A 142,321-nucleotide genomic window follows, 5' to 3' on the forward strand; every position below is an offset into this window, starting at 1 on the left:
CAGGGCTGCTCAGGGGTCACTCCTGGCAGTGCTCGTGGACCATTCAGTTCTAGGGGCCGAACCCAGGCCTCCTGTAGGCAGAGCCTGCATGCTAGCCTGTCCAACCCCCTCTTGGCCCCTCGATTTTTCCTTTTTTTTCTTTTTGGGTCACACCCAGCGATGCTCAGCGGTTACTCCTGGCTCTGCCCTCAGGAATTGTTTCTTGTGGTGCTCAGGGAACCCTATGGGATGCTGGGGATCGAACCTGGGTCGGCCGCATGCAAGGCAAACTCCCTACCCACTATGCTATCACTCCAGCCCCTTTTTTCACTCCTGAGGAAAAAATGCACCGAGCAGGTTTCAGGAAGTACAAAGCACCTGGTCTATGTTCTCAACTGATCCCTGCAGCCTGGAGCCAGAGTCTTCCTCAGGGGCAGGTGTCGGCAGGGGTCATCGGTCCAGCAGCCAGCAGGGAAGGGCCCAGAGCTCTCACACCTGGGCGGCTTTGGGGTGTCCACAGGCTGGTGGGCAGGAGACAGCAGAGAGGGTCAGAAGGGTCCAGCAGTCAGGGACAGCTGTGCAGGGCAGGATGAGGCGGGCTGCTGCGGGCCTCCCAAGCCCCTGGCCGTGCCTCTTGGCCCTCAGGGACATCTGCAAACACCAGAGATCCTTCCAGAACAGGCTTGCATCTGGGTGATAGTGATGGGCAGAGTGACATTCCATGGGAAACAGTCCCGTCGGGGGCATACAGCAGCCGGGCTGAAGAGTGCATTTTATGAGCGATTAGAGGGGGGCCAGGGCAGGGCACAAGGGTTAAGCACTTGCTTTGCTGGTGGCCGACCCCGGTTCAATCCCCAGCATCACATAGGGACACCCTATGACCACCAGGAGTCACCCCAGAGCGCAGAACCCCAAACATAGCTGGGTGTGACCCCCAGATAAAAATAAACAAAACAGGGGCTGGAGCAATAGCACAGTGAGTTGGCCTTGCATGTGGCCAACCTGGGTTCGATTCCCGGCATCCTATATGGTCCCCTGAGCACCGCCAGGAGCGATTCTTGAGTGCAGAGCCAGGAGTAATCCCTGTGCATCGCCGGTTGTGACCCCAAAAGCAATAAATAAATAAACAAACAAATAAATAAACAAAACAAGAAGATCGAGAGAACTGGGAGCTGGGAGAGGGGCCACAGGTCTGAACCTGAAGTTCCTGCCAACTAGAACCAAGAGCATCAATGTCTGGGGACCGGAGGAGGATGGCAGGGTGCAGGGTCAGACGCTGCTTGGGCCGCGGGTTTGCTCTGCGCAGGCTCTCCTCAGCTGCCCCTCGGAACCCTCCAGAAAGGCGGATTCCTCAGGGCTGGGCTTCCCTTAGCCCAGTCAAGCCGAAGCGGGCAGTGACCCTCCCACCGACCCCGTTTCCCACAAAGGCGCTGACTCCGGCTTCCTCCGTGGATAGCCGTTCTGGTTCCGGATGGGGCTGTCACCTGCCACTCCAAACAGGCACCCAGGCCTGTCTCGCAGCGCGTCTTCATCCCGGAGGACTCGCCGAGGACAAGGCACAAACAACATAGGCTGGAGGGAAAACTGTGGGTGAGCTAGACCAGGAGGGAACAAAGCTGAGGTCTCCGGCAAAGACTCGAGAGCGAGGAGGCACGGGGTGGGTGAAGGGCCCCAGGGTCACGGTAAAGGGTCGCGGCAGAGGGCCCGGAGGGGATGATGTCGTGGCATGCTGGTATGGAACTGTCGACACCAGTACCACTGCAAACCATCGCTATGGTGCAATGAAAAGAATGGAAAAAAAATTTTTTTTTCATAAGCCATGTGCTAAGGTCAGAACGCAGCTCAGGGAGAGAGACCACCCCCCCTCCACACACACACACACACACACACACACACACACACACACACACACACACACACTCCAAAGGAGAGATACGGAAAAGCAGAGAAAGCCCCCACGTCTCCCTAGACGCACAGAGCCGCCTTCCCTGCTCCAAGCATTCCAGGAGGCTTCAGTCTTGCTGCTCCTGCTGGCAGGTTGGTGAACAAAGCGACTTCCCGTACAAAGAGAACAATGGGACGGTGTCAGCGGCAGCGACTGGGTGGCTGTCAGCGGTGGCTGGGTGGCGGGCCCAGGATGGGGAGCAGCCCCGCCCCCTCCCTGCAGGGCTGGTCTTGACTGGGCAGTGCTGCTGGCTGGCGGCAGGGGTCTTCTCCCAGCTGCAGGGAACTGCACTGACACCCTGCACCATCTGTCACCGGCCTGGCACTGCGGCATGTGGTCACAGCGTTACCTGGGTGGGTGCAGTCTGAATCTCTCGCTCGCCTTAACTGGGGGGAACTCCCGGCCAGTCCGTGCACCAGGGACCCCCAAGGAGGAGAGGCTTCGCTGGTGAGGCGGAAATTTAGCACGTGGGTAATCTGGACTGACAAGGTTGGAGGAAGATGACAATGTCTTGAGTGAAAAGCTGGGATTCTTAATATATTTTTGAAGTGTTTGGGTCCCGCCAGGCAGTGCTTAGGGGCTGCTCCTGGCTCGGTACCCGGCAATCATTCCCAGCAGTGCTTGAGGTTGCTCGTGGTGATGGCGATCAAAACTGGGTCTTCAGTATGCGAAGTATGTGCCCAGCCTGTTGGATTCTCTCTCCAGCCCCTAGGCACTTCTTTTTGCTTTGTTTTATTTTTGGCTATACCTGGAGATGCTCAGGGGTTACTCCTGACTTTGCACTGAGGAATTATTCCTGCTGGTGTTCAGGGGACCCGATGGGATGCCAGGGATCGAACTCAGGTCAGCCATGTGCAAGGTAAATGCCTGACCTGCTGTATTGCTTCAGCGTCTCTTATTTATTTTAGTTTGGGCCACACCTGGTGGTGATGAGTCCCCTGGCGGGATCCAGGGGCTCTTACTCGGTGCTGGGAACCAAACCCAGGTGAGCTGCATGCAAGGCAGGTGTCTTATCTGCTGTGCTATCTCTCTGGCCCTGAATTCCTTTCTGGTAGGGGCACTGCTAGTGACGCACCTGTGGGTTTAAGGCTGGGGGATAGGACGTTCAGCGGAGTTATCTTCTGTCCTTAGGCATTTCTGTTTGTTTGGCTTTTTTTTTTTTTTTGCTTTCTGGGTCACACCCGGTGATGCACAGGGGTTACTCCTGGCTCTGCACTCAGGAGTTACTCCTGGCGGTGCTCAGGGGACCATATAGGATGCTGGGAATCGAACCTGGGTTGACCATGTACAAGGCAAATGCCCTACCCACTGTGCTATTGCTACAAGCCCTTAGGTGTTTCTGTTTGGGGGAGCACCCCCAGCGGTGCTCAGGGGCTGCTCCTGGTTTGTGTTCAGGGGTCACTCCTGACAGTGCTTGGGGGTCCACAGGCAGTGCTAGAAGCAAGGGCAGTGCATGCTGGGAAGCGCCTTATCCCTGGACCATCTCTCCAGCCCTTGGGGACTTCTAGAGAAGCTGCCCAGCAGTGCTGGGAGCCTCACGGGGCCAAGGCCTGGAGCCTCGTGCCCGCCCTGAAAATTCTAACCTTCCAGGGACCAAGCTGCTTCCCTGACAGGCTCAAACTCCCCAGTCAAACTGTCATCATGCCACAGAGGAAAACCCTAAGCTGTGTGCCAGGAATCACACAAGAAACCAGTATGTTTTGGAAAACTAGCAATGCAAAGACAAGATCGACCTCCCAGGGCATGCTCGGATACAGCCCTGCACCCCTGTGGCCCCCAAACACAGCTCCCCCTCAGCTTTCCATCTCCAGCCCTGGCTGCCGAGGACAGACGGACGAAAGGGAACTGACAGTTTCCCCCCAAGACGCTGCTAGAGGGCTGGGGGCTGGGGGTGCCGGGGAGGTGGGGGGGGGATGCTGGAGTGATAGTACAGCGGGGGGGGCGTTTGCCTTGCACGCGGCCGACCCGGGTTGATTCCCAGCATCCCATAGGGTCCCCTGAGAACCACTAGGAGTGATTCCTGAGTGTGGAGCCAGGAGGAACCCCTGAGCATCACCGGGTGTGACTCAAAATGCAAAAAAAAAAAAAAAAGGAGCAAAGAGGGGGATTGAGACAGGCTCACCCCCGCCCAGGCCCCCCAGACTCCCTCGTGGGTTTCCCCCCTGGAGACTCCGCAGGCGGGTGGGGCTTATACCACATGAGGGGGATAGGGAGAGGAGGGAGCAGTGGGCCCCGTCCCACCCCAGTGACCCTGAGTCATAGCTGAGGCTGAGGGAAGGTGCAGGACCCTGGGCAGAGTTTGAGGGGGCAGCCTGGGACCCCCGTGGGCAAAGGCAGACGGTGAGTGTCCCGACGCCGCGAGCTCACGCATGCACGTCAGGAGCCGAGTTTGTCTGGATGGGCGAGCCGAGACCTGCGTGGTGGCCGCCCTCCAGGGTCCCTGCCGGATGACGCCCGTGGGCAGGGGGGAGGGGAGGCAGGTTCTCCGTGCGCGGGGAGCGGCCTGTGGTCTGGCACCCTCACGCCTCCCCCTTCCAACTCGCCTGCTGTGCAGAGAAAGGTAACTTGGGGGCACCTGTCAGCCCCTCGGTGAGTCTCGGTTTCCTGGGGGAATGTTCCAGAAACCACAGTAGGGATGACTTTGAAACTCCTCCTGGCCCAGAAAGAAAGGCAGGGGGCCCGAGAGACAGCACAGCGGGGAGGACGCTAGCCTCGCAGGCAGCCGACCCGGGTTCGATCCCTGGCGTCTCATAAGGACCCCTGAACCCCACCAGGAGTGATCCCAGAGCACAGAGCTGGGAGTCAGCCCTGAGCACTGCCAGGTGTGCTCCGCTGGGCTGAGCTAAGCGCGGGGCTAAACAGGCTAGTGCGCCCCCCCCCCCCCCGTTAGTGGGGGTTACATATCACACAACATGCCTGGGGATGGCGGGCAAGGGCAGAGGCCAGGCCAGGCCTGCGTGAGGTCCTGGCCCCGAGCACGGCAATAGCAGGAGCCGCCCTAAGACTCCTCAGAGGTGGAATGAACAACATGGGACTGTCCTGGGGCCCGTCCCGCTGTGCTGCCCCCCTACAGGTCATCCTCAGAAAGACCAAGCCGAGGGTGAAGAAGATTCGCAAGCAGGAGAAGGAGGTGACGCCCCCGCAGAGACATAACCCGGAGCTATGCGCCCGGCCCAAAGCTCCTTTCCCTTCCCTGATCCCACAGCCGGCCCTTTCCCACACACTGCTGAACCCCAAGTAGCGAGGGGCTGGCCCCCCTCTCTGCAACGCTGGGGAAGCCCTTCCTACTCCTTCTTTTGAGGTGAGGCTCAATATTAATCACTGTTTTTTTTCTTTTTGGGTCACACCCAGCGATGCTCAGGGGTTCCTCCTGGCTCTGCACTTAGGAATTATCCCTGGCGGTGCTTGGGGGACCATATAGGATGCTGGGGATTGAACCCCGGTTGGCCCCGTGCAAGGCAAATGCCCTACCCTACATGTTCATTTATGTCTTTAGTATTTATGTGTTTGGTGTGCAAAGTTACTATACTGCTATACTATTACTCTATCACTCCAGTCCAATGACTTTGCTTATTTGGGTCTTTGAGTCACCTCCTTGCTGTTCAGGGATCACACCTGGCTCTGGGTCCAGGACCCCTCCTGGACACTCTGCAGAGAGATGCGGGATAGCTTTCCAGGCCCCCGCTATGCCAGGCACGCACACCCACCCTCCAGCTATCTCCCAGGCCCCGTGTTTTATTTTTTTTGACAGTGCTCAGGGATTACTCTTGGCTCGAGGTTCAGGGATCACTCCTGGCAGAGCTGGGGGGACCATGCGGGATGCTGGGTCGGTCACGTGCAAGGGTCACCTTGCCAGGGGCTCCACGATTTCTCTAGTGTGATTCAGTGGTCCTGCACACGCTCACGAATTGGGCAACCACGGCCTCAGGATGTGCATGTCTGGGAACTTGTAGAACTGGGATCATGTGTTCGATCTTTTGCAACTTGCTTTCTGCTTCGCTGCCGCCTACGCGGTTCATCTGGGTCGAAGGTTGCCCGCACGTAACCCGGCTCATTTGTTTCACCGCTGCATCGCACGCCGCTGCAGTTCCCAAGTGATCCTTTCTCCTGGCAGGAACTGGTCGGGAACCCAAAGCCTATCTCTAAGGAGGTAGCTTCCTCAGGTAGCTTCTCTGGGATGCAAACCTGTCACAAGCCGAGCACAGTCTTGGGCGGAGAGTGGATTTCCGTGACCAGGATACTGGGAGGTAGCCAGGGGCATCTGCTAACCAGCCGCTAAGGACCCGAGAGCCACAATCTGGATCATGATGCTGATTACTTTTTTATTTTTTGAGGGGGGCTGTCACACTGGCAGTGCCTGGGGGGGCCACTCCTGGGGGACCAGGTGGCATCAGGGACTGAACCCTGAGATCCACATGCAAAACACGGGCTGCAGGTCTCTGAGGCATCTCCCTGCCCTCCACGCTGATTCCCGCCTGAAGGTCCCTGCTACGCTCTCCTCACGGGAACGCCTCACTGGCCGCCAGCCCCTCGTTCCACACAGGAGCAAAAGATCTGCAGGCCTGTCTGAAAAGACACAAGCTCACGGCCAGCAGGGCTAAGGCTGGGGTTGGGTCACTGGGCAGCCACACTCCAGGTGTCCTTGTGGCAATGAGCCTGTGCACAAAAATTGCATCTGACAGTAATTTTGGATCTGCGTTGCCTACAAAAAACATGTTACAGCTGGAAAAAAAAAACACCCAAAAGAAGAGAAGACTTTGCAGAAAAGTCTGAGTCAGGACCCTGAGCTCCCTGGTAAGCCAAAGGTGTGTGTGTGTGTGTGTGTGTGTGTGTGTGTGTGTGTGTCACTAGGACACCATCCCTCCTCCCTTGTGCCTCGGAACCAGGCTGCATCTTAAAGAGGGGAGGGGACACGGCCCACGCAGCACCAGCTCACCGCCAGGCCTGTTGGAACAAGGCTGAAGGGGTTGAGGTGAGGCCGGCCCCTCCCTGCCTCTCACAGGGGTTGAAGGCCACTGCGGGGCCCATGCTGGGAGCCAGGGTGCCACTGCTGTTCTCCGTGGCGCCCGCAGGAAGCTTCTCTGTTTCACTCCCCCCCCCCCCCCCCCCCGCCACTCTCCCCTGGCCACTGTCCTTGCCAGGGTGACCCTCCCGTACATACAGTCAGGGCTCCAGGAAGGTTCCATCTGGTCGTGCCCAGCCCACACCCGGGCCCGTCTGGCTCCACCTGCAGGCATGCTCCTCCACTGAAGTGAGAAGGGCCGAGGAGACGCCCCCAGGAAGCCCCTGCACTCGGCTCTCTCTGCTACCCGTCTGTGGATGAAGCAGGAGTGGCTGCTTTTGGCCACGCCCAGTGATGCTCTGGGCTGACCCCCCTGGCTCTGCGCTCAGGGATCACTCCTGGTGGTGCTCGGGGGACCCTACCTGAGTGGTGCAAGGAAAGCGCCCTGCTCGCTGTTCTATGGCTCCCCCTCCCCGCCCCGCCCCAGTTTAGAGCTTCTGACGCCTACCAGGGAGTCCCTGTGTGGAGCCCTGCCCTACTGTTCCGGTGGTGTCCGCCAGCTCAGAAAGCGGCCCAGGGGTGAGGCCCACGCACAGCACCTGCAAGGCCTTGGGGTCGATCCGTGGCACCAAAAAGAAAAATCAAAACCAGCACCCTCCGCAAAAGAAAACTGAAACCCAAACCAAGCCCCCCCAACCCCAACCCCAACCAAGCTGCCAGGCCGATGACAGGCCGTCCCCAGCTCCCGCAGCCCCCAGCAGACGCTCCCCCCCAACAAGGCCGAGCAACTGCAGGCAGTTGAGGATCGGGACGAAGTACCAGGGCTGCTCCAAGCTCTTCACCTCTGCCTGTGAGGCCGCCCAGCTCCTCACTCCCGGCCCGGCCCGCCTGGTCGATACAGAGCCTCGGGTCCACAGACCCCTGAGCTACCCGCTGACCCTTAGTCGTCTGGGGCGCTGGCCTCGTCCTCCTTGGTGGCTAATGGGGGGGCGCCTGCCCCCGGGACTTGACGTGGGGCTCCTGAGGAGGCAACTGGCGAGAGGCACTCGAGGCAGCGGCCCCCTGCCCTGCCCTGACGCTCTCTCAGGCCCGGTTCTTTTCGGTAATGAGAAGGTAACAGATGCCCAGGAAATCCGACACAGCCCTCTGGGACAGGGAGAAGACAAAGACGGATGGGTGGCAGGGGCAAGGAAGGCCAGGAAACCTCACGCTCCATCCCCTCACAAGGCACCTGGGCCGCCCTTCCCCACCGCCGCAGTCCCCAGCACTGCCTGGAGACTGCCCCCGCAGCCCCCACCCCCACTGCCTGGAGACCCCCAGCCCCCCACCCCCACTGTCCAGAGATCCCTCAGGGCCCTGCCCCCATTGCCCGGAGACCCCCCTAGGCCCCCACCCCCACTGTCCGGAGACCCCCAGCCTCCCACCCCATTGCCTGGAGACCCTCCCAGGCCCTTGCCCCCACTTCCTGGAGACCCCCAGGCCCCTGCCCCCATTGCCCAGAGACCCCCCCCAGACCCCCGACCCCACTGTCTGGAGACCCCCCACAGTCCCCTGCCCCCACAGCCCGCAGACTACATTCCCAGTCCCCCACCCTCCAACCCCCTCACTGCATGGAGACTGCCCCCAGACCCCCACCCCCACTGTGGGGAGGCTGGGGGGGCTGGGGTCTCCCAACAGTGGGGGTTGGGGTCTGGGGGTCTCCAGACAGTGGTGGTGGGGCCCTGGGGGGGATCTCTGGGCAATGGGGGTGGGGCCCTGGGGGATCTCTGGGCAGTGGGTTGGGAGCTGGCCCGACACTGACCAACATTGGCCGTTGCAGCTCCCTTTCCCTCGGGCGTAGAGGGGCCCTGGGAATAGGAGCCACAAGGTTTATGTTTCTTTGTTTTTTGGCTACACCCAGTGGTGCTTAAGGCTGACTCCTGGCCCTTGCTCAGGGAATATTTCTGTGGGTGCTGGGGGACCCCAAGGGGTGCTGGGGATGAAACCCGGGTTGGCCCTGTGCAAGGCGAGCACTCTGCCTGCTGTCCTACCGCTCCAGCTGCTCCTGTTTCTGGGGCCTTCTGGGGGGTGTCTGCCTGATGAGGCTCAGGCAAAGAAGATGCCTTTTTTTTTAGGTTTTTTTGTTTTGTTTTGTTTTGTTTTTGCGGCACATCTGGTGCTCAGGGTTACTCAGATTACTCCTGGCTCTGTATTCAGGAATTACTCCAGTAGGTGCTTGGGGGACCAGCTGGGATGCTGGGGACCGAACCTGTGTCAGCCCTGTGCAAGGCAAATGACCTGCCCACTGTACTGTCGCCCTGGCCCCAGAAAGTGCTTCTTGACAGAAGGTGGGTCGGTCGCCTGCGGCTCCCTTGCACCCCAGCCCAGCCCAGCGGCCTCTGAGGGGGGCATTCCCGAGCCATTCCCCAGGCAGGTCAGACTGGGTGGGTGGGCCCCAAGCACCTCCGGACCTCTGGGAAATGCCCACTGACTGGGAGCCCAGCGGCCTGTGCCGAATGTCTTCCACCGGCTTCTTGGTCTGACCGGAAGGCTTGAGGCCAGAGGCGGCGCGTCCTGCCGTCGGGTGCCATTCAGTCTGTGTCCATCCGCACCTTCTGAGCCGTGGAAGGAGGCCCTCACAGGACCCAGGAGCAGCAGAACCGGACAGTGGTCCCGCGACCACCCCTCCCTGGCTGCTACCAGATCTCCGGGGCAGGAGTGAGATGAGCAGAGGCCCCTCTACTCCCTCGCTCCCACCTGCAGCGTCTGAACGAATTCAAAGCAACTCCAAACCGCCCGGAGCCGTGTGCGGGGCCTGTGTGCCCCTCACTCAGCAACACTCGCCCACACGCGGCCCCTCATTTCATCTCAACCGCCCCTTTCCTCCGGAGCCATTTTAAAGAAATGGAAGCCCCTGCTGGGCCGGAACCACTGGCTGGTGGGCAGAGCGATGCCCAGGCCGCCTCCGGCCCCGCGAGGGAGGGGCGGTCAGCAGGGAGAGGATGTACGGGCGTGCACACACACGAACACGCGAGAGACAGGGGAAGCTGCTTCAGCAGGAAAAGGGGCTTAGTTTAACACGTTTAGTTTTTCCAGACTGCACTGGGCGGCCCTCGGGGGCGCTGCCTGGCCCAGTACTGGGAGGGTCAAGCCCTGTCGGGAAACAAACGGGTTCCCAGAGTTTGCAAAGCTGTGCCCCAGCCCTTTGGGCCTGCCCTCTAACATGAGACGTCTATATCACTTTGGGGGTCCCCTGGCAGGGCTTGGGGGCCCATATGGAGTGCCGGGGATCAATCCCAGGTTGGCTTCGCGCACGGCCAGTGCCCTGCCCTCTGTGGCATCTCCACAGTCCCATTTAAACATGTCGGTGAAGGAAGCGGAAGTCAGGCCAAACGCCAGTGGAATATGCCATGGTCTGGGGGCGTGGAGGACCACCAGTGACGAGGATGGGGACACGCTGTCCATCCTGTCGGTGGGGCCCAGTGAGGTGCTTCTCAGTGTGTGGTGGCTGGCCAAACCCAGGGCGTCCTAAGTCAAGCAGGGTGAGGTGTGTGCGGAGATCTGCCGAACCAGGGCCGGCTCTGGTTCCACCAAGGCTCTCTTAAAGCACAGTGACAACAGCAACGATGACAGGCTCTTGGGCGAGAGCCGGCGGCTCCTCAGGCTGGAAGGGTGCGAGTGGGGCCCTGAGCTTCCCTGATGGCAGCAGGAGGCAGGATTGTGGAAGGGGGAGCTGGGACCAGAGAACTTGTCACTCGGGGCAGCCAACAACCAATGAGGTGCTCAGAGCCCCCCATGGCAGGGCTAGCCTCGTGCCCGTGGGCCTGGGGCCTTGTTCTTTCAGCACCCCGGCCAGCAAGGCTGAAGAATGACTGAGTCCCTGAGCACCCTGGCCAGCAAGGCTGAGGAATGAGTCACAGCAGCGCCCAGCCGCTGTCCCGAGGCTGCCGGCCAGAATCCCGTCAGTGCGCACGGACAAGGTGCCGAGGGGGGCTCCTGTACCACCGTTCTGGCCGACCAGGGCTGCAAGCCCAGAACCAGGCAGGTGATAATCAGGACGCGGCGGCCGTGAACTTCTGACCATTCTCAGAGTGGTGCCCTGACCGAGCGCCTGTCATCAGCTCAGCTCAACCCTGAGGCGCTGGTGTCACACAGCCAAGTGACCGTGCTAGACCTCAGTCAAGGTCAGGTGAGCGGCACAGCCTGATCCCAGCCTTCAGGACCCCCTTCCTCCTGCACCTACCGCTGCTGCCTCGGGACATGACCTCACCCGCAGGAATAGGGTTACTGCTCTAACATCCTGAAGGTTTGTAAGCTTACTTTTTTTTTCTTCTTTTTGGGTCACACCTGGCGATGCTCAGGAGTTACTCCTGGCTCTGTACTCAGGAATGACTCCTGGCGGTGCTCGGGGGACCATATGGGATGCTGGGAATCGAACCTGGGTCGGCAGTGTGCAAGGCAAATGCCCTACCCGCTGTGCTATTGCTCTGTCCCCCTAAACTTCCTCTTTTGCGGGGGGAGAAGAGGTGGAGGTCCATTAGGCAGTGCCTGGGGATGACTCCCGGCAAACACTATGCACCTCTCCTGCTTTACTGGCCCCTTCGTAAACGTTCTTAAGGGGGTGTCAAAAGAAAAGTGTCCTTCAGTGCTACCTCAAAGTTCAGGGGACGTGCGACAGCATCTCAAGCTGCTCTGAATGTGCTGAAGAGGAAGGAGCAAGAAGGGCAAACAGCCCCTCAGCTGTGGCAGCTGAGTCTCCCCTCCAGGGGCTCCCAGGACCCTAGTCAGGAGAGGTCCCCGCAGGACTGAGCCCCAGACAGGATGCCTGGCCCGGTGGACCAGCAGAATAAACGCCGCGAGTGACGCCGGCCCCTGTGCCAGCCCCTCAAAGAACCAGCTTCTGGGTTTTATTTATTGCTCTTTTGGTCACACCCAGCGATGCTCTGGGGTCACTCCTGGCTCTGCACTCAGGAATTACTCCTGGCGGTGCTGGGGGACCAGATGGGATGCCGGGGATTGAACCCAGGTTGGCGGCGTGCAAGGCAAATGCCCCTCCCTCCTGCCGTACTATCACTCCAGCCCAAATTTTGTTTTTCAAATTTTTTATTTTAAGGACAAACTTTTACAATAAAATGAACAATGAACAAAATCAAGTAGAATCGAGATAAAAAGACAGAAATCCAACGTAGAAAACAAGGACCTTGCTGGGCAAGAGCTGGACACCCGCAGCTCCCGTGTGGGCAGGACGGAACCCGGCGTCTGGGTCAGGGCTTCATCTTGCTCAGCCTGAGGTCGCGCTCGATTTCAAACTGCCTGTGATCCACCCGGTCGAGGAAAGCTTTCCGCTCAATGTACCTGAGGGAAGAAGGAGACGGACTTTGCAGAATCCGGCGTGAGAGGGCGCCTTCTGCCGTGCTGGGTGCCCGGGCGACCCCCCAGCTGTGTCCTGTGGGGCTACCCAGGGACGCTTCGGGACCAGGCGTGACGGGCAGATGGGGAAGGTGACGACCCATTGGGTAAGTACTGGGTGCGCTGGTGGCGGACGGTGCCCCAAGCCCCAGGGGAAGGAGACAGCACAGGGGCAGGCCTGGCTCCTGATGGCCACATGCCCGACGCCCGGCAGCTCTGGCTCCTCCTCTTGGCACATCAGGCCCGCCAGGTTTCCCGTCTCAGGTGAGCACTGGAGGTGGGGGGAACGGGAGGAGAAAGCTGCACCTGCAAGTGGAAAACTAGGCCGGAAGTCCTCCTTCAGAGCTGAGAGGGCGGGACATGCACCCCTCCTTCCCTCATCGCCTCGGCTCCCTGTCCCGGGCAGAGCGGCCTCCCCCCCGTCTTCAGGCCCCCCGACGGACCCTGCTCTGCTCCCAAGGTGTCCCAGCTGCCTCTGAACCCTCTTCTCCCCAGAAGCGGACCTCATCTGCCCGGGGCGGCATCTCTGCCGCTAATTAACCCACTGAGCAGAGCCGAACCTCAGCAGAAACCTTCCTTTGATGTCCGTGGACGATGGGCACTTGCAGATGGGCTGAGCCCGTACCCTCTGCTGAGCTCAGGTCGGCCTTTCCCAGCGGCGACCTGTGAACGCAGACTCTCCTCCTGGCTGCTGGCCAGCGGGGCCGGGCCCCTCTCCCACACTGGAAGGGACCCTGGCTCTCCACCCTTGCCGGGCGTGTAAGAGGCACATAAGGCGGGCCTTATGAGCGGGTGGCCCCTAGCCCGGCCCCAGGACTGTCCTGCCTCCTCCAAAGGCCTCTGTTTGGACTGCACTGGTTAAGGAAGCGGCGGCTCTGGACGGCAGGGGTGTGTGTGGGTGGGGAGCTCCCCAGAGCGGTGCTTGGGGATTTCAGATGCCTTGGAGAACTGCGAAGTCCCCAACACTCAGAAGCCCCTTTGCCGAGGAGCAGACACTGCAGTGGGGTGTGCACACGTGACATCGCCACGTTACCAGCTGAGAGCTGGGGTTGGTGAGGCAATCTAGCCACCCCGCAGTCCCCTGCCACGGGAGAGGAGTTAGGGGGTACTGTAAGGGCGCTCGCTCCCTGGGAAAGGAAGAGGAAGTGGCAGTAATGATGATGCCCCCCAGGTTGCAGGTTCCCGAAGCTGGCCTTTGTGTGCAGCTGACCTGCAGGCGAACGAGGTCAGACCCAGGGCGGCCGTGGGCAGCAAGGGACGCAGGTGCAGACTGAATGCTGGCCACGGCGGCCCAGACAAAGGCCGTCAAGACAGGTCTGGCACTGCACACCCGCTGCAGCTGCTGCACGGGGCCCGAGTAGAGCTGACCAGGGCCCCCCACCGGGACACAGTGGCCCTGACACTGGCTATGTGAGTGGCTTGGAACAGTGGAGTTTTCGGTGCCTTTCCACATAAAGCAAGGAAGATAAAATGACACAATGGAACCCTCTGAGAGCTTTACAAACCAGACCAGCAGTGAGGGGCACAAGAGGGGACTCTGCCTCTTAGGTCTGACTGACCGGGTCTCTCAGAAGCCGCAGAGTCCGAGGGCTGCAGGACAGGCCGGGACAAGCGCTCCAGCCCGAGGAGGCGCCTACGGGCACGCTCGCGGTGAGCCCCCCCTCCATCTCAGCACTGCCCTTCGGGCCCGAGCAGCCCCCTGGGACCCAGCCTGATTGGGCTCAGTCCCCGGGCGGGCAGGCGGGACAGCTGCTCCCCTCTCCTTAATGAAACCCGCTAATAGCCTCCGAGCCCAGGGGCAGCTCCAGGCCTCCTTTCAGATCCAGGTTAAACACAACAGGCCGTGACATCTTTTCTGATCGCTCAACCCAAATTACTGCTCGGCCGGCCCGGAAGAAAGTACTTTCTTGGGACTCCCTCACTGGGCCCGAGTGCTGAGCTGCAGCCCCGAGTCAGCTGCCCCTCTCATGCCCGTGGCCTCAGGACCCTGGAGCCCAGGATGCCAAGGCACAGCGGTCAGGGGGAGCTGCCTGAGGGGCAGACTGACAAGAGATAGCGGCCAGGTGCGGGGAGGAGGGCCTGGCCGCAGCCCGGATCGGCGGGCAGGGAACCACCAGGAAGGGTAGAGGGAAAACCGCCAGGAGCGAGCCAGTAAGGCCGGGATGTGGCCAGCAAGGGCAGACGGATTCCCGACAGGCACATATGAGCTCTGTGCTGGGCGTGAACTCGACATTCACTTCTTTCATAAACCGACATAACTGATACACGGGTCCTTTCGGTTTGTTTTTTTCTTAAATTTTTTTCTTTCAGGGCCACAACACCTAGATGTCAAGGCTTACTCCTGGCTCTGCTGAGGGGGACCATATGCGGTGCCAGGGATCGAGCCAGGGTTGGCCGAGTGCCTTAACCCCCATCCTACCTTTCGGGACCCTTAAAATCCCCCACCCCCAATCTTTAGTGACCAGGGATGTGTCCCAGTGATACAGCTGACTGTATCAGCTGACTGACATGCTAAGCACCTGCTAAGTACATGGTAGGCCCTGGGATGTGTCATTCCTGACACTGTGAGGGCCCCCGGGCACTGCTGGGTAGGGGCCGGGTGAGAGCAGAGGGGAGACAGTTGGTTGGAGCCCCTGCCCGTAGGTGCTCGTCAGACCCCGGGAGTCCCACAGGCCTGAGAGTGGCAGCTCTGCTCCTCGGACCCCAGTCCTGCAGGTGATTTCAAAAGCGGGTCAATAGGACAGCGGGTACTACAGAGCGCTTGTCCTGTACAGGGCCGACCCAGGTCAATCCCTGCACGCCATATGGTCCCTGAGGACTGATTAGGAGTGATTCCTGAGCAGAGGCAGGTGTAAACTGTGAGCAACGTGGTGTGGCCTCTTCTCCCCCACTCCCCCGGTAAGTAAGTAAAAAGGGACGACTCTGACCTGACACGTGTGCGAGCACCACTGCATGCAGCGCCCAGGGAGCAGGGGCCCAGTGATCCCTCATCACTGCAGCCACATGCCCACTGCAGGGAAGGAGGAGGGGAAGAATGAAGCAGCCAGAGAGGGGGCACTGGGGAAGGGGCTCGCCTTGTACCCGAGCACTGCAGGGTGTGGCCCAGAAACCAAGAAAAAAAGCAAAAGCTCGGAGAGGAAACCCGCAGCCTCAGGCCTCCACAGCAAGCCGCCAACCCCGCAGAGAACGCTGCCAGGGGTGCCCGCCTGGCTTTCCAGAGGCGCTCACCGCGCGGAGCACCCGTGCCCTCTGTGCAGTACCCAGACAGCGGCTCGCCCCCGCCAGGAAGTGACACCGGGGCAAACTGGACAGGTCACTCCCCTGAGTTCCCCGCAGGGTCAGGCCGAGGCCAGATGCTATCTGAGGGTACGTTTCCGCCCAGCTCACACAGGAGGGGCAGAGTTCTCAAGCGCAGCCCAGGTGAGACGTGAAGGCCTTCCCTGGGCTCGGCCGGACTCCTGAAACCTTTGTAGTGAGGTGTGGGGGCCAGTGAGCAGAGCGGGCACAGAAGCCAGACCCTGTGGCTGGGCGGGGGCATCCGCCAGAGGGAGGCGGAGTCGCGGGAAGCCCCTCGAAGGCACCCCCAGCCTGGCTGTGAGGCGTCCTTTGTGTGCAGATGGCCTTTCTGCCTTGTCTTCCCAGGACACCATCAGCCGCGCCCCGCGCGCCAACAGTACCACTCCTGTTCTAATCTATTCTCCTCGGCCGAGCAAACTGTCCAGCCCATATAATCAACCCTCAGAAAAGCAGCCCGGCACGGAGCGGAGCGGGCGGGTTGCTGGGGGTGACGCAGAGACTCGGGAGGTTTGGGGCCAAAGTCGGGGGCCCTGGAGATAACGCCAACCCCTGCCAGGCTCCCCACAGGGTCGCGGTGCTTCCGCCTCGCTCCTGGGCCGGGAGAGCTCGGAGAGCCTGACCCAGAAGCCTGGGCTGAGCAAGCTCATAAAGTCATTTACCTATTGACTTTAAGCACATCACAGTTCTTTGAGCCCGAGGACTCTGACCCTGCAAACGAATCCCTCACTTCAGGACAGCTTTGCTGATGGGGAACTGCCGGGGCCGGGCACTGCGCTCACTGGCCGGCACTGACATGTCCACACACATCGGCCTGAGGCTTGGGGCCTCACAGCCTGAGGGGGGACCAACCCCAGCTCCCTGTGAAGGGGCTGAGCTTCAGAAAGGCGCCAAGGTGTCGGCCGACCACAGACTTCCTGCCAGTCTGAGGGGAGGGGAGTGCTGACCACTTCTGCAGTTAAGTCTCACCTTCCTCTGGGAGGAGGGCCTGCACCTCACTGTCTCTTGCACTCCCCGAAAGGGAGTTCAGGGACATCCTCTTTGCAAGCCCGGTGAAGAGGGAGGGGAGCAAGCCCGGACCTGGGAGCCGAGGGCCGGTGTGTCATGCACGGGGCAGCCAGGGGTGCAGCCCCACCCCGGTCGATGACGGGACTGAAAATCCCAGCACGATGCCAGAGAGTCTAGTGGGCTCCGCGCTTAAGTGCTACAGCATGTCTGCCAAGGAACTGGCTGACACGGCGAGCCAGAGGCGACACGTGGATAAACAAGGTGACTGGGAGTTCACGAGCCACGTGTAGCTCTGCCGGCAGGAACCTGTGCCCGAGAGAAGGGCCGGGCTGCTCCCGCCCTGCACCCCGGCAGCTCCACTGACAAATCAACGGCCACTTCCATCTCACCAAGAAATGTGCCCCTGGCAGTATGGGGGGTCTGTTCCGTGACAGATGCCTCCTGAGTTCCTCCAAGGGTTTTCGCAGGAATCACATCGATTTCCTTCTTGGGTTTGTCTTTGGGCACACCCAGGGGCCTCCAGGGCTGGCATCGGTCACTCCCTGCAGCGTCAGACACTCCCCCACCCAGCCGGAGCCCGGCCCCTCTTACCCTTCCTTCCCGCGGTTGTGGATGGCCAGCTCTTCACCAATGCCTTCTTCCTCCTTGAAGCTCTCCCAGTCCAGCTTGGACTTCTCTAGGGTGCTCAACTTCTGCTTCTTGGCTCCAATTTTCCCCAAAAGGCTGCTCATGCCACTCGGTCTTTTTAATCTAGAAAAGGGAAACACATGTCACGTGTGAAAACGGTGCTCTGACTGGCAGGGGGGCTCTCTAGATCACAGCCTCTTATCTTAATGGGAATCTTGTTCCTATCAAGGGTCTTTCCGGTCTGGGGTGGCAAACACTGTAAGGAAATCAGAATTCGGTTCCACTTCTTCCTGCTTAGCAAAGCTGTCCGACTGTGGCAGCCCTGGAGCAGGAAATCCTGAGACCTCTGTGGGCTGGGGGAGAGGCCAGTGCCCGGAGGCCTGGCTGGCTGCAGGCTCGCCCTCTAACGGGGCCTCCGGATCAGCAGGGCCCGCAGTGCCCGGCCAGGGAGAGGAGGGGCTCGGTGAGCAGCTGCTGAATCACGGCCACCAGCATGAACGAAAGCCCCAGGGACTCTCTGCAGAGAAACTGGATCCCAGCGTGGACGAACAAGGAGTCACGGTCTCTTAGCGGGATCGGAACATCAGTTCCCTTTCAAGTCCTGTTGAGTCAGGGTCCTGGTTTTTCCCAGGAGGAGAAGGCATTCCTTACCCTGGAGGCAGGGAATGTACAGGCTATGTCTGACTTGCTGATGATGCTATCGTGAGCGGGGGGAGAAACCCTGAGAGACCAAGTTCAAGTCTAGGCAGGCCGACCATTTCCAGAAAAGGCTGAAGGCAGGAGAGAAGGTAACAACCACTGGACGCAGCTCGTCAGGACAAGATGGTACTTGGGGAAAAACTGGGTAGGAAGCTGGCGGCTTTGGGTCTCTTTAAGATACTAAGTTCGATCAGCACACAGGAAGGCTTGATTTTCTGTGTCAGGGGGCAGGCAAGAGAGTTCAAGTATCCCCTGAGCAGACAGCACAGGCCTGTCCACACCCTCCACGTGGACGGGTGCTGCTAGTTCCCAAGTACTTCAGAGCCACTCTCGGCTTACCGTGGCCATGGGAAGGACCCCCAAGCCTCAGGTCAGCGGAGGAAGAGGAACCTCCTAGTGTCATACTAGCCACTTGGAAGTTTCCCTGAGCACAACGTCTTTCTAGTGTTGGCCCCGCGGCCACTGGGCTTCCAGGCTGCGCTTCAGATGCCAACCCACACAACCTGGGCAGGCATCGCTGCTCTGGGTTTCGGTGGGACAAATAGGTTTGGAAAAGTTAAGTGATACAACAAAGGTTGAAAATAGAAAAGAAAAGGCAGGTCGAGGATAAGACGAGGTTCCTCTAAATGCCAGGGGAGTCCCCTGTGCTTGCTGTCTCCCGTCTACAGCCGGAACTGACTTGAGGTATTTCCTGAGAAATGGTACCTGCCAAGCTGTTTATTAAGCTCTGTACGGCTTTCTTTTGGGGGAATGCGTGTGTGTGTGTGTGTGGGGGGGGGGGGGGGGCGTGGCACACCCAGCAGCGCTTAGGGCTGACTCCTGGCTCTGTGCTAGGGGACCATTTGTGGTGCTGGGGTTTGAATCCGGGTTGGCAAATGCCTTCAGCTACCCGTAATCTCTCCGGTCCCCCACGGCTTTCTAAGAGCTTTCAATTCGCATCTCAAATTTCTTTTCCAGAAGACTCAATTCCTAGGACAGTTCACCAACAACCCATCTGCCCACAATTTCACAACGAGTGGAGTATGAGAGGAGAAACGGAACGCTGGCTTTTCATTTCTCAACTCCTCGCGGCCCGCTTCTCCTCAGCCCGTTCGTTCTCCTGTCTCTCCGCTCTGTCCACTCACTGGCCCTGTGGGCGTCCAGGGGGTGTTCTCTAAAGCACCAAGCCCCCCAGCTTCCTGCTCAGACTCCTCCCCGACTTGCACTACCCTCCCCTGAGCGCTGGGCTTTGTCCACCCTGGTCTCCACTCAGGAATCCCTCCCGGTCAGGGCCACTGTGCCCTGGTTCTCCTATCACAGCAGCTGCCTGAGGATGGGAACCAAAGCTGCTGCCACACTGGAAGATTTTTTTTTCTTTCTGGGTCACACTCAGTGATGCTCAGGGGTTCCTCCTGGCTCTGCACTCAAGAATTCCTCCTGGCGGTGCTCGGGGGACCGTATGGGATGCTGGGAATTGAACCCGTTCTCTCCCTCCGCCCCCTGCCCCGGCAGGACCTGCTCCCTTGCGCCCAGTGCCCATGGGTACTACTCCTTTGACTGTGCCCACGCAGTCTCGCTCCAGGGCCCGCTGTATCACACTGCTGAGTTCTGGGGATCACATGGACCCACGGCCCGCGAGTCCAGCGGGCAGTGCTGCTGGGTCATGCGGCGTGTGGGAGGCAGCGGAGGCCGAGCTTGTGGCCTCACGCTTGCACAACAGGAGCTCTGCCGCGACAGCTCTGTGTTCGGGGAAAGCGTCTTTGTCTTTTTTGGTACTGGGAATCCAACCCGGGGCTGTGGCACACGGACAAGTCTGTGCTCCACTCGCTGAAGGTCTCCCCGCTTGAGAGGACGAAGGACGCAACAATCAGCGGTGAGAGGGGCTGGGACAGCCCTCAGGGGTGGGGGGGTGTCTTTAAAAATCAGTCTCAGAACCCAGAGAGTTGTCAGACTGTGAGGCCAATCATTTACTCATAGTGTCTGTCCAACAGTGATGACACAGGAGTCACCGTGATGCCGTGACACTGCTTGGGACAGGAAACGCAGACATGGAAGACGTGCGCTCCTGTGACCACACTCTCGCGGTCAGAGGGGGACGGAGCGGCCGAGGGTTCAACATGACCTTACTTCAGAGATGAGTCAACTAAAGCCGCAGGAGGCTCCCAGCAGCAGGCCCAGGACTTGTGTGGGCGCTTTCACACGCTGCCTGTCACCGTGCTGGTGATAACACACACACACACACACACACACACACACACACACACACACACGAGACACACCACCACTGAGGGGAGTGAGGGAGGGCTGTGTGCTTGCACTTATTTTCTCTTCAGCCCCGGAGCTCACGGGACACGGGTGAGTCCTGACTCACCCCCAGTGCAGCCCAAATCCTTGCTCTCCACCTGCTCCGCGAACACAACTGCTGTGATCTGACAAAGAACCGATCCCAGTGGCTTCTTCCTCACAACTACAAATTCAATGCTACATCGGAAGTGCCGGGCCAGAACGAGAGCTGCCAAAGCGGAGCGCAAGGAGGTCCCCCGCACCCCCAGAGCAGCGCGGCCTTCCTCAGGGCTCCGCGCACACACCCTGGCCTGGACACGCTTCGAACTTGCAGAACCACTAAAATGCAAATGACCTGGAACAAAGCTTCTCCGGCAAAGGCGTGTAGCTTCCTCAGCATTTGTCATTTGTTTACAGGGCAAGAGCAGGCTCTCTGGGCTTGCAGAGTCACCGGAGCTGGGGCCGAGGAACCGAAAACGGTCAGGGGGATTCTTCAGTGAGCGCTGCCTATCTGGGCGTTCTTTCCAGGAAGCCTTTAGACTAGGCTGAAATTGGTTAAGAAGGAAGAGTAAAGCCCTAACCCTAGGGCCAGTTTCACAACTCACCCTCGGCCCACAGATCTCCTCAGAACTTGGCCAGACTACAAAATATGAGGGATGTCTACACCCCAGCCTCGCCCCTGCACTGACCCAGTGCTACTCTAGGGATATGGAGACTCCCCAGAGATCAGGTGCATCTACACACCAGCCACCCCAGTCACACCCCTGCACAGGCCCAATGCTACTCTAGGGAATACAGACTCAGAAAGGTAGAAGAGGAGAAGATGAGAAGACCCAAATAATCTTAAACATCTGTGGCCTGAAAACCTGTCAGCGCTCTTAGACTACTGACGCTGACACAGTTCCAGCAACATCAGCAACAACACCACCAACAAAGCGGCAACTATCATCTAAAGGTGAACGAGAGGGGCCAGAGGCACAGTGCAGCGGCTAGGTGCTTGCCCTGCAGGTGGCCGACCTGGGTTTGATCCCGGCATGCCATATGGTCCCCGAGCCCACCAGGAGTAATTCCTGAGCAAACTAAGTGTAGCCCAAAAACCAAATAAATAAAATTCAGTTTAAAAAAATAAAATGACGTGCTTGCTTCTCTGTCCACTGTTCTCACCCAGCAGTGTCCAAATGGGGGCAGCTGAGTCTCTCCCTCACTTTCCAGCCCTGCTCTACACCTTTATACCACGGCTAGAAATCAGGCTAATTATTCTGGGAGTGAAAGTCCTGGATCCCAATCTCTTCTGAAACAACAAATCTCGAAGAGCCCCTGGCAATGCCCCCTGCATCTTGATGAGGTGCGGGGCCCTCTGTCCTGCTGTGAGTCTGGACCGAGGCACGGTGCTCGCTTTGAAAGAAGAATCCAGGATAAGGGGCTTTCAAAAGTCTCTGGGAAAACTGGCCTGCTCTCTGGCATGAGATAACTGATGTGCGAGCATCACTCTGGTCACCACCCGGAGAAAGTTAGTGCTCGTCTTTCACTGCCCCACTGCTGTGCCGAACAAGTCACCTGGAGAACCCAGTTCCCTGGCGCAAAGGGGAACTGTTGTCTTTAACTGCTGTTCATTTTTATTGATCTGCTTAGCTCAGAACTTTGAGAGGTCTCTAAGTTAGACAAGGTGCAGGAAGAACAGGCCCACTAATGGGTGCAGAGCAGAGAGAAATGCTGTTGAAGATGCGAGGGCGTGTGCTGGAGTTTGGCCACGAAGCCGAGGGTCCAAGCATTTATCCCCCCCACCCCGGCCCCCACCGCCTGAGGAATTAAACAGAACTGCACAAAGGGGCCATGGTGGGCTGGTGAGAAATTTCCCCCACGTTTGGGGAAAAGCCAAAATGATAACAAATCTGAAAGTAGAGAACTATCATTATCTGAGTATTTTCAACTCTGATCCACCAATTGTTAACATTTTGTTACATTCATAAATTTTCCTCTCTTAAGGGGTGTGGAGACATTTTCAATAAGCTGCAAATACCTTGTCACTTTCTGCTGAAATAAGCTCTGAGAACATTCTCCTACATCCACACACCCACTATCCTCAAGAACTCGGACACGGACACGGATCTAATGACGCAAACTGACATCCAATTCACACTCCAACACCCTCAGGGTCTCCCCACAGGGCCCAGATGTTGCTCCACTTCTTCGCCTCAGGCACGTGTGACATTTCTCTAGTCTCCTTGAACCATTTAATGGTGTGCGGTCTCCTGCCTCTTGTTTTGTTTTCTTTGTTTGGATCTGAGTCTTTGATGTCACTGCCAACTTCTGTCAGGGTCCAGGCTGGTTACACTGCTGTGAGAATTCGTTTGTTTCTGACCAACGCGCCATACACAAGAGGCCGGGCACAAAGTCACGTGGACCCAGGACTCCGGGTGGCTGCCACCAGCGCCCCCTCCTCTCTGCATTTAAAGCCCGTCACCCACTCTCAGGACGGTCAGGACCTGCTGACGACCACTTCTTCCTGGCATCTCACTCTTTAACTGCCTGGCTAAGAACAGACTACGGAGAATGAACAATAAAGAATCCTACTCGGAGGACAAACATTCAGAAAACCCCAAGGGGACCATAAAGTTCTGAGTGAAAAACAATGTCTGAGTGACAAAGCAGTCCCTGGAGAAAGGCGACATGGGGGTGGGGGGCCCCAGAGCCCTCAACCGCACAGGCCTCTGTGGCCTGCGAGCAACACTCACTCTAGCAAGGGCCCACGGTGTGGCATGTGGAAGGGCTGAGTGACATGGGCGGTGGCAGAGCATCCCTCAGGCTGCCTACCAGCCCGCGGAAATGACTCCTCAGAATTTCCCTCCGCCTGTGCCCTTCCCAGGAGGCTCCATCTCGGGCCCTGGGAAAGAGATAATGCCACATCCCTTCCCGCCGCTCCAGCAACTTCCTTCCTCCTCAGGCCGGGGGAGCGGGGCAGGGCAGGGCAGGGCGCGCCACTGCTTCACAGCAGCTGGGGCACGGAGGGAGGAGGCCGGGGGGCTCTCCAGGCAGGAAATGTTTAGTTTAATGGGAAGGGGCTGGGGTGCTTCTCCCCCGAGGTGCAAACTGCTGCTGCTTTAATTTGGATGATCAGGCACAGCTGGGGAGAATAATTTATTGACCACACAAATAGACCATTTACACTTCTGAGACAGAATCTTAGAGGCATTAATGGATACAGCGTCTCACAAAGCCCATGACATTTTGCTTTATGCAGAACCCTGGGAGCTCAACGGAGCGGAGCACAGCTTGTTTGCCAGATACTGGTTCCATATGGGCTCCCAACCAGCCCCAGCGACAGACGCAAGTCAGAGCAGCGGCTGCCCCGGGCCCTGGCAGCCGACCCGCCCATGGCTCCTCTCCAGCCGGCGGGGCTGGCTCCTCCCGTGACAGTGCCCAGCCAGTCCAGCGAGGGCCGCCTCACCCCATCACCCCCAGGAAGCACAGAGCGTAAACAGCACATCTCCAGCTAGCTAGTGAGTGGGAGGCCAAAGCGCGGGAGAGCACGTGCCAGGCCGGGGTTGGCACGCGTTCGGAACTACAGCATCCCCCGTCTCTCTCAGACACTTCTCCCAGGCAGGTCGCCACCGTCAAACGACTGGTGGATTCCCGCGCACCTCCTCGGCCAGACCTGGAGTATCCCCGCAGGTTCCAGCACAGGCCCGGCCCTGCCAGCGGCAAGGAGGCTCTCCGTGGCATCCGTGCGAGCTGGCACGGCACCCACTGGGGAACGGCTCCCTGCCCTCCCGAGCGTCTCACCGCTTCTGACGAAGCCTGAGAAATTCCGAAGTGGAAGGACGTGGACGCTTGACACAGCTGCCCCTTCTCACACCCCCGAGCTGTCTCAGGCGGTTGTGTGCCTGATGGCCCCTCCGGCAGCTGAGCGGGCGGGGTGGGAAAGGGCACTCTCGGGTGCACCTCCGGGGCCCGCTTCCCAGCCACAGCACAGCTCACTCGCTCAGGCGCCAGCATTCCTCTCTGGCATCCTGTCCCCCTCAACGGACAATCCCAGGAGACACAGACCCGCCTCCTCACAAGGCTGGGCCACATCACCACCAGCAATGCGAGTTCCCCAGTGCCCAGCCTGCGCACCAGTGTGGTCAAAGCGGGTTTACTTGAGTCCAAACTCAGATGCTCCTTGCTAAGGCATGATAATGGGTTGGAGTGAAGAGAAGTTATCAACTCCGGGGCAGATTGGAGGGAAAAGAAATTTTCATATTCGCATGCAGGAAATGGTTTTCATAGATGCTAACCACAGCTGGGCAATCTGTATAACCACAACATAGTTTCTTTCTAATAAATGGAGGATTTTACCCATTGCATCACTGGCCACAAGGAAAAAAAAAGAGAAAGAAAAGAAGAAGTACCCACTTTATCTCCAAAGGGGACCTTCCTCGGAGTGCCGGACCGAGCTGCTGGCACTGCTCCTGTCCCAGTGGGCTCAGGCCCTGCAGCCGGTCTCCGGGCCAGCACACGGTGGCATGGCCACTACCGCCAGGGTTGCTGCCAGAGGACGGTCTCGCCGAAACAAAGCTGCTGGCCCTGCCAGGTGGAGGGGAGCGTGTCTGGGGAGGAAGACGAGGAGCTACTGCAGAAGCAAACGGCAGCCCGTGGGCTCTAGCCAACCCTGGGGACCCTGGCACCCCACTCTCCCCGGCTCTGCGGCGGGCTCGGAGCCTGCGTGAGCCTGTGACTGACCTGGGGGCGGGGCTTCAAGCCCTTCCAGCCCCTGAGACTGAGCTGGGCAGCATGTTCGTGACTCCCTGCAGAGGTGCAAGGAGAAAACTCGGAGTTTAGGGACACAGACGGTCTCCCTGAATGATGCAAGTGAAAGGAGGGGCCCCCAACCCCCAACAAAACCCCAAAACTACTTAGTCAAACTGAAGTGTGAAGATGATGGAGACAATAACCAGACATGAATTCGTGAGAGACTATTTGGAAATCTCTTAGTGCTTTCTTGGAGGCGGGGGGTGGAGGGGACAGGACATGGTCACCACGATCACTTCGGTTTACTCCTGACTCTGTGCCCAGGAGACAGAATGTGGTGTCAGGAATGGAACCCGGGTTGGCTGTGTGCAGGGCACCGAACCCTGTACTATTTCTCTGTTTTATAGCCTACTCTTTGTTTTATTTCACGGTGCTCCGGGCTGAACCCAGGGCCACACGCACTCAATGCGAATGTCCTGCTGTGGCTCTCCATTTCCCGCTCTGGAGCTGCTGGGAAGGCAACAGCTTCACAGCTAGGGCACACACTTAACGCCGGTTGCTTTAAAATCTTTTCTAAAAACCCCTGGGCGAGGTTTTGCTTTGAGCCTCAAGTAACCAATTAGCAAAAGAGGACAACAACACAAGGAGGACGCTGAGTCAATGAGGTGGGACTTGGCCCACTTCCTGCATGCCTTCACTGCACGCTCCTGCCGGTCACTGGAGAGACACGGACTTGCCAGGCAGCAATCCCGCCCGAGAAGATGCTTCCTGGCGAGGGCAGGAGCCCCCGGGTGTGAGCTGGCGGAGGTTACAGAGGGGTGGGAGCGGCTGAGGCCTGGGGGGAAGAGGGGCTGCCGGGGCAGGGCGGGCTGTCCCGGTAACAATGATGAGAGCAGGTGCTCAGCCTGCTCCCCAGCCCAGGGCTGCTTGCTCTTAACCAATTAGAATCATACCGTTAAGGACACAGTGTTTCCAGGGGGTGCTGCTTGTTCTTTTTTTTGGGGGGGAGGCTGATAAATCACAACTTTTAGATTTTATCTATTTTTTCAGTGCTAGGGATCGACCCCAGGCCTCAACTGAGTAAAGCTAGTGCTTCACTGCTGAGCCACCCTGCCAGCCCAAAGTACAAAGTACAGTCACATTTTAACTTCTGTTCCCCCGAATTTTCAAAATTTTGCATTTTGAAAAATCCCAAACCAAGAAAAGGTGCCAGGTGCCCACCCCACCGCCTTTGCTGGAGCTCAGCCTCTCTACCTGCAGACTTCTCCAGTGACTTCGCGGGGTTCCAAGGCTTCAATGTCATAGCCTATGGCCCCGGAACTCTGTTCATCTGTTTCAAGGCCACACACGTTGGTGTTGGGAGGCTATTCTCAGTTCACAGCGTGTGGGGGTGAAGCCAGCATGTCCAGCCCTCTGAATACTTTCCTGGCCGAGGCCCCTGAAATCTCACCTTCCCAACCTTCCACATCAGGCGGGTGACAAGCCCTGCTTGGCACTGGCCTCTCAGGACACTACTCACTCACTGCCTCAAGGCAGAGCTTTCTGTCTCAAATCCCCAGAAACTGTCCCACAAGTCTACTTAGCGCTTGCTTAGATCTTGGGACCCTAAGGAGCCCTGTATCTTACCTGCCTTCACCCTGGATCCCTGTTTGCTTTCCCTCACACCACTTAGCATTTTGTGTATTTATTCCTCCCCTCCCCCCTACCCCGAACTGGAGCAACAGCACGGTAGGTAGGGCGTTTGCCTTGCACATGGCTGACCCGGGTTCAATTCCTCCGTCCCTCTTGGAGAGCCTGGCAATCTACCGAGAGTATCCCGCCTGCACGGCAGAGCCTGGCAAGGTGGACACTGAATAGGTACTTGTTGAAAAGATGCTGGGATGTACTTGAGAGACAGTTCGGGGATTAAGGTTTGCATGTAGCTGACACACAGCCAGAACACGACACAGAGACAAAGTGAGTGTATGCTGACGGGAAAATGGAATTTGCAGAGTGTTCCCATAGGATTGCCACCAACCTTCCAGGTGGTATCACATGCCAACCAAATCAGGGCCTAGGATTACAAAACTGAGATTACCAAGTGTGCTGGGGGTTGGGGAAAAATGAAGAGGCTGACTGGAAGCGACGGTCCTGGCACTCTGTGGTGATGAGGTGCAGTGACTGTACATCCAAGCCACAAATGTTAACAGTGTCGTAAACTTATACCCAAATTACAACAGAAAAGCCGCACTTATGACGAGTACCACGTCAGAGGTCAGAGAAAGTCGGGGTGCCTGTGTTCACCTCAGCGCGGCTTAGTACTTGCAGGGGAAGGTCCGGATACGCAGGGCTCCAGGCGCTATTCCCCCCTTTCCCAGGAGCCCACCTGCCTGTCCCACAGGGCGCACATGCTGCCCGGAGCGCGGCCTCCCTCTGGAGAGCAGCGGCCTGTGCCAGAGACCCTGGCTCCCTTCCGTCCAGAACCGGGAGCGGATGGCGCGGGGCGGGGAGAAAGAAGATGAAGAATCCCTCTTCTTTGCCTCCCAAACAAACAAACAAAGCCTCCTGTCATGTATTATGATTTACAGGTACTAGTTCTTAGTAGGACAAACTCTGTTAGTTACTGAAATAGAATTCTAAGTCAGTGAACATTCTGGTGCTCGCTTTATGGGCATGGCTGTCATGAATCAATTATTTAGAATCTAATCAACTGATAAAACCACATTTCAAGATCTGCAGACCTGAGAAATGACCCTTAAAAGAGGCAGTCAAACAACCCGAGCCCTGCTGCAAATCACGGAACTCACCAATATTCACTCTCTAAGAGAAAAATTATTTGAGAGAAGAAATAATTTCTTGTTAGTGAGGGATAATCTGATTTAGAGGAGACTGTTTCTTTCTCTTGGAAGCTAAAGAGAAGTCTGCTTCCTTTAACCAATGCTGGCTTAATAACAGACATAAGTATTCCTTCTCTCCGATCTCTAAAAATGCTTACATTAGGCTTAAGTACTTGTGTTGTTTTTCTGTCCTGGGCCATGCCCAGTGGGGCTTAGCGCTTACCTCTGGCTCTGCACCCAGGGATCAGACCTGTGGTGCTGGAGACCCAATGTGGGTCTATCTATCTCTGGCATATCCATATCTATTTATCGCTGTACTGTCTCTGGCCCTCAAATACTTATATCTGATAGGTGTTTTGATTTTGACATATTTTGGTATTTGGGCCTGTGCTCAGGAATATCTCCCGGCAGTTTCAAGGGATCCCATGGGGTGCTTGGGATCGAACCTGCATCGGCCACGTGCAAGGCAAATGCCCACCTGCTGTACTATGGCTCGGGGCTTGATAAATACTGCTTACTGAGGAAAAGTCTTCATTAAAACCCCATTGCCATGGGGGTAAGCCACCAAAAGGCAATGCCACAAATACAAGGTTAATTTTATTAAGGCTCTGCAATGGGAAGAATATGCTTTCTGGATAAAATTTCTGCCTCCAAGTGAAGTTAATATTCAAGTTAAAAATTAAATATAAGCCCTCGGTAGACTCAGCTGCTCATCTCGGAACTTTTGCTTCTCACTTGCTAAGTACGAAAGCGTTAACTCATAAACGCGAGGAACACTGGTTCAGATCCATGGAAAGCTTTTAAGGAGAGAGTCAACGCAAGCCCCAGACTCTTCATTAATGCAGTTAGAGACAGGTCACTGCGGCCTCGGGGCTCATTTATCAGCAGGAAAGCCTCGGCTGGTAATGGCTGGCTGCTTCCTGTGCGACCCATAACTCAGAGCGGAGACGTCCACAGCATTGTGAGGCTGTTTCCTGACTTGAACGGAAAGAAAATATTTTCACGATGACTCTTCTTCTCTCAGCTGGTGTTACACTTGGCCCAGAGGCCCAACGGGCAGGCGTGGAGCACCTCCTCTCGGAGCACTTTCCAGTACTTCTCTGTTTTCCGTTAATTATGCTCTTAACGATCCTCTGAGTAGCGTGCTGAGTTACTGACAAGGCATTAGCTTTAAAATAAATTTTAATGTAAACGCTAGTAGCTGCCTCTCAGGCCTGCCACAGCACTGTCTGCCCCCACCCCCGAACCACAAGTCTCCTTGCTGCCTGCTGCTCTTGATTGCGAATCCTCACTCAGAAACCAAAATGGGACCCAAAGCCCTTACTGAACCCAGGCAGCTCTGCTGGACTGTCTTGAAAGGTTTTCTTTTATCCCTTTGGGCCATACCTGGCGGTGCTCAGGGACCTTGTCAGCACTGGAACCTGGGGCTCAGGCGCTTTTGCACGCTAGGCAAGCACTGCAACCTTGGGATCCCCCCAAATACCTGACTGCGTAGACTAGGAGAGCTTAGGGCAAAGCGCCCGAGAAAAAGCCCTCAACAGGCAATTGGAGGCAGAGTTTGGCCATTAGCCCTTGGGAAGGCTTCTTCGGCCTTCCTGAAAACCGTAGGTTTTAGCAATGTTTAAGGACGAGAGAGAGAGAGAGAGAGAGAGAGAGAGAGAGAGAGAGAGAGAGAGAGAGAGAGAGAGAGAGAGTGCGACCAATTTTCCAGCCTTCCCTCCCAGCCCCGAACCAGCAATGCTGACATACTTTCCACAGTTCCAAGAAAAGAAAGGCAGCCAACGCGTTTCTGGAAGAGACAACGCTGCTGCGTGATTTCTTTCCATCTGCACGTTTATTTCTAAGACTAAGTGCTCTAGGAGGGGGGGATCACAAGGTCTCCAGACTCTCTGGTCTTCTGCCTCTGAGCTTCCGCCTAGTCTCTTTCATGTGTAATACTCTGGTGGCATTTTCTGGCTTCTTCACGTTTCATTAGCCCACATACCAACCTAAACAAACTGCGAGCTTACTGCCACAAACCCACCACCAGGACCCATGTGCCTGCCGAGGCTCTGCTAGGGGTTTTACCTCTGCAGATGTTTTTAGGAAGTCTAGGATTATCTTCTAGGAGGGGATACATCCAGCAGTGCTCAGGGGCTATTCCTGGCTCTACGAGCCCTGGCAGTCAGTGTTCTGGAGACAATATGTAGAAATGGGGGTCCAAATTGGGGTGAGCTGCATGCAAGGCAAGTGCCTTCCCTTCTCTTGTAACTCAGGCCCAGAGTTTTGTTTTAAGTCAAAACAAAACAAAGCTGGGGGGGGGGGGGGCACGCAGTGCCAGAGACCCAACCCAAGCCTCCCACCATGTGAAGGAAGCACCCCAGTCCCTTGAGGTCTCTCCCTGAACTTTTACTACATCCTTTCTTTTTTTGTGGGGGGGTGTGGCAGGCAGGGGCAGGGTTGACTCCTGGCTCTGTGCTCAGGGATCACTTCTAACAGTGCTGAGAGATCCATATGGGATGCCGGGGATAGAAACTGGCTGGCCCCATGCAAGGCAAGGGCCCTCCCTGCTCGCCTATGGCCACAAGTAGTGGTGCTCAGAGAACCCTAAACGGTGCTGAAAAATTTCTTATTTCTGGCATGATTCCTCTGGCCCCTTTACTGGTATTTATTTCTTGTTTGGGGTATTCAGGGGACCAATGTGTGCTTGGGAACTGAAGGAGGGTGGGCTGCACGCAGGGCAAGTACTATCTCACCAGCATGCCATCCCCTCCCCCTGCACCCACAATGGTTTTAAAAAACTGCTGCTCACTAGTCATAAATGTTTGCTGCCACTCCCATTTTCACCTGACTCTACAGGAGACGAGGTCGGGACACCAAGACCCCAGTGTACAAGACTCCGCTGTGTCTCTGCTTCCTAGCAGCTTTGATAAGACTCTTCTCCAGCAGACTCTAGGGAATGACCGTAAACATTTCACTGGGATAAGAAGGGCCTGGGCGGGGTGGGGGCTGCTGGATCTTTGCCTCCCAGCCCCAGCAGTTCTGTTCTGGAAGACTCAAGTCTATCGATACTCCCATTCCCTACCTGTCCTGAGAGCAGACTAGGAATCCTTCCTCTAGGCCTTTTCCCGGGAGGAGATGTAAGTACTTGGGAGTCAGTGGCTGGGTTCCTTCTGCTCAAAGGGCTGGAACACACAGTTTGCAGGTGGGAGGCTCGGGTGTGATCCCACACGCTCCCATGAGCACCACCAAGGAGCCACCTCCATGCACAGGGCCAAGAACAGCTCCAACACCAACAGCCAAGGCCTCACTGCCACCCCCTCCCCCCGCCGCCAGGGACCCTCATGCTATGTTTGAGGGATATCCAGTCAGTGACTGTCATCTTTTGGAAATTGACCCCAAGGGAACCTTTGCCATTAGCTGAGACACTTCTGGTCGTTAGAATTTAGGAGGGTTGGGGGTCTGACCAGCATCTAAACCTCCTGTGACACACGGCCAAGCCCCTCCAGGACACTGAACTGAGCTACACAGGCCAAAGGCGCTGCTGCAAAGGCTGGGAAGCCTGACCTGAGCAAGAGAGTCTCAGAGGGGCACCTGCAGACCCATGCCATGAAGACAACCGTCTCCCTGGACACGCAGAGCCGCCGGGGAGAAAAACAGTCAGATGGATGTCAGGTCCACCTGGGAAGAACCCCCAAAACTGGCTTGGTCCCATGAGAGACTGGCAGTCATCTCAGCAGCTGGTTAATAAGAGAGTCAGGAAACGACATGAAATACTTTTCAGCAAAAACCCTTGAACACATAAAACTGAAAGAAAGCAGGAGGTTCAAACTACAACAACCAAACTTAAAAATATGCCTGTTGGGATGGGAGGGAAGCTGGGGACACGGGTGGGGCACTGCCCGAAACTCAACCATGAATAACTGCGCGAACCAGTGCCTTAAAAACAAAAACAAAAACATAACAAATGCTGCCCGTGTCTGCTGGCCACAGAGCGGGTGTTTGCAGACGCAGCCGCCCCGAGGACTGCCTTGCTCTCATGTGTCGACTCTGTTCTGATCCAGCAAAAAAAAGAGCCGCTCTGCCTCAGGAAGCCGAGAAATAAATGCTCAGCAACTGCTTCCTAGGCGAAAAGATCTGCGAGAAAACCCACACATATGGGAAATGGCTGACGCAATGCCCAGACTCCGCAGGGAGCATGAGCCCCGGGCATGCGAGGAAAGCTGGGGAGGGTGTCAGTTCCATCACTGCTTTGATTATCACTATTACCTTTGGGGTCACACCTGGTTTACTCCTGCCAATGCTCAGGGGACCATATGTGGTAGTGGGGATCCAGCTAGGGTCAGCCACATGCAAGGAAAGCACCTTTCTTTGCTGTGCTAGCTCTCTGGCTTCTGAGCACAGAACTAGGAGTAGTCTCTGAGCACTGCTGGATGTGATCGAACCCCTCTCCCCGATCAATCTATGTATATATACTCTTAAACATCAGAAAGAGAAAGTTGTGATTTAAAACTTGCTACTGAAATGAAATGGGTTGCTCTGATTTCAACTCTAAAACAGAAAATAGACACTCATGAGAAAATAGGGAAAAAATCAAATCAAGCTGATAGTCTGAGAATTCTTTTCTCACTGCTGATTTCTGAACTGTGACAAAGGTGTCGCACAGACATGGAAGGTGTTAATGTTAGAGGCAGCTTGGGACCAGAGAGACAGGGCAGCAGGAAGGGCATCTGCCTTGCAAGTAGCTAACGTGGGTTTGATCCCTGGCATCCCATACAGTTCCTGGGCATGGATATCCATCCAGGAATAATCTGAATGCAGAGCCAGGAGTAATCCCTGAGCACTGCCAAGTAAAGTCTCCGAAAAAAAAAAAAAAATCAAGGGAAGTTGGGTTAAAGACATCTGGGAATTTTCTATCATTTTATTTTTTGGTTTTTGAGCCACACTGGATGGTGCTCCAGACTTACTCCTGGCTCTCTGTGCAGGGATCACTTCTGGTGAGTTTGGGGGAACATACGGGATGCAGTGGAGCAAATTCAGATGTGACACATGTAAGGAAAACACCCTACCCAGGTACTATCACTTTCGCCCCTTCTCTATCATTTCCTGAAATACTCTATTCTGATTATTCAATGCAAAGTTATTTTCAGAACTTAGCTTTTATTAAAAAATAAAGCAGAATCAACAGCTAAATGGGATTCAGAACATAACTGTGTTTATATGAAGGAGACATTACTGGGGCCTGCTCGAGGCAATCGACAACTAACAGGATGATTTGTGATTTTTTTGTGATATGAAGTAAAAACAATTTTATCTGAAATGGACTTATTAACTTATTAAATCTTGATTCTAAAATAGGTATCTTTTAATATTATTTATTAGAAGGGAAATAAAGTACTCCTGCCAAGAGTGGTGGTCTCCAGGAGAAGCATTTGTGCAACTGAGCTGCAAGCAAAATTATCTGCTTTTCCAGATAAACCATAGTTATTCATGTTTGGGTACTTGGCAGACATTTCTCATTGCTCAAAAAAAAAAAAAAAAAAAGAACCAAGTAGAAAGTCTGTCACTTCAAGGAGAACAACTGACAGTATTTACTGCCAATATTAAATTTCAGGCTCCAGAATTCTGGAAAACTGCTGTGTATCACCACTGTGAGCGGGACAGTCTCCCAACCCTTTGGAGACTTTCTGACATGACGGGTGGTGATATTAATGAAGGTGACTTCTTAATACTCTATAACAAAACCAGTCAAGTTTAGAAGAGATCTGTATAATTCAGTGAACTGAATTAGTCAGTGTTTTCCAAATGACTAACAGGTTTTACAAATCATACATATTGCTAGAAACAAAATTAATTCAAAGTGCATGTGATAATGCACAAAAGGAAAAGGAGAGAGAGCAAGAGGGAAACTGCCTCCCAAAGAGGGAAGCTGGGGGTGGGGAGCGAGGTGTTGGGGGGTGGTGGGAGGGAAACAGGGGACACTGGTGGTGGAAAGTGTGGAAGGATGGGTGCTGGATCGTTGTATGACAGCTTTGTAATGGTCCATCTCACAGATATTCAATTTAAAAAGTTAAAAGGAAAAAAAAAGTAACATGGAGATCATGTCCAATTCAATCAGCTTAATCAATGGCTGAAAAATAGCAGTACTCCTACATTAAAATAAAAAAAGGTGTATGTGAGACCCAATAGCTTATTGATACGGTTTCAAAGTCCGTATTAGAAACGAAATATGGACCTAAGCAGGACACAACCACCAGGGCGGGGCGACGGTGTAAGGGCCAGTGTGTTCACTTTGTCTGCAGGAGCCCAGACTCTACCCCTGACACCTCCTGGTACCCGGGCACCACCAGAAGCAACGCCCTGAGCACTACTAGGTGTGACCCAAAACCAAATCGCACCACAAAAGACAGAAATTACCACCAGGGACCAGGAAGAAAACACAAAGAACTGGAGCACTTGCGTGGTACGCTTAAGGCGCCCTGAATTTTGTCCCCGAATAGTCCCCTGAGCACCATAGGGAGTGGTACTTTGGTCCCCTGACTACTGTTTGGCAGCCCCCCCCGCCCCCGAAAGAAACCACCACCATTTATATTTTAGTGTTTTACCCAAAATGATATGAAAAATTAGCCAAACAAAATTATTCCATTGAAAGAATCCTTTTTCCCATCTATGTATCTAAGCGAGATTGAATTTTCTCCGCCTAATTTCACTAAAACACCCCGTCGCAGGCCAGAGCGATAGAACAGCAGGTAGGGCGCTCGCCTGGCATGCAGCAGACTCAGGTTCGATCCCAGCACTCCACAGGGTTCCCCAAGCACCACCGGGAACGATCCCTGAGCTCAGAGATGGGTAAACCCTGAGCACTATGGCCCCTAAACCAAACAAAAATAACCTGTCAGAACAGGCAGAAGAGAGCAGCAGAGACATCCAGCCATCTTCAATTAAGCCAGACTTCAGAAAAGGTAAATTCATGCTATTCTCTCTTTAAAAATGTAATATTCATATTATGATACACAATGGACTTATTCTGTTATCTGAAAGTGAGTAAATATTCTAACCTCTTGGTTTTGATCTTTTACACTATAAATGACAATTATGACCCAATAAAAATTCTGAAAAGCTCAAAGAGGTCACGAGAACAGGGCTCCAGAGCTGCTGATGCGAACAGTGGAGGCACTGTGCATAGGAGCTTTTCTCCAATGGGGGGAGCTGCGTCTTCTTATTAACAGGGAATAATTTACACCACTGGCTCCAAAATAGCAAAGCTCTGCAGAGCCTGAGAAGCTGTGAAATTGAGTAAGTGTTGAATTTTCAGTCTGTGCACTGATTTTTTCCCTTCCAGCAGAGTCACTGAAAAAGCGAAAACTGAGACAGAATAAACCCCACCTGACCTCAAGCCTCTGCCCACCAAACCAGGAGGCAAAACCTGCTGAGCTTCAGCCGGGAATGCCACAGCCGCCCCCCATCACACCCCTGCGCCAGCACGACCCCCAGCCCCCCACCCATCAGTGGCTCATCGAGCACCAGCGAGCTGCTTGCCTAAGCCGGCGAGACTCACTATCCCGGAGTTGGTGCCAGCATTTCCTAAGGGAAACTGAAGCTTTCAACGTTTTGTTTGTGTGTCAAAACTCACAATCGCATTGCTGATATGATGGCCCACGGAAAGATGAAAATGGACAGAAATGTTGTATACTTTCTACCTTTTCAAATACCGATCTTTGAATAAAGTTTGAAGTACCTGTTTTGTGGCTTATCCAGACGTTAAAAACTGACATCTGAAAGAAGACTGTCTGAGAATGAAGTATCAGGGTCCTCAGAGTAGATAGAAGACGCTTGAGACCATAGGGTGGAAGGCAGGGAATGGGTGGTGACAGGTCTTCAATAGTTCCTTGAGGCATGAGGAAGGGGACAGGTGGGTGGGTGTGACTGAGGAGTGAAACTCTAAATCCTATCATTAGATGAAATAAAAGCAGCCCCAAGGAATAAGAGGAAAATAAACTCTATGACAATGGAGATAAAGAAAGCAAAAAATTGTTATTCAAATTGTTAAACAATTTCTATTAATTTTTGCTTGTTATTAGGCCACAGACAATGCATGTGGAAGCAGATGGCCCCAGGCCTGCAGGCACAGCTGCAGCCCCCTGAGCTACCTCTCTGGCCCGCACCTTAAGAGCAATTTACACGTGCAGAATTATACTCAGTGACGATCAGTAACATAACCAAATTATGTTCATCACAATCACAGCCCATGAACTGCATCAGTTACCCAAGCACCTCGGAGTGTATAAGAGAAAAATAAAGGTGTGCGCAGGGCTGGCTGATGGCTAACGCCTCCTGTTTTGCAAGTTAGCGTCAGGTCCTAAGCTGGATTCCTCTTTTTTTTTTAATGGTTGGCTTATCAATAGTCCCAAACTTGTCCACATCCTAATTTCTGGACTTGCATATTATTTTATATGATAAAGGGACTTTTCAGGTATGACAAAGCCAAAGATCTTGAGGTGGGGAAGTTTGCTCGTCCTACCCAAATGGCCCGATCAAATCTTTGTATGACAGAGGCAGAAAATCAGAAAAAAGAAGGCAGTGTAACAACATAAGTAAAAGAGGTGGTGTGACCATAAACCAAGAATTCAGAGCAGTAGCCTAAAGCTAGAAGCAAAACAGGATTGTCCTCTGAGTCTACAGAAAAAAACAGCTCTGTTTAACCATTGGTTTTAGCCCCATTACCTTCTGATCTCCTGAACCTAAAAGGGAACAGCTTTGTGTAGATGTTTGAAGCCACATTGTGACAATCTGTTGCAACAGTAATGGGAAATTAATGACCATTTTTTTTTTAAGTCAGAGGAGTCAAGCTATTTAGTGGAATTAGCCTGGAACAATGATTAATGTACATAATAATAGGGATGAATAATTAGAATTCATTGAACAACATTCAAAAAGTGTTACTTTGCACTTTCATAATTTGACTTTGTGAAGTCCTTTTAAATGCTGCAGTGATGAACTTATTCAATTGTAATTGTCATAATATTATTTTGGATATTTATAATATTAATGTAGATCTCAATTCATTGTCTTTATTGTCTCTCTCTATTTTGGGCTTTAATCTTGCATATTTTCACTGATCAATTCTCTGCTGATCAATATCCCTTTACCTACTTTCAACACACAGTTCTTGTCCAGCATGATCATATCCGACTATTATTGTTGTACTGGTCACTCCTCTTCCTACTGCCCTGGATCCCGAGTTAGATGCCTGGGACAGGCAGCTCAGGTGTCCACAGGCCCGGGCATCACAGGGGAGAGCCACTCCCTGTGGGCAAGTGTGCAACCATCACAAGTCAAGTGTTCCAGCCTGACGCACACCAAACAAAATACATGCAAGCCCATCACTGTAACAACAGCAGTAACAAAAAGGGAAGTGGGAAAAAGAGAACAAAAGAAGGGTTGGAGTGTGGGAGGCACCTGCTTTGAAAGCATGCAACCCAGCACCACATATGGTCCCCTGCGCCCTGCCGGGAGTGATGGCTGGGTGCGAGCCAGGAGTCAGCCCTGAGCATCCAAAACCAAAGCACTGCTGGGACCAACAATGGCCTTAAAATATTTATTTACCTTCTCATACAAAGAAAATAAGCATCCTACTCCCTCTCTTCTTGAATATTCTTTTATTTTCGGTGCCACGATCAAGCGAGGGCCTGAGACAGGCAAAGTATGCGCCTGAGCACAGAGGCACGCTGCACCCCCACCGCGCCCTCCCCTTGTGCTCTGGGTGTGTCCGCACACTTGGCAGTAGTGCCCACGGGGGTGCGGGCCTGCTTCTAGGGCTGTGACTCCACTCAGCCTGCTTCCACACTTGCTGGTAGCACCCGTGGCCACGGGTTTCCCACATTTCATGTTGCGGTGCCAGCCAGGGGCACACACTTCAGCTGCAGTGCCTGCACACAACTGGCTGTGCACCAGAAGTCATAACAGTGCTAAGGCCGCAGGGTTCCGAGCCAGCAGGGACTGGGACCAGCCACTGGGCGCGGGTGAGTGGCAATGGGAATCCCACTCTCAGAAGCAGAGATGTACGGCAATTGATTCCTGTCACTGAGACATCCTGAGACAAGGTTTAGGAATTTTTGTTTGTTTCTGCGCCACAGCTGGCATGCAGTGCTCAGAGTAACGTGCCAAAGACTGAACCTGGGCCTTCCACATGCAAAGCCAGTGCTCCAGCTCTCCACCAACCATCTCCCTGTCCTCTTCTGCGTATCCTGTTTCCGTGCCAGCCGTCAGTCTTCAGGGGACCATGCAGAGCGGGGATCAAACCCAGGGATCCTGCATGCAGAGCATACACTCATCTATGAGCCGTCTCTCTGCTCTCTTGACATTCTTCAGTGTTTATCAGATGCTTCCAGTTTCGTTTTTTCTGGTTTCAGAGAATACATACTCTGTGCTCTGTCATGTACCTTTAGCACATATTCTATACAGACAGATATCTCCGGCTGGAGCAATAGTACAGCGGTAGGGCATTTGCCTTGCATGAAGCCGGCCTGGTCTAGCCGGGTTCGATTCCTCTGCCCCTCTCAGAGCGCCTGGCAAGCTACCCGTGATGTATTCAATATGCCAAACACAGTAACAACAAGTCTCATGATGGAGACGTTACTGGGCCTGCTTGAGCAAATTGATGAACAACGGGAGGACAGTGCAGTGCTACAGATATCTTGATGTACGGCAATTGATTTTGGCAATTCTGTCACAAATAAAACGGTGTAGGTCATGCCAAAGTTTACCAAAGGTTGTGGAGAGGAGTGGGAGAAGAGGAAGGAGTCTCATTCAGGGCAGCAAAGTAACCGCCTGAGAGCGGGTTAATGAGCTGTTTCTTCTATTCAGAAGTCCTCTGGAAACTTCTCACGAGCTACATCCTCCCCAGACAACCCCAAATGTATGCTATAAACTCTGAAATCAAATGTATGTCCATGCTTATGTGTAATTTTTCTAAGGAAGAAGGCTCATAATTCACCCCAGACTTTCAAAGGTTTAAGATCCAAGGAAAGTTCAGACCTACTTTCTATTTAGATAAACATCAAAATGCACTATAACACTAGACAAAATCTGTGGTTCCCCTGCCAGATAATCCAACCAGTAAAGGGGAAATACAGGTGAAAACTAGAGCCCAGGGCACATCACACGCATCAGCCTGAAGACACCGAGTCAGCTGGTCTGAGTATTGGATCAACAGGGCTCTCACTGCGCCTAAACCTGCTCAACCATTTTGAAGATAGAGCAGCATATTCCCAGAGTGATATTTAAGCATACTCAAGATCCTGCAAACTCATGCTTCACTTTACAAAGCGCTCGTTATAACCCAGTGGAGCATGAATCAATTTAGTGGGCCACAACTAGTATTTTCTTTTAACAAAACAATGAAACGGAGTATTATACTTTCATCTCATTACACCAAAGTATCACGTTTGACCTCAAACACTGGTGAAACTCTCAAGTAGCTGTGTGTGCACACTGGCAGCAGAGTGATAACAGAGTTTTATCATGTGATCATGTTAAAACACTCCCTAAAATAGTACCCTGGAGAGGGCAACCTCTTACACATGTACACAAGGAAATGTTCACAGCAACATTTTTCCAAAAGAAAAAACTAGAAATAACACAGGAAAACACAAAGTTCATGAAATATTCATGAACACCAATGAACTATTCATAAATTGGAAGAGTGAATTTGAATGAACTGAAGCTACGGCCATCACCATGAATCAAGAGCTTGTTAAGTGAAAAAAAGTCACAGAAAAGTACATAAGAGTATTTACTTCAAACTCAAAAACAAAACAAAACAAGGAACTGCTTATTAGTATTTATGTAAGTAAAAGTAACGACTTGCAAAGTGTATGGGCATTTGTTTTATATATGAAATATTTTTTTTTCTAAGAAGTATCTTGGGGCTGGAGTGATAGCACAGTGGGTCAGGCACTTACTTGTCTTGCATGTGGCTGATCTAGGTTCAATCCCTGTTACCCATATGGTCGCCTAAGACCACCAGAACTAATTCCTGAGTGTAGAACCAGGAGTGACCCCTGAGCATTACTGGGTGTGACCCCCAAAACTAGAAAAAAATTTAAAAAAGAAATATCTTGTAATGAACAGGAAACCAAGCTCCATTATAAAGCAAGCAGCACGTTTGCTGGTTGTCCCCACTCATCAGTTCCCTCAGTTCAGATCTAGACCTCCACTAGTATTCTGCCCTATAAGGAACTGGGGTTCCTTGGATGGGAGAGGGCTCCCTGTCTGGGACAAGGAAACAGTTGAGATAGTAGTGGTGCTCCCAGAGGCAGCACAGTAAGGCCGGCAGGCACTTTAAGACTGTCAGAACCAAAAGGACCAAGAGCTGCTCATATGGACAATAACCTTGGTCAGACTGAACATCTGAACAATCTGAACATCAAAAAGAAAATCACAAAAAAAGAAAAGAAAATCACAGTGAACTGACATCCCCTCCTCCCCCCCAGGGGCAAAAAACCCCAACCAGACAAAAATCACTCATTAAAAAAAAAAAAAAAAAAAACCTCTAATTTTTCATTCCCCAGGGCTGGGAGCGCGGTCCAGCATAGGCATAGCAATTCCTTGCATGTTTGAGGCTCTGGGCGCCATTCCTGGCACAACACAAATAAGAAAGTAATTTAGCACTGGGAATGCTATGTGCGGAGTCTAAAATGGCTTTTGTGCACGGAAAGGAACAGCAGCCCTCCTCCCCATCTGAGCAATCCCAATGCGAGCATAAGGGAAAGATAGAAATGACATGTGTGGGCTGGGGAGCAAGCTCAAAGCACTGGAACACATGTGCGGCACGTGGGGGGCCCCTGTCACCACATGACGTCCCGAGCACTACATGGGGGAACAGCTTCTGAGCATCACTGGGTGTGGCCCCAAAGCAAAGGAGGCAGCAACAACAAAACTCGAAGTCGTGTGACAATAACCTCCAGAGCGTCATTAAAATCCCACCTAGCTCCCTATTAACTGCGAAAATCAAGAAAATTGAAGATAAGCCACCGATTTATCCCCAAACCAGACAGTAATAAGCTTTATAATAATATTCAGAAAGAGCAAGTCACAGTAAATATTAACGTGTGTTAAGCACTGTGATTTTGGGGAGTTGGGAGGGCACACTTCTGACTGCATCAGGACAGCTCAGGGCGAAGAGCTCTACCTGCTGGACTTTCATTCTGGCTGCCTAACATTAATTTTCTACAGACAAAAACTCAACTTCTTGAATTTTGGACGACATTTTTCTGCTTGTTTTGATTTAGGTTTGGTGGTGCTCAGGACTCAGTCCTGGCCTGGGGCTCAGGGAACCATATGGGATGCCGGGGATCAAACGTAGGTTTGTCGCGTGCAAGGGCGGCACCCTCCCCACTGTGTTATCGTTCCAGCCCACTGGGCGACACTGTCAAATTACTCATGGTCCCAGAGATACGGTTCCCGAGACCAAACGCATACTGAGCACGGCCTTGAGCCTGATTCAATCACAAGCTCCCGCCACCACACCACCGGAAGTAGGCCCGTGACCCTGGGCACCACTCTATGACAAAGAAATAATAAAACAACCATTGCTAGTTTTCTTTCTATAGCTGCTATTAATTTAGAGTTTATGCGGGGGCCTACTGGGGGGAGGGGACAACACATCTGGTAGTGCTCAGGACCTATCCTGGCTCTGTGCTCAGAGCTCACTTCTGGTGGGTTTGGGGGCCATACGGAGTGCCAAAGATTGAACCTGGGTCAGTCATGTGCAAGGTGACTGCCTTACCTGCCAAACCCTATCCAGCCTCATTTTTTGGACACACACATTTTTTAGGGGGAGTGGCTTTTTGGGTCATACCTGGTGATGCTCAGGGGTCACTCCTGGCTCTGCATTCAGGAATTACTCTTCGTGGTGCTCAGGGACCATATGAGATGCCACAGATCAAACTTGGGTCAGCTGTATGCAAGGCAATACCCTACCCTGTACTACTGCTCCAGCTCCTGGATACGCTCTTGAAAGTTAGTAAGGAAAGGCTGGACTCCCTCTGTACCGAGCCTTAACTTCACTCTATAAATGCAGTCCTGGACACACAGCACCAACTTCTACCCAGAAATGTGCACTTTCAGAGACTGGCTTTCCTCCAGAGTTAGAGTCCCATAAATGCCTCCTAGAATGATCCTGTTATCAGTGTTACAGAATTGGTGGCTGAGGAACAGAGGAGTTTCTCACCTCAAGACAGAATGCCAGGCAGCGAGGGCAGAGGGGAACCTTTTCCCTATGAGGAAATAGAGGGACTTGGGGCCCTTGCTGGAGGGAAGTGGGTACCCTGGTGATGGGTGTGGTGTCAGAATGATTATGCATTAACAGTTTCATAATTCTCAATTTCTTTCTTTTTTTTAATTTGGGGGTGAGGGTTGGAGTGACAGTACAGCAGTTAGGTGCTTGTCCCAGGTTGGATCCCTGAGCTCCACCAGCAATGATTTCTGAGCCGAGTCAGAATAAGCCTGAAGCACAGCTGGTGTGGCCCGCCCCACCCCCAAATTACTTTTAAAAGGAGGAAAAACAACCCAGAATTTTAGGCCATTTGTTATAAAAACTCAGAAAGGAATAATAATTTGAACAACTCTGAGAATGGGAAAAGCTTACAATACACAATAGCCTGGCCCCAGCCCCGCTCCCAGCTTGCACAAAAGGACTCGCGGCACACAGCCTGTTCTCTGCTTGTCTGGTTTCTTTCTCAATTGCTCAATGTCTGTTTCCTATTTGGTCCCACTAGTTTCCTAGTATTTATTTTCAGGACTTTTGTGACTGCTATGTGCTCTTCCTTCTGCCATTCTGCAGTGTGTCACCAAGTCATGAGCTGAAAGCGTGGCTGAGGAAAAACAAGTCAAAGAACCTGTCCTGACCAATAAGCCCCATCGACAGGAAGCTGTTTGTGTGAGGCAAAGATGCAGAAACTACAGAAACCCCAGTGCCTTTCCTGGAGGTGCTGGGGCTACACACAGCAGGTAGGGACGGGGCACAACAATCTTCTATTTCCACTTCTCAGTCAGACAGTGACCAAGGCCAACATGTCCCCATCACAATACAAAGTCTCCATTCAGACAAATCGTTCTGCTTAGTCTACAGCAGTGGTTTTCAGCAGCCAGTCTTGGCCTGCAAAAAGATTATTGCTGACAGTGATTTTTGACCGCTGGCTGCGCATGTTAAAGGGCTGGACCACTCCTGGGGGCAGGCTGCAGGCCAAGAGCACTGCTGTCTACATAGCTCTGAGAGGCCAGTCCTGAGGTCAGAAATCAGCCCACAGCTCTTTCGAACAGCTGGCTCTGGGGGCAGGGGGCTTGCCTCGCATGTGACTCACTAAGTTCAATCCCCACTGGGTCCCCTGAGCACTACACGGGGGAACAGCTTCTGAGCATCACAGAGCCAGGAATAAGCCCTACACCACTGGGTGTGTCTGACCCCCCGCTTAAAACCAACCCACCCCAAGCTCCAAGAGCCACCTCCCATCTTCCTTCCATGTAAGGCAACAATAAAGTTCTGGGTTTTCCATGATGGTCCCAGCATTTTTGCTTTAGTCCTTAATGTATCACATTTGATTTTTCTGGTCAGTGAACCCACAAATTAAAAAAAATCTGTCTGAACAGGTGTGCTGGGGTTTTGGTCTGGAAAATACGCTTAGCATGGCTTAAAACCACGCACAGCCCAATAGAGAAGCCAACTTCAGTCTACGATACAAGCTGTGAGCGGAGGCACCTCCCTGAAGAATACCCTCCGTTCTTCACCCCACGCACATAGCAAAACTATGCTCAAGTTGTGCTTATAAAAAGGACAAGATTTATGATGCTATGAAACATTTACGGTGCGCCCACCTACCGATGACTATGAACCTTCTCCTCCATGGACTGTTTGATGAGATACAGATAATGAGACCTTAAACCTTTAAACAACGGTATTGTAAGAAGCAAAGGCCAAGGCAGGCGGCCTCGGTGCCTGCCGCAGGAGCTCCAGGAGCTTGGATTAAATGACAGGGGCAGTCCTGTGGCAATGGGGGATTCCTGTAGCTGGGTGAGCCAAGGGTTGGCTCCGAGTCCAGCCACTTGTCTGTGTCAAACCAGCAGGAGTGAGCCGAGAATACGGAAAGGGTCCCCGCAAGGAAACAGACGTAAGCTCTGGGCACAAGGAGGTGCTTGGTGAAATGCTCTTTATTCTGATGGGGGAGTTAGGTTTGGTACCAATCCAAGTCTTTTTTATTTAGAGAAACGATAAATAATGAGAAAGAAATATTTCAAATAGTAAAAGAGACTTATGGTTTGAAGTCTGAACACAAAAGAATCTTCTGTGGCCCCTTTTTGTGACACTCACCTAAAGCTCTGCTTACTCCTATTAGCTGCTCATGTCATGCAACTCTGGGAAACTAGAACAAGTGCAGGAAGCTCTTAAGCCACGTGAAAACGGTGCTTGGGCAGGATATGTGACTCGTGACAACTGTCCAGAACTGCTCTGTACAAACGGGAACCTCACATGAGCTCCCCAAAGATCCCCATTCATTCTGACAAGCTAAGAAACTAGTGCTAGATGGAGAACAGTGAACAGACTGGATTTTTGCCCACAGGAACCAAGTCTAGGGGAAAAGGAGAGTGAAAGAGTAAAGTATATACGAAAACCTCACTTAAAAACCATGGCTTTAGAAAAGAAAGGAATGGGGCTGTGAGAGATAATGATGGAGGAAACCAACCTGACTGGGGCAGTTTAAGAAAAATCCATTATTATAAGCGCCTGTCTCCCAAAAAAAGCTATTTATTTAATGATGCATCTTTTAAAAATTACGATTAAAGGCACAGAATACAAATGGGATTCTGAAAATAAGCCTCCCATCTCTGAACAAACTTTCTTTTCCCCTCAAGATAAGCAGTTTTGGTTGCTTGAGTATCTTTCTAGAAGTACTCTAAGCCTGAAATTCTCTCAGAGTATGTCCCGGGAACCCTGAGATATGTATTATTAACAAAGTATTTGTAGTAGTAACACAGGGACTTACTCTAAGTCCATAAAGAACTTACAAATCAGAAAGTAATTGTAACTTCAGTGTGCTATCTGAAGTTCAATGATGGAAGAGCAACAGATAACAATGATTAACTCTGGACAAAAGAAAAACAATTATTTGATGGCATTAGAAAGTGTTCGGTAACAGGCAGAGGGAGAAGTCGAGTCAACCCTCAGAAGAAGGGAAACCACAAGGGAGCTGAGGGAGAGCAAGCTGCCCGGGCACTGAGTTGCCCCTAGACGCGAACTCATGTGGAATACTGCATCCTCGTGGGCTGATGAAATTAGAATACCAAGCCGGCAGCTGGATAATGAGGCCAGAAATCCCACGCAGTAAGAAATACAAGAGACGGCCGGAGCAAATGTATAGCAGGTAGGGCGCTTGCCTTGCATGTGGCCAACCTGAGTTCTAATCCCCAGCATCCCATATGATCCCTCAAGTACTGCCAGGAGTAATTCCTGTGTGCAGAGCCAGGAGTAACCCCTGGGCGTGATACCAAAAAAGAAAAAGGAAAAAAAAAGAAGACACGAGAGACAAAATGTAATTAATATACAGAATCATGAGAATACACAAATCAAGTACAAGGAAGTCCCACTGCACCCCCACAGCACCAAAAACACTGCCACCAGCAAGGCTGGGAGAAGCAAGAAGTACAGAATCTCACACTGCTGGTGCACTCACTTTGGAAAAATTTAGCAAGCTCTTAAAATTTCTTTTTTGGTTTCTGGGCCACACCCGGCAATGCTCAGGGGTTACTCCTGGCTAATCACTCAGGACTTACTCCTTGCAGTGCTGGGGGTGGGGTGGGGTGGAGTGCCACAAGGGAAGCCAAGGATCAAACCCAGGCTGGCTGCATGCAAGGCGAGTGCCTCATTCACCCGCTGTACTATCTCTCCAGCCCCTTACATTTTCTTTAAATAGAAATTTACCCTACTTCACATTTCACTCTTAGGTATCAATCCACGAGAAATGAAAGCAACTGGACCCACAAAGACGGCACTCAAATGTACGGCAACGTCATTCCAAAGAGCCAAGATGTGGAAACAATCCAAATGTTTATGAAGTGGCGAAAAGCTTTGAGCTATAGAAGAGCACATTATTCAGAATAAAAAAAAAAAAACTACTGATCTATTCTATACCATAAATGAATCTCAAAAGCATCATACTAAATTAAAGGCAGCAGATAGGATGAGATCATATTAAAGCCCTTTTAAAAAGTATGACTCTGTTCATATGAAATTCCCAGAAGGGGCAATATATGAGCTTGAAAGCAGACTAGTGGTCGCCTGGTGCTGAAGGGGGAAAAGGATTAATTACAAATGATCAGGAGGGAAATTTCTGGGTGATGGAAATATATTAAAAGTAAACTGCATGATGAAAGATGTAACTCTAAAAAAATTACTAAGAATTACTAAAATGTGGGGGGCTGGAGCAACAGCACAGCGGGTAGGGCGTTTTGCCTTGCAGGTAGCCGACACGGCCAACCCGAGTTCGATTCTTCTGCCACTCTTGGAGAGACCAGCAAGCTACTGAGAGTATCTGGCCTGCATGGCAAAGCCTGGCAAGCTACCCATGACATATTTGATATGCCAAAAAATAGTAACAAGTCTCACAATGTTACTAGACCCACTCGAGCAAACTGATGAATAACAGGAGGACAGTGACAGTGATCAATGGGTGTAGTGCCCCTGCACCCCCCCCCCCCAATACCACCAAAATAAATAAATGAACAGAAAGAGGCAGGAAGCTAGCTCAGAGGGCTGGAGTGCTGCTCAACGCCCTGGCTCCCCAGATTCAATCTGCAGCGACTCCACAAACGTTGCCCTAAGCTCTGCTAACAGTGACCCTGAGGATCACACCGGGTATGGCTTCAAAACCAACCAATCAAAAACCCCAAACCTGTTTAAAAAGAAACAAAATAGAGAGGCAGAGTAAGTAAGATGCTTGCCTTGCACAAGTCTGTTCCGGGGATCAACTGCACAGTCACAGGGTAAGCCCCAAGCACTTCTGGGTATGGCCCAAAACCCAAAGCAAAAGAGAAAAACGAGAACAGAAAGAACTGCTAGAGGGAAAAGGACAGAGAAATAAGATTTCAAAGATTCATCAGTCTAAGGCTGGAAAGGATTCGTGCCTCTCTCCACATTCAAAAACTAGCTGAAAAAATCCTTATGATACACCAAGAAAATAAGTTTACAAAACATATCTTATTTTGTGACATCAAGGAATTCTTATATTTCACAATAATGGAAATGATTTCTAAAAAACACTTCTACTTTTCAGAAACAAAAATATTTATAGTTGAAATGACATATATTAAATAAAGTCTTTGAAGCCCAGCTTGGGAGTTTTGGTAGTGGAGTAGTGGTTACGGCTGTTTTAGATGATAATATGTATGGACACACACAGGTAAGTTTGAAGCTGGGTGATATGTGCACAGATATTTAAATTTTCTTTTTTGGGGGTAGGGGTGGGGCCAGGGGTTTGTATCACATCTGGCTGTGTTTGGGGCTTATACATGGCTTTGCACTCAGGAATTACTCCTGGCAGTGCTCAGGGGACCATATGGGACGCCAAAGATCAATCCAGGTCAGCCACGCACAAAGCAAGTGCCTTATCCTCAGTATTCTCTCTCCAGCCCCTCAAATAAAAAATAAAAAGGGATTAAAAAGATTTACCTCATAAGTTTACCTTGAGTACACAATTTGACAATACACAGAAAGGGTTCAACATCAGCTTGCACAGACATTCATCTTTCTTCCCTATTCACTTTCATATATGTCCTAAGTGTTTCAAAAGAAAATGATTAATTTAGTTTTATTTACTTTGGTTGTGGGGCTACAGTGGCTGTGCTCAGTGTGTAGTGACCACTAGAGGTGTCCAAGAATCCGTGATGAGCTGGGATCAAACCCGGGTCAGTCGCACGCAAGGCAACTGTCCTAACCCCTGAGCTCTCTCTGATTTTAATTTTTAAAAAGCAATCTGAGAGTTCTATGTTTCATTAAGGATATCAGCACTTTTCACTTTCCCATTTTCCCCCCAGTAGCTGAAGGGAAGAACAAAATACAGTCTGACTTTACAAAGATCAATCACACAGAGAAATCAGTTAATGTCTTAAATTTAAGATTTCGCTAAAGTAGGTAGATAAAAAATGCAAGTATAATATATAGAAATATGAACTGTTCATAAGCCAAATGCAATTATCAGTCCTCATTTGTATAGTTCTTAAATGCTACATTGGTTTCACTAGGCATGGGAAAATATGTTTAAATTTGGGGAGTAACAAAAATATAATTAAAGTACATTATTGCCATATCAAAGTCTCGTTAGAGGTGGGTTTCTGCTTTACCTATTTTGTATAAATTTAGATTCAAGGTGTTCCAGTCAGTAGTCAAGTTACTTTGCCAGAAGATTTCTAGAGATACGCTGTCAACACACGTGCTTTCCTCTGACGAAACTGGAAAAGCAGAGAAGAAACCGGACCACGGTCACAGGACTGGGAGCAGGGAACACGTGGGTTCTCACACTCTCTCCGTCCCCTCAGCTGCTCAAGCATGGATTAAGAAGCCAGGTCAGTTTCCAAATTAGCCTGCTTGTTTGACCTATATGTTTTAAAAACAGGAAAGGGGGTACCAAAGAGAGAGAAGAAGGGCTCATGCCTCGCATGAAGCTGAAGCTCAATTTGATCCCTGGCACTGAACCCCAATCACCACCAAGTGTGATCCCTGAGCAAAGATCCAGGAGTAAGCCCTGAGCACGAAACAAAACAAAAATCAACCTCCCAAATCCCCCCAAACAGGAAAGAGGCTTGTGACACAGCTCAGTGTTAAGGCATTTGCCTTGCATGTTCCATTCCCAGCACCCACCGACCCCTGAAAAAATAAAGAAGTGGGTGGAGGGAATAACCGACACAGAACTCCAACATTTCTTGAAAAACCTTAGGACCTGGTAATGCCTTCATGTGGCAACAATTTGAATGTGTGTGTTTTTCCTCAACGATTTTCCTCTTTGGAACACTATGTACTCTGCTTAAATGTAGTCCATCTTTATTTGTAATATGATAAAATACATGCACCTTCAATAAGGGTTATCAGATACATGATTTTTATTTCTTAGGAACCTCTGATTGGCACTAGACTCACAGAAACAGTTCATTAATCTTACTAAATAAAATTAAAGATCCATTTTCAGAAATAAACTCATTTGCAAAAGAACCTGCCTACAGCAAAATTCAAGACGGGACCTGCCTTTGCTTATTCTTTCATCAGATATGTCTAACATGAACATACACCATGCCAAGCACAGGAAAAGGCGAATTTTAAACTGGAAAGAACAAGCTGTTAAATATTCACACAGCTTCACACGAGGGCTACACAGAATTTCTGAGTCCGGAACTACTGATATTTTTGAACTGGACAGCCCTTGGCTGAGGGCAACACTCCAGTATATTTCAGAGGTTCAACAACACCCTTAATTGTTATTGACCAAGTATCAGTAACATGTCCCCACTCTCCTCCTCAGGTTACAACTGCAAATGTCTCTACATATGCTAAATGTCCCTAAGGACATGCTAAAAACTGACATTTAGAATAGTATCAGTTGAAATGTACATAATTTCATTATCTCTCTACATATGTATATATGTAAAAATATTCATAACACGAAAATATACTAATTTCAATATCCTAAATAAGGAGTGAATTTATTTTTTGGGGGGGAGGGGGTCACACCCAGCAGTGTTCAGAGCTTACTCCCGGTGGGTTTCAGGGAACTCTATGTGGTATTAGGGATTGAACCTGGGTCAGACACATGCAAGGCAAGTGCCTTACCCACTGAACTATTTTTCTGGTACTTAATTTTTTTTAATTAAAAATAAGTATATTTAGCAGCTGGGTTTGATTCCTCCGCCCCTCTCGGAGAGCCCGGTAAGCTACCGAGAGTATCGTGCCTGCGCGGCAAAGCCTGGCAAGCTACCCGTGACATATTCAATATGCCAAACACAGTAACAAGGAGTCTCAAAATGGAGATGTTACTGGGCCTGCTCAAGCAAATCAGTGAACAACGGGAGGACAGTGTGTGTCTGTTATTTTAAAACATAGTAATGTCAAGGCTAATAAACTTGAGCAGTATTTCCATAAACTCACTTTTTTTTTTGGGTGGGAGGGTTGCTGGTCATACCCAGGTGTGCTCACAACTTACTCCTGGTTCTGCACTCAGAGATCACTCCTGGCAGGGCTTGGAGGACCATACAGGATGCTGGGGATTGAAACCGGGTCAGTTGCATGCAAGGAAAAAGCCCTACTTGTCATACTATCACTCATGCTTGGTCAACTCAAGTTTTAAATAACTATTATCTTGATCTTGAAGTCTTATAGTCACAACTCCTCTGTAGACCAGGGAGGTAACTCAAGTGCTCAGCATATGAGAAGCTGTGAGTTCAATTGCTGGCACATGTTTTCAACATCACTGGAAGGGGTGCCTTGATGTGAAAGAGAATCCTCTAAGCCAGAGAATGCAGGGGTAAAGGGCAGAGCATGCAAAGGTTCACTAAGCAAAAAGAAGAATGAAATACTCATTAAACCTATACGAGTTTTCTTTTAACTCGTTTTTATTTGTTGGGGCTGGAGTGATAGCACAGCGGTTAGGACATTTGCCTTCCACATGGTCGACCCAGGTTCAATCCCCGGCATCCCACATGGGTCCCAGAGCAATGCCAGGACAATTCCTGAGTGCAGGGCCAGGAGTAACTTCTGAGCATTGCCAGGTGTGATCAAAAGCAATAAATAAATAAGTAAAGTTTTCATGTTAATATTGTTTTGCATTTTTCCCGCTCATCTTACAATTTATTTGTCTAATATTAACAAATAAGATCAATAATTTTGATAATTTAGGAGGTAAAAGAGAAGAAATTTTTATTGAATTTTTTGTGCCAAGAACTATAGTAAAATTTCTTTTTTTGTTCTCTGAACAGTTCCATAAGAATTGGTACCCCCATTTATAGCTGAAAGAACTGCACAAAACTGAAGCTGGAACCACGCAGGACTGTCCAAGTCACAAGCACATTTGATTATCCTCTAACTGCTTCAAAGATGGAGCAGGCAATAATATTCACAACAGTACTCTTCCCTCTACTGTAAAATACTAGAGGTTCAAAACAATAGCTCTAAAAAGGTTTTAATCTGAAAACCTTCTCAGAGTCTGACAAAGAGTGAAGTTGCCTCAAATACGAAAAAGTTAGTCTGGTAGGCAAAAAAATTCAGACGTTTATGCTTTTCGGATCAGTTCACAAAAGCAACTCAACATCTGGCACAGGAATAAATCCTTACTTTAAGATTTCAGTCAGGAGTGCTACTCTACCTCAAAAAAAAAAAAAAAGAATCAAAATCAACTAGGGTCAGGAGCGAGAGTACAGTCAGAAAGTGCTTGCCTTGCACATGGCCAACTTGGGTTTGATCCTGGTACCCCATATGGTCCCAAGTCAGACCAGGAATGATGCCTGAGCACCGAGCTAGGAGCAGGCCCTGACCACTGCCAGGTGTGGCCCAAAAAGAAAAAAAAAAAACCATAGTTCACAACAACAGAACTTTTCATTTCTCTAAGGAAGCAATGCAGCTGCCTACAAATTGAATGGAATCAGAACTAGAGATTAATAAAACAAAACAACCAAAGCCCCCCCTCCCCCCAAACCTCAGACCAGGCTCTGAGCATCAAATATCTTTTCTGTGGGCCAGATCTACAGAGAAGGCCAGAGAGGGCTCAAGGAGAGCCGCGCCAGGAACAGCCCCCAGTGCTGCGGGTGCCCTTTGTAAGTGCTTGCAAATGTTCAATCTATCTCTCCTTCCAAGTTTTGTTTCATGGAAAACAAATAAAACCAACTTTTCCCCCTTAAACCTGTCACAAGACAAATTTTTTTTCCAAGTAATAAAAATCACTTGTATCACTGTCATTTCTTTAATCTTTGATTCGCTCGAGCGGGCGCCAGTAAATAAAAATACATGTCTATAAAAAAAGTCTAGTTCATATAAGAGTAGGCCCAAAGTGAATTTAAACGAAAACAAAAAGGAAAAAAAAGGAAAGGAACTATAAAGAGTAATTCCAGCCTTAAAAGAGTTTGGCTTGGGACAGAAGAGATAGTGCAGGTGATAAGGAGCCAACCGGGGGTTGACCCCAACCAGCATACGAGATCCTCCAAGACTAGGGTGTAGGACATGGTCCAAACACCAAAACCAAACAAACAAAAATGTCAAACTTGAGAAGAAAAATCATAGGGCTAGACAGATAGTTGAGCAGGCAGGGCAACTACTTTACACATGGTCGACCAGGGTTCGAGCCCAGCTCCATATATGGTCCCCTGAGCCCCTCTCCCCAGACCCCAGGAGTGAATCCCTGAGCAATGATAATGGGGCCCAAAAACAAAGAAGAAAAAACAACCAGCCCCCAAATTTAGAGAAAGAAGGGTAATGTATTTAAGGGAGAACCCAGGCTTCTCCAGAATGAAAACAAGCAAAGAGAACCAAGTTCAAGTGTGTTTGGGGAGAACACAAGCTTAAAGACCACAAGGCCCCAAGTTCATATGCAAATCTTGAAGACATATGATTAATAAACAGTTTATAAACACTCAATTTATTTACTGCTACTTACGTGCAGCATACATTTATTTATTTTGAGGCTACATCCAGTAGTACTCGGATTACTCCAAGGCTCTGGGGACCATAAATGGTGAGGCCACTGTCCTCTCTCTCTCTGGCCCTCTAAATGATCTTTTTTGCTTTGTTTTGGGGTCACACGTGACTATGCTCAGGGCTTATGCCAGTTTTGTGCTGAGGGACCCATATGTGGTGCAGAGCTAGAACTGGGTTGGCCGTGAGCACGGAAAGGCTGTACCTGCTGCACTGTCTGGCCTCCAGACGCAGTTTCCAGCTGAACATGTATACCCATTACCCTCGAGCATCTGGGCGTTCTAAGCTTTCCTCTTAGTACCCATCTCCACATGTTAAAAAAAAAAACCACGTGTGCGAACTCATCCATATCCCCTTCAAATGCTTGCCTGAGTCTAAGTAAACCAGGACACACGTGCAAGGGAAGGAAAAAGAAAAACTCTCAGCAAGGAAAACTTATTTTAAAATTCTAAATGCAAACTGCTAACCCAAAGGAGGTTAATTTTACAAACTGTAAGATTTTTAACAGGCTGATAACCGAATTCCCAAGCACGGGACACTGGGTCGAGGAGCTGAACCAACTGCGGCCCGAAGATAATCCTCACCTCGCACACCTCGGCCGGAGCAGCTGCTCCCAGCTGTCCCGGACCCTCCCTCCTCTCCAAGCTACTCTGAGATCTGGATTTATCGGTTACATGTGCTAATTGGGCAGGAGGCACATTTCCCAAGCCACACTCATGGAAACAGCGTGATGACCCAGTTCAGCCCTCACAAACAGATGTTAAACTGACTAGAATTTATTTAAACAATCCCATTCATTCTAGCTGAATGCTTGGATTTTTCCCCTCTCCCTACCTACCCCCAACACGGCTGGTAATTCAAGTATTATAAATGCCAAGAACTTTTATTTTATTTATCTATTTATTAATTTTTGTTTTGGGGCCATACAAGGGGTTGTTTAGGGATTACTCCGAGGTCTGCTCATATGGGGTGCCAGGGAGCGAACCTGGCTCGGCTATGTGCAAGGCAAGTGCCTAGCCACTGTACTACTGCTCCAGTCCCGGAAGCTTATTTTATTCTTAAAAATGATGGGGGTGCGGGGGTGGGGGGTGGGTGGTAACCAGAGAGAGAAGCCTCTTAATAGAACGTTCACACAGTAGATATTATAATCTCTCCCATCACCCCGTGAGTATCATACCCACATACGGCATGTGACCCAGCAACCACGAAGCCAGAATGTGTGCTAGTACCACAACCAAATCCTGTCCCCAGTCACTCAACAAGGATAAACATCAAAAATAAAGTCAAAGTTTTAGGCTGAAACAAACTGGACAAAAGTGTGTGTCCAAAATTTGATTTTCATAACAAGTACTGAAAAGGGAAACCAATGTATCACAACGCACTCATAAAGTACTGAAAAGGGAAACTGAAGCATCACAACTGGTGCAGTCTGGCGCTACTCTGACCCTGGCACCAACCGGCACTGTGGGGTGTGTCAGAGACATTGTCGCCCGATACCATGCCACAAGTGCAACCTCTTGTGCATTATAACCAAGGGTGGTTGCACTCAAGGGAACCGGGGGACTGGATCAAAAATAGAATAAAAACTAAACAAAAACAAAGAAAGGTGCAAGAGGCTGGTAAGGGAACTGCAGACTGGACAGGGACAGGAGGGAACTTCCCTGCATCAGGGAATCACTTTACATCTTCTTTTGGGTGGCGGCCTCACAGATACAGATACCCAAATCTCTCATTGTATTCTTCTCTTGTATTCCTATTTACATATGAGATGAAGAAATACTAGCCACAATTAAAGTGGTATTTTTTTCTCTCTGAAATCTGGTTGTAATTATATCTCACCCTGCTTATTTTCAATGAACATCCATATACCAAGATATCTAAATTTAAAAAAAAAAGATGATGACAAGAGAAGATACGAAGTATGAAAGCAAACAGAGAAACCATTTCCCACATTCAAGTGCAATCCGGTTAATTTAGTTCCAAAGGAGGAAAAACACAAAGTTCTTAAATGTGCTCCTAACCGGAAGTCAGGGAAGTGACTCCCTGCCCGCAGCCCCTGGCCACTGGCTCAGGTCCCCACAGTTCCAGTTGTCTTTGTAGTAAGCACTCTAAGAAAGCAACAGATGCAGTCACCACAAATTGCCTTCACAACAACAAAAATACTGTGTCAAGAGACAGAATGTTTTGCTTCCCTCTCTGAACCTCTCCTATAGTTACTGCATCTACTCTATAGATCAGTGCAGGGAGTCACCAGTAACAGCCCAACCACGCAGGTAATGGGGCGCATTCAATCCACCTAATCCCTGGTACATTTTAATCCAACTCCTATCTACATGGGAGAAACCACAGAAAGGATTACCTATAAAGATAATCAAATTCAAGAGCAGGAAAGGCTTAGGGAACAACAGCGCATACTTCCTGACTAGAAAACAAGGCACACCTCAGAGAACGCGTCCCCGCTCACCAAGACACGCACTGTGACATGTACTGTGGCAGAAACACTTTCACCAGAAGACAAGCTCAAGTAAAGGCAATAGCAGCGGCCGTAAAATCAATCACAAGGAACTACCCATGTGTCTAGACTTGAACTAGGACCAACTAAACTGAAATAAATTGTCATTCCATGATAACAGACACTGTATAGCCTGAGGTCAGTTACTTGCTTATTTAACACAGGCTATAAAACCAAAATTACTTTGCTTTTAAGATTAAAACTGATAAAGGACAAGAAAGACAGCTGAGATCACAGTTAATCCGACTCTTTGTAAAAATTGTAATCACTAATATAAAAGAGACTCACTTACTCCACGATAACCTGTGAATTATTCAGAATGTGACAGACTGCACATAAAAAGGAGGTCTCTGCTCTTCACTCACAGAACAGCGGTGGGAACTATCGGTGAAAGAACAATATGGTATGGGCTCAAGAGAGCTGTTAGGAAAGGAGCTGGAAGAGTGCTGCATGTCTATGATGCTGACACAAGGAAATCTCCTTGATAAAGGAGAAAATAAAGGAAACGGCTTCCTACGTGTCCACAAAACACACTAAGACCCACAGCCAAGGCATTCCAACTAGAGTCAACAGGTTTCAGTGTTGAGGCCTCTAATGAAGTTCATTCAGGGTTCATTCTAGTACAGTGGGCTGCACACAGCCAAGCCAGACTCAATTCCCAGCATCCTATATGGTCGCCTGAGCTCTGCGAAGAGTGATGATTCCTGAGTACAGAGTCACAAGTAACCTCTAAGCATTGCAGGGTGTGGCCCAAAACCTTAGAAAAAAAGAAAAAAATTATTCAGTGGTTGAACACTTATTTTGCATGTTTTAAGGGTCTAGGCTCAACCCCCAACTCCACACACACACAAAAAAAACAAATAAGCAAGTAAGTAAACAAATTTAAGAACTAAAATCACAAGACCCAAATAATTAAAAACAAAATAAAAAACCGCAACAAATCAGAAAGCATATGCTATTATCTACAAGAATGGAATCTAGCCAGAAGTCAACAACAGAGACACCAGGAAAACCTCCAAACACTGGAAAATAAAACAATACATTTCCCAGAACAGTGCATGGGCTCTGCAGTAACAAACACATGCGCTACAGGGCGGTCCAGGCCACAGCAGCACATGGTACCCCGAGCACGGTAAGGGGCAACCCCCAGAGCAGAGTCAGAAGCAGCACCCCACTCCCCCATCATACTGCCAGATGAAGCTCCCAAACTCTAAACACACTCATCACAAAGGAAAAAAATCAAGTCAATAATCTAACATTCACCTTAAAAACTGATACTCAAAATTAATTTAGGGATTACTTAGATGCTGATAAACTGAAAACAAACCAAAAAAACCTGAAAAAAATCTAGTTTAAAAAAAAATACAGGGGCTGGAGTGATAGTATAGTGGGAAGGGCGGTTTGCCTTGCATGCGACTGACCCCGGTTTGATCTCCGACATCTCATATGGGTCCCCCAAGCACTGCCAGGAGTAATTGAGTACAGAGCCAGGAGTAACCCCTGACCATGGCTGGATGTGACTCAAAAAAGCAAAAACATAAACAATACAACTACACAAATTACCAGTATCAAGGATGAAATGGTTATCACCACAAATCCCAACAATACCTAAGGAATGAGAGAAAAGAACTTTACCCACATAATTTAACGTTAGACAAAAAGATAATTCCTCAAAAAAAACTACAACACACCCACTCTGAAATAAGTAGGTAATCTGATGAGCCTTGTAACTGTTAGAAAAGTCCGTAACTGATATACATATATAAGCACACAAGGCTCAACCTTTAACAACATGTTAGTGATCTCTTCTAGAAGGGCTTAATGGTCTGGGTGAAATACAATAATCTTCATACTCTTTCCTCTAAGGAAACTTTTGGGTAGCATTTTCAGTGGTGTTTCATAACAAACAATACAAAAGAAATTATATTGGTTCTGCTTTGGGGCAAAGGTTGGGGTTTAGGATGGAAACATCCGAAATATGGTGGTGGTAAGGTGTAATGGCTGTGGGATTGGTGTTTGAATATTAAACATAATCAAGTATTGTGAACTATTTTATTTAAGAGAGAGAGAGAGAGAGAGAGAGAGAGAGAGAGAGAGAGAGGTCTGTAACTTAAAGACTCCCACACACAGGTTAGAGAAATAGCCAGTGGGAAGGGAGGGTGCCTGCCTTGCATGCTGCCAACCAGGGTTCGATCCTTGGCATCTCATATGATCCCTGGGCACTACCAGGAGTAATTTCTAACCATAGAGCCAGGAGTAACCCCTGAGCATCGCCGGGTGCAGACCAAAACCAAAGCAACAATTCCCACACAGGGAGCTAGGGAAGTGATGCTACAGCATCTATCTCCTATGGATGAGCTCCTAAGAAGGAATCTAAAAGGATATCTTCAGGTCTAGAAGCTTTCAATAAAGGATCTACACACTTTTTTTTTTTTTTTTGCTTTATTGGGTCATACCCAGCGACACACAGGGGTTACTCCTGGCTTGGCACTCAGGAATTACTCCTGGCGGTGGTCGGGAGACCTTGTGGGATGCTGGGAATTGAACCTGGGTCAGCCCCGTCCAAGGCAAACAACCTACCCGCTATACTACTGCTCCAGCCCCAGAATCTACAAACTTATAAGCCAGAACTCACATTAATTTAAAGAGTCTCTTCCAGAAAACAGAAGAGACAGGAATACTTCACTATTCATCGCATGAAGTTGGCACCTCTTGATAGTAACACCAAAGCTACTACAAAAAGAAAAGAAAGGGAGCCAGAGAGAGAGCCTTGCCTTGCACAGAGTGGAATATGGTTTGATCCCCAGAAGCCATTATGATCCCTTTATTTTAAACAGAATCACCGTGAGATAGTTACAAAGCTTTCATGTCTGAGTTTCAGTCATACAATGATCGAGCATCCATAGCTCCACCAGTGCACATTTTCCACCACCAATGTCCCCAGTATCCCCGTCTCCCCCATGGCAGACAATTTCCTTTTTACTGTCTACTTTTCGGCATTTCGGTTTTCAATACAGAAACTAAGAGGCCACCATGTTTGGTCCTTTATCTACTTTCAGCACACATCTCCGAGTGATCCCTCCAACCATTGCTGACTTAGTGATCCCTTCTCTGTCCCAGCTGCCTTCTCCCCCAGCTCATGGCTTTCAACCGTGGAGCAATCTTCCTGGCCCTTGTCTCTACTGTCCTTGGGTCTGATATTATGTTATTTTATATTCTACGAATGAGTGCAGTCACTTGATTATGGTCCCTTGAGCGCTGCCAGGAGTGATTCCTAAGTACTGCTAGGGTGTGCTAAAAAAAATTCTCAAAATTAAAAGAAAAAAAGCATTAGGTTAACTCAAAAAAATCTAGGGGGATTGAGAGAACTAGTTCAGAGGCCAAAAACAATGTATCCAGGTCACATTGAGAAGGAGGCCAGGAGGTGCCCTAAATGATGCAGCTGGCCCTGCCCAGGGGCTCATGAAGAGGCCTGTGTTGCTCATTCCCACAGAAGCTATACCTCACTAGTCTTGAACTCAAAACCCTGGCAGAGGAGTGATCTCTGAAGCCATGGTTTCTGACTGAACATCGGCCGCAAAGAAGGTTAGGAAACCAGGATCTGACTCTCCAGCAACTCGACTGCCTTGAAAGGAGATATCAATCAGCTCTACTGAAAATTTCTGGAGAGCTCAGACACTACATGAGGCAACAATACTGGGTGGTAAAGATGTTAAAATTAGAAATTAAGATGAAGCTGAAAAAGGGTTTACAAATCAACAGATATGACAGATATTCACCTAAGAAAGTTATCAAGTATTTTGAGATAAAAAAAAAATCTCATTTTTGAACATAATGGGGAAAATGAACAAGGAGAACAATGTAAATATTCGAAAGAGACCAGAGAGGTACCAGAAAAAGCACAGTATTTTTGCTTTCGGTGTATTTGTTTGGTTTTGGGTCACACAATGCTTACTCAGGGCTTATCCCTGGACCCCGCGGTTCAGATGGGGTGGCAAACCCAGACCAGTCTTAGGCAAAGCAAGTGCCTTCCGCACTAAGTTACACTGTATTTTATTTCTTATTTTTATTTTATTTTTCTTTCTTTTGGGGTCACACCTGGCGATGCTCAGGGGTTACTCCTGGCTCTGCTTGGAGGACCATAAGGGATGCTGGGAATCAAATCCGGGTCGGCCACGTGCAAGGCAAACGCCCTACCCACTGTGCTATCACTCCAGCCCCCTACACTATTTTAATGATGAAAATCAGAAGGATAGCAGAAGCAGCTTGTATGTGATATGGAAAATGATTAACATTTATAAAACCTATTCTAAAAAGGTACTGAATATTCCTTTTTACAATGCTTCAAAGTGATCAGAAATATGTTTAAGTCACTTCGAACTCATCAAATCCAATGAGCAACTTAGTATAACTTTCAGGGAAACAAGAAAACAAAAGTAACACAAGACACCTGCCCTTACAGGGCCGGGTATATGCTCAATGGATTAATGCACATGTTTTGCGTTTCTAAGAGCCTGGGTTTGATCAGACCCCAGTGCCCCTTGGTGTCTCATCCGAGCAATGAACCAGCAGTTGCTCAATAGCAAAATCAAGACTTTTGTATAGCTAAACTCAAAGAAAGAAGGGGAACCCCCTGATACCGGACCAAAGGAGGAACTGAAAACCACAGGAGTAGCACATGAGCTGAACTGGCAAAGTGGGGTGAGCAGGGTGGGGAAAGAAGTTTCAATAACTTCCGGTCTGGGTTTTATTATCCACGTGGCTCTAGAAGGTGAAGGACTGGAACACCCTCCAGTTAGGGGAGAACCTCTCCCTAATGGCCCAGAGAGCAGCAAAGCTCACTCCTCTGCTTAGGCAGAGTTGACGGGGAACCTGTGTCTCCCTGGAACTGGAATCCTAGAACGACTATCACATGGATGTAGATCCACAACTCTAACTTCAACTATGATATCTGAGGGCGTTCTTCTCCTTTTTTTTCTTTTTCGCTCCAACCCCTAATATCTGAGTTTTAAGACACTAAAAAATGGGGCTGGAGGGAGGACTCAATGGGCTAAGAGTATGCTTTGCAAGTGAAGGTCGGGGTTTGATCCCCAGCACTGTCTGGTTCCCTGAGCACTATGGGGAGCTATCCCTGACAGCTAAATTACTAAGTGTGGCCCAAAAACCAAAAAGAAAAAAAATAGCCCAATGGGGAGGGGGCAGAGAGTACAACTGACAGAATGTATCCTCTGAATGCGGGAGGCACTTGCATAGTCACCGAGCACCTCAGGGAACCAACCACCCTGAAGACCTTTGGGTATGGTCCAAATATCAGTCTTGAAAAATGGGCAGAAACCCCGAAAATGAGAGATGAGGGCAACTGGGGCAGACAGGAGACCAGCATGAGCAGAGTTGAGAGAAGAGAATGCATTTGGCCAAATTGCTGGGGCTAAAGAACCCCAGCATTTTAAAGCAGAAGCAAATGCAATGCAGGGGTTTCTCCTTTCCATTCTCCAATAAGCAGCTATTGAAATGGAACAGTTCAAGGTCTGGCTAACAATCAGAAAGCTGTGATTTTTTGATAGTCTTATACATCCAGAGGGCCGGAGCGATAGTACAGCAGGTAGGGCATTTGCCTTGACCCAGCCAACCCAAGTTTGATTCCTCCACTTTCGATTCCTCCGCCCCTCTCGGAGAGCCCAGCAAGCTACCAAGAGTATCTCCCAGGAATGGCAAAACCTGGCAAGCTATTCGGTATCAACAAGCACCGACAGTAACAAAAATAGTAACAATAAGTCTCACAATGTTATTGGGGCCCGCTAGAACAAATCTAGATGAACAATGGGAGGACAGTGACAGAATGACTGTATCTAAAACTGAATGCTTTTTTAGAATCTTTCTTTTTCTCAATGAGAGAGAAGTATTAGTGCACCTCAACACACACTCCCCCCTACACACACACACACACACACACACACACACACACACACACTTAGTCGTTTTAAATTATTTCAGTTTAAATGCATCAAAGTTTCTCTTAGACAGCAGATTTTTGGCAAAAGTCAGAGTATGAAACTAAATATAGTAAGTATTGAACTTCAGCCTGGATCTGGTCCCTAACACTGAACACCGCTGCTCAGTGTCTCAGAAGAAAAATTCCTAGAGGCCAGAGAGATAGCACACTGGGGAGGGCATTAGCCTCAAGGAGCTTACCATCTCTGGCACCCTGTATGGTCCTCTGAGCCTCAATAGGAGAGATCCCTGAGCACAGTGAGGAGTAAGTCCTGAGCACCACAAGGTGTGGCTCAAACTCCAAAGACCAAAAGAAAGAAGAAAGAAGAAAGGAGGAGAAGGAGGAGGAGGAGAAGGAGGAGCAGGATTTATATTGTTCATTTTAACCAAAATTAAGTTAAAATAGCTATATAATATAAATCCTTCCATATAATTTTAGCCTTACATGAAATGGCAATTAATATGGCAGTACAGAATCTGATCAGAACAAAAGAACCATGGATTGCTATGCTTAGGACAAATGACATTCTTCACTGATGCTAAACATTTGGGAAAAGTAACTTCCAACATTAAGAAATGAAGAGAAATGCAAAACTGTCAGTTTCTCTTAGTATTTCAAAACTCCTATTTTTAACTCCTAAATGACTGTGAATTAACTTTTGTGTGTGAGGGGCGGAGTGGCACACACCAGCAGTGCTCAAGGTCACTCTTGGCTCTGCACTCAGGGATCACTCCTGATAGGGACAGGGAGACAATACGGGGTGCCAGGGAGTGAGCCCAGGTCGGCTGCATGCAAGGCAAGCAGCTTACCCGCTGTATTCTCTCTCTGGCCCTGAGAGTTCCCTAACTTTGAGGACTTGATGCAGTGAGAAGAATATCCCTGTGACACTCAAACCTCAGTCTGTACTTACATGTGAAGTGCATGTGTGGGCAGGTGTAGCTGGGGCCTGAACTCTGACCTGTTCTTTTGGCAACAGTCGACAAATGCACAAAAACACACAGGTTTCATTCTTGAGTGGAGGAAGGACTTTTCCGTAAAAAATTTCAAGGGCAGGAAAAAAGTATTTGTATTCTGCTTCCCCCTCCTGCACTTCCCTCTCCAGATCTCCAGCAGGGCGGAGTCCCAGCACTGCCTGTCAGTCCCTGCCACATTTCCCAGAGGAGGGAAACTTTCTGCAGGTTATGAAGACTGACCCAGTAAACATCGTGACAGAGGGGAAATCCCCGGTGACTACTGGCAGTGGTGTGGAAGTATACCCCACTTCCCTGGCAGTGCTAGCAGGATTCCCTGTACCTGCTTTATTCCCTAGCACTCACACTTCCAATATTATGTGCAAAGGATTAGTACAGAATTCTAACTAAATTTTGAGGAAAAAAACTTCATCACTAAAGGAATCATTATTCAAATTAAAGACTAAAAACCATACAGGCTTCTACTGGACAGGTAAGATGCCCAAGAGAGACTTTGAAGTAAAAATACAAGTTGCAGGTTAACACAGCAGGGCCAGTTTTTTGTTCTGTATACAGGATTATAATATATTAACAGAATATAGGAAGGATTAGCAGAGTTGATAATTAGTCAACAACAAACTGCCTCTCGACCTGGGGATGAAGAACCAGGGAGGTGGCAAGACAATTTTCACCGTTTTTACGGAGAAAAATTAGTGGCGGGGCCAGTTGTACTTGCCCTGTCCAATACCTGGCACCACAGATGCTGGCTTGAGCATTGCCAGGAGTGAGCCCTGAGCACAGCTGGGTGTGGCCAAAAACAATTAGGTGGCAGGACTGCAGGTCACTTTACTTTCCTATTTGCAATAAATAAAGCTTCTGCATCTCAAGGAAAAAAATACAAGAAAAATATCTTTTGCTTTTTAAGTTCAGTGGCAAACCTGAAAACAAAACAAATTCTAGTAAAATACAAATGTAGAGGCTGTATACTGCACACAGAAAATTAATACCAAGAGACAAATCGAACTAAGCAAAGAAGAAGGGAAGGTACTGAAGTGCCAGCCTGACCACACTCTAGGTTCCTGGGACGCTGCCAGGAGAGCCGGATCTTTCCCCGGTGAGTATCTGCCCTCTTGTGTACATCAGCAGAGTTTAACACACACAAAGCAACTCATCAAGAACTTAGCACCATGAAGTTAACCAGAACAGTTCTGCTTCATTTTAGAGTGGTTGTGATTCTATTACTAATTGAAGTCAGGTCCCCATACCTTTGTTCCCAAATCAATTTCCTATTATGCATCTCAATAAACCTTATGAATGCCAGAACTTGACCTAGCTATTCTCTACTTCTCTTCCCTGCAATTCCAAGAAGCAATTTCCTATTTTACACCCAAAGGGATCTGACAGGAGGGAGGTTTAGGAATATAACAACATAAACCTTTCGAAGTTGGTAACACATGTAGGTGGCCCTGCTCTTAAATTTGTATTTTTTTTTTTTTTGAGCTCACTGGCACTCTAACTCAAGGTTGAGAGGAAAAGGCTGCTTTGTGAAACGAAGGTCACCACCTGTCTAAAAACACTAGAATTAGCTCAACTCCGGGCAATCCTGAAAGCCACTAGGGACACTGCCTACTTTTGTTATAATATTGTCAAATCCGAATCACAGCAGTTGTTCTATCCTGGTAACCAGACACGAAAAAAACTCTTGCTTTGAAAACACTATGATATAACAGCAGACATTTGGTTCCTTGATCCAAATGTCAAATATCCCCCAAAGGCCCATCAGCTCCTTCTCAAAAAAAAAAAAAAAATCCTACCTTTGGAGCCGGAGCGATAGTACAGTGGGTTGGGTGTTTACCTTGCACTGAGCTGATGTGGGTTTGATCCCCAGCATCCTATATGGTCCCCTGAGCACTGCCAGGAGCGATTCCTGAGCGCAGAGCAGGAATAATTCCCGAGTATCACCAGGTATGACCCAAAAAGTTCTCCCTGCCCTCCTCCCCCAAAACACACACACAAATCCTACTGCTCTATCCCAAAGTCTTCCAATTACTGCCTTGGCTTACCATGATCACTTCCAACCAAAAATGTGAATGAGATTACCTTTAATAATTTATACAAATTCTCACCATCTATGGGAAATCTTTAAATAATAACTTAATTTCAAATCCATTTATTCTGGCCCTGTAGCTATATACTTAAAAATCAGTAAGTTTGGGCCAGGAGAAATAGTATTGTAGGTAAGGAGATTGCCTTGCACATGGCTGACCTGGTGGGTTTAAACCCCCAAGCACATATGGCTCTCATCACTACCAAGAATGATCCCTGAGCACTGCAGGTGTGGCCTCAAAACAAAAGCAACAACAAATATGCAGTAAGTTAAAACCAAATGAAGCAGAGTCCTAAAGTCCGGTCTGGGGTTTTCTTGCCCTGGCACAAGGTACATCTTCCTGAAGCTGATCAGTAACAGCGGCCCCACCCTGAAGAGCATCTTAAACGCTATTTCTACCTAAAGAGGCCTATCCTGGCTCAAATGGCTGCCTTAATACAAGCTGGGTGAGAATGTCTCCTACTGCAGTCCTGAGCGACAGGTAGGATTCACATCCTGCCTAGATTATCTACAGAAACAGAAACAGAGATTATTCCACAGCTGACAGGTCACCAATGCACAAACATATCTTGAATCATTTTCAAAGCGTGCAGGGGCCAGGAATGTGGCTCAAGTGGCAGAACACGCCTTACACGTGCTTGTGAGGTCCTGGGTTCAATTCCTGGCCCCTGAGCCCTGGACCTCACCCCCTGGCAACACACACACAAAGTCATCTCATTATCTTATTTCCATCAAAAGTAACCAAATGCAGGGCCGGAGAGATACTACACCAGGTAAGGTGCCTGCCTAGTGTGCAGCTGACCTGAGTTCAATCCCCGGCACCCTGTATGGTTCTCCACACACCACCAGGAACGATTCCTGAGTGCAGAGCCAGAAATAAGCCCTGAGCACAAAGTGTGATGCAAAAACCAAAAAAGGAAACAAAAACAATGAAAAACAGCTTTCAAAAAGTTTTTCCTAAGCTATAAAGTCGAAAGAAATGCTGAAAAGAACACTACCAGGCCAGGGCTGGCTGGGGGGGTAGGAGGCGCACCTCCAAATTCCGGTCTCACTACTCAGAAACCCCAGGGCTTCAAGGAGCTGATGGCACCCCTCAAGCACCAGCTTCCTGATCTCTGAAGGGGTACAAGGTCAGTGCTACCTTCTCAAATGCTTATGTGAAGTAAATAAAATCCCTCACATACAGCACCACCATGACTTAAACTTGGCAGATACTGAACAGTAAGAGCAATTTGTTTTTTTTATAAAGGGTCATAATCGGCCTGGAGTCATAGTACAGTGGGTAGGGTACTGACCTGGATTCAGTCCCTGGCACCCCATATGCTCCCTGAGCACTGCCATGAGTAAGCCCTAAGCACCACCAGGTGTGGCCCAAAAGCCAAATAAATTATTAATATTTTTTAAAGATTTATTTATTGCTTTGTTTTGGGTCATACCCGGCAATGTTCAGGGGTTACTCCTGGCTCTGCACTCAGGAACTACTCCTGGCGGTACTTGGGGGACCATATGGGATGCTGGGAATTGAACCTGGGCTGGCCGCATGCAAGGCAAACGCTCTCCCCACTGTGCTATCACTCCAGCCCCCAAATAAATTATTTGTAAAAATAAAATAAAAAGGAAATAGACAGTACAGCGGGTAGGGTGATTGCATTGCACTCAACCAGCCTGGGTTCAATCCCCAGCATCCCATATAAAACCCTAAAAAAGCTACCTGGAGTAAATCGTGAGTACAGAGCCAGGACTAACCCCTGAGCATCACTGGGTGTGGCCCCCAAACAAAACCAAACCAGACAGGGTAACGTGGCTGGGAATGCAGCTCAGGGGAAAGAACGTGCGTCTCCTGCACGGGGCCCTACGTGCAAATCCAGACTCCAAGCAACCAAGACCCAGACCTAAGTGGGGGTGTGGGGTCGTCTACCATGGTCTAGTATCCAGGCGGTTCACTCAGAGAACAAACCAGTGCAGCAGGAAACGGAGGGTGGAGAAGGGGAGCCGGAAACACCTGAGCAGAAGGCCAGGCCGGACACCCAGGACAGGCCACTGAGCAGGAAGCAGGAGGCCCCGCCGGCCACCCCGCCCAGTCAGCAGTGCTGTGGGGCCAAAGTGCAGCTGGCGGCGGCGGGTAGCCTCTCATTTCTGAAGAAAGGGCCATAATCCTGGGGCCTGTTTCAACTCTCCTGATTTTAGACACTGGCCAAATCAAAACATCAAAGAGCAGAGTTGGCCACACACTGTGTGTGTGAATGCCTGCCTTGGAGGGGCCCTAAGGGAAGGGAAGCACCAAGGTTCTGCAATGGAGCGGGCCCAGGGTCTTGATGAGGACAAAGCTGGCATCAAGGGAATTTTTTCCCCCTCTGTATAAGCTGTCCTATGAAACGCAGGATCCTTAATTTCCCTGCATCCTGTCCACTATGGGCTGGGGACTCCCCGAGTCACGTGGCCACAGAAAGCACTCTCACCACAAATTCTGGAACACCTCCGATGGACAGCACCACAACCACTAAGAATAACAAAGTTAAATTCTAACGTTAGTGGGAAGACCAAGACCGTCTATTTACAAACAGCAGCGAAGCAAGGCCGGGGCAGCCAGCCCAGAAACCGCGTCCCCAATTACCGTCAAACAGGAAATTTCACCGAGTGGAAAGCTTGAAGCTTAAATTAAAAGACCTAATTCCTTCTCCTGAATTAAAGAATTATGAAGAAAGAAAAATGCCTTTGCTTTCTTTTTTCAGCTGTGACTTTTCCTGTGTTCCTGGGCATTACAGTTTCCCATTGATCTCTCTCCCTGGAGCAGGCGCTGACCCAGAGAACTATACCTACACACTTCAAACCAAAATCGTGATGGAAGAAATCCAGGCCCGAAGGAAGAAATCCAGTCCCACTGCTTGCTCCCAACACCAGGGTTTCCTTCGTAACAGTTTACTCTCCTATTCGAGAACAGACTGGAGTTGCCACCTGACCCCACAATCTCACACCCAGGTGAGGACTTAAGCAAAATGAAAACACAGGTCCACACCCACACCAACACTTGTTCATGGCTGTTCACAGAAGCATCATGGTCAAAATGTGGAAGCCATCCAGCGAATAGAAACACAAAAACTACAGCCAAGTCCTAGAACGAACTACTATTTGGTCATGAAAGGAATGAAATCGTTATGGATGAACCTCGAAGACATGCGAAGCCAAAGAAGCCAGGCATGAAAGGACAAAGACGTGCTTTCACGTACCTGAAGTGTCCACCGAGGCACAGCTGGGGTGAGGGAAAGGCGGGGATGGAGACTGATGACATTTTAGCACTGTGATGAGGAAATGACTAGTGTCAGAGTTCCATGAATGGAATCCGGGAAGTGTGAGATGCCAATGAATGGTATAATTTAAACTACTGAATAAATAAAAATAGCTCAATAAAATTTTTTTGTAAGAGAGGGTGAAAGCACAAGCACTTGAAAATTATTAAACTGCCAACATGCCATTCACGTATTCTGCCAAAGAGCTTCACCCAGCCAGAAAACACCAGAGGTCCTGTCTGCCATGATACCCACTTTCTTCTAATTATCTAAATGAGTATAATTATTCCCTAAAAATGCTACTCCCGAGACTGAATCTTGAAACAGGCTGACTTTGTTCTTTCTCGAAAGCTCACCCCATCCAACAACCCGACTGGCGGCTCAGACTGGGGAAACCAAGCAGGCACCTCACGAGCACAGCTTCTTAAGCTTTTTCTGACCATGGGCCCTTTCGAGCCGTTTTATTTCTGGAATCTTGCCACAGTGCCCCTCCCCCCCTTTCCTGTTCTTTACACTGGAGGAAGACTTGGGATATCCCAAAGGCCCACGGGCAGCCATCTGGCCTCTGGCTGAGCAATGTTGCTCCAGTGCAGCAAACCAGAGGTGCAGTGAGATCTCTGAGGTGGTGCGTTTTCCTTTGTGCTGACATAAATACACTGGCTGTGAGCGATGGGGTGTTCTTCCTTCCCTGTTACTGAAACGCTTCTCTCAACAAGAAAGCAACCCATTTCGAAGTAAAAGAGCCTCTAGAAGAAACCAACCTAAGTCAGAGGTATGATTATCATGCTAAAAGATTCCGATGCAAAATTATGATTCTTCAATATGATTCTTCCATATTGTGGCTATGACTGATTTTTGTCAAAGTGAATTTGATTTGATAGAATGCTCTATTCTATCAAAAAACCTGAAAATTTAAAAAACTTAAAAGCCAATGAATTCCTGCTGAGAAGCCTGGGCGAGATCAGATAAGCTGCTCAGAACAGCAAGATTCTGTTGAGGTCGGAGCAATAGTACGGCAGATACAGTGTTTATATGGCACACAGCCGACCAGGGTTCGATCCCCAGCTTCCCATAAAGAGCCCTGTGAATTGCCAGGAGAAAATCCTGAGTGCATAATCAGGAATAATCCTGAGTATCACTAAGTGTGACCACCCCCCCAAACAAAACCCAGAAAAGGGTCATGTGGCTGGCGATGCAGCTCAGGGGAGAAGGTTGTGTGTCACACGTCCGAGGCCCCCAAGACCCTGCGTGCAAATCCCGACAAACCAGAGTCAGATTCCTGCTTCTGGGCTGTGGCGTGGGGTCTTCTCTCACTGTATGGTGCTAAGAAAGCCTGTCTCTTCTAGCTGTGGGGGACACAGCAATCCGCACTATCAATCTGCTCTTCTATCTGCCAAACACACGTCAGTAAGGTTTGAGTCTTAACAAAAAGGCTTTTCTGGGGAGACCTGAAGGTCTAAGATAACAAAACAACTCTGGAAAATGTTTTGGTTTTGGTGGTCATGCTGTTTTTTTTTTTTTGGGGGGGGGAGGGAGGATGGGACTAGACCTGGTGGTACTGAGGGCTTACTCCTGGCTCTGAGCTCAGGGATCACTTTCAGCAGGCTCATCGGGGACCACATGGGGAGCCAGAGATCAAACCCGGTCGGTCTCATGCAAGGCAAGCGCCCTCCCACCCTGTCCAGCTCTCCAGACTCTGGATGGTAATGTTTTGATGTTTTCCACTGTTATGCATTACTTCTGTGGATTATTTTCAATTAAGAGGCAACTTAATTGTTAGCTTTAAACAACCTAGGCCACTGCTGGAGTAAGTAAGGTATATGTTGGCTGAACTGAACACAGAAAGTAAAGGCGGGATGGAAAGCAAAGAGGCCCATTACACACACACACACACACTGGTGGAACTTGGATGCAAGTGGCCAGCAGTAGTGAGTGAGAGCCGTGTGGGGAATGTGAATGTCAGAGGGTGTGACGACAGGTGAGAGGAGGACCAAGGGCTGAGAAACCAAAACTAAAGGAATTTACACAATCAGGCTAAGCATTGCGCTTTCTACCAGATGCACCGAGTGCTTCTTATCATCTCTGAACCAGGCCTCTAATTAAAACTGGGTGCTTGGTTCATCCATTCCCAAAGTACAAACTCTGGCTTTTTATAGCTTAAGCACTGCGCTATTTTAAACATGGAGAGGAAATGCATTTTCAGCTACAAACATTTGCTCCTGTGAATCTGTTCTTATTTGCTAGCAAAGGATGTGGGACAGGATGTTTTACTCTCTTGCTCTATTTTCCTGAATTGCTTAAATCTGTTTAGAAAGAAGCAAAATAAACAAATAGAGTTTCTGCTGAACAATTTCTATAAACTGAAGCAACTACAAAAAATGTGCAAAATTTTTTGATAGTATTAAAATACTTTCCCTAGAATATAAACTGATATCCTGCATATTTTTCTTTGAAAAGACTTCCCATACCATGAACAAACAGCCGGTAGCAGATACTGTTTGTACTGATAAAATATGTCCACTGAGGCATCCCAGAGCAGCCGAATCCCTCTTGGTCACGTTTCCCCAAATACACCAACAACTGTAGGAACCTTTTGGGCTGCATTTCAAATAAACTATTAGACTAAAATTAAAGACGATCTTCTAGGTTTGCTCAAAAATTCAAAGTACGTTACGATACTCTTTCACATACAACTCAAGAACTCGGCAAACACAGAGTCCCTTTTACAAACATATAGTTATCTTCTACATTACACTCAGCTTTCAAAGAAACTGATTTGGATCAAATTTCACTTTAGCCCTTTATAAAGGACTGAGTTCTTTAATCCCACTGAAAGATAATTCACTTGAACAGGATCGTCTCTAAGCTGCCAGATGCCTTTCGCTAGGAACAGACCCACAGAATCTTCTTCACTCCAGGAGGTGGGATGGCAGTGGAAGAGCAGGATCAAGCCAGGGCCTCACAGAGAGAATAGCATTTCTACCACCGAGCCACTTCTGGGCCAAGGCTCTCTTCCTGATGGCCACTTAGCTGGTTCCTTTGAGTATTCTAGGTCTCGACCTTGACTGTAGGCCAGGACAGCCTCGCCTCACCCGTTTCAGTGTCAGTTTAGAGAAAATCCCCAACCCGTTATCAGATCACCTGTGCACAGGGGAAAAAATTCCAAATGTCTGTCTTTCTTTGATGAGTAAGTCTCTGGCCACAAAAATCTTAGGACTCCAACTTATCAAGGATCCTCAACCCTGACGTCTTCTCCTAGAGATGTTCCAACCTAAGGTCCCTGCCCCTTCAATGTGCTCCCTAGCTATAAACAGGCAGGGGTGATAGGCCACACATGGCAGTGCTCAGGGCTTACTCCTGGTTCTAGGTGCAGGGGTCGCTACTAGCAGTGCTCAGGCGACCACAGGTGGTGTCGGGAATTGAAGCTGGTTGCCACACACAAGGCAAATGCCTTACCCACTGTACTATCTCTCCAACCCCTTCCTAGCATTATTTTTTCCTTTCTGCATCTAGAGTAGAGCCAAATCTGTCTCTTCCACTGCAACAGTCTATTCCAGTACTCTTCACAGTTTTAACAAGGGACAGGCGTCTTTTCGCCTGCACGCCTTAGTGGTCAATGGAGGATAACGGCGAGAGAAGGGCAGAGGAGGAAGAGAAATCTGTGTGTTTATTCCCCTGGCTGGACCCGGGGAGGGTCCATTGCTCAAGAGACAGTCTCAACTGCTGTCTGGAGGCCCATTCCAGAGCCCTCTCACCTAGCTCCAGGGACCCAGGGGTCCAGCGCCAGGAACCCGACGCTGGGCTGTATTTCCCATCACTCTGAGGAATCAGACTCTCCTCAAAGGGCCTGCCTTGAGACCGCTGTGTACCTCCTGCGGGATCTCCCTGATACAGATACTGGGTTTGGTTCTTCATACGAAAAGAAAGCGTGGACGCAGAACATACACTGAGATTTCTAATGACCTTAAGGACCTTGTGAAGCTGGCACTTTTCCTTGCTCTGTTTCATAATTACAGAAATAGGATTTTTTGTTTCCAAATAATATCTCTAAGAATCAATAAGGGATTATTTTAAGAAGAAATACCCATGGAGAACAGAAGCAGAATTTGTACTGGCTCAAACTAAATATGCCAGAAACCTAAGATAGAGTAAATCTTGCTTTTATTTCCATCTTGTAATTACCCAGAGATCATTTTTATGGCAGAAAAAAAAAAACAACTTTTTTGTGTGTGTGTGGTGGGGGGGCCATAGCCAGCAATGCTCAGGGTTTACTCTCAGCTCTCGCACTTGGGGGCTCACTCCTGGCAGAGCTTAGAAAACCATATGGGGTGCTTGGGATCAAACCCAAGCCTGCTGCTCGCCAGGCAAGTGCCTTACCGGCTGCACTAACTCTCCAGTCTCATAGGAACAAGCAAAGAAATTTTTATTTCCTTAAAAGAAAAGGAACTCTAGTTTTCACCTAAAAATAATAATTCAAATAATACAGAAAGGGTGACTGCTTAGGTCCCAGTAAGATGTTAGAAGTGTTTGCAGCCGTCGGGGGGGAGGGGAGGGCGGAGGGGGGAGAGAGCCCCCTCCCTCCCCCCCCCGCAGGTGAGAGCCCTCCCTCCCTGCCTCAAGGGACCCGGTAGCTGCAAGCCTACAGAATCCAACTGCTGCCATGCTCACTGCCGGTCCCCACACGCGCATACCGAGCCTCACGCATGAGTGAAGTCCGACAAAACCCAGGTAATGCAGAACTTTGTGCCCTTGGACTCTACAGGACCAGGAATAGAGATTCTCTGCCCTTCCCTGCCCAGAGGTCACACCCATAAGCCATCTCCTGCCATCACCAGATAATCTCCTCAACAGCCACCATCCAGATCACATAGCTTTTTCTCCCAGAAGGGAGCAACATGGCGCCCGCCATAGCCATGCCCCTGGACTCAGTGACAGGATGTTTCACTCAGGGCACCCCAGAGGGGGACGGGTGAGAGCCCTCCCGGCACCAAGCGACCCAGCCCCGTAGCCGAAAACCTCCAGAACACAATTGCCGTCACGGTCAAGGCCGTTCTGAACCCCACACGCTCGGGCCGAGCCTCACAGTATGAGTAAACATATTCCTGGACCACGCGGCTGCATTTGCAGCTGCGTGACACATCATAAGACGGTTTTCCATAACAGACAATACAAAATATATTATTTCGGTTGTGCTTAAGGACAGGGCTTGGGGCTTGGGATGGAAACATCCCAAATTTGGTGATGGGAAGGTGTAATGGTGGTAAAATTGGTGTTTCAATATTTACTGTAATCAAATATTGTGAACCACTTTATAAAATTAAAAAATAAAAAAAAAAGAAGTGTTCGTAAATCAGCTTTCACCTTTTTATGATCCTGAGGTCACTGCAGGTGGGAGTACTCAGTCCAAATCGCATTAGAAGTTCTGATAAACTGCTGATGTTCACGTTCAAAAAGTATTTTTTAAATATAGAGACGACTACAAATAGAGATCCGTGGTCAACAATGCAAACCAAGATTTGCTTCAGGCTAGAATCAAAATTCAAACCTATGGCTAGTTTTCCTTTTCAGCTTCCACTTGGGCAAATATTCACGAACGGCAGCAGGGCAGAGCATCTCGGACTGCGACAGGTTCTCCCTGGGCCGACGCGCCAGGACCTGAAGCTTACTCACCCTGACCCAGCGGGCAGCTGCGGCAGGGCTGAAGGGACAGCAGCCTGTGGCTTTTCTTTCTCATTTTGCTTGAAGAAGGACTTGGCTTCTTTGGAAGTAGCATCCACTTCCTTCGTCACCCTGTGCCAAGGAAGGAGACATGTCAAGGAATGAAAAGAGAGAAATAAGATCCAAGAAAAGGGAAGAAATGGTAGTAAGAATCGCTGTGCTTTCTTCAGATTCTGGCTGCAAAGTTTTACGATTAAAATGGACCACAGGAGTTCAGGACAGACACTTCCCTTACAGAGTGAATGTATGGGCTGGAGTGATAGCAAAGAGGTAAGGTGCTTGCCTTGCTTTGGCCTAAAGAAACCTGATCCTCAACATCCCATTTGGTTCCCAGGGCCCGCCAGGAGTAACCCCTGAGTACTGTCAGGTATGGCCCCAAACCAAAAAGAAATTAACAAAAAACTCAACCACAACAATGAACTGTAAAATCCCGCTTTCTGAACTCCTGTCCCCTACTCAGTCACAATGAAATGCTCTCTGGAACACGCGGCTGAAGCACAGCCCACTTCTGGTGGCCAGCAGGAAGGCTAAAAGAGGTTCTCCCTCTGTACCCCACAAAGATCCAAAAGTGGGAATGGGAGAGGGAATATCTGAAGGAAAAACACGACCACTATTTCAAGGGGAGAAACAACACACATAAACAACTGGAAATACTTTGCAGAGAGCTCCTGTTTATATCCTCAGTTAGACAAACCAAAAATGAAACATAGCTCCTTGAAATGAGATAAAATGGCATTAAAGTGGGAGCAGGAAAGCTGTATGACCAGAGACCCTATCAATAACAGTACTGTAAATCACGGTGCCTCAATTTAAAAAAGAAAAAATATATATACATGACTGAGAATTATCCCGTTTCAAACCTGGAAAGACTACCAAAAACTGATCCTAACAAATCTAGTAAGAAAACGGATGGTGTCTGAAAATTCAGATAAAGAGAAGAGATTGCCTAATGCTTGTCTAGGCTTGTAAATCAACAACATATAAGGAATCTTGTTTAAATTCCAAGGGCAGGAGTCATAGGACAGCGGGTAGGGCCCTTGCCTCGCACGCGGTCGAACTGAGTTCCATCCCCAGCACCACATATGGTCTCCCAAGCCTGACAGAAGAAAAGCCTTGAGCACCAACAGGTGTGCTCCAAAAACAAAACAAATAAATGATTCACTTGTCTTACATGCAGCCAACTAGGTTGGTGAAATCCTTGACACCATATATTGTGCCCTGAGCCCTGCTAGGAGTGATTCCCCAAGTGCACAATCAACTGGTGACTGAACAACAAAAAAACAGTAAAAATGGCAAAAAAAAAAATGATAGGTGAATATTACAAATGCCATGGTGCACATGTGTGTAGTTTCTGGGCCACAGCTAGTAATGCTCAGAGCTTACTCGTGGTCCTGTGCTTAGGGGACCATTAAGTGCTCCAGCTCTTTCAACCATCTCCTATGCCTAGAGAATTTTGCGTGTGTGTTGGCAGGGTGAGTGAGGGTCACACCTGGCTGTGCTTAGCACTTACTTCGGTCTGGCTGTGGGGATAGCCAGGAGGACAGGATGACCACATGTGGTGTCGGGGACCAAACCCAAGTTAGCCACATGCAAGGAAAGTGCCTTCCTTCTGTAACATCTCTCTAGCCCTGAAACCAATTTTTTTTTTTTAATTTTTATTAGAGAGACACCATGAGGTACAGTTGTAGACTTACAGATTTTTGTGCTTGGATGAAATCAATTTTCTTGTAAGTGCTTTATTAGTGAGACACCATGAGGTACAGTTGTAGACTTACAGATTTTTGTGCTTGGATGAAACCAATTTTCTTGTAAGTGCCATCTCACCTGTCACCTTAACTATCACCCACTAGGGGCTGGAGTGATAATATAGCAGGGAGGGCATCTGCTTTTTATACGGCCAACCCAGTATCAATCCCTGGCACCCAATACGGTCCCCCGAGCCCCGCTAGGAGTGACCCCTGAACTCTACTTTTAATGAACAGCAAGAAAAAAATCTAGCTATTAAAAGTAAAGGTTGGGAATTGGAACAATGTGTGACTAAAACCTAATCATGAACAACTTTGTAACCGTGTATCTCATGGTGATTCAATTAAAATCTTCAAACAGAACTGATTATTATACTTTACTTCCTCTATACCAAGTGGGGGCCTTTGCAGAAAAAGGTCCACTATTAATAACAATCCAAGTATTATCATTTTAACTTCATTTTCACTTACTCAAAACTTCCTGAGAAATCTTTATTTAGCCACAAAATTTCCATGACTGGTCTTTTCCATTTAGGAAAGGTTGAGCTAACTGACTCGACTGGTTATGTGACAATGAAGAAGAAAAAAACTTTTTTTTTTCCTCATTCCCCCAAGACTATTAGGCCACATATTTTTCAGTGAAGAAACAAATAAAGCATTAAGGTCCTTCTTGTTTGGTTTGCTTTTGTTTCTGGGCCACACCTGGCAGTGTTCAGGGCTTACTCCTGGCTCTGCACTCAGAGACCACTTCTGGAGGGCTCGGGGGACTATACTGGATGCTGGGGGGTGAACCCAGAGCACCCACATGCAAGGCAAACACCCTCCCCACTGTACTCCAGCCCAGAAATAAAGTCTTTCAACACTTAGAAAATCGGGCTCTGGTGTGATGGCACAGCCGGTGAGGCCTTGTCCTGCACACAGTGGACAGAAATTTGATCCCTAGAACCACACCTGGCCCCTAAGACCCCCAGCAGTGATCCCCATACAGTGCCAGGGTGACTCCAAAACAAACAAAAAGAGAAATCACAAAGACTTCATGTTAACATTATCTTATGCTTATATTTACAAATTACAAATTCATCCCAGTCATCAGTATCGCTTCTCATGCTTTTTAATCAGTGTTTTTTTGTTTGGGGGCTACATCCCGCGGTGCTCACTGGTTCCTCCTGGCCTGGCACTCTGGAATCACTCCTGCCAGTGCTCAGGGTCTATATTAAAGCCTGGGTAGGTTGCATTCAAGGTAAGCGTCCTACCCGCTGTACTAGCTCTGGCCCATCCTTCTCACATTTCTTAAAGATGTAGTAATGCTCATAACTTGATGGGGAAAAAGAAAGGAAAAAACAACAACAGAATGACATCAAAAGATTAAAAATATTTTCAATTCACACACTGATGGTTCACCAAAAGTCAGTTCTCCCTGACGGAGCTCGGGAGATACTACAGTGAGTAGGACGCTGACTCACACGGAGTCACCCTGGGCTTGATCCCAAGCACTACATAATCATCCCCCAAGAACCACCAGTAAGTACAAAGAAATTAAGTCAGACATCAACCATTTTCAATTTTCCTTAGGAGAAAGGCATTCTAGAGAACTTCTGTTTGTCCTGTTAAGAGAACTCTGCAATGTATTTTTTTGAAAAGTTATAAGCATATCTTACTTCTGAATACAAATAAAGTAAAAGTAAAGGCCCTCCCGTTGATCATCGATTTGCTCGAGCGGGCCCAGTAACGTCTCCATTGGAGACTTTGTTGTTACTGTGTCTGGCATATCGAATACTCTCGGTAGCTTGCCGGGCTCTCCGAGAGGGGCGGAGGAATCGAACTCGGGTCAGCCATGTTTGGCTGCGTGCAAGGCAGACGCCCTACCCGCTGTGCTATCACTCCAGCCCACTCTGGAGCGATAGCACAGCGGGTAGGGCGTTCGCCTTACAAGCGGCCAACATGGCCGACCCGAGTTCGATTCCTCCGCCCCTCTCGGAGAGCCCGGCAAGCTACCGAGAGTATTCGATATGCCAGACACAGTAACAACAAAGTCTCCAATGGAGACGTTACTGGGCCCATTCGAGCAAATCTGAATACAAAATAGGGAATAAATGGTGTTTGGCCACTTGTATTTGCATTAGAGAATCGATGCTGCCCTCTTGTGACAAATGATAGGAATTTCAGGCTCCAAGAATACTCATCCAGTTATTTTCCAGTCCCTTGGCTTAGAGACAACAATATAGGCTGTACAGTGGGCAGGGCTTTTGCCTTGCATGCATGCCGCCAACCCGGGGTTGATGCCTGCCACTCCCTATGGCTCCCCCAGTCCTCCAGGAGTAAGCCCTGAGCACCACTAGGTGGCTGGCCACCGCTTTCCTTTCCAAAGCTTTTACAAGTGCAAAGGAGGGCTTGAATGATAGTTCAAAGGCAGGGGGCGGCCCCAGCTAATCCCTGGTGCCCCCACCCACAGCACCAGTCTCTGGGCTCTGAGTTCTGGAGCCTCCAAAGCCTCTAGAGTGCGCTGTCCTGTGACAACTCTTGATGTGAGAGTCCCACAGCCAGAGGACAAGCGACAGCCAGCTCAGATGAGAGTATTGCAAGGGAAATGCAAACCCTTGGCAAGCAGCACAGCCGAAAGTGTGCGAAAACCCCACCCCAGTCATGAAACAATAACGAAGGGGAGAAAATAAAAAAGAGAAACTGTTTAGTTGTTCAGCCAATTGTGTTAATAACAGCAGTAAGTTCACTAATTTAACTTTACCTGAAAATATGATTTCCCGCTGCTTTTATGGGAAGTAAATTAGTTTACCTTTTTCTGTAGCAAGAGTGCCAAACTTATAAAACATCTTTTATATATATGGGAAATGATGCAAACAAAGGCAGACTTAATTTTAAACATTAGGGCTAGAAAGACAGCACCAGAGTGAAGGCATCTGCCTTGCACACAGCCAACCCTGATTTGATCCCCCGCAAAACATCCCCTAAGTATCGTAGAACGGCCCCAGGACACTGCCAGGTGTGACCTCCCTGGCAGTTCCTATTAGCGTATTTTTGATATTTTTGATGAACAATGGGAGGACAGTGCAGTGCAGTACTGTAGCCTAGAATTTCTAAACTATGAAAGATATGCCATCCGTGTTCTGCTGCCCTTTAATGAACAATTTAGTAGTTTATAATGTCATTTCTGGTAGTGCTAAATATATAACCAAGGGGCCAGAGATACAGTTCGCCAGGCTGAGGACTCTGTATGTGTTAAGCCAACCTGGATCCCTAAGATCTCAAGGATCCCAAATTACTGCTGGGAGTAACCCCTGGAGTAGGCTTGGGAGAAAACGACAAAATCATGTAACTAATTCACATTATAAAGAAGTATTTAGTGGAGTTCACGCCCAATTCAATTAGCTAATCAGTAGCTAAATAAATAGCAGTACTCCTACATTAAAAAAAAAAAAAGGTATTTAACAAAACACCAAGATAACCAATTACAATTGTATTTGGGGGTGGGGTGGGGGGTGGAGGCCATATCCAGCTATGCTCAGGGCTTACTCCTGGCTCTATGCTCAGGGAACCACATAAGGTGCTAGGGATCGAACCCAAGTTAGTCGGCAAGTTCCTTACCTGCTGTACTATCTCTCTGGTCCCAATTTTTCGGATCTGGGCTATCCCTGGCAGTACTCTACTGCTAACTGCTTGGGGGTCACTCCCAGTGGTGGTCAGAGGAACAATGAAGTGCTTGAGGATGTAACTGGGCCTCCTCCAGGCAAAGCATGCACTCAGCCTGGAGATCTACAGACTGCCTAAGTTTAATCACCACTAACAGCGTTATTGATAGGAAGCACCAAGGAAGACAAAGTATTATCTATGTACCAGAGTTGTCTAAAGTGATTAGTATGTAGCTAATCATGAAGAAACAAAGCTATAATCCAAACTGAGGAACTTTCTGAGATGCAAATGAATTCAAAAATATACATATATCAAGGAATTATTTAAAAGGCTAAAAAAAAATTCAAGAAGCTGGAGAGAAGGTACAGAGGTTATGGCACTTGTCTTACATGAGACCATCGCAGGTTCAATCCCTGAAATCACACACAGTCCCCCAAATGCTACCCAAAATGATTCCTGAGCACCAACACCCCCCAAAAGAAACCCCTGAAACAAAAATATAATTCTAATTTTAAGGAGATTAAAACTAAGAGCAGAGTATAATCTCAGCTTGAGTACTGAACTAAATACTGGACCAAATGTGATCAAATGTACCAAATATAAGCATCTATCTTTATAATTTTTTTAAATGGTCATTTTTGTTAAACAAGTGAGACTGAAAATATACAGCTTAAAACTAGCAAACAATTTAAGGGCAAGAAAGACAGTACAGCGGGTGGGGTGCTTGCCTTGCATGTGGCTGATCTGAGTCCCCAGTATCCCCTATGGTCCCCCGAGCACAGCACAGAGGTAATTTAGGAGTAATTTCTGAGGTCAGAGTCAGGAGTAAACTCTGAACATCACCAAGTGTAACCTGCAAGCAGAAAAACCCCCAATCTTTTCTTTTTTGGAGGGAGGGGGCAGGGGAGAGAGCTTGAAACCATATCCAGGGTAGTAAGGGATCATTCCTGGCAGGCTTGGGAGGCCGGAGATTGAACCCTGGTCAGTCACATGCAAGGCAAGCACCTTACCTGCTGTACTATCTCTCCAGTCCAGAAAATCTTTTCCAAATGCAGCAGCAGTAGCAAACCACAGCATAACAGAAGTGATTCCAAAGAAACAAAGGCCAACTCAGGTTAACAGCCTTCATTCTGATTCCTCAGGACCTGGTTTCATTTTGGGTCATGCAGTGCTAAAAACAGCAAGTTGTCTGCAGATGTCTAGATGAACAAAGTAATGAATTCCTCAAACTCTGGTGGTAATTATACATAAAACAACTTAAGTTCAACATCAGAAGAACTCCTTGAAAGAGTAATACTAAACTTAAAGACAAAAACCCCACATACTAAATTTAGTGCACTGTGGCCTTAGAATGCAGAAAAAGCAGAACTTTTGTTTTCCTTTTTCTTTAGGGGGCTGGGGCTGCACTTAGCAATACTCAGGGGTTACTCCCGGCAGTGGTCGTTGATCACATGAAAGGCAGGTGCCTAACCCCTATACTATCTCGGACACCTCTGTATTATCTCTGACCCCGGTATTTATGATTTATAACAAAACAAAACCCTGACAAGGCATAAATAAAAGACTGTATCAAAGAATTCCACTGGAATATACTGGAAAATTTATTCCACAGAGAGTGGTTAAGTATATTCAACTTGAAGAATTCAGGATCAGGCTTAAGACCATGGAAACTATAGTACAGTACCGAAGCTTGTTTAAGGCAGCTGGAAGAATGCCAAATATTGCTAATGTAATATTTTTGTATATGAGTGACTTCAACAAGAGGGCAACACCTGGGTCAGTTTCTTGATGATAAACATAACTGACATTGATCTGTATAGTATCACACAACAAATGTGATTAAATACTGCAGTAGTATTTCCAATGATGCAGCTACAAAACATATTAAAAAGTTTAAGCTAAGACACAAACTGCTTCCTTCAACAAAATAACCTTGCTACCAAAAAACTGTTTCAAAACACTGTTCTTAGTGTAGTAATAAAAATCATGGGGGCCTGGAGCAATAGTACAGCAGCTAAGGCGCTTGCCTGCACACGGCTGACACAGGTTCGATCCCTGGCCTCCAATATGGTCTCCGAGCACCGCCAGGAGTGATTCCTGAGTGCAAAGAAGAATCATCAGGTGTGGCCCCCAAACCAAAAGACTAATAATAATGAAACCATGAATAATGTAAAGATGATGTACTGGTATTTTGGGTAGGGGAATGACACCCAAGCAGTGCTCTGGAGACCTCAGGAGCACCAGGGACAATTCTCAGCCAACCAGAGGCCCAGGACACTACAATTGTGCTAAGTGTCTCTGGCACTGTATCCCGGATGCCTGGGAGACCATGCGGCGTCAGGACTCAAAACCAGGCCAGGCACATACAAAGCACACAACCTAACCAAGCTCATGGCCCGAACTCTATTTACATTTGGTTTCTTTCTTTCGTTTTGGGATAGTGCTCAAAAACCACAGTGCTTGGGGCTTATTCCCATCTCTGTGCTCGAGATATCAAAGTTGGTGAGTTCAGGGGTCTATACGGGATACGGAGATCAAACCCGGGTAGGCTGCATGCAAAACAAGCACCCAAATTTCTGTACTATCTCTCTGGTCCCGTGAAATATCCTAATACTTTTTAACTCTTTTCTGAAAATTTTAGGGTTTTTTGGGGGCAACTCTGGGCCGTGCTCAAAGGATCAGTCCTAGTGGTGCTCGGGATTGAAGCAGGGTCGGCTGTGTGCAGGGCAAGCCCCTTAACCTCTGTACTCTCTCCAGTCCAGGCCTTCGATTCTTACTTGACTTCAGAGGTTTCAACAGCATTCACACTTTCTGGTGAAGGTAAGCAGAAAGCATGGTAATGAGTTGAAGCAAATACTCCGTCTTATACTCACGAGTTTCTCTTCGGCTAATCACTTCATCGTAGTCTCAACTACATTACCGTGGGAAAGGACTTTCTCATGTTCCCTGATAATTCACTGGGCCGATGTATTCCTCAAGCTCAAGTATAATATTGTAAAATTATAGGCTGGGATGAGGACACAAAGCGCAGAACCATTCAGGGAAAAATACTCCAGAACAAGACTCTATTTTCTTGAAGAACTAGTATCAAATCTTGCAGAAGCCATCTTACCTCACTTCTTCCCCAGCAAAATCAAACACCTTGGTGATTTTAACCTTTTCTGTTTCTTTAGGTTTCTCTACGTCTTCTGCTTTGACCAACAATTTGCTTGAACTTGTCTCTTCAGTCTCATTTTCTCTCTATAAGAAAGAATCAGAGATATTTACAGCATTCAGCCGAAGAGAAGGACAACATGGAGGGCGGGATCCACAGATCCCGAAGGGGAAAAAAAAAAAAAAAACAGGTTCCAAAAAGAGCCGAGATCATTGGGAAGCCCCAGATGGGGTAGGTACTGCATCCCACCTCCCCCAGATGGAACCCCGGTGACCAGAAGCCTCTACAAACACAGCTCGAGTATGCGGGAACTAGGACTTTTTGTCAAAACCGCGCGGCCGCATGAGCGGTCGCGCGACATCTCTCTATATACAAAGTGATCCATGGGAAGTAAACCACCCAACGTTTCTCTCTGAAAATCATAGTTAAGTTTGGAGCACGGCCACAGCCCCAGAAACACAAGGACTTAATGCAGAACCCAGCAGCTTGGAGCAGAAAAGTGAACGGGCTATGCGTTAATCCAGGCCATCATGACTGTCCGGAGGGGAAAGGGTGTTGCCCCATTCGCCCTCTCCTCTGGAAAGTAAGATGGCGGCCACATGGGAGCCTTGAGGACAGCAGGTATGAGCCGGGGGTGTGGGGGCGACTAAAACCTCATGGGAAAGGGGACGTTCCGGTCCGTCCTTCACGCCCTAACGAGGTCACCAGTTGCCCCCCACGAGCGGCTCTCCAGCACGGCCACGGCCCCAGAAGCACAAGGACTTAATGCAGAACCCAGCAGCTTGGAGCAGAAAAGTGAACGGACTATGCGTTAATCCAGGCCATCATGTCTGCCCGGAGGGGAAAGGGTGTTGGTCCCTTCCACCCTCCTCCCTCTGGAAAGAAAGATGGCGGCCATATGGGAGCCTTGTGGATAGCAGGTATGAGCTGGGGGTGTGGGGGCAACTAAAACCTCACGGGAAGGGGGGCGTTCCGGTCCGTCCTTCACGCCCTAACGAGGTCACCAGTTGCCCCCCACGAGCGGCTCTCCAGCACGGCCACGGCCCCAAAAGCACAAGGACTTAATGCAGAACCTGGAAGCTTGGAGCAGAAAAGTGAACGGACCATGCGTTAATCCAGGCCATCAAGTCTGCCGGAGGAGAAAGGGTGTTGCCCCATTCGCCCTCTCTTCTCTGGGAAGAAGGATGGCGGCTGCATGGGAGCCTTGTGGACATGGCAGCAGGTATGAGCCGGGGGAGTGGGGGCGACTAAAACCTCATGGGAAGGGGGGCGTTCCGGTCCGTCCTTCACGCCCTAACGAGGTCACCAGTTGCCCCCCGCGAGCGGCTCCCCAGCACGGCCACGGCCCCAGAAGCACAAGGACTTAATGCAGAACCCGGCAGCTTGGAGCAGAAAAGTGAACGGACTATGCGTTAATCCAGGCCATCAGGTCTGTCCGGAGGGGAAAGGGTGTTGCCCCAGTCGCCTTCTCCTCTCTGGAAAGAAAGATGGCGGCCACATGGGAGCCTTGTGGACGGCAGGTATGAGCCAGGGGACTGGGGGCGACTAAAACCTCATGGGAAGGGGGGCGTTTCGGTCCGCCCTTCACGCCCTACCGAGGCCACCAGTTGCCCCCCACTAGCGGCTCTCCAGCACGGCCACGACTCCAGAGCACAGAAACCAATTTCTTAACTATCTGACTTTCAGTAGAAATACTTCCAGGGTCAATAAGTAAAATAGCAGAAATCCAAAACCAACATATAATTCTTGAACCCAGCTGTAGAAAGCAAATCACTTCACAATGCTTTTTCAGCATGTCTGATTTGGGGGGGGGGGGGTAAACTCTAAATAATAGTGGTGAATCTTTTATTGAAACAATGAATCTAATCAAAGCAGATAGAGTGTTAACTAGAATTCATCTGCCCCACAGGGACTGGGAGGGGTGGGGGGTGGGGTTTTATTGGGGTTCTTCATGGTAAAAAATAAGTTTTGGTAAAGGGAAATGTGCTTGATATTTGCATGACTGAGACCTAAACCTGAAAGCTTTGTAACCTTTCCCATGGTGATTCAATAAATAAATAAATAAATTAAAAAAAAAAAAAAAGAAAGAATCAGAGGCCTAAGTGATAACACAGCAGGTAGGCACTTGACTTACACGCAGCTGATGCAGGTTCCACCTTTCAGCAACCCACGTGGTCCACCCCTGCCCCCGGCTCTGCCAGGATTAAGCCCTGAGCACTGCCTGGTGTGCTCCCCCACCTCCCCAACAAAAACAAAACCAAGAAGTTACACTTTGGGCCAGAGAGACAGTACAGTGGGTAAGGAAACTACCTTGCATGCAGCCGACCAGGGTTCTGTCCCTGGCACCACATATACTCTCCTGAGCATTGCCAGGAGTAATTCTTGAGTATAGAACCAGGAATAACCCCTGAGCACCGCCAGGTCTGTTTCCCCTGCCCCCCCCCCCACACACACAAAAAAAAAGAATTATAAAGATGAATCCTATAAGGTGCACGCCTTACATGCAATCAACCCATATTCAGTCCCCAGTACTACATGGTCCTGTCACTGCCAGAGTGACTCCTTAAGCACTGTGACTGAGGATACCAGGAAACTTCTTGCTGGGCTCCTAGACCCAGATCCTAAGGTCTTGCCTAAAGTCAAAAGAAGCTGAAAAGCCCCACCAGATGGCTGGGAGCCGACTGAACCAACTTTGGATGAATTAGGTCAAAAGATGAGAGAACCCGAAATAGAACCTTATAAGGGAAAGAGGAAGATGGAATTCCTCTGACCTATCTTCAGGATCCACCACCAGAAAACCCGCTATATTTTCGACCTCTTCTAATAAGCAGAAAGTCATAAACTGAGAGCTGTGTGAATATTGCACTGCGGAAGGCTACGCGGACAAGAACAGGGTTATGAGAGCTTGTTGTGCCTGCGCTGAATCCAGACCCATGACACCAACTTTGGGACCAACTGCATCAGTCGAGTCCCCAAAAGCAAGCTGGAAGTGGGCCAGATCATTGAGTGCATGCACTACGGCTGCCGGGGCTGCTCAGGCTGAGCCCTCTTCTGCAGGGCTCCGTCAAACCGGAGGAGGCACTGGTAGTTCTGTGTCATCTGTAGAATAAACCCTTTATCCTCCATGCCCGTCCCTTCCCCATCCACTAAAAAGTACCAAACCACCAGTGTTTGAGGTATTTGGGGTGGGGTAGGGATGGAGGATAAACCAACCAATACTCAGGGTTTTCTCCTGGGTCTGTGCTCAGGAATCATAACTGACAGAGCTTGGGAGACCGTATGTGGTGCCAGGGATGGAACCCTGACCAGTTCCATATAAAATAAGTGCCCCCTTGGGGCCAGAGCAATAGTACAGCGAGCAGGGTGTTTGCCTTGCATGAGGCCGACCCAGGTTCGATCCCTGGCATCCCATATGGTCCTCCAGGAGTGAGGTTCCTGAGTGCAGAGCCAAGAGTAACTCATGAATATCGCTGGGTGTGACCCAAAAAGCAAAAACAAACAAACAAACCAAAGCAAGTGCCCCACATGCTCACTTTCCCTCTGGTGCCAAAGACCATTTCTAAATACTGCATCTCCGAACAGTTAAAGATCTAATTTAGTCATAAAAACTTGCTTCTCTCACCATAGAGAATACGTTGTTTTTTATTTGGTAAAGTTATTATCAAAAACCATCTAGTCTGGTAGCTGGAGAGAGTACAGTGAGTAAGGCTTATGCCCCATATACAGCTGACCCTGGTTCGATCCCTGGCATCCCATTTGGTCCCCCAAGCCAAGCCAGAAGTAACCCCTGAGTACTGCCAGGTATAAGAAAAGGAAAAAAAGGGCGTCTAGTCTGTCCTCTGCTGTGGGATACAAATCTCAGTTTCTAAGAAAATCTACCTAAGGCCCAAAGTAGTAACAGCACCGTGGTTTCGAATGCCTTGGCCTGCAGCACACAGTTAAGTTCAATCCCAAGGGCCACCACATGCACCAAAATCAATGTTGGCGGCTCTGCTATCCATGAGTCCCACCAATGCAAGCGATTTCCAGTCATACGTGGACTCAGACTATCACAACACAGAGAGCCCTATGCCTAAATAGGGCTGTGCTACAGCAATGAGTGTGACCACTCGAGAGTGGTGGACACCAAGGCTCAGGGCCAGGGAGAGAGCTTGGCGGGCTGGCCGGCAGGCTTGGCACACGGCAGCCCCAGGTTCATCCCAGGCACCCATGCTCCCCTGATCACCAAGTAACCCGCAAGAACGGCGGGGTGTGGCCCCAAAACAACAACAAAAATCAAACAGTGGGCATTTCTGGAGACACATCCTCACAATCCTCTATCAACTTACTTGAGCTTGTGTGCTGGGGGTCGCCTTTGGTTTGGGCCCGACATCGTTGAGGAAGCTGGCCCACAGCTCATCCTCCTTCTTCTTTCTTGCATCCTCTGACCCCACGCCCTTCTCCTGCTCTTCAGCTGTCTCTTCCTCCTCACTGCTGCTTCCTTCAGATTCCTCATTGGCATCCTCCTCTTCCTCCTCGAGCAAGAGCCCACCTTGTTTTCTCTTTCTAATCACCAAAGGCCACAAGGAAAACAAAAGAAAAACCAGGCAGACACGATTTCAGTTATCCCTTCCTCAATTCCCAACAAAATGTTGAAGCCCTCATTAAATCTGGGGTTAACTGATTAATACATACACGGGGGTGGAACAGAATGTGGCAGGGGAGGATTAGGGTGGGGAGACAGGGGAAATTTGGAGGGAGGAACTGAGTCCTTATAGTTAACATTCCCCCATTAGAATCAAAATAGTGCTGGGGTCGGAGAGCACTACAGGGAGTAAGGCGTCTGACCCCTGGAACCACGTATGCAATCCCAAGCACAGAGCAGGCCTTGCAAGAGGGAGAGCGCATTTTGAGATTGGTACTACAAGCTCCCCGAAGAAAGCCAAGAGTGACCCCACAAGCACAAAGCCAGGAATAGCCCCAGAGCACTGTTGGGTATGGCCCAAACCCCCAGCCTCAAAGGCTCAAGAAGCCAGAAACTCCAGGAGTGAGATACCAGTGATCAGCCCATTCACAACCACATGCACAGCAGGGAGAGCAACCCTGACCCCTAAGCGCCCCGAGGGCAGCATCACCTGGCCGGAATGCTCTGAGCTTTGCTTTTTTTCCCTTTGGTTTTTTGTGTCTGTTCTTCACCGTCCACTTCATCTTCCTTCACTAATTCATTTACATCATCTTCACTATATTCTCCACCTGAAATCACAAAATAAGGTGGTCATACAAGAGGCATAAAGCTTTTCTGCATCAAGACATTTTCATTATGAATAAAGGATTTTATGGGGCCAGAGTGATAGTACAGCAGACAAGGCGGTTGCCTTGCATGCGGTAGTTTGGTCCCTGCCATCCCACATGCTCCCCCGAGCACTGCCAGGAGTGATTCCTGAGTGGATCCTGGAGTAACTCCTGAGCACTGCCTGATGTGACCCAAAACCAAAACACACACACACACACACACACACAATTTTAAAAAAGAATAAGGGATTTTACATAAGAGGATATTTTCTTTAAGAAAAGTCTAGGACCAGAGAAACAGTATATCAGGTAGGTGTGTGCCTTGCACTAGCCCATCAAGCTCAATCCCAGACAACGCATATGCTTAAGTAAGCCCCGAGCAGAACCAGGGGTGCCCAATTTCCCGCTCCCCGGAAAGAAAAGTTTGGAGTACTTTTCTTTAAAGAGAAATACGATAAATGAAAATACATCAATACATCATCATGAAAAACAAGAAGGCATCAGGAATAATAAAGACTCTACCAGCTTCCAGACAGATATCACATAGATGAGCAGACATGGACGAAACATTTTTTCTTGAAAAAAAAAAAAATACACAGCTGTAGGAAGTGATAAGCAAAACCCTTTACATTCAATATAGAAAAGTATTGCCATAGAATCTGGAGTGATTATAGAGTACTGACAGGACAGCATTATGTACCTAAGAAATTATCAATCACACCTCAGGGCAAAGTGATTTTTAGACATTCAAGTGCTCAATAAAGTGTTACTCCCATCTTCCACATGAGCTGCTTTTTACTCTCATTTTGGCTACACTCAAGGCCAGGGGAACACTGTAGCACTGTCCTCCGGTTGTTCAAGGATTTCTTCAAGTAGGCCCAGTAACACCTCCATGGTGAGACTTGTTGTTACTGTGTCTGGCATATCAAATATGTCACAGGTAGCTTGCCAGGCTTTGCCATGCAGGTGAGATACTCTCGGTAGCTTGCCGGGCTCTCCAAGAGAGGTGGAGGAATCAAACTCGGGTGGGCCAGGTTGGGTGTAACTGATTATTAGCTCTCTTGCCTTGTGTATGTGAGATCCTGGATTTGATCACTGGTACCACAAGGAGAGGGGAAAAAATTATCTTGAGTCTTGATAATGCATTATTTTCCCAGGGACAGAGCTCAGTAGCAGAGCCTTTGGCGTCCATGTTTGACGACCTGGGTTAAAGAGGCACCACCCGCCCGCTCCTCTCTGGAAAGAAAGATGGCGGCCGCACGGGAGCCTTGTGGAAAGCGGGTTTGAGCCGGACTCGGGGGAGCGGCGGGGACCTCATGGGAAGGGGGGCTTTGTGGGCCGTCCCCCACGCCCCACCGAGGTCGCCAGCTGCCCCCCACGAGCGGCTCTCCGGCATGGCCACGGCCCCGGAGGCACAAGGACTTAGCACAGAGAACCAGCCGCTTGGAGCAGAAAAGCAAATGGACTTGTGTTGATCCGCGCCACCAAGCCTGCCCGGAGGGGGAAGGGCGCGCCACCAAGCCTGCCCGGAGGGGGAAGGGCGTTGACCGGCCCGCCCGCTCCTCTCTGGAAAGAAAGATGGCGGCCGCACCGGAGCCTTGTGGAAAGCGGGTTTGAGCCGTGCTCGGGGGAGCGGCGGGGACCTCATGGGAAGGGGGGCTTTGTGGGCCGTCCCCCACGCCCCACCGAGGTCGCCAGCTGCCCCCCACGAGTGGCTCTCCGGCATGGCCACGGCCCCGGAGGCACAAGGACTTAGCACAGAGAACCAGCCGCTTGGAGCAGAAAAGCAAATGGACTTGTGTTGATCCGCGCCACCAAGCCTGCCCGGAGGGGGAAGGGCGTTGACCGGCCGCCCGCTCCTCTCTGGAAAGAAAGATGGCGGCCGCACGGGAGCCTTGTGGAAAGCGGGTTTGAGCCGGACTCGGGGGAGCGGCGGGGACCTCATGGGAAGGGGGGCTTTGTGGGCCGTCCCCCACGCCCCACCGAGGTCGCCAGCTGCCCCCCACGAGCGGCTCTCCGGCACGGCCACGACTCCAGGGCACAGAAACCAATCTCTTAACTAGCTAACTTTTAATAGAAATTCTTCCAGGGTCAATAAGTAAAGTAGCAGAAATTCAAAACCGCGCGGCCGCTATTGCGGCCGCGCGACATCATTTTATTCTTAAACCAAGTTGTAGAAAGCAAATCATTTCACAACGCTGTTTCAGCATGTCTGATTGGGGGGGGGGGGTCGTAAACTCTAAACAATAATTGTGCATCTTCTATCGAAATAATCTATCTAGTCAAAGTAGATAGAGTATTAACTAGAACTCATCTGCCTCACAAAGAATTGGGAGGGGTGGGAGGTGGGGGTCTATTGGGGTTCGGGGTTAAAAATGAGTATTGGTAAAGGGAAATGTGTTCGGTATCTACATGACTGAGACCTAAACCCGAAAGCTCTGTAACTTTTCCCACAGTGATTCAATAAATAAATAAATTATAAAAAAAAAAAAAAAAAAAAGAGGCACCACCAAATATAGAAAAAAAAAAGGATCGTCTTGGTGGAATCCAAGAGATGCAAATAAAAAATCCAACAATGAAGACAGAGAAAGGGTGTATTCTGTTTAAAGGGTGTATTAAACAGATGGGTTTTAGGGTTACAACTAGTAAAACCAAGGCAAACCTGAGCAGATCAGAAGGCACTTGGACTTAAAGCCCAAAGGGAGAGTTCCTGAGACTAGATTGAGTGCACAGGGGTTAAGACGCTTGCCTGACCTGGGGTGGGAGTAAGGAGTGACCTAGTACCTCTGAATGTGATCCAGCAAACCCCCCACCCAACACACACACACACACACACACACACACACACACGGAAAATAAACCCAAAGTGAGAGCACTTGATAACTTTTCTATGCCTACAGACTTTGAAAGTCACTAAAACAGTTCAGAGATTTCAGGTCAAATTAAATGTATGTAGTTACTAAACAATAAAATCGAACAGACACCATTGGGCTACACTAGCACGCGACAGGGACAAATGGAGACGTTACTGGCGCCCGCTCGAGCAAATCAACGATTAAAGGGAAGTCAAGTGATCAAGTGATTTCAAGATCTGGCTTTGAACTGTGTGTTCACATTATAAAATACATGACCGTGGGACTGGTTCAATAGTACAGCAGGTAGGACATTGCCTTGCATGTGGCTGACCTGGGTTCAATCCCTGGCATCCCATAGGGTCCCCTAGCACCACCAGGAATGATTTCTGAGTGCAGAGCCAGGAGTAACCCGATTATCACTGGGTATGGCCCCTGAAACAAAATAAATAAAAAATACTGATCTTAACAAAGGTTAAGACACTTGCTTAGCTAGCTCTTAACAGCTGTGGCCATCACCCTGGTTTGAATCCTGGGACCATATGTGCTCTCCGGAGGCGCACAGAGTCAGATGTAGGACCCCTTCCCCACAAAAAATAGTGATCTGAAGGCTGGAACAGGGATCACTCTGTACAAGAACTGAGCGCTGAAAGGAGGTAACGTGATGCACATGATAACCTTTCAGTACCTGTATTGCAAACCACAATGTTAAATGGAGAGAGGGGGAGAGGAAGGAGAGAGAAAAGAGAAAAAATGGGAGAGGGAGAGAGAAGAGGAGGAGAGGGTGAGGGGAGGAAGGGAGAGACAGAGAAAGGGGAGGGAGACAGAGAGAGTCAGAGAGACAAAGAAAGAGTGTATCTGCCATACGGGAAGGCCAAGGTGGTGGGAGGCAATCAGGGACATTGGTGGTGGGAGATGTGCACTGGTGAAGGCTTGGATGTTGGAACACTGTGTGACTGAAACCCTATCAGGGAACAACTTTGTTACTGTGTATCTCATGCTGATATGATAAACAGGACAAAGGCAGGCAGGGGAGCTAAGAAGTGTCTGAAGAAGGGGGTGCCCTGGGGAGCGGGGGTAGGAGGCAAGGGGGTGTTTAAATGAGGCCTACCAGGCATAAGGTTAAACGAACAGATAAACCATCAAATTCTGAGGGGCCAGAAATAGTCGGAAAGAGTGCAAAGGGTAGTTTGCCTGCACCTGACCAACCAGGGTTCGATCCCTGGCATCACATATGGTCCTCCAGCACCAAGAGGAGCGATCCCTGAGCACAGTCGGCCACAAGTAAACCCTGAGCATTGCCGGTTGTGGCCCCCAAACAAAAGACAAACTGATGAAAGCCCCACCAAATTCTGAAAGAAGGAAGCACTCTCATCTTGGGGAGGGCTGCAAATGGGGAGGTGGGCCACGGGAACTGCTCAATTTTTCAAGTAATCCTCGGAAAAAGTATTCTACTCTCCTTAGATACATGTATGCAGTTTTTTATGCTTTTCGTTTCTGCTTTTTTTTGGCCACACCCAGCAGAATTCCGGGGTAACTCCTGCCTCTACTCTTTATTCCTGACGGTGCACGGTTATATGGGATGCCCTCGGTCGGCTGCCCGCAAGGCAAACACCCTACCCCGCTACCCGCAGTGCTATCACTCCCGCCCCAGTTTTTATGTTTTTCATTCAGATAAAAACTCAGTCACAAATGACTGATTCTGGTAAATTCCTTCTGAGCAGTGTTGGACAAGAGTGCAGACTTCTGCAGAGACGTTCTGAAGCTGATTTTCCACTCGGGACACAGTTCACTGACTGGCCGGTCACCAAACAGAAAGATGAGTCCTCACGGCCGTGCTCAGGGTGTTTAGTTCTGGGGTCCTCCCGGTGGTGCTGGGAGCTTGAAGAGGGGATTCTTTGCAGTGCCAGGATAGAAACCAGACGGCCGCTCTGGCACACACCTTCCCACTGTGACTACTTGTTCCCTGAGCAACACTTCGGGGCTGACACTCCCCATGAGTGAGTGCCTTAAGGGCTGGCCTGGGTGGCCCCCCACGAATGGGATTTCTATTTTGTTTGGGGGGGGGCTACACCCAGCATTCCTGGCGGTGCTGCGGGGGACCGTATGGGATGCTGGGGACTGAACCCGGGTCGGTCACATGCAAGGCACGTGCCCAACCCGCTGTGCTATTGAACCGCATGGGATGCCGTGTGCAAGGCAAGAGCTTCGGCCCGCTGTTCTCTCCCCAGCACCCCCAAAGGGTCTCATGCAGCTCGCACCCCCCCATCCACTGCTGGGGCCGGCGCCATGGGCTTGCCTGGGCCGCGGGCCATGGTCCCGCAAACGGCACCCGGCGTGCTGGGTGCCTGAGCACAGCGCCAGGAGGAAGCCCTGAGCAACGCCCCCCCCCGCCCCCCAAAAAAGTAAAAAAAAAAAGTGTGCACCGAGACCTCGCGCGGGGGAGGAGGGTTTCGGGCCCGGCGCCCACCGCCCGGTCCCTTCAGCACCGCCAGGGCCACACACAAAGTGTGACGTTAAAAAAAAACCACGCCCCCCTCCCCCAACAACAACCATCACAGCTAGACCCGAGTCTGCAGAGCCGAAACGCGCGGCCCCGGGTGCGGGCGGGCCACGTGCCGGCCCCGCGCTCCTCGAAGCCCGGGACACGCGGGCCGCGGCCTCGCCGGGCCCGACGCGCCTCACGTGAGGCGAAGCGCGGGGCGGAGCAGCTCACCCGACGGCACGTAGTCCTCGTCCTCCTCCGACGTGGAGAAGTCCTCGGAGTCGAATTCCTCCATGGCGCTGTCCCGCGCGGCGGCCGGGCCACGGCAGCCCCCCAACAGCAAGGCTCGATGCAGCGACCCCGGAGCGGCGGCGGGGGCGGCGGCAGATGCGGCGGCAGATGCGGCGGCGGCGGCGGCAAAGCCCCGCGGCGTGCGCGCAGGCGCAGAAGCGTCTGCGCGGTCGCTCCGCGACACTTCCGGGCTGGGCGCGGGCGCGGTGCATGCTGGGACTTGTAGTCCGGCTCACCCCCGGGCGCCGCTCCGATGGAGCAGAAGGGGATCGACGTACTTAACCTCCCTCCGGAGGGACTGCAGGCCACCGCTTGCTCTTCATGAGTTGGCATTTGCGTGTTGCTTGCTCAGATTACCTGTAACCGCCAAATCAATATCCCCGATGCTCTTTCTGAGGCTTATTTCGGGGACATGCGCAGTGGGTGAGAAAGCGGAGCCGGTGGAGCTGAGATTGAGCTAAACCGAAGAACTGCTTCCTTATTTCAGCTCGCATATTGTAAAATAAGTGAGCTCCGTGCTCATTTATTTAGTGACGCGTTGTGTGTGTGTGTGTGTGTGTGTGTGTGTGTGTGCATTTTTGTGGATTGTCGTTTTGTTATTTTGGGCGGGGGTTGTTTGCTTAAACTGACCCCCAAGCTCAGTACTTAAGTGTTATCTAGAGTTCCGAAGTGCAGGAAGACTGTGATGCGCCTTATGGAGAAAATTCATGTTAGGTAGGCTTATCAGACAGGAGAGGTAACGCTGTTGTCCGTGAGTTCAACGCTAGTGAATTTACAATCCCACACATCAAGAAAATGGGAAAGGAAATTCAAGGATCTCTGTGTTAGGCTGCTCCTGAAAGTGCTAAAGCAAGGTTCCTAATGCATGAGAAAGCTATGGAGAAGATGAAGAAGCAGCTAAATTTATGGAATCGTGAGAAGATGACTAGGGAGAGGGGTAAAAAAGAAGTGTGGTGAATGGCATTGGCGTGAGGCTGAAAGCTAGAGGAAATATATAGTCACATTATCCTGGGGCAGGAAACGTTAAATCCTTGACTAGTACTGGCTGGTTGCAAGGTTCAAAAGTTGGTACAGGGTGAAAAAATGTTCAATTTACAGCTTTGGGGTGAAAAAATGTTCAACTTACAAGTGAGGTGAGGGGCTGGAGCAATAGCACAGTGGGTAGGGTGTTTGCCTTGCATGCAGCTGATCTGGGTTCGATTCCCTGCATCCCATATGGTCCCCCAAGCACGGCCAGGGGTAATTCCTGAGTGCAGAGCCGGGTGTGACCCAAAAAGCAAAAAAAAAAAAAAAAAAGTGAAGTGAGTTCTGTAGACCAGAAAACTGCGAATTGCTTAAAAAAAAAAACTTGCTACATGTTATGTTGGAGAAGGAATTTGTGGAAGAGCAGGCATTCCATGTGGATGAAACTGGCTTATTTGACAGAGTGATGACAAATGAACCTATGGTCACTAGGTTCTATTTGACTTCAAAAAGCAAGGTCGACTGCTTCTGAACACCAATGCTAAGGGTAGCTTTAAGTGCAAACCCTAATGGTGTCCGGAGCCCCAAATCCACAAGCTCCTAATGGAAAAAGTGTACAAAATACGCCAGTGGTGGAACAAAAAACTATGGATGACCTCGGATGGGTTTCATAACTGCTTCATACCAGAAGTTGAATGCTATCACTAGGGAAGAGTCCTTGCTTTCCAGGTTCTATTACTTTTAGATAGTGCCCCAGTCCACTGCTGTGAAGAACAAAAAAATGCCCGCCTCAGCATCAAAGTTCTTTTCATGCCCCCCAACACTCCATCTCTCATCCAACCCCTTCATCGGGGCATGGTAAAGGCTTTCAAAGCCCAGTGTACCAGGAAGCTTCATAGCAGGGCTGTTGAGCTCCAAAAGGCCAATGGAGAAACTACTATTGTGATGGAAGCCAGTCATTCTCCCCAACATGACTGATTACATTGGCACAGCTTGGGACAAGCACTATCAATCACTATTGGAAAAATGTCTGGCCAGCCTGGGAAATTTCAAAGGCTCCGAAGGAGTTACCAAAAGTATCAAGAACAGTATCAAAAAAATAAAGGCAGGAGCTATAGAACAGTAGGGAGAGCATTTGCCTTGTACATGTCTGACCCAGGTTCAATCCCTGGCACCCCATAGAGTCCTTGGAGCACTGCCTAGAGCAATCTCTAAGGGTAGAGCCAAGAGAAAGCCCTGAGCACCACCAAGTATGGGCCCCAAACTAAACACACACACACACACACACACACACAAATATAATGCCAATTGCATGGTTAAGAAGAGGGCTTTGAGGACATAAAGGAAAATGATATGGTGGCAATCTTGGCAGAGGAGGTGATAGAACCCACCAACAAAGACCTTGATACGACAGCAAAGCCAGACATTGGAGTGAGCCAGGGCCAGACTAATGACAAAAGTCAGCCCCAGACACTAAGACTTCGTCTCTCACCACGGCCAAAGTCTTAGGATGGAGTTCTGCCTTGGAAACATCTTCAAGGGCATTTCTGTCAAGCACACTGAGGTGTAAGCGCCTCAGCCCCATCGCCTTCGCCCCTTATGCTGTGATGCTTAAGGACTTGAGGCATAAAGCCAAGCAGGAAAGGCCGACTCAGTGTTTGAGCCCCGGGGGAGGTGACATTATCTGCTCCATCGGCAAGTCATGAGAGCCAAATGCCGTAGGTTGAACTGCCAAAGAAGGACATGCCACCTTATTGCTCTCCTGCAGAGTAAGGTCCACTGCCCTGTCTCTTGGTTTTCCTGGGGCGAACCAAGGTTAAGAGATTTAACTGCACTGGGCACGGCCTGTGTGATGTATTCCTGTGGTTAAGATTTAACCACACAGGTCTGCATCACTCCTGCAGATTTCAGCGAATGTTTTTATGGGACTGTAAATGCTCCCCTTTATTATTGCTTTCAGGGGCCACTGGCGTGGACAGCATCTAGCATATGTTCACTGTACTGTTCACTGTGGGCAAATAGTGTACAGTAGGTTAGACTGGATTCTGCATCTGTGCTGCCTGTGTATGAAACTTATGACTCAGGGAAAGCATTGAAGTAGTTCCATCTCAGTACATGGGAAGCATTACACAAAAATGCTGTAATTCAAAGTGTTTTGTTGTAATTTTTAAATTTTTTTTTGCTTTTTGGGTCACACCCGGCAATGCACAGGGGTTATTCCTGGCTCTGCACTCAGGAATTACCCCTGGCGGTGCTCAGGGGACCATATGGGATGCTGGGAACCAAACCTGGCTTGGCCGTGTGCAAGGCAAATGCCCTACCTGCTGTGTTATTGCTCCAGCCCTTGTTGTAAATATTAACTCAGGTGTATTTAATTTTTTTCTAAGAGTTTCATGGGTTTTTTTTGTCTGTGTGTGTGTGTTTTGGAGCCATCCTGGCATTGCTCTGGGCTTACTCTGCCTTTGTACCCAGAGATTATTCCTAGTGATGCTCAGGGAGGCCATAGGGATGCTGGGGATAGAACCTGGGTTGACTGGTACAAGACAAGAGTCCTACTTGCCGTGCATCTCTCCATTCTGAGTTTCATAGCTTAATTCTTACATTTTGGCCTTACGAGAGCTAAAGAGATCTTTTATTTTGTTTTTTAAAGTTTTGAGCTGTACCCAGCTGTGCTCAGGGACTATTCCTGGCTCTGTGCTCATGGGGTCACTCCTGGCAGTGCACAGAGGATCATACACAGTGCTGGGGATCGAACGAGGCTCAGCTGTGTGCAAGTCAAGCACCTTACCCCCACTACTATCTATCCAGCCCCTGAAATAATTATATATATATAAAATCTTTCAACACTTTCAGTGTTGAATTGTCCAAAAGATTCTTGATGTTGACAGAGAACACACAAAGTAGAGTTAATATAAGACTCAGGTTAACGTGAAGTACTTTTTTAATCACATCTTTGAACAAAAATTTTATCATAAATTAGTAAGAAGTTAATTTTTAACATAATAGAAATACAATTAAACGTATACTTTAAGTACTAAGTTACAGACATGTACATATATTTTTTAAAAAACAAAACTTAACTTGGACAACAGTTGCAAAATATTAAAATTCTTTGGCCACTTAAAGAAATATAACAGTTCACAGAATCGAAAGTAATTCTTTATTGATAAACATTTATACCAGAATTAGAAATGTCAGTAGAAAAATAAAATTTAAATATTTTTTCTATTGTACAAAGGTTTGATCATTTTGACTGTAGCATTAGTGAAATAATCTAATACAAAAAGTTAGGCTGATTTTAGTCACAACCAGCCTAACAGTGCAAAAAAAAAAATTCATGCATGCACAAACATACACACATACACACACACACACACACACACACACACACACACACACCTTTCTGTGGACAGAAAATGGCACCAGTGCTTCCTGCTCCAGGAAACGGTTTCTTAGGGAAGGTTTGTGAGTGTTGCATTGTGCATATGATCTAACCTTGGATGAAAAAGAACGGTCAAGAGGACCTTGAAATAAAAGTCAACATATACTTGAAACACTTAAAAATCTAAGAAAGGATTCAAAGGTTATCCTTTGCATGAACTTCTTTATTCATTAACATAAATATTTCCTTGGGTTGGCCATGTTGGCTGCGTGCACGGCAAACGCCCTACCGCTGTGCTATCGCTCAGCGGGTTGAGCTTTCCTCCCGGCCCTGACCAGGGCCCCGGCAGCCGAAGACCTCCAGGACCAGCCACCACCATGCTGAGACCACTCTCCGCACACCTGAAGGTACCGGCAGAGGGACAAAGCCATGTGGGTTCCGGGGCCGAGATCTCCAAGCCTACTCGGATTGGAGTCGAGCAGCCGCTCGACATCTTATTATGACATCTCATTCCGACTTTGACAAACTGGCAGGCTACTGAATGTAGCCTGCCCACACGGCAGAGTCTGGCAAACTCCCCGTGGCGTACCCAATATGCCAAATACCAGTAACAATGATGGGTCTCATTCTCCTAAAGAGCCTTGAATATAATCTCAGGGCTAGGATGAAAGAGACGTTACTGGGGCCTGCTCGAGGCAATCGACGAATAACAGGATGATTTGTGATTTTTGTGATTTGTGATAAATATTTCCTAAGAAGTGTTTTGTTGCCAGAAACAACAGCACACAAAATGCATCATGAACATTTTCTTAGAATGTTCATCATATGTCGTATGTGGACTTTTACGTTTTAATTAAATGTCTTTACCCGGAAATGCTGTGTTTGTTTTTGAGCTATATCCGGCTGTGCTCAGGGCACCAGCAAATGCCAGGGATCCAACACTGGATTCCCACATGCAAAGCATGCACTCAGCCCACTGAACTCTCTTTCCAGCTGCCCAAATTTCCATATTTAGGGGGCAGGGCATGGCCCAGCACTGCACACTTGCCTTGCATCTGTGAGGCCCTGGGTTCGATTCCCAGCACTGTAAAACTTAACAAGCAAAACATGCTTTCTATATTAAATACTCAAGAAATCAAAGTTTTTCTTTTTGTTCTGGGGGTAGGGTTTGGGCCACACCCAGGGTCTCTCAGGAGCTACTCTTGGCTCTGTACTTAGGGGTCTCTCTGGGGAGAACCAGATGTGGTGCTGGGAATGTGACCAGGTGCGGTCACAGGTGAGGCAAGTGTACTATCTCTCTGGCTCCAGAAATCAGCTTGGGGCTGTCTCTCTTCTTAACCAACTAAAAAAAAAAAAAAAGGTGAGAAAACCGATTGACAACTGGGAGAAGGGTAGCTGCATTTGTCTCTGAGGAAGCCAGCTACAGGCAAAAACACCCCAAAAAACTAGATGGGAGAAAAGAAGACATTCACTACAAATGCCAGGATACTATGTCTGAGCAGCCACCCCCAAATAATTGTGTATTTAGAGGAGGAAATAAAAATCAAAAGAAAACCAAAAACTGGGGGTTGGGGGGGGTTGGACATTCTTTATCATTTAAAGAATTTCTCCCTGAAAATACCTCAAACTACCAAGCTCAAGCTATATATATAAAATCTATGTACAGTTATTCACAGGATAAAGTTCACATACTGGGATGGATGAAGATACATTTTGTATTTGAAAAAAAAAACTTTTTAAAGTGGATAATCAAAATAGAGCAAACAAGAAGTAGACGAAAACAAAACAACTTTTAAAATGCATTCATGCTGTGGCTCTAAGAGAAAAACAAGCAAACAATGAAGTCGTGGGTCAATATGCTAAAAAATTAGTATTCTGGGGAAAGGACCCACATAGCAGCGGTCCACATGTGCTATCTGTGAGGTTCATTTCAAAAGAATGTCTTAGATGTGAACATTATTCAACAGAGACATCCTTAAGCAGGATGTTTAAGGATGATTAAAATAAATTTCCTAAAATAATGGTTGCAACATCCCCCAATTTTTTAGCCATTAAAGATCACGGCTCCTTGATGAGAAAAGGGAGCCTTTAACTAAAGACTTGAAAGTGTCTTGAAAGATAAATTTGGGCATTAGTGCATAATCTTAAACTTGTGAGAATATTTGCTATATTTCAATTCACAGTTTTCCACCTTATCTGAATATACACTTCTGTAACACTTCTGTAATTTCTCATTTTTTTTTTTGCTTTGTTTCATTTTGGGGCAACAAGCAGCTTACTCTGGCCCCTGTAATTATTTTCTATGACTTTTCTTGATAAGTCAGTTGTCCTGGCTATTTTCAACTAACCCAGAGATCATATTGCTTTTAAGGGAATGAAATAATTTTGTGTGCCCATGAGTTACTGGGCTGCTAGCCTTAGTCTCACAATAAAAACTTTCCTTTAAAAACATCAGATTTAGTTACCAGAAAGTACTGTGAAAACAGGTAACAGCATCCACTGTAGTCCAAGCAAAACAGTGTTAAGTAATAGGATACTTAACTGTTTTCAATCCTTTCTCTTTAGGAGGTCACAGTTTTCAGGGCTTTTAATTAAGAAAAAAAAAACAATAGGATAAAAATAAAAATTTGCTAAACTTTGGTTTAAAAATTCTTAGTATTTCATTATCTTTCAGATGATAAATTCTCATAAAGGAAAATATAAAGGGGACATGGAAAGCAGTCTGAAAATCAAACTTCTGGCACTTTCTGAGAATGAGACCCCATACTCTAAGGGGGCTGAAGATGCACCATGGGGCAGTCCCCCAAAACTCAGAGACCAGTACCCACTAACTCTAGGTCAAGCTACATCTCAATATGTTTTCAAGTCATTAATAAGCACTAGTCACTAAGGAAAACTAACAGCGTTCAAAGTATCTTTCATAAGTGCATTACTGCCCAAAGAGGGTCAAAACCAGTTTCTCTTAAAAATTTCAACCCAAGCTACTTAATAAGTTATGTTCCTAATTTAATCCAAATAAAATGAACAGAATAAAATTGATAGAAAAAGGTGGTACATAAATTTTGGGGGGGGGGGAGGGGGAATCTCAATTCAGTTAGCTTATTTTGATAAAGTGTATAAAATAACAAATTCACATCTCTTAAAATAATCAGAGGTCAAAATAGTTATCCATAAAAAAAAAGTCTCATCATTCAGTAGTTATTCTTTTCTCTTAACAGTGGAATCATAGCCACTCTTAGTAGAATTTATTCCTGTTGCCTTCCCCCAAATTTGTTCTTGGAGCTTTACTCAACCAAAACTTACTTTGGCATGAAGAAGTCTGCCAAATTTTGATCAAGATCAGACCAAGTAAGATGTTCGTACAGTATACTGCGCTCAGAAATCCATCACCATTATCTCACAGTTCCCCTGAAATAAGGACACAGCACTGGTTCTGCTTACAGAACAGTACAGATTTCAGTAGAAAGGGTGCCAACCCAGAAGTACTGTTGGCTTAATAAGTACTGTTGGACTGGATAAAGGTGCACCTGTGTAACTGCTCACAGTAAGATCTAGCCGGGAAAGATTTCACTTGCTTTTGGTTGGAAAATCATTCCAAAAGACCTTCAATTCTGGGAGCTCCGAACTGAAGCGAGAGCCGGGAAGTTGTTCTTCAAACACTTTTTCGTTCAAGCCGCTTCCACTTGAAGAAGTAAGAAGACACCACATTCCACAGATTTTCTTTTTGAGGTTTCTAGAAAATGCAGGCTCTACAGCAGAGCCTGTGAGTGTATGCTAGAGGGTGGCTAGGACACGGAGAAAGGAGACCACCACCACACAGAACGTCTGTCCCGTTCCTAAGATGAGGGCTTCAAATGGAATCATTTCCTTGCCCGCTGCTCGGTACACCCCTGCGATGGCCGCACCTAAGAAAAAGTTCGAGTATGGAAAAAAAAAATCAAGGTTAGTATAATTAGAGCATTAGCACTAGAATCCCACTGTTACATAGAGTATTCCAGATGTTTTTGTTTTTATTTGGGGGCCACCCCTGAGTATGCTCAGCGCTGATTCCTGGCTCTGCACTCAGGGATCACTCCAGGCAGTGCTTGGGGGACCAGATGGGATGCTCGGGACCGAACCCAGTTGGCCACATGCGAGGTAAATGCTCTTGCCATTGTACTATACCTTTTCCGGATTTTTTTTTTTTTTTTTTGCTTTTTGGGTCACACCCAGCAATGCTCAGGGGTTACTCCTGGCTTTGCACTCAGGAATTACTCCTGGCAGTGCTTGGGGGACCATATGGGATACCAGGGATCGAACTCGGGTCGGCTGTGTGCAAGGCAAACACCTACTCGCTGTGCTATTGCTCCGGCCCCAGCCTTTTCCAGATTTCTTAACGTTAAACTTTCATTTGCTAGAAATCTTCTATTTTCTGTGTTCTTCCTGCTACCTTAAACGTTAAGCATTTCTTAGATGCTTTGCAAATCACGAATCTCCACTTCCCAGCATTAAAAGGGGGGGCTCCTTAAAAGTGAGACTCTCTAAGACTTATTGAGTAAAATCACCTGCAAGTCAAAATTAAACTCTGCATAAAGACTACAATTTTTTTTTTTTTTGCTTTTTGGGTCACACCCGGCGATGCACAGGGGTTACTCCTGGCTCATGCACTCATGAATTGCTCCTGGCGGTGCTCGGGGGACCATATGGGATGCTGGGAATCGAACCCGGGTCGGCTGCGTGCAAGGCAAATACCCTACCCGCTGTGCTATTGCTCCAGCCCCAAGACTACAATTTTTTTTAAGTAGTATGTACTTTTTTTTATAAATTTTTTTTTATTAGTGAAACACCATGAGGTACAGTTGTAGATTTACAATTTTTTGTGCTTGGGTTTGATTATACAATGATCAGATACCCATCCCTCCACCAGTGCCCATTTTCCACCACCATGGATAATATTCCCCCCACCCCCATCCCCCATCCCCCCCTGTCTCTGTGGCAGGGCGATCCCCTGTGTTCTCTCTCTCCTTTTGGGTGTTGTGGTCTGCAAAAGAGGCATTGAGTGGCAAACATGTTCAGTCCATAAAGACTACAATTTTTATGTGGCCTGACTGCAAAGTCAAAAACTGCTTCCTTTCTTGCAGAATTGATAATCTTCTGTGTGAGACTGAACAAGAAATACTCCAGGAGAAGCCGCAGGGCCGCCGTGTCCACCTTTGACCATAGATGCACCATTGCCCTCCAGAAACAGAGGAACCGGGTGGGCTGAGGGCGAGGAAGGGGACTGTGTACAGAGCTGGGAAGAGGTTAAAGTGCGCACGAGTGGAATGGATTCCCTCCTGTTTTTCACCAAGGGTGCTTTGTGTGGGTCACTTTCTTTCTGAACGTGAGTGAACGAACACAAGAATCTGTAGTATCTCCCCCGAGACCCATCTCCAGCCCAGTTGGGATGCGGCTTGTGCCAAGAAAGTCAAAACTGAGCTAGTTTGGAGAGAACAAACCTGGCACTTCCGGACGACCCTCCCTGCCAAATGGCTCCCTGGTGACAGAGCTATCATCTTTCAAATATTCACTGATTTCTTTCTTTAGGCATTTTAGAAAGTATGGTTTCTAGTCCCATGGTCTCAGAATCCAGCTGGAGACACAAGACAGCCAGTGGGAACGTGAACACAGATCTTTTTTTTTTTTTTAGAAAAGGGTTTTATAAATTTTAATGATGCATATACAATTTTAAATAGTAGCTTCTATTCTCTGTGTTTAATTTGCTGAAGTTTAAATATTAAATGAATAAAATTCTTTAAAGAATTTTGAAATATAATCAATGAAGCATTTAAAAACATCACACATTACAGTATTTGATTACTTAAGCATCCCTTGCTAATTGTAGTAAGTAAAATAAAGATAAACAATCATCTGAAAACTTCAGAAACAACACTTATGCACAATTTTCAGGCATTCAGTATCCTAGAGGCATATGAATCAATGGCTGCATTATAGATCGCCCTAATCTAATTAAAAACACCTCACTTGATAAACCAATATACCCAGACATTATAATGTGAATATATTGTGAATATTCTAAATGTCCACAGAGATTTCAGTTGAAATATGCCCTTGTGAACACAGATTTTGAACAATGCAAAACAGCACATGGTGTCTTGGTCAAATAGACGGTTTTAGAAACGAGCCAGGGAGGCACAGCAATCTCCTTTAAGAAGAATGAGTGGGCTGGAGCGATAGCACAGCGGGTAGGGCATTTGCCTTGAACGTGGCTGACCCGGGTTCAATTCCCAGCATCCCATAGGGTCCCCCGAGCACCACCAGGAGTAATTCCTGTGTGCATGAGCCAGGAGTAACCCCTGTGCATCACTGGGTGTGACCCAAAAAGAAAAAAAAAAAGAAAAAAGAAAGAAATTTTGCCGGCGTCTACAGTAGGTTTGGATGATGAGGACTGTGGGAAGGAAAAAGTGAACGGGAAGAGCAACAAAATGGGGGGAAGTGGGCTTTATGGTCCATGGACCACCGCGTTCTCTCCTCTCCTGGCTGGGACGTGGACCGCAGGGGGTGGAGACACCTTGGCACATGCGCAGCACGAGGGCTGGCGTGACGATCACCGGAACGAGACTTGGTGCTAGGGATGCTGTGAAATTCCTAACAGTACATTCGTTTACCGACTCATTGGCCACCATATGCAGCATGGGGTTTTATCCCTATTTTACTGCTGGGAAATCTAAAGCAGGTCCAAGAAGTCAGTAATCCAGGCAGGGCAATGGAGCAGAGGGTTGTTAAAGATAGCCATACCGGATGGAGTAAACAATAGGACAGCGGCTGGAGCAAATGTACAGGGGGCCAAGGCGCTGGCCCTGCTGGCGGGTGATCCAGGTTTGATCCCCAGTGGTACATAAGGCCCTGGGGCCAGGAGAGATGTCTGAGCACAGGGAGGTGGAAGCCCGAGCCACAGCAGGTTGTGGGCCAAAAAAAAAAAAAAATCTTCCAAAATATTACATTTGGGCCAGAGCAATAGTATAGCAAGTAGGGCATTTGCCTTGCACGCGGCTGACCCAGGTTCAATTCCACGCATCCCATATGGTCCCCTGAGCACCACCAGAAGTAATTCCTGAGTGCAGAGCCAGGAGTAACCCTTGAGCATTGCTGGGTGTGACCCAAAAAGAAAACAAAACAAAATATTACATTCAATTGCGGAGATGCCTACGGACTCCTATGCTTGTTATTACCAGTTTCATTATCTATAGAGCACAGGAAAATGAGGCCAGTCCGCCAGTCCCCCCAAACCTCTCAAGCTAGGGGGACATGCTGTAAACCAAGAGGCTAGGCCAACGCTCTGCCCATGGGAGGGAGGCCCAGGTTGAACCCCCAGCACAACAGTGTCCCCCAAACGCCACTGAGAGTGACCCTGGGCACGGGTACTGTGGCTCTAGACCAAAAAGAGGTAAATTTGCAGTGAGAAAAGCTGGTGCAGATGAGCTGGAATGTTCTACCGCGTTGGATTGGGAGACCCCCTTGTGTTCCTGCGCGCATGGAGGGAAAGCGCCGGAAAGCATACCCCGAAACACAAACCGTGACACTTGCTCAGGGGCGGGGGGATTTTTATCTTTCATCATTTCAGCATATATAAATTATACATCTCTATCTGATGATAAACTTAAGGTTATTTAAGCTTATCATTCTCATTCCTATGACATGAACAAAGTCAAAACCGAAACAGAAACCCTGGGAAAAAACTTAGAAACATCTACCAGTCCAGAGAGATAGCACAGCGGGTAAGGGACTTGCTTTACATGTGGCCAACCTGGGTTCAATCCCTGGCATCCTACATGGCCCCCCCAAGTACAGAGCCAGGAATAGCCTTGAAGCACTTCCATATGTGGCCCCCAAATCCAACCCCTCCCCCCAGAGGAATTTTGTTATCAGAGTGATTCTTCCATCCTTAAAGTGAACACATCCATGAGTGGAAGTTTATCCCACAGGGCAGGAGTCATTCAACAACCCTGTGAGTAAGTCAACTGCCTTACAAAAGCCCCGGTACAGTGAAAGTAGCTTCCAGAAAGACAAATCTGTCCCTTCTGCTAGGGACCACACACAAAGCGGTATCCCAGGAAGCTGGACCGGAGCTTCTCTTTCGCCCACTCTGATAAGGTGTGCCAATTAACTGGAGCTGGGAGACCCCCTCATGGGGCAGGGCAGCGGACAGGAAAAAAACATGAAAAAGAAGGACCCTGTGGTTAAACTCTCCTCCTCCCCCCCATCCCTTCCCGCGAACATATTTCTAAAATTGGCCCTGAAATGAAGCGACTCATCATAGGAAACGTTTCGACTGGTATTTGAATGGCTAACATACTTGTCAAGATTCCAGCAGTAATTGGTCCCACGATGCCCATCAACAGGATGCTTACAGACATGAACCTACCATATTTGTGATGTCTGAGGGTGAAGAGGGCCAGCAATCCTGCAGGGACATGGAAGGAGAGCGAGGACACCAGTGCCCACAGGAACACACCATACCACATCTCTGCAAGGAAGAGCAAAGGGGCGGTGGTCACAGGAGCCCCTGTCCGCCGGCAGTGACAGGGTTGGCGTGATCAGCAAACGCCGGCCCGCCACAACACTAGTTCCTGTACAGAAGATCCACCAGTGCCCAGTCACGTCCGCTCACGTCAGACTCAGGAGAGCTGGAGGGCAGGTCTCAAGGCACTGGGGCAGAACTGAAGTAAATGAGAGAACAGTGCTGAAGAGCAAGAAAGCGTCAACTCGGGGTCGGAGCGATAGTGCAGCGGGTAGGGCATTTGCCTTGCATGCAGCCGACCCGGGTTCAATCCCCGGCATCCCATATGGTCCCCCAAGCACTGCCAGGAGTAATTCCTGAGTGCAGAGCCAGGAGTAAAGCCAGACCCCACCCCAAAAGCACACACACACAAAAGAAATGGTCAACCCCTCTTCCCTGGACACGGAACACATGGCACCCAAATTTTCCAGTTGCCGACAGTGGAAAAGTTACACAATTATGTTCTTCCCCAAATCATTTTCATGGGGCTGGAGTGGTCGCACAGTGGGGAGGCCGCTTGCCTTAAACGGAACTGAGCCAGGTTCGATCCCCGGCATCCCATAGGGTCCCCCTGAGCACTGCTAGGAATGATCCCTGAGCACAGAGCCAAAAATAAACAATGAGCATCACCGGGTTTATCCCACTTACCCCCCCAAAAAAAATCATTTTCAAGGCAATGGAGTAAATATAAAGCCGGTGCCTCCTCTTAGAATAGTCAAAAAAACATCAAAGTTGGGCTTAAAGACCAACAGCACGGAAGCGAGGGGCAGCTGAATGATGGAGTTGCCTCCTGCCCTGCATGTCTCAGGGCTGGTCCTGTCGCCCAAAGAGCTCATCTGGGGAGCCGGGGGTGAGGGCAGGTCCTGCCTCTGAAAGGGATGGGTCTCTCGGTGGCGGGGGAGAGGCGATGTTGTACTGATGCAGGGGCTAGTGGGGCAATGGAACTTGGCCTTGGCACTGTGGACCCGCTGCATCACTGGCCAGCGATCTCCTTGTTTGTGATGTGGATGGAGAGGGTGGTGCCGTGCTGGAGATGCAACTGCACGTTTATGCACGCAGGCCTCATGACACATGGTCCGATGCAGCTGCGTCATGGGCACGACACAGTCACAGGAAGTCTGAGGGACCAGAATGGGTGAGTGGCAGAGCACATGTCTCCCATGTACGAGAGAGAGAGCGCGCGAGAGAGAAAGACAGAGACAGAGAGACAGAGAAAGAGAAAGAGAGTGGGCAAGGGGGATGAGAGAGACATATTTAATGTAAATCTATAATTATACCACATATTCCATATACAACTAAATATACTGATATACTGATAGGGTAAGATGCCCAAGACACACTGGGCATCTTAAGAATTCATCAAAGGAAGAAAGAAAGGATGGGCCGGAGTGGTAGTATAGCGGGGAGAAGATTGCATTGCAGGCAGCCAACCCAAGTTCAATCCCTGGCATCCCATATGGTCCCCCAAGCACCACTAGGAGTGATTCCTGAGTGAAGAGCCAGGAGTAACCCTTGAGCATTGCTGAGTGTGACCCAGAAAGCAAAAAAGAAATAAAGAATGCATCTATGAACTTGGAGAGAAATCTGGGGAAATGTTTAATAAATATTTACGATGTGTAGAGGTTTTGTTCTCTGAATTCTGCACAGACTGGCTCACGTGATTCCCGACACATGTGATGAAGGCCCCGTGGGAGCCAGGCAGCCACACCCTCGTCCCCAGGCTGTCTCTGGAGTATCACTACAGAAGACGGTTATTTCTGGGTCCTGGACAGGGTTGCTGAGAATTCCCTTTTCATTTTGAGTTTTTCCAGTTTGCCTGCCATGTTTAGCTTCTATCTGGGGGCTACACCCGGCAGCGCTGAGGAACCATATGGTGCCAGGGGGAGAATCTGGCCTTCTGCACGCCAAGCAGAGCTCCGTCTGTTGAGCTCTCTCTCTCCCTTTGATTTTTTTTAAAATGAGTTAAAATTAGGGCACAGCAACAGGACACCAGGTAGGATGCTTGCCTTGCATGTAGCTGACCAGGTTCACTCCTTGGGTCCTCTGAGCACCACCAGCTGTGAGCCCTGAGTGCAGAGCCAGGAGTAACCTCTGAGCACTGCCAGCTGTGAGCCCTAAGTGCAGAGCTAGGAGTAACCTCTGAGCACCTCCAGGTGTATCCCTAAGTGCAGAACCTGGAGTAACACCTGAGCACCACCAGGCGTATCCCTGAGTGCAGAGCTAGGAATAATCCCTGAGCACTGCCAGGTGTGGCCCCTTCCCCCCATGTAATAAGGGGCTGGAGAAACAGTGCTGGGGCTGAGGCCCTGACCTGCATACGGCCGACTCTGGTTCAGTCCTGGCACCACATAAACTTCCCTGAGCAACCTAAAACTGGCCCCTAAGCACCGCCAGGTAAGGGCCCTCTCGCCCAAAAAATCACATAATATGAAGTATATGGTGATTAAATAGTAATATCCCAAGTTTAAACATTAAGTGTAATCAAAAACTTACATAGTATGGGGCTGGAGAGATAGCACAGCGCGTAGGGCGTTTGCCTTGCACGCGGCCGACCCGGGTTCAATTCCCAGCATCCCATATGGTCCCCTGAGCACCGCCAGGAGTAACCTCTGAGTACAGAGCCAGGAGTAACCCCTGTGCATCGCCAGGTGTGACCCAAAAAGCAAAAAAAAAAAAAAAAACTTACATAGTATGTGGAAAAGGAGCATACACACATACACACACACCCAGTGGAAAATTTCCTCTCCACTCTGCAGTGTCCTTTAGAAATTCCAGGCCGGGGGCCAGGAGCAATGGCACAGTGGGGATGGTGCTTGTCTTGAACATGGCCAACCCGGGTCTGATCTTTGGCATCCCATATGGTCCCCCGAGCCCCCCAGGAGTAACCCCGGAGCATCACTGGGTGTCCGCCCATCCCCGCCCAAACAGAAAGAAACACAGGGCCGGTTGTCCTCTGGGTGTCGGCTGTCTGGGAGCCAGGTGGCCTCCTTTCCTTCCTGCTCCACTGCCCAGTACACCTGCCCTGTTGTCTCCTGGGCAGCCTGTGTCCAGGAAGTGCGCGTTGGTGAGTGCTGTGGCCCCTGCAATTCTCTCCTGTATAATGGAGCACTGTGCAGCCCAGCATGGTAAGGGCAGCCCACGCAGGGGCACAAGGCCGAGCTACAGCTCCCAACCCCTGCTCGGGTCACTGGGAGCCTCGGACCTCCACATCATCCCCAAGGGCAGAAGTCCTGTGACGCACCAGACCTGTCCCTGCCCTGAAGTAGACAAATAGGATGCAAATCCGTCTCTGCCCTCAGCTTCTTCCCACACCTGCAGGCACCCAGGCCGTGAACCAGGAGGGCAGATGAACTTCAGCTGACAGAGATGCACCAGTTTTCAGGACTTTCAACAAAGTGAGTCCAGATGGGGTTTAAGGCGTTTGTCTAAGTGCAGCCAAACCGGTTCTCTCCCCAGAACTCGTCCCCTGGGCCCCGCCAAAAGCGATCCCCTACCATCAGAGCAGGGGTGAGCGCTGGGCACAGCCAGGTGTGGCCCCAACACACCCCACCCCCATTCCAAAGGAAACAAGAACAGGAAGAGAGGGGCTGGAGAGATAGATAGCATAGCAGGTAGGGCGTTTGCCTTGCACGCAGCCAACCCGGGTTCGATTCCCAGCATCCCATATGGTCCCCTGAGCACCGCCAGGAGTAACTCCTGAGTGCAGAGCCAGGAGTAACCCCTGTGCATCGCCGGGTGTGACCCAAAAAGCAAAAAAAAAAAAAAAAAAAACCAGGAAGAACACATTTGCATTCCATGCCCAGCCATGTGGGACCGAGAAGGTGCCCAGGGCACCCGCCTCCCACACCAGACGTGCCGACACTCTGCTCTTCTGCCTCCTGGTCTGCAAGAAACAAAATAAGTGTCTGTTGCTGACGCCAGCCAGCTCCGGAGAGACACCAGCACGCACGCACTTGTTTCCGCCTGCCCGGAGCCAGCTGGGCCACCCACCTACCTGCCCACTTTGCTAATGACCAGAAGGGCCCTTCGCCCCACTGAGCTGCTGAGGGGCAACCAGAGGTAACCCTGAGTGTACCCAGGAGCTACTTCAAAGCCTGCGTATTTCTTATAGCGCCACTTTAAGTCGGGAGAAAACAGCTTGATTATACTGGATGAGCAGGACAGCATATAAAGCACTTCGAGATACTTACAGGATTAAAATCACCAAGGCATACCCAAATCAATAAAACGTTGCGTACGGTGGTTTTCCTTTAGCCTACTGTACCTTGATTTTTCAAAAGTCACATATAAAAGATAACATTGTACTGGTGTCAGTTACAATGTAATGAATTGGCATTTGTGTAATTGCAAAACGAACATCACAGTAATATCACTGTGGTATCATCACCACTTGGGGGGCGGGGGGGAGGGGCTTTCGCGTCTCAGCAGCAGCACTCAAAGGTGCTCAGAGCTTAGTCCTGGCATGCAGGGATCCGCCCTGGGTAAGCTGTGTGTGAGGCGAACCCTGCGCCTGCCGGGCTGTCTCTCTGGCACCATCACCGTGCAAATTTTACAAAATGCTTTTTATTGTGAGAAACTTTTAAGATTTACTTGCTTGGCTACTTTCAAATATGCATCGCTTATTGATTACGGCCCCCATTCCGTACATTACCTCCTCATGACTTATTTATTTGATAAGTGGAAGTTTATTGCACTTTAATTTGCCACCCATTTAATAGCCATGTATTGATCATCTTTTCATGTCCTTGGCTCACACCACGTCAAACAAAATCTTTTCTTTTTTTTTTTTTCTTAATGTTTGAAAATTATCTGGGCCACACCCTACGGTGCTTGGGGCTTACTCGATGGCTCTGTGCTCAGGAATCACTCCGGATGGTGCTCGGGGGGCAATATGGGCTGTCGGGGATTGAACCCGGCTTGGCTGCATGTAAGGCAAGAGAGCCTTACTGGCTATACTATCACGCTGGCCCCCATGTCAAAAAGTCTTTGTCTATATCTCACAGTATTTCCTAGTCACTGTTTCAGAGCGGATGCATTATTTTCCGCTTTGTTCCCATTAGCATCACCCGCTGATGTTGCAGTAACAGTGGGACAACACATAATAAAAGATACTAATTTCCAAGCAAGGCCTCAAGACAAACCCATCCCCGACATGGGCCTGCCCTCAGCATCTTCAGCGGCTCCACGCTCCTGCCTGTCACCACCTGGACAGGTTGTTCCTCTGAAGCCAGGGTTCTAAGGAAAACCACGTCAGTCCTCCTGAGAATTGCAGCTCAATACTGGGCCTCAGGGATGTCAGCCATCGACAACCTGTGTCACTGCCAGGAGAGGCCCCTCTCGCATCAAACACCCCTGGCTCTAAGGGACCATCTGTTCGGGTATCTCAGGAAACCGCCTAATCCTGACACAGCGCTCCTAAAACCCTCGCCAAGGGGAGGCCCAGGTCCGTCCTCTGTCTTCGCCGTTAGTCTCTGGCCCCTGTTCCTGACGCAGCACTGAGTCCCTTCAGATTTCCAGGTGTCTCTGTTGTTTTGCGGCACCTCTTAGGGGTTCTTGGGTGAGGCTGGTCCCTGGAGAGAACCGTTATGAGCGTAAGCTTGAAGCTTTCAAGCCCACCCTAAACTCCCCAGAGGGTCTGGAACTCAGTGGTGTTACTTTCTGACCCTGGGCCAGGTGACGGCTTTACAGTCTGAGTGTGTTCTCTGCAAGTGGGAGGTGTGACCCCTGCAGAACTCCTGAAGCTCAGCGTGGCCCTCCTCCCCCAAATACAAATAACTGGTCCATGCCTCCATGAGGAAGCCACCTCAGAAATCCCCAAAGTACAGAGCTGAGAGAGTTTCCGGGCTGGTAAGCACATCTGGCACAAAGGATGGCAGAAGCGTGCGCCTAGCCAGACCCTGACTGGGTCCAGCCTCCCTTATACTCGCCACACGAAGCCAATCCGTGCTTTTGAGTACAAGGTTTCTGGCTGAGATGATGAAAATATATTAGAATTGATGCTGGCTGCAAATTCTGCAAATATGCTAAAACTCCTGACTTGTACACAGTAAAAAAAAAAAAAAGTCAGCTCATCCTTCACCTGCTCCAAATCCCCCAATATCATCATGCCTGCTACAACTCCTCCCTGTGGCCACTGGCCCATCCCCCAGCTGGAACCCTTTATGTTTCTTCTGCAAATTGCTGTCTCTTTGCCCAGAATGCTTGTGTGGTTCATTCCTCATCTCCCCCTGTCCAGTAGGCGCACTCGGGCTTCCTCGTGACCAGAAGCTGAACAGCATCCCACCCACACATATGACCGCCACCACTCCCACCACCAGTCATATATGAATCCTTTCCACACGTGCTGATTTTACTTCTCCTCCCCACCGGAATGAAATTGCCTTTTTTTTTTTTCTGCTCATTACCACGTCTTTACTTGGTGCCTATAAAATAACGGGTCTGCAACACACTGAACAAATGGATGTGGAGTGAATAAACAGGTAACTCGAGTCCAGCAACAAGTGGCACAACAAAAACAATAGAGGTTTGGTAACTACCTCCGAGTTAACACTTTGCTGTGCCTCCAAGATAACACTTTGACGTGAATTGTAATAAAATTCGTACCTACAGAAAGTTCAGGTCATTCTGGATACACATTTTAAAACTGCCTTTATTGACATTCAGAGTTATTAGAAATGAAGATGACGCCCACAAAAGAGATCTGAACAACTTGGAATAGAGAGGGTTAGGCCAACATTTAAATGCCTGATCCGCAAACGCAGGTTTTTAAAAAATCAATTCAAACATCCTGCTCCTGATAAACCACAGGATATTTCAGCGCAACGATTCGGCCACAGTGTATTGGCACAATGTGCAGGTAACCTTTTCCACGGAGACAAAATAGAACTATTCTAGATTCGGAACAATGAACGGGGCTCACTGCTTGATTGCCCTCGCCCCATTACTGATGGGACACAGCAGGAGAGTAAGTGTCACTCACAGGGGCTTATCCCCCACACCAGAGCTACCCTCCGTCCAGTTCATGCTTGTTGAATGAATAATCAACTACCCCCTGCCCCAGGTTTATAAACCAGTGCTTGAGAGGCCTTAAAGTCTGAGAAACAGATGAGACAACCAAAAGCCAGAAAGAACAAAATATCTGCACAAAAGACCACCCCGTGGGGTCAGAGCAATAATACAAACACTACCAAGAGTAATTCCTGGTAACTGCCAAGGAATTGGCAAATGTAGAGCCAAGAGTAACCCCTGAGCATTGCCAGGTGTGGCTCAAAAACAAACGAACTAACAAAGATCAACACTTGTGACTTCTTACTTGCTTTAGGGTCACAGTCCTTTGGAGAGGGGAGATCAGATAAACAGCCACTGGGCTGACTGGCTGGCTGAGCAAGAGCCTTAAGGGACAAGCCACTCTGAGACCTCCCCTGCGGAGACACACTGGCCCACGGACATAACCTGCAGAGGGAGCGTTCTGTTCAGATACATTTACTCAGATCTAATCATGAAGGAAACACCAGCTCAACTTAGATTGTGGGGCAGTGTATGGAAAAATTAGCTCAGAATCTTCAAAAACCTCAAGAAAATGAAGCAATGATTTTTGTTCTTTTAATTTGGTTTGGGGGCCACACCTGGCGGTGCTCAGGGCTCACTCCTGGCTCTGTTCTCAGGGGCCACTTCTGGAGATTCTTGGGGACCATATGCAGTACTGGGATCAAATTGGCTGTGTGCCAGGCAGGCACCTTAACCCCTGTACTAGCTCATCTTAACCTCCGTACTAGTTCACCAGCTCAAGAAAAAGAAGCAATATTGGAGAAGAAATGATGTCTGAGAATAAATAAGACTAAAGATTTGACAACGAAATGCAATGCAGGTTATTTGATTAGACCCTGAAATTGTTTTCTAAAAGGAAAAAAAAGCGGTAGACAATTGTCAACTAGGGAAATCTAAATCACTGTAGCACTGTCCTCCCGTTGTTCATCGATTTGCTCGAGTGGGCCCAGTAACGTCTCACAACAAATTGCGAGACTTGTTACGGTTTTTGGCATATCGAATACGTCACTGATAGCTTGGGAGGCTTTGCTGTGCGGGCGAGATACTCTTGGTAGCTTGCTGGGTTCTCCAAGAGGGGCAGAGGAATCAAACCCAGGTCGGCCAGGTGGGCCTCGTGCAAGGCAAACGCCCTACCCGCTGTGCTATCGCTCCAGCCCACCTAAGAACAGTATAAATGGTTTGGGGTCATTCTGATGAGCAGCAGCATGGGGAAACCGTGTCCAGACGGCATACTTAAAGGGTGTCTACTGATTGGCCCCGCTCTTCATGTATCTGTTGGATGTTCTTACTCACAGTGCTGAAGGCCTCTGGGAACTGAAACACCACTGACTCGGAGGAGCCTGGGTGGGGAGCCACACTGCACCGAACATATGAGTAGCCTGAGACCGCTGACGCTACCTAGACAACCCTGAAACTTAGACCATCCGTGCATTTGTCTCCTTATATATGGGTCTCGGTTTTGTCTTTTTATTGCCTTTTTTTTTTTTTGGTTGTTGAATCACCACCAGATAAACAGTTCCAGAGCTAAATAAGGCAAACTTATTAGAGGATACCCCGTCAAGATAAAATTATTGGTGTGACCTGGTTTTTTAGCTATGACTGAAAAATGCTTACTACTATTAAGCACCTAGCACTATCACTTCTACAAATTTCTTTCAAAGGGCTCTGCAGAAAGGGGGAAAAAATGCCCTGTGCATGCACAAATACACAGGTATGTTTATGTACATACCTGTACTCAGTTCTCTATACATTTACATAGTTATTAAGAGATACACATGGCGATAAGGCTTAGCTAAGAATCAAAATTAGCACTGACTCTAAGGACACACGAGTCTTTGTCATACTAATATTCCGGTTTTTCAGGTTTGAAATTTTTCCAAACTGGGGTGGGGAGAGTTGCAAGGGAACAAGAAGTCATCAAGTCGGTTCAGCACGTGCCCCCAGACTGCAAGAACACTTCGGGGTTTTGTTTGTTTGTTTGTTTTTTGTGTGTCTCCAGAACCAAAAATCACTGTCCAGAGCGGGTCCTTTGCAAAGAACGTCAGGCGCGTCGGGAGCCAACACCTGCCCCTCCCCGCACCTAGCCTTTATGTCCTCAGCCCTTCCGCCAAGCTGTCGCGGGGAGCCCCAGGTAGGTGAGGAGGTGAGGGCGGGGCGGCGGCCACGGGTTCAAGGTGCAGCGGGGGGGATGGGAGGGGAACACCCAGACCCGCGCGCGCTGGGGTCGCGCCCGGCCCGCACTCAATCACGCCGCGCTCAACCCGGTGCACCGGGCCAGGCCGGCCGTGCAGCTGCTTCTGCTCATTCCGGACCCCCACCCCCACCCCCCGATCACCGTGCGCCCCCGCTCCACGCCTAGGTGCCGCCTCCTCGCCGCTCGCAGGGTCCCGGGAGCGGGCAGCCGAGCCCGGGTCCCGCACCGCTCGGGGCAGGCAGCAACAGGTCGGCAAAAGCGAATCCTCCCGCGGGGAGCGGGGGCGGCAGCGGGGCCTGGGGGCCGGGGGCCGGGGTCGGGGGGTGGGGGGTCCGCGATCGGGCACGCGCCCAGCAGGGACCGGCGCGACAGCCCGCCCCTGGCACGGAGGGACCGCGGGCTCCGGCGCCCGGCCGGGGGTTTGGGGTGGGGGCTGGGGGTCCATCCCGGCCCCCAGCCCAAGAGCATCAGAAGCGGGGTGCCGGCCACGCACGCCTCGCCGATCGGGGCAGCGGCCAGCCCGGCGGGGCAGGGGCGGGCGCGGCCCGGGCCGGTACCTGGGAAGGCGCAGAGCGCGGTGGAGTTGGGGCACAGGGTCCCGTTTTCCACCCGCGGCACGAGCTTCAGGCTGAGGATCTGCTGCAGGAGCCCGGCCGACCCGCCGCCGCCGCCGCTCCCCTCGAGCTCCATCCCGCCGCCATCCACCGCCCGGGCGCGGCCACGGCCGCTCGGCTCCGCCGCGCCGTCCACGTCGCGGCCGCTCACCTTCGGCCACGGCCCTCTTCCTCCCACCCCGACGCCGCTGCCAAGTGACGGCTCCCCCGGCCAATCGCGGGGCGCCGCGGCGGGCAGGGGGCGGGGCGACGGCCGCGGCCGCCCCCGACGTTGCGTAAGGCCCGCCGAGGCCCGGCTCCCACGCGCTGCGCCGCCTAGTGGGGCCCACTCGCTCTTCTGTGTCCGTGGGCGCTTCTCTGCAGCGCCACCTGGAAGACAGCGCTGGAACTGCATGCGCTCCCCCGACTACTGGTCTCTGTCTCTCTGTCTCTCTGTCTCTCTCTGTCTCTCTGTCTCTGTCTCTGTCTCTCTCTCTCTCTCTTACCTGCTCTCTCTTTTTCTCTTTGGGTCACACCCGGCGATGCACAGAGGTTATTCCTGGCTCTGCACTCAGGAATTACTCCTGGCGGTGCTCAGGGGGGGACCATATGAGAATATGGGATGCTGTGAATCGAACCCGGGTTCAGCCGCGTGCAAGGCAAACGCCCTACCCGCTGTGCTATTGCTCCAGTCCCCTGGTCTTTGATCAGAGGCAGGAATGGAGCATCACCCAGCTCCAAGGCCAGCAGCACCGCCAGGGTATCCTGACATCACTGGCCCTTGCATTGAACCCTGAGCATAGTCAGCGGAGAACGACCAGCGGGTCCCCTAGACCTCCTGAGCATCACTTAGGTACCCCTGCCCCCTAGGAGGTAAGTAAGAAAGTCATGGGCTGGAGAGAAGGACATAGGGATAAGGCGCTTGCCTTGCCCGCAGGCTGCCTGCTCCACCCCCGCACCACCTGGGCCACCCCAACGTGACCCACGTGACCACGCAGCATCAGCAGAGCAAGGGGGTGATCCCAGGTAGCGTCACATTCCAAGGCTCTTGGCTGAACTAAGAATCGCTGGGAGGACCTCCAGGTCCCAGCGCATGCTTTGCACCGGTGAGGTCCGAGGATGCATCCCTGGCACCCCACAAAGGTATGTTTCAGGTGTGCTTTCTGAGAAAGCTAAGTATTTGCGCCGATGAAGCTTGAGTAATAACAGAAAGATAAAAAAATTAAAGAAAATAAAGATATGCAATGCAAGAAATGGTTGTTTTTGAAAAGTGTCCTCAGGAAGAATAATGAAATTGGTCTCATACTATAGAGAAAATGGTTAGGACGTCTGAAAAAAATTTTTTCGGGGGCTGGAGCGATTAGCACAGCGTGGAGGGCGTTTGCCTTGCACGCGGCAACCCATGTTCGACACCATCCCATATGGTCCCCTGAGCACCACCAGGATTGATTCCTGAGTGCAGAGCCAGGAGTAACCCCTGTGCATCACCGGGTGTGACCCAAAAAAGCAAAAAAATTTTTTTCAGTTTGTGGAGGGTCATAGCTGCTGATGCTCAGGGATTACTCCTGGCTCTGTACTCAGTGATCACTCCTGACAGAGCCTGGGTACTACATGGGTGTTTGGGATAGAATCCAGGTTGGCTCTATGCAAGGCAAGCATCTTACCTGCTGTACTATCTTTTTGGGCCCCAGAAGTACAAAAGTTAATCAATTTTTTGTTTGTTTGTTTGGTTTTTGGACACACCTGACTGTGCTTAGGGCTTACTCTTGATTCTATGCTCAGGGATCACTCCTGGAAGGCTCAGGGAACCATATGAGGGTACTGGGGATATAACTAGGGTTGGCCACATGCAAAGCAAACGCCCTATCTGCTGTACCATCGCTCAAACCCCTGGAAAGCCAAACATTCATGACAGGATAAAGAAGGTAGTTATTTATTTTCTCATTGAGGGAAAATCGATTAAAGTCAATACAAAAATGAGTCATAAAACCACAAACATGCAAGAAAATTATGAAGCAAATATAAGTCAAGCAAAAACTAGTTTATTGTTATTTTAAAAATATGTCCCTCTCTCAACTTGTTTCACGTATAGTGAGATACAGAGCTATAGAGCTTTTATAAAACAAGAGTGGACATTCTCAATAGTCTCAGGTTAGTAAAGAGGACCTCAAACTAGATACAAAAAAAAGATCATAAAGAAAAGGATTGGTACATTTCTCCAGTTTAAATTAGGAATGTGTGCCATTCAAGAGTTAACAAAGCAAAAAGATAAACTACAAACTTGGAGAAGGTATTTGCTATACATATAAGTCATAAAGGAGTAGTATCTAGAATACATAAAGCACAACTAGAAACCAATAAGAAAACAAGAGATAAATGACCAGAATACATACTTCACAAAAGAGAAAATACAAATGGCCAATAAAAGTACGAGAATGTCTTATGTTCATTCATGAAATACAAAATGAAATCACAATAACACATCATTTTCCAATCACCCCATGGCCTAAAAGCTTGAAGTCTGAGAATGCCAGGCACTGGTGAGGTTCCAAAGCAACAGGTATTGAGATGTTTAAAAGATATTACCATCTAGATGTGTGCTGAAAGTAGACTATGGACCAAACATGATGACTGCTTAGTACCTGTATTGCAAACCATAACACTGAGAAGTAGAGAGAGAGTAAGAGGAAATGTGCTTGCCACAGAGGTGGAGGGGAAGGGGAGGGGGGCGGGAGGGATACTGGAAACATCGGTGATGGAGAATGAGCACAGGTGGAGGGTGGGTACTCGAACATTGTGTGACCAAAACCTAATCATGCAAGTTTGTAAGTCTTTCACTGTATCTCACAGTGATTCATTAAAATAAAAATAAAAACTAAATTTAAAAAAAAGACATTACCATCTTGGGAAAAGTGTTAAATGAAGGTATGCAAGCACCAGCAATTTTACCCCCCCCCCCCCACCCGTGAATAACCTGTAAAGTGTAGCAGGAGACGTTCCAAGATCGTTCCCATCAGCACTTTAACTGCAAGTAACCTAAAACCTACCAAGGGTCCATCCACAAGAATGGGTGAATAAGATTACGGTATGGTTTGCAATGTGAGAGAAAAAACTACCTCTCATTCCCAACATGCTTATTCTTAAGCATTCAATGAAGAAGCGGGCTAGAGCAAGTGACCCCAAGTTCATGCCAAGGCTGAGTCCTCAGCAAGACCTATCCGGCCCTATCTGATGTCACGGCCTTGCTCTCACCGTCTGTCTCAGCTCCCAACTCTGCTGGGGGCCACTGCACTGACGGTTCTTCCAATGTGCCAGAGACATGTTCTTTTCCACGATTGCTGTTTCACATGTCTCCTCCTCCACAAACTTCTCCTAAGGCGCTCACCCCATAATTACCGCCCTCACCTCCTTTAAGACTTCGCTCAGGGCTGAAGAGACGGCTGGACAGGCTCAACTTGCTTTGCATACAGGAGGCCTGGGTTCAAGTCCCCTTTACCATAGCACCACCAGAGCACAACCCCTGAGCACCATCAAGTATGTCCATAGGCCCCCCCAAAAATGACTGTTCTAATGCCACTTTCTCAATGACACGTTCCCTGACAACCCCCACACCCCTACATTCCTCACCTCTATGATCTGTCCCTAGTTTTGCCCTTTGACCTTTCTAATTTCCTATATAATTCTTTATGAAATGGATAAATCATGTCTACTCACCACCAGAATGAGAGTTCTGAAAGGGCAAAACTTTCCACAGCATTTCCTGGATCTAAAATTGCCTGGTGCTTCGTTGGTGCTCAATCCACCATGTTTGTTGAATGAATGAAGGTGGGAAGAAGTGGATGGCACAAGAACTGCAGGGCAAACCAGATCAGTTGGCTGGAGGACCTGGCCAGTGAGGGAAATGTAAAGTCCTCAGGCTCTGGTGGCCAGTTAATCAGTCTGTGTCTGCAGCATCTCACATCCCCCTGAGGTTATTAAGAAGTTTCCTTTATTTTTAGATCATCTTGGCAGCACTGGAGGAGAGATGCTACTCCTGGCTCAGTGCTCAGGGTCACTCCCAGCCCTGCTCCGAGGATAGGGATCAAACCCAGGTGTCCTGTATACAAGGCGTATGCTCCAGCCCTTTGAGCTACCTCCCAGGCCCTGTTGTAATTTTGGGGGTCACTGTTGGGGAATAGTGTCTGGGTATCATGCTTTGTGTGGGATGGAACTCGGGACCCCCACATACACCAGCTCTTGGAGCATCTTGCCAGCTCTTTTCTTGATTTTTTAAAAGACTTTATTTTTTGGAGAAATTTCAAACTTAAAATAGAGGAGGTAGGAAACCCCTGCCCCTTCCATTCTCAGCATCCTGCCTCAGAAAGGTTCTTTACATTTTTACCCACGAGGAGGCAACCGTCTCCTGCATCAGTCACCCAGAGCCCGCAGCGGTGACTCAGAGTGGCACGCTTTGTACAAACACATGTCACTGTGACTTTGTATTGCCTGACCTGCAAACCTGCAACCCGCTACTCTGGCCTGTGACCTGCCTCTGGCAACCAGTCATCTTTCCACTTTGTATTTTGTTTTGGGCTGAAGAGAGAATACAACAGGCTTTGCATGCAGGAGGTCTAGGTTTGAGCCCTGTCACCACATGGTCCCCCAAACAGGAGTGACACCCCTGAGCACTGCTAGATATGGCCACCAAACAAAACATAGTTTGGCCTTTTCAGAATGTCCTAAAGTTGAAAACATACTTATGTTTTCATACTTATATACTTATGTAGCCTTATCAGATTGGGTTTCTTCATTTCATGTTCTAATTCATGTTCTAATTTCTTTCATGTTCTTTGAGGTTTGAGAGCGTGTGTGTGTGTGTGTGTGTGTGTGTGTGTGTCCACCCAATACCCCTTCAGGGTGGGGAGTGATACTGATGCTTTAGCCCATGCAGGGTGGGGGTGCCCAGTCACAGAAGGGGCAAGGGCATTCTGAGCACTTTGCCAGTCTAAGTCAGTACTTTTCTTTGAGCATAATTTATTTTGTGAACCTTTATTTTCTGTTTTGGATCACACCCAGCAATGCACAGGGATTACTCCTGGTTCATGCACTCAGGAATTATTCCTGGCCCTGCTCAGGGAACCATACGGGATGCTGGGAATCGAATACGGGTCGGCCGCATGCAAGGCAAATGCCATATCCGCTCTGCTATCAATCCAGCCCCTGTGCACCTTTATTTTTGTTTTGTGTGGGGGCTATACTCGGAGGTGTTCAGGACTGATTCCTGGCTCTGTGCCCAGGGATTCTTCCTGGCAGGGCTCGGGGACCATACCGGGTGCCAGGGATGAAACGCAGATCAGCTGCACGCGAGGCAAGTGGCTTGCCCACTGTGCTACCTCCGGGGTCTTCAGTGCCCCTTTAAGTCTGACCAGCAGTTCTAGGAATGGTACGGCAAACTCAGTCACTGCCTGGGGGCGTCTCCCATGCCAGACCCTATGTTCCGAGGAGGCTTTCCCTTCCTAGTCAGGGCAGCTTCTCCCAAGAACAGCCACGGGGAGTCTAAAGCGAGCCCCCGCCCCAGCCTCTTGTTCTTCTTCTTCCTCCTTCTGATGTTGAGCCACATCTAGTACTGCTCAGCACTCACTCCTGGCAGTGCTTGGGGGACCATGTGGGACTGAACCCGGGTCTGCCGCATGCTAGGGAAGCACCCACCCCGCTGTGCTACCTCTCTGCCCTGATGCCCTTGTTCCTCATTAGTGCCTGATTATCTCTGATCTAGCCCTCGTTTACTCAAACCAGCGGTTTCCCTGATTCTCCATACACAAGGAGATCGCCCTGTCCCTCTGTCTGTTTCCTATCGCACAGCTCACAGCCATGGCTGCCTGTATATCTGTGGGGCAGATTTTTTGGAATCCATTCACCCTACAAGAGCGAGGACTATGCCCGCTTTTCAGTGGGACCATGAATACAGTCATCCACCATCCAACCTGTTAACTCTGCCCCCATTTCAGAGTTAGGAGACCCTAGAGTCAGGGCTTTCCTGACCTGGTCACACCTTCAGAGCGTGAAGAGGTACGTGGGACCAGCTTCAGACAGGTGGGATTCTCCCTGAGCCGGCTCAAGCCATCCACCAGGCCACAGGGCCCAGCTTCAGGCCACCGTCAGGTTTTGCTTTTGTCCTGAAACCTGACCTGAGTTGGCCCAATGCCTGCCTGGAACCCAAAGGACTCAGGAGCAAAGGTGGGAACCAGTAGCCCCAACCTGGCCCCTTTGGAGTTGGGTGAGATATGGAGTTGAGTGTCATGGCCATCAACACAGCCTGTGACCCACCCCAGCAGAGAAGACTTGCAGGGGGTATGCCACAATGAGTCTGAGCTGAGACTCCTTGGGAACGGTTTCCTGAAGCCCTGGAGAGATCTGCATCTCCTGGTTCTCAGCCCCTGGTGCCTGCTCAGCCTTCTTGACGGTTTGCGGCCCAGTGCCAGCCCTGCTCCCCGACACCCCGAGATTCACTTTGTGATCTGGGCAATGAGCTGGCTTGTCCCAATTTAGTTTACTTGTGAGCACCTAAGTGACCAAGACACAGGAGCGAGTTCGAGTGCTCGTCCAGGGCCCCTTGTGTAGCCACAGAATTCCCATTCATGGATCCAGGATGTTTGTGTTTTTGTTTCGGGCTTGGGGACCACACCATGTCGTTGCTCAGAGGGGGACTCCTGGCTCAGTGCTTGGAGAACCATGTGTTATCAGAGATGAGATCCAGGCCCCTGCATACACACGTTCCATCCCTTGGAGCCAGCTTCCTGGCCCCCAGATGGAGGTGTGATGGGCTGGAAGCTGCAGCACATTCCTCTTCTTTCACTTCCTGCAAGAACAGCAGTGAAACATGCCAGGGAGCCCGCCTTGGTCCAGGTGCAGGTCCCAGCGAGCTGGCGCCCCCCCACTGGCGAAGACCCCCGCCCATCCCTCCTAACGACTGAGCGCTAGGGGGCGCTGCTCCAGCGTCCCAGTAACTGGCACAAGCCGTTCTGGAGACCTACGCCAGTCCCTACTCGCCTCAGCGACCTGGTGCGGGTACACCACCTGGCCAACAGCCAAAACTCTGTGCGCCCTCCAGGGGCTCAGAGGGCAGGGACCAAGGCAAGACAGAGCCTCCCCGCTGGGCCTTTCCTCTGAGCACTCCTGGGGAGCCTGATCCAGTTACACTCTTCCCCAAACACGCAGGGGCTGCTAACCTCGGCCTCCATCTGGCTTGCAGGCTTGCTGTCCAGGAGGCAGATCAATTTCACCCAGAGCTCCCCATTTCCTTATCCTGTAGCTGCCTCTATCCCCCCCCTCCCGCTTTCTCTTTCTTTGTAAAGCAAATTAGTGGGAAAATCAAACTCTTTAAATGCCCAAGGCACAAGCCCTTTCTAGAAGCCCAATACTCCCTCTGTGACCCAAGCCCAAACCCTCTTCATCCGGTGACCTAGACAAGCCCCTTTGCTTGTTTTTACTTGTCAAACTCTACAGGCTGTAAGCTCTTGTTTTTTTGTTTGGGGACCACACCCAGCAGTGCTCAGGAGTCCGTGCCATGCTGGGAATCCAACCCAGGCCTCCCCCAGCGCAAAGTATGCACCCAGCGCATTGCATTCTCTTGCCCTACTCTTGGCTGTGCCGCCTAGGCAAAAGATCATGTTTATTCGTAGAGAAGGATATTTGCTGTGGACACATCGTAGTTCGCCCTACCTGGGCAGGTATGCAGGTGGGTGGAGCTTCCTGGGAGGGGGTGGTGGTGGCGAGAAGCCAATGGGGGGGGGGGAGCACAAGATAGAAGGCATTTGGTTTGATTTGGGGAAGGGTGGGAGGGGAATCTCACCCAGGACATGAGGCACCCGCGCAGAGCGACATGCACACCCCCACCCCCATTGTCTGGCTTAATTTTTCCCCCCAAGAGGTGCTGGGGATCAAACCCTGGCCGCACACACGCGGAGCACTGCTAAACACACGCTCTAGCCCTTGTACCATCTCCCGAGGGTGCTGTCCAATTTCTTGATGAAGATACGAGTGGGTGTAAATGCAAGCAGCTTTGACGGGGAGGTGCAGATTCGGGGGCTCTGGAGCCCCAGGCCAGGCTGGGCCCCCGCTCTCGAGGAACCAGTGAGAGGAAAGAGCACCGGTGAGCAGATGCTGTCCCCCAAGGCCTTCTCCACGCCCAGAAGCGGAGATCTGAGTGCGATGCTCCTGGAGATGTGGGCCCACATCAGAGGAAACGCAAAAAACTTTTGGAGGAAAGAGGCAAGAGGGCTCAGATCAAGGTCAAAAAACGGAACAAGGCGCCTGGGCCGGGGCCTTGAGCCCCAACCCGCCCCCGTTGGGGGTCCCCTCCCTCCAGGCCCCTCCAGGAGTGACCCGCACCCCGGGAATCCCAGCTCCCTCCCCGCCCTACCATACACCAAGTTCCCGGGCCAGGCGAGCCCGGAGGACCCCCAGGACCTCGCTAGGGCCCGGGGTCGGTGGAGGACGCCCAGCTGAAACTGCTGGGGCCCCGGGGAACCAGCAGGTCCAGGGCGAGGTTGCGCTGCTCCTCCTCGGAGAACACAGGCCGGTAGCCCAGCAGCTGCAGCGCCCCGGCGCACAGTTCCTGCACGCGGCGGATCTTGGCGAAGGGCAGCGCGTGGCGCCAGGCCTGCGAGACGTTGAGCGCGTCCCGGGACGTGGTCTTGAAGGCGTCGTGGCGCGCGCCGGGCCCCGCGCCGTGCGTGATGTTGTCGATCCAGGTCTCGAGCTGCGGCGTGAGGCTGAGGCCGGCGAAGGCGTAGAGCGCCCGGATCTCGGGCAGCGGGGCCCGCGCCAGGTCCTCGAAGCGCACCAGGCGGTAGCGGCCGCGCAGGAAGGGCGGCGGCTTGTGCGTGGCCGCCTCGGCGATGCGCACGTGGCTGCGGCACACCTCGCGCACCACGCGCAGGCCCGGGTCGGCCTCCACCCACGTGCCGTTGGTGCCCAGCACGATGCCGTTGTCGCGCGCCAGCGCCTTGGCCGTCTGCTCGCGGGAGCGCAGCACGGCGCGGGGGTCGCGCACCAGGTGCACGATGCGCAGGTTGAGCGCGGGGTCGCTGAGCAGCGGGTAGAGCACCTGCAGGTTGAAGAATCGCACCTCCTTGAGCACCACGTGGCTGTAGGAGCGGCAGGCGGCCTGCGCCCCGCCGAACGGCTGCCGCGCGCACAGCGGCTTGCACACGGCCTCGCTGCTCAGGGCCCCCCGCGGGAAGGCGTTGCAGGCGGGCGGCGAGCACAGCGCGCGGCTCACGGCCCACTGGAACAGGTCCGACAGGTTGCGGCGCCACGGCAGGTAGGCGTCGAACACGTCCAGGTCGCACAGGAACACGGAGCGCACCAGGTCGCGCACGGCCATGTGCAGCGCGGGCGCGCTGCCCTGCGGCAGGGTGGCCCACACGTGCCACGCGGGCTCCATCAGGTAGAAGACGTCGGGGTGCTGGCTGAAGAGCTGGCCCACGAACGACGAGCCCGAGCGCCACGACGACAGCACCAGCACGTGCACGCGACGCGGGCCGCCCACGGGCACGGGGGAGCGCGGCTGCGACACCAGGAAGAGCAGGAGGCCCGTCTGCGCCAGCAGGAGCGCCGTCACCGCCGTGCTGGACACGCGCGGCAGCCACATGCCGTCGTCAGTGGCGGGGGCCTGGGGGACGAGAGCGCAACCCGTCAGCGCCCGCGGGCTCAGCCCACCCGGCCCTGGCGGGGGCAGACCCCAGATCCCACCTCCTGGGGCCTTCGACAAAGATAACGTCTGAGCCGCACTCTTGGGGTGTGATGCCAAGGCCGGCGGTGGCCCGTGGTTTTCAGCGACATTTACCCAAGGAGAATGGTTTTGCATTTTCCTTTGTTTGGGGGTCACACCTGGTGGTACTCGAAGGCTACTTCTGTCTTGGTGCCCAGAGGTCACTCTCTGTGACGCTGCTGGATCATGTGCAGACTAGATCCCAGCCTCTGGAGTGCAAAAAAGCACGTGTTCTAACTCGTCTGGGCGTGGGAAATATTTTTGTTTTGTTTGGTTTGTGCTCAGTCAGGGCTTACTCCTGGGTCTGTGCTCAGGGCTTACTCTTGGCAGGTCAGGGGAACCATATGAGCTGCCCTCAATCAAACTGGGCAGGTCCCATGCAAGACATGTGTCTTATCTGCTATACTATCACTCCAGCCTGAAATATTTTAAAAACAGAATTCTGGGCCAGGTAGAACAGTGGGTACGGAGTTTGCCTTGCATGGGACTTACCCGGTTTGATTCTGGGCACCCTATATGGTCCCCCAGCTCCCATAAGAGTGGTCCCTGAGCACAGAGCCAGGAGTAAGCCTTGAGCACTGCTACGTGAAGTTCAAAAACAAAACAAAAATTTAATTTCTATCATTTGCAGAATAATTACTTTGAAGTGGGGGAATCTTTAGTCATTGAGTGAAACAGCTCGATGAGGGGCTGGAATGGTGTAAGATCGCACCAGACTCTGGCAGGTTGAGTCTCAGCCTGGGAGCTTCCGAGCTTGTGATCTTTGGCCCAGCACAACTCTCTCTCGGTGATCCGGTTCACCATTGGCAGAGGGGCTAATCCTAGCCCTGGTGTGCTGAGGTGAGGGCACGTTTTGGGGGAGCATTGCCTGTCCCCATAACTGAGGACTTGGTCTGTCAAGACTCACTCTGGGTTTTTTTTTTTTTTCAAAACAGCAGCTAGAGCTTTCGGGAAGGCACATCTTTCCAAAGGGAGGAGAGGATGCGGAGGGTGAAGGAGAGAGGGGGTGCTGCCAGCCACTCTGCCTGCCTACTTGCTGCTGCCTAGGCTGCCTGTCAGGGTCACAAATCCACGAGTTCAGGGCTGGCCACGGGGCCTAGTATGGGAGCAGAGGAGACCGTCCCGGGCAGTTCAGAGAGTGCCCAGCAGGGGATGGAGGTGTGGTCACTGCCAAGAGCTTTTCCTAGTTGAGCACACTGCTCTGGATGCTGGCAGGCACCAGAGAGGGCCACCTTGGAGCCGTGCCCGCCCCTCCAAAGTCCTCTAGGAAGGCTTGGCTTCCCTACTTCCCATTTCTGCTCTGTGAACCCCAAGAACGATTCCCCTCACAGACTGGGTTTTTTTTTTTTTTTGCTTGGATTTAGGGCAGTCCCTAACTTGGTGCTCTGGGCTGGAGTCACTCCAGGTGGGACTTGCAGGACACTTTCAGCGCTAGGGATTAACCCAGGGGTGCTGTGGTGAGCAATGAAGCTGCAGGCAGGGGGGACAGGGCTGAGGAAGGTCTGGCCCTGCTGAAGTGGACAGGGGAGTCTTGGAGGGTTCACCCAGTTGATACCCCAAGGTCAACTATTCCTGGAATCTGGCATTGGTCTCCATGCACTGACACACACACTCCACCCTCTCCTCACCCCTCCCCAAATAACAGCATCTTCAGTGCATCTTAAGATTGTCTCACAGGGGCCACACTGGCTCGAAGGGCCTGAGCACATGCTCTACACGCCAGGTTCAGTCCCTGGTGGCACAGCAGGGTCCCCCAAGCACTGATGTGACCCTTGGAGTACTCAGTAGCCCCTAAGCATTGCCTGATGGCTGATGGGGCTGGAACAAACCAAAAAGTATGTGGGGTAGGGAGATGGGCTCAGGGTGTTTGATCCCCAACAACACACTCCTCGGCGCAGCTGGTGTAACCTGTTGGTAGCCTGCAGCTTGGTCAGGCTGTGACTCTGGGGGACACTGGCGCCACTGGACCCACGTGACAGCCCCTTAGCGCAAGAGCACCTGCGTTGGGTGTGCGAGGCTCTGGGGAAACCCACCAGAAAAGCATCTGTGTGTGTGGCAGAGAGGACGGGCGCTGACCTCCACCCTACCCGGCCTGAGTTTCCTGCTCTTGGTGCTGGTGCTCCTGAGGGGCCCTGTTCTGGAAGGGGCGTTGGATCTGGCAGCTGCCTCCCCACTTTCACAGTGTTTGTTCCCTGCAAATCCCCCTGGGCACAGCTCTGTGGGCACCAGGTGGGGTCCGAACTGAGCCGATCTCACCTCCCTCCGCTTCTCCCGCTTTTTGGGGGGGTCTCCAGGAGTGGCTGGAGGGTCCCCAAGCTCTGTCACTGCTGGCTTCACTGCTGGTTCCCAGAACCCACACTCACCCCTGGTCAAGCTAGAAACAAGGAAAGTGACTACCCCTCCAGAAGACAGGGGTGCGGCCCAAACCACAGGCCGCAGGAGAAGTGGGGGGCTCCAACTCACAGGTGTGATGAGTCGAGTCGAGTCGGTCATGAGTCGAGTCGCAGACCTGTTCCATTAGGCTCACAGGTCACATGGCAGGGGTCCTACATAATCCCCCCCCCACATACACATACATATATACACACACACACACACTCACTCACTCTCTGGGCAGAGCACCAGGACCTGGAGCTTCAGCCAGGCAGCCAGAACCCCCAAGCCAGGAGTTCCAGATGCTGGGGTCACAGGCTGCTCCGGGCCATCCCAGCAGTGATGGACCCTGAGGTTTGGCCCCAACCCTGCTGCCCTGGTCAGCCCATCCCTGACCTCTGGGTCAGGCTCTTTGTTTTATGTTCCAGGAAGCCAGAGGCATCCTTAATCTCACACAGAAAGCAAGTCCAGAGCTGGGGGGGAGGGGGACAGGGAGGGAGATGGGGAGAGACAGAAAGAGAGAGAGAGAGGGAGGGAGAAAGGAAAAAGAGATAGGGAGGGGGAGAGACAGAAAGAGAGAGAGGGAAGGAGAGAGGAGGAGGGGGAGAGGGAGAAAGAGACTTCCTTTGGAGGAGTCTTCCCAATTAGAGGACCCAGAGCTCAGACCTGCAGGTGCCCCCAATCTTCGCAGTCATGAATTGATTCTTGTGCCTTGGATGGGGGCTTTGGGGCGCAGAGGAAGACCTGGGCAGTAACAGGGCAGGGCAGCGGGTTTCAAACAAGTACCAGACACCAGGCCCGGTTCTCCGAACCTTTGTCCAAAGAACCCCCCTGATGGTGAAGGCCTGTCCCCTTCTCTCAAGTCATTCCGCTGTGAGGCCAAGAAAGAACCTCACAGGCACCATGACAGGCTGCACTTAAGCAAAACAAGCAGTGGGCCTAATTTTTTGTCCCCTCCCCCCCCAAAGAATTCCCCGAGACTGTCCTTGGCTGAAGCTGGAAATTCCCTAGATGTCTCTCACCAGTCCTATAATAAGTAGGGTATCTCTGGGCACAGCAGGTGGGCACAACCAATTAGCTCACAGACTTGTGACTGCTTCATCGCAATTCTTGGGAAAACTGCCAACGTTGTATATGTAACAATATGCCATATCATGTTCCCTGGAACTAGAGTCGGGGTCCTTGTCGAGACTCCACAGCATTGAATGAGGCTTGGACCCTAGCTCGAGCTAGCGATAAAGTTCCTTTGCTTTTGCATTCTCATTTATGAAACTGGTCTCTCTGAAAACGGGAAACACAGAACCCAGTTATAACACCGCTTTTTGTACTCTTTATTTATTTCTCTTTTTTGGGGGGGGTGTCTCCTGTGATATCTGCTCTAACAGTGTGAGCCATACGGGTCAGTGCTCAGAGGGCACCTGAGAACCTCCAGGGAAGTTTGTACACCGAGGTGGGATTCTAATAGGACAGCTCAGGGCATCCCAGGCTCATGTTCTGTTTATGGAAGTTAGAAAGGGCCCATCCCCTGGTGCTCCAGGGAAGATGGACAGACTCTTCTATCCCCTCCACAAACATGCCTGTGTCCACTCCGTGTTTTATGGTGATGGTGAAAATAATCCCGGGAGAAGGGTGGGAGTTAAGCAGGCCACAGAAGAAATAAGAAGTTCCAGGGTCGGAGAGATAGCCTGGTGGGTAGGGCATTTGCCCTGCGCGCGGTCAACCTGGATTCAATCCCCAGCACCCCACATGGTCCCCTGAGCACCACCAGGAGTAACCCCTGAGTTCAGAGCCAGGACTAACCTCTGAGAATTGCCAGGTTTGGCCCAAAAACAACAAAAAAGGAAGTGCCCCCTCCTCTCCTGACACCCAGGACCACCTCACAGGGCTGTCTCTTTCCCTTGTCACTGGAGTTTTTGTCCTAATGTCATTCAAATTTCTACTTCTGGGTCCAGAGAGATAGTACAGTGGGTAGGGCGCTTGCCTTGCACACATCCTTCCCTGGCATAGGGTCCCCTGAGCACTGCCAAGAGTGATCCCTGATCACAGAGCCAGCTGTAAGCCCTAAGCACTGCTGGGTGTGGCCCCCAAACCAAATCAATAAACAAATAAAAATTCTGCTTTTGCCAGTCTGGGGCTGCAGTTCTGTGGGAGGGCGGTCCCAGGTTTCATACCCGACACCACATGAAAGACAGCCAGGGCCAGAGAGCGAGGACAGGGCCCGGGGCACTGGCCTACATGTGGCTGATGCCAGTTCAATGCCTGGCACTGTATGGTTCCACTGAGCACCACCAGGAGTAACCCCTGAGCATCGCTGGAAGACCCCCTGGAATGAAGACTAACATTGGAGTAGAAAGGCTGGAAGCCACACTAAGGGCTGAGAGGGCCGTGGGTTCCACCTTAGACCACCTGGCACCCCGGACCCCGGCTCTGTTCGGAATCCTCGGACCCAACCCTGAACTCGCTGGTTTGCGTTTTGGTTTTCAGACCATACCTGTGGTGCTCAGGCTTGCTCCTGGCAGTGCTCGTAGGACTCTCTGCAGTGACAGGCTTCCCCACCACGCTGTCTCTCTGGCCCTGGGCTGAGTATCACTGGGAGTGGCCTCTGGACCCCTGAGTACTGTTTTGGAGCCTCTGTCCCCCCCCCTTGAAAAGCTAAGTGACAGATGAAAGATGGAAAAGGAACAAGGGAGAGCTAGAGGGTTGATCCGGGATGTGCCGCACGCAGGAGCAGACGGAATCAACAGCCCGCCGGGGGCCTGAAGGACACTGGTCTCGCAAGATGCTCAAAGAACCCAATGGTCCGGGGAATTGGCCCCTCCTGCAAGGTTCCGAAGGGCCGGTGGCCATGCTGTGCTAGAACCCTGCCCCCCCACCCCACTGCCCAGAACCTCCCACCTGCTCCTTCCTCCCCACTCCCCAGGCCTCCCATGCAGCCCCCCTACTTCAGATGCCAGGAACCCAACGAGCGCGTGCCCCCCCTTCTCCTGCACAGCACAGGCCTGGCCCTGTGCCCAGAGCCCAGCATAGCCCCTTCTCCAGATCCTCAAAGCACCAGTTCACCCCACATGGCACCTGTACCCCTTCTGGCTGTGTGGATCGTGCCAGTGCCTGCTGGCCCCAACCCCGGCATCCCGTAGGGCCTCAGCGCTGTACGGGGCTGCTGGTGAGGGTCGTCGCATGCATTCCATCCCCAGGGTCCCGTCTGCAGAGGATATGCCTCCTGAGGAAGCAGCCCTTGCCCACACAGACAGCAGGTGAGGCTCACTCACCAGCACCCGATCTGAGTGGGGGGCACACGCGTCTATTGCCTGGCTTCCCTGTCCGTGCCACACACTGCATGGTCTCCCCCCAGCACCACCAGGAGCGACCTCTGAGCACAGACCAGGGAGTAGTCCCTGAGCACTGCCAGCTGTGGCCCCCCAAACAGAAGCACTAGCCTCCCAACATCCCTGCTTACTCCTTGTCCTGAGTTCAGGAGAGCGCCGTGGGCCCTGGCGGGGACAGGGTTTCACACTGATTGACTTGCTGGGTGGCTGACTCTCGGCTGACTGACTCTCGGTCCATCTCTGGCACCACCTGTGATCCCCTCCTCCCCCAGCCCTGCCAAGAGTGACTCCTGAGTGCAGAGCCAGGAGTAAGCCCCGAGCATTGCCAGGTGTGGCCCCAAACCCAAACCATCCCCCAGCCGGCAGTGAAGGAAGGAGCTGCTAGTCTGCCTGATCTGTCGATGGGAGAATGTTGGAGTGGAGGTGGGGGGTGGGGATGGTTTTCCATGGCCGGGCTGAGCTGGAGCCTGGCAGCCGGGCTCTACGGGCAGTGCCTGCCAGGAACCCAGCTCTGTTGGCCCTTGACTTCCCAGCACATGCTGTCAGCAGCCTCTCCCGGCCTGGCAGAAAATCTAAGGGAGCGAAATCTAACACCAGACACAAATCCCTGGCACACATTGGTCTCCCTTTGGCAGCATCCAGAGGCCAGCTCATTCTTGGAGAAATCCCAAAGGTTGGAGAAAATGGATTTCCCAGGAGGGGTCCCTCCTAGGGGCAAGCCAGCTCGAAGGGAGCCCAAGGCATCCACGGGGCTGGGGAGGCTGAAAAGGAAGAAAGGAAAGGAGAGAAAAGAGGAAGAGAGAAAGGAAAACAGAAAATAAGGTGAATGAAGCAGGGCAGGCGGGAAGGAATGAGGAGGCGGTGGAAGGGCAGAGTTTAGGCAGGGGGCGGACTCGGGCACCAGGAATGCGGCCTTCAAGGGTTTCCTCTGTACCAGCCCTCACCCCGTCCTCTACGGCAGGGCAGAGGAACCCTCTTCTGCCAAGGGTCACCAGATTTGCCATCCTTTGTATATAATAAAGGGCCATATAATACACAGACATGTTATGGGAAGACATTGAACTATATACACATCTGTCCCATCATGCACTAGGCCAGACCACGTGACCGCTGGGGCATTACAGTCCTGCGGGCCTGATATTCCTGACCCAGCTCCAGTTTAAGCCTCACAACGACCCAGGAAAAGAATCTGAAGCCTGTCCCTGACTTATAGGGAAGGAAACTGAGGCTGAAAAAGCTAGGGGCTGGTCACACTCTAGGGGTAAGGGCAGCTCAGACAGAGAAGGGAGCACCAAATAAATGGTGTTGGGAGCATCCTCCCAGGATGGGAGATACATGCTGAAAGTAGACTATAGACCGAACATGATTGCCACTCAATGCCTCTTTTGCAAACCAAGCACCCAAAAGGAGAGAGAGAACAAGGGGGGAATGGCCTGCCACAGAGGCAGGGTGGGATGGGGGGATGGGGGTGGGTGGGAGGGATACTGGGATTACTGGTGGTGGAGAATGGGCACTGGTGGAGGGATGGGTACTCGATCATTATATAACTGAAACCCAAGCACAAAAATTTGTAAGGCTACAATGGTAGGGTGTTTGCCTTGCACGCAGCCAACATGGCCGACCCGAGTTCGATTCCTCCGCCCCTCTCGGAGGGCCCGGCAAGCTACTGAGAGTATCTCGCCCACACGGCAGAGCCTGGCAAGCTCCCCGTGACGTATTCGATATGCCAAACACAGTAACAACAAAGTCTCCAATGGAGACGTTACTGGGTCAGCTTGAGCAAATCGATGAACAACGGGAGGACAGTGACAGTGAAAACTGTACCTCATGGTGTTCCACTAATAGAAATTTAAAAAAAAAGCTAGGGGTGGGGGTGGGGGGGTCAGAGCGAGAGTACAATGGGGAGGGTGTTTGCCTTGCATGAAGCTGACCAGGTTCAATCCCTGACATCCCATATGGTCCTCCGAGCCCATCAGGAGTAAATGCTGAGCGTAGGGCCAGAAGTAACCCTGAGCATCACTTGGTGTGGTCCAAAACAACAACAAACACCAAACAAAACAAGAGCAAACAACAACAAACAAAAGGAGAGCTCAGGGCCTTGCCTGAAGGCTATTCACCACCATCAGTGACTCAGCGTTGAACCCTAGCAGCCTAAGTTTAGAGCTGTTCTCTTCTTCCTCTGGGGAGAGAGGTGCTTAGAGGAACATGTGGTACCAAGGATCAGATCCTGGGCTTCCACATGCAAAGCATGCACTTCCAGCCTTTGAGTCGTCTCCCAGCCCTTGGAGTGCTCAGCTCCACAGGAGTTTTTGTGTGTTATCTTCTGGCACAAATCATAAAATATATACACATACCAGTGATGTCCACTATGCATGATACGAACTGGGTTACAAATACACGAGGTAGCAGGCAGACTGGGGAGATAGCTCAGAGGGTTGAGGGCAGGGCTTTGCCATCAGGGGGTCTGGAAAACAACAGCTTAGGGGATAGAGAGCTAACTCAAAGGACTGGAACACATGTTGTGCATTTAAGAGGCCCGGGCTCAGTGCTCAGAAACACCTGGTCCCCAGGAGTTGAGGACTGCCAGGTGTGGTCCCAAACCAAAAGACAAAAGAGGTGATCGCATTTCTCTAGGGAAGATATACACCCCCCATCTCCCTGCTCTTCCAGGACCCTGGCAGTCACCCACAAACTGCCTCTGACGCCATATCAGCTCATTGACGGCCATGAGCCAGAGACTCACGAATAAATCTCAGAAAAGAGTAACAAGGTGAGAGAGGCCTCCGGACCCCAAAGTCACCATCCAGTTAAAATATTAACTCCAGCTGTATCACTCTACTTAAAATTTTAGAATTCCTGGAGCAACATCTGATACCCTATGTCCCTGACACACCAAGAGTAGCACACTGCATTTGATTGGGTGCGAAGTAGAAGGCAACCAATCTTGAGTAAAAAAATAATTAATTAATTAAAAAATATATATATATAGGCAGGAGCAATAGCACAGTGGTAGAACGTTTGCCTTGTGCACAGCTGGCTCGGCTGAGCCAGGTTCGATTCCTCCCCCCCTCTCGGAGAACCCGGCAAGCTACTGAGAGAATCTCGCCTTCACGGCAAAGCCTGGCAAGCTACCCATGATGTAGTCAGTATGCCAAACACAGTAACAACAAGTCTCACGATGGAGACATTACTGGGCCTGCTTGAGCAAATCGATGAACAACGGGAGGACCGTGACACCATGATGATACATATATGTACTGTCACTGTCCTCCTGTTGTTTATCGATTTGCTCAAGCGGGCCCAGTAACATTGTGGGACTTGTTATTGTGTTTGGCATATCGAATACGTCACGGGTAGCTTGCCAGGCTTTGCCGTGTGGGCGAGATACTCTCGGTAGCTTGCCGGGCTCTCCAAGAGGGATGCTTGGGTCTGCTTTGTCGGCTGCATGTAAGGCAAATGCCCTACCCGCTGTACTATAGCTCTAGCCCACATATATACATATACATCTGTAGCACTGTCCTCCCATTGTTCATCGATTTGCTCGAGTGAGCCCAGTAACATTGTGAGACTTGTTACTGTGTTTGGCATATCGAATAGGTCATGGGGAGCTTGCCAGGCTTTGCCATGCATGCGAGATACTCTCGGTAGCTTGCCAGGCTCTCCGAGAGGGGCAGAGGAATTGAACCTGGTCTGACCTGGTTGGCCGCGTGCAAGGCAAAAATGCCTTACCTACTGTGCTATCGCTATGCACACAAAGTTCAATCTGTAACATGTTAGTAATCTCATCTTTTTTTTCTCTTTTTGGGTCACACCCGGCGATGCAGAGGGGTTACTCCTGGCTCATGCACTCAGGAATTACTCCTGGCGGTGCTTGGGGACCATATGGGATGCTGGGAATCAAACCCGGGTTGGCCGCGTGCAAGGCAAATGCCCTACCTGCTGTGCTATTTCTCCAGCCCTGTAATCTCTTACCTCTTATACAAGGGCTTAATGGTTCCATGGTGAGATACAACAATCTTCAGTTTCCTCTAATGAAACTTTTTGGGATCATTTTTAGCAGCTTCATTCATAACAAGCAATACAAAATAAATTATTTAGTCCTGCTTTGGTAGCAGGCTTTGGGAAAGCGGTGGGGAAAAAAAATCACAATATGGTGGTGGGAAGGTACAGTACTGGAGAAATTGGTGTTGGAATATTGAATATAATAAGTTATTGTGAACACCTTTATAAAAATAAAATCAAATTAGAAAAAATAGGAAGAAGATATACAAATGGCCAAAAAGGACATGGAAAAATGCTTTCACAGTGTAGTCCTCAGGAAGCACAAGCCCAAATTCCCTGAAATCCGCTTCCTGTTCACAGCAGGCTGCGAGCTTGCTCCCTTCACATATGGGGGTCCTGAGATGGACCCCCGGCACCACATACTCCCCCCAGGCAGCCTTGAGCATAGAGCATGGAGTAGTTCCCCCCCACCCCCGCAGCACCACTGGCAGTGGCCCCCAAATGAACAGATCAAGTATTAGTGAGAATAACAAATGCTAGTGAGAATGGGGAGAAACAGACCCCCGGCACCCGTGACAGTCAGCAAAGGCAGTACTGCAGAGGGGACCTCAGTGGGTCACTTCTCAAAAGGTTCGACACAGGTCAAGCATCATTCCACTCCCCAGAGCCCTGTAGCCTGGCCACAGAAGCACTGGTGCAGTGGCCGGCCAGAGAGTGCAGGGGTGAAGGTGCCTGCTGACCTGCCAGAGAGTGCAGGGGTGAAGGTGCCTGCTGACCCCCAACGACTACTTATGGGACCCTGAGCATTGGCAGGGGCCTGAACACTGATCCAGGAATAGCCCCTGGGTACCATCTAGTGTGGCCCCCAAAAGGAAGAAAAACTGGTTTATGCACTCCCGTGGCTGATCTCTCAGTTTCTACCCCTTGAGGAGTGGGGGAACTGGGGCAGGGCGGGGGGGTACTCAGCTGGTGGGACAGGGTCGCACAGGGCAGACCCGAGACTGCCAGCTGCAGCACCCACGCCGTTCCCTGCCCCACAGTGTGGAGGCACTGGGAGCTAGCGAATGGGGCTTCCAGAGGGGGAACTTTCCAGATGCAGGAATTCTGTCTCAGGCAGTCTCCAGAAGGGCTGGATAGCAGGTGCAGCCTGCAAAGGAGCAAAGCCAGGGTGTGGCCCGCACCTCACGTGGCTTCCCGGAGCTCCACCTGGAGTGACCCCAAGCACTGACCAGGAGTAGCCCCTGAACCCTACCATGGCCCCCAAACACAAACCAGTACAATGACCAGGAAGTGGGAAGAGTCACAACGGTGCCTAGAAAGGAACTGAGAAGGATGGCACCGTTGCCTGGTGGTGTTGCCGTGGCCTGCCTGATGAGACCATTCTTGTCTCCTGTGAGCATCTTTGCTACATTTTCCAGGCAGCCTAATCTGACTTCTAATTCCCTGGGAATGGTGAATCCAATTCTGCGCACCGGGTAGAGGAGGCAGAGGTGGGGTTGGCCTGGTGCAGTGGTCAGCGGCTCCAGGACCCCGCTGGCCGGGGAAAGAAGGGCACAGACCTGGAGCAAGACTCCCTCCTCCCCTAGAGAAGGTGCTCAGGCGTCCCTGGGCCAACGGGCGTGTCTGCCACATGGGCAGCTTCTCATCCATCCTGGCCAGCAGCGGCAGGACAGCAGCCAGGGGTGAGGAGGTTGGAGGCCACCACTGCCCCCAAGGTCTCTGGGAAAGAAATCACATTTCTCGGGGCGAGGAGCCCGGGACTCCTGGCTCAGGGCCGCCCTGGGCATTTCGGAGCAGAGACGCTGACGTGGATGCAGCCCCAGGCCCTCACAGCCCACTGCACGGCAGCTGGAGGGCCCAGAAGAGGGGGTACCTCCCCACCTAGCTTTGCAGACTCACACACATGACGGGAGAAGGACCGGAGAGTGTCTGGAGCATGTTCCTGTGTTTCCCTGTGTGTGCCCCCAGCCCTCTGGAATGTTCTCTGGGTGTGTTTGTGTCTGTACCTGTTTGGGGGTCTCCCAGGGGGTGCTCAGGGCTTACTCTGAGCTCTGCGCTTAAGGATCACTCCTAGTGGGACTCAAAGATTGAATCTGGGTCCGACGCATGCCAAGCAAGGTTTTTTTTTTTTTTTTTTGCTTCTTGGGCCACACCCAGCGATGCTCAGGGGTCACTCCTGGCTCTGCACTTGCTCACCTTGTATGTGACCAACATGGGTTTGATCTCTGTCATCTTACATGGTCTCAGCCCCCAGGAGTGATCTCAGAGTGCAGGGCCAGGGGTAAGCTCTGAGGACCACCGGTTGATGCTACCCCCACCTCCAAAAAAAAAAAAGACTAAAATTGAAAAAGAAAATCAAAATAAATCCACAAGTCAATGACTAAGAAAAGAAAGACTTTTTTCCGAAAGATAATTTCTTTTTGGTTATGGGGTCATATCCCCTGGTGCTCAGCGATTACTACTAACTCAGCTTGGAGATCCCTTGTACCAGAGTTAAAACTAGTTTCTTGCTCTATCTCTCTGGGTTCCTTTAATTTGTTTTCTGTGCCAGGGATTGAACCCAGGGAATCACAAATGCAAAGCAAGTGCTTTATCACTGAGCTCCATCCCTGGACCAGAAAGGGCTTATTATTATTATTTTTTTTTGAGGGGTGGAGCTGGAGTGATAGCACAGCGGTAGGGCAGTTGCCTTGCACACAGCCGACCTGACCGACCCGGGTTCAATTTTTCTGCCCCTCTTGGAGAGCCCGGCAAGCTACCGAGAGTATCTCGCCCGCACGGCAGAGCCTGGCAAGCTCCTCGTGACGTATTCGCTATGCCAAACACAGTAACAACAAGTCTCATGATGGAGACGTTACTGGGCCCGCTCGAGCAAATCAATGAACAACGGGAGGACAGGGACCGTGATTATTATTTTCGTTTGGGCGCCACACTCAGTGGTGCTCAGGAGACTTGGTGTTGCGGGGGATAGAGTCCAGGTTGTCCGTGTGAAAGTCCAGCGCCTAACCCACTGTTTCAGTTCCTAGGAAGGAACCTCCTCAGAAATACTCCAGGCCTGAGCAATAGGACGGCAGGAGGGTGTTTGCCTTTGCATATGGCTGACCTGGATTTGACCCCTGGCATCCCATATAGGCCCCGGAGCACTGTCAGGAGTAATTCCAGAGTACAGAGCCAGGAGTGACCCCTGAGCATTGCTGGGTGTGACCCAAAAGCTGACCAAACCAAGCGGATGAACCACTCAGAACACCCAACAGCCAAATACGACATATGGACTTGTCATTCTGATTTGAACAAGTGCAAGGAGTTATCTTTGTGGTAATCAGAGAAATTTTAATTTGAGCTGAGCATTAGGTGATATTGAGAAATTACTTTAATGCTATTAGCAATATCCGGAATACTTGTATTCTGAAATCTTCCGGAAACTGGGTAGGCTCTGCTTGAGAGGAGGACCTTGCACCAGAATTGAAACTGGCCCCTTGACCAGTTTCAAGTCCCTTTAAGGTTTTTTTTTTTTTCCCCTTCTGTGCCAGAGTTGGACCCAGGGAGTCCCACATGCAAAGCAGCAGGTCTGTGGCTGGCAGGGAAGCCTGTCTCATGGGAGGAGCCGGGGACCACTGGCTTCAGGTGTCCGCAGTACCTGAGACACGGGGTGTCGCAAGCCCGAGCATGCACAAGTCACGTCCACACGAGACTAGGCTCGCTTAGGCTTGCAGAGAAAGGCGGGCGGGCGCAGCGGGGGTCGGGACGCCTGCTACAGGCGAGGGGCTCTGCGTGCGCCCCCGGCCCGATCTGGGCTAAGGTAATAGCACCCACTTCAGCCCGACCCGTCCCCAGACCCCCCAGCTCTGCGCTCACGCCTCTGATGGAACAGGGAGGTGGCATCGCATCTGGGGGCACCGCTGCTGAAGCCCGGGGGTGTCCTTCACATGCAGCCCCTGGCTACCAGCTCACACACAGCCCTACCAAGTCTTTCTGGTTTTTCTTTTTGCTTTCTCGGTCACAGCCGGCGATGCTCCGGGGCTGACACCTGCGCTCAGTCAGCTCCGGCGGTGCTGGTGCTGGGGAGGGGCGTTCTGGACGGCCGGGGGTCGAACCCGCGGCGCCCCGCGCGCGTGGCCAGCGCTCTCCCCGCCGCCCCTGTCTCTCCAGCCCGCGACCTGCGTCTGGGCTCCCTCGCCGAGCGGCCTTTCCTCCCAGGATCCGCGCAAACAGCTCTCGGAGAACTTTCCAGCGGAGCGTCAGACCCCTTGGAGCGCCAGTGTGCGGCCAGCAGAGCCTTGGCCAGCCTGCACCCCCGTCCCTGCGCGCCCCGAGACGCCCTGCCCGGCCCGACCCTGCGCCCCCGGGGGTCCCGGGTGGAGAGCGCGCGCCCACCTACCCGAAGCCTCGGCGCCCGGTCCGTGCGCGCTCGGGGGTCCCCGGCGCTCGGCGGCTAGTGACGGGCGCCCGGGATTGGCGGCATCTGCGGGGCCGGCGCGCGCACAATGAGGCGCTTTCAGACGTGGCCGCGGGCCCGGGCGCGGGGGAGCGGCGGGGGAGGAAGGAGGGAGCCGGTTGGACCCGGGCGGACTCCCGCCACCCTCCCCACCGCGAGCGGGGGGCCGCGCCTGGGCATCACCGGGATGTGGGCGGGGGGCGCCCAGCTGGGGCGCGGGGCTGCCGGAGGGGCACCGTTTGGCCCAGGAGGTGCAGGGGCGCTCGCAGAGCCGGCCCTCCCCTCGAGCCGGTGCACCGAGAATGAGGGCTCCCCCTCCGGGCCCCGGGTGGGGGAGGGACGTCCAGGGCGCACAAAAGGCCCTTGTGAGGGGAACGGAATCTTCTGGTGCGTCTTCGCTCTGGGCCATCCTCGGGAAGCGAAGGAACTTAAAACCGTTTCCCAGGCCCAGGCCAGGTCCCCCCTGGGGCCGCCCGCAGCGCCAGGGCTGTTCCACCCGGTGTGCCAGGCTTGATCCCCAGGGCAGAGACGCAGAACATCGGATGGAGCGTCCTCTCTGGCCCGGGACAAGGATGGAGCTCTGACCTCCCGCAGTCCCTGCCGGCTGGGGAAGAAGCCGCCGTCTGCGCGCATAAAGGGCGCATTCTTTCCCGGGCCCATGGGCAAGGCGAAGGAGAAGCCCTGAGAATGGATGTAAGCTATCTGATTTAATAATTATTTTCTAAGAGTTATCTTAAGGAAATAAAAACAGCAACCAGTATTTATACTCAAGGTTTATAGGCGTGTTGCTTATGATGGGGGTGGGGGAGGTTACCAAACAACATAAAAGATTAGAAAGATGTGTACTGGCACACCCACAGCGGGCACTTCTGGTGAGGCTAATTTTCTCTAGGTTTCTGTAATCGCGGTTTCCCTAATAAAAGAAACAGAACTTAAACACACACACACACACACAACACAAAGGGGCCAAAGATGTAATATATTGGGTAGGGCTCTTGCAGTTGACCCAGGTTCAATCGCTGCCACCCCATTTGGTCCCTTCAAGCCAGGATCCCTGAGCACACCCCCCTCCCCCCATCCCAGAATGTTAAAAAGCATGAACAGGGCCAGAATAATAATAGTACAGGGGGTAAGACAGCCTTGTATGTGGCTGACCTGGGTTCAATCCCTGGTATCCCATAAGATCCTTCAAACACTGCCAGGAGTAATTCCTGAGTGCAGAGTCAGGAGTAACCCTGAGCATTGCAATACCGAAAAATCAAAATATTTAAAAAGCATGACCATGAAGAGAAAGCAGCAGCGGGGAACTGTTACCGGCACGTGGACCCCACGGGTTCCCAGGCTGAGGCAGCTTGAGCTTGACTGTGTTTAATTAACACAAACCACGGAGACCTGCAGGCAAAACCTTGAAGCTGGGATTTTAGCAGGCTTGAGGGACCTCACCTGATCCAAAGAGAAAGCAATCATCTGGCTACCTCCCCCGCCGATCTGTCAAACTGTCGACCTGTTTACCTGTGGGCTACAGCTCAGCCAATCCTCTGTGGGCTGCAGCAAACGCCTTCATGCAGGTTCAATCCAGGGTACCACACTGTCCATACCCTCCACCCCCCACTCCACACACGTACCACTGGGTGTGGCCCCCAGAGCAAGCGTGCACACACACACACACACACACACACACATTTTCCCACCTTTCTCTCCTCAACTACACTTAGCGATTCCAGTTCAGAAGTAACCAACATCTAACCTGCAAATAACTTGATATTCACTTGAAGCAGTTGTAATTTTCCAGTCCCTGGTTTCCACATGACCCGTGGAGTCCACCAAATACTCATTTATTTGGGCTTGGACCCGGGACTTTTGCCAAAGAGCTAACAAAAGCTCCCGGTCTCTGGACAGAGCTGGCAGAGCCGGGCTGCAGATGAGTAAGCCGGGTAAGTGCACACCTCGGCGCTCCCCGTTCTCTGTCCAAACCTCCCCGAAGAGGCCAAAGCAACCTTCCACCTTGAGCATTTTAATGAGAAAGCTAAAACATACATTGGTTCTTTAGACAACTTTTGCATGAAAATCATGTCATAAAATGTAAGGCTATGTTAATAGACACTTTTATCCGTCTTTCTGGATCTCATTACCTTCTTGTAATTTAAACCAGAAACTATTTTTCCTTTTAATCTCAAGGAAAAAAAAAACAACAACGAACTCTTGCCTATGAGAGGCCCTAAACATGAAAAGAGAGGGCAAAGGGTGAGTGTGCTGGAGTGCTTTGGAACAGCTGTTTGCAAAACTCTCAGTCAACCTGGAAAAAAAGGTACCTGGTTGGGGGAGGGGGCAGAGAAATAGTACAGCAGGTAGGGCACTTGCCTTGCATACAGCTGATCCGGGTTCAATTCCCGGCATCCCATATGGTCCCCAGAGCACTGCCAGGAGTAATTTCTGAGTGCAGAGCCAGGAATGAGCCCTGAGCACCAATAGGTGTGGTTTCCCTCTCAGCCACGCCCCCCGCAAATGAAAGGTACTTTTGTGTTGGAGAGATAGTACATGGGTTAAGACTCTTGCCTTGCAGGTGATCAACCCTGGATCAATCCCTGGAACTCCATATGGTTCTGCAAGAACCTCCAGGAGTGAACCCTGAGAACAGAGCTAGGATAAGCCCTGCACACCACCAGGCGTCCCCATCCCACAGGGGGGAAAAAAAAAGGGTATTTTGGAAATAATGTTTCCTCCAAGGTAAACTGAGGCACACGCTGAGGGTGGGCATGAGGCATGAACATAGCAGACATGTCCTCCCAGACACAAGCTCTCCCATCTGAGGGTTGCCTTGCGTCCAGGGAAGCATGATGCCCAGGAGGCCGGCTGGCCCTGCAGATAAGCCTGCAGTGGGTGCCGAGGTCAACAAAGACTCCTCTGTGGCCTTCTCAGGGACGGGGCAGAGGGGCGAGCATCCAGGCTGCTGGGGCAGGAGGACCAGGGAGAAAGATGCGCTGTTCCAACCCTGAATCCCCACGGCCGTGGCCTTGGGCAAGCAGACAGCACTGCTGACTTCGGCCCCCGTCGGGCGGACGGGCAGAGAGCGGCGGGCAGGGTGCCCAGCCAGCCACAGCTGGGCATGATAAAGGGGCCATCAGCTGAGCTGCTGACAGTCTGAGGGCCGTGAGCTGCCCTTGCCCCTGTACATGCCTGCTCCTGAGCGGGGCTTCCTCATCCTCCCCAGGAGGCCCCTCACTCCTAGAAATAAAGTCAGAAGGAATTG

The 142,321-nt window shown here is 50.4% G+C and overlaps 3 protein-coding genes and 1 pseudogene across 4 annotated transcripts; 1 reads left to right on the forward strand and 3 right to left on the reverse strand.

Moving 5' to 3' along the window:
• Positions 1-12,017: 12,017 nt before the first annotated feature.
• CFDP1 (craniofacial development protein 1) lies at positions 12,018-92,573 on the reverse strand. The gene is made up of 7 exons (XM_056136700.1): positions 92,404-92,573; positions 86,679-86,796; positions 85,893-86,109; positions 81,523-81,650; positions 72,973-73,092; positions 17,208-17,366; positions 12,018-12,260 (listed from the first exon to the last, which is right to left on the reverse strand). The coding sequence occupies exons 1-7, from the start codon at positions 92,465-92,467 to the stop codon at positions 12,170-12,172; spliced, it is 897 nt and encodes a 298-aa protein (XP_055992675.1). The 5' UTR covers positions 92,468-92,573; the 3' UTR covers positions 12,018-12,169.
• LOC130044416 (protein BUD31 homolog) lies at positions 84,039-84,607 on the forward strand (annotated as a pseudogene).
• A 7,433-nt stretch (positions 92,574-100,006) lies between the features above and the next one.
• On the reverse strand, positions 100,007-115,368 carry TMEM170A (transmembrane protein 170A). Of its 2 annotated transcripts, none has more exons than XM_056136707.1 (3): positions 115,146-115,368; positions 105,213-105,314; positions 100,007-100,713 (listed from the first exon to the last, which is right to left on the reverse strand). In XM_056136707.1, the coding sequence occupies exons 1-3, from the start codon at positions 115,276-115,278 to the stop codon at positions 100,583-100,585; spliced, it is 366 nt and encodes a 121-aa protein (XP_055992682.1). In that variant the 5' UTR covers positions 115,279-115,368; the 3' UTR covers positions 100,007-100,582. The 2 variants fall into 2 exon arrangements, with proteins under 2 accessions (XP_055992682.1, XP_055992681.1); XM_056136706.1 differs by having other exon boundaries at positions 105,144-105,314.
• An 8,202-nt stretch (positions 115,369-123,570) lies between these two features.
• CHST6 (carbohydrate sulfotransferase 6) lies at positions 123,571-124,834 on the reverse strand. Its single transcript, XM_056136698.1, has one exon. It carries the CDS (start codon positions 124,813-124,815, stop codon positions 123,634-123,636), a length of 1,182 nt encoding a protein of 393 aa, XP_055992673.1. The 5' UTR covers positions 124,816-124,834; the 3' UTR covers positions 123,571-123,633.
• Between the last annotated feature and the right edge of the window lie 17,487 nt (positions 124,835-142,321).

This window comes from Sorex fumeus, unplaced genomic scaffold (genome assembly GCF_029834395.1).
Source record: "Sorex fumeus unplaced genomic scaffold, SorFum_2.1 ptg000122l, whole genome shotgun sequence".
Classification (NCBI taxonomy): Eukaryota; Metazoa; Chordata; class Mammalia; order Eulipotyphla; family Soricidae; genus Sorex; species Sorex fumeus.

Bases quoted from the DNA above. Each gene is read 5' to 3' on its own strand.
- CFDP1 (XM_056136700.1), bottom strand. From the start codon at position 92,467: ATGGAGGAATTCGACTCCGAGGACTTCTCCACGTCGGAGGAGGACGAG. The intron at 86,797-92,403 runs GTGAGCTGCTCC...TTGTGATTTCAG, and splicing joins CGAGGACTACGTGCCGTCGG to GTGGAGAATATAGTGAAGAT. The intron at 73,093-81,522 runs GTAAGATGGCTT...TCCTTGGCACAG, and splicing joins TTTGCTGGGGAAGAAGTGAG to GGTGACGAAGGAAGTGGATG.
- CHST6 (XM_056136698.1), bottom strand. From the start codon at position 124,815: ATGTGGCTGCCGCGCGTGTCCAGCACGGCGGTGACGGCGCTCCTGCTG.
- TMEM170A (XM_056136706.1), bottom strand. From the start codon at position 115,278: ATGGAGCTCGAGGGGAGCGGCGGCGGCGGCGGGTCGGCCGGGCTCCTG. The intron at 105,315-115,145 runs GTACCGGCCCGG...TCTTCCTTGCAG, and splicing joins CGCGCTCTGCGCCTTCCCAG to AGATGTGGTATGGTGTGTTC. The intron at 100,714-105,143 runs GTATGTTAGCCA...ACTTTTTCTTAG, and splicing joins TACTGCTGGAATCTTGACAA to GTGCGGCCATCGCAGGGGTG.